Source organism: Agelaius phoeniceus, chromosome 2 (assembly GCF_051311805.1).
Source record: "Agelaius phoeniceus isolate bAgePho1 chromosome 2, bAgePho1.hap1, whole genome shotgun sequence".
NCBI lineage: Eukaryota > Metazoa > Chordata > Aves > Passeriformes > Icteridae > Agelaius > Agelaius phoeniceus.
The window spans coordinates 57,773,655-57,917,833 of record NC_135266.1 but is presented as its reverse complement, the minus strand read 5'-3'; the positions used below and the strand labels follow the sequence as shown (position 1 = coordinate 57,917,833).

The 144,179-nt window shown below is 36.7% G+C and overlaps 1 long non-coding RNA gene across 1 annotated transcript; it reads right to left on the bottom strand.

Annotated features, from left to right (window-relative positions):
* Positions 1-51,802: 51,802 nt before the first annotated feature.
* Positions 51,803-140,041, bottom strand: LOC143693347 (uncharacterized). Its single transcript, XR_013180904.1, has 7 exons — positions 139,800-140,041; positions 139,584-139,723; positions 137,613-137,694; positions 123,740-123,811; positions 113,398-113,501; positions 55,747-55,918; positions 51,803-51,892 (listed from the first exon to the last, which is right to left on the bottom strand). It is a non-coding gene; the product is annotated as an uncharacterized LOC143693347 (long non-coding RNA).
* Positions 140,042-144,179: the final 4,138 nt, after the last annotated feature.

The window sequence follows — 144,179 nt, the reverse complement described above, 5'->3', positions numbered from 1 at the left end:
ATTCCTGCCTATCCTGATCTCCTTCACTAGTAAGGAAAAAAAAATCCCATTGCTCTTCTTAGAATCTTCTGAAACTTCGCAATAGGTATAGATCTTCAGGAAAGCAAACCCTTTTGTAAAGTGATATAAATGATCAAATTGGTAGCCAAATTTATAAAAAAAATTAACAAAGATTTATTAGATCAATAACAAAAAAAATAGAATTTCGAAAGACCACTACAGCTAAGACAGCATCAGCCCCGGGTGCAGACACTGGGTGAACCGAGATCCGACTGACAAAGTGCCAGCGTTTCCCCAGTGGTTCACCCCGACGGCTTCAAGCAGCCAGCTTGTATACAGTTTATTCTGCCTGAGGCAGGGATGACTGAACGTTTCCTTGTGTCTCTTCACATGTAGAACTGGATCCATACATGTGCAGGAATAGACAAAGGTAGGTCTAGGGGTCCAGATGGATGTCTGAGCACCTTGGCAGAGTCTGTATTGTATGTAGCAGAGTGATGGCCCCGGTTCTTGAGTTTGGTAGATGTAATCTTCCCAGGTGCAGGTCCTGTGAGTGATTTAGATATTCTACAGAAACTATCAATCATGGCCCAGGAAGGTTTCTTTCATACGTTAACAGACTTGATATTATCTAAAAGTTGTCCTGGAATTAATTGAATAAAAATGAGACTCTGCTCCCAGCCGGGGTGATCACAGACATATCTTAGATTCTACAATATTTTATACACATATATAGCATGAATTATCTCTACCATATACTACATAAAGCATTACTACTCACAAATATTTTCTGTATCTTTAACACTGATGTGCAAAACTGCCCGGAGACAGGATCAATGATGGAGCCCTGGCTAATCTTCTGTGGTGGCTCTGGTTTCATGGCCAATTTGGAAAAGAGTAAATGACTTTCAAAATTTCAGTCAAAAATTGTGTTGGTATTTATCCCACTACCACAGGAGAAAAGAAGATAAAATTTGCCCACAATTCATTCCATAATAACTAATCTCTTGTCTATCCAGAGAATAAATTGGTAGCTGCAAAACCAGTGTACTAAAAAAATTGGTAATTTCTTTTAATAGTGTAATACAGGTTATTCTTAAAAAAGATGCATTGCCAAAGGTGCTAACCTCAAGTATCTTCCTAGCCTCAGAAAAGGGCAACTTTTGTGCCTCAGGCATTGGACCCAAACCAATTGATTGGTTTTGACCCTGGAAGAAAAAGTAAAGCCAGAAAGATTCCATTCATTCTAGAAAGGATCTCATTAAGTGGTACCAAAAAAAAAAAAAAGATTATTTAATGTGTCTCATACAGCTAAGCTTTTAGAGTTTCTCATGATGGCAAAGAACAATTGAGAAAATCCTTACATTATCTGGAGAAGTGGACAAAATGTCATGACAAATGTGTCACGGTAGCTTCTCACTGGTACAAGAATAAGCACATACTTAACAAAATTGAAACCATGAGATCTGTGACTTCTCCTAAGACTGTGCAAATCTTGATTTCATAAGTCAGTGCAAAATAATCGTTATATTTTCAGTCTTAGCAGCTCCTCTGGCTTGTTTTACAAAGGTTAATAATGCTTTCTACATGCCACTGGCTTCCCGATAGCACAGATTTAACACAAATTACTATCCAAGAAAAGAAGTTACTTTAGGACTTTACATAGAAGTAGAGTGTCTAAACCACTAAAGAATTCCAGTCTCCAAATACCCCTTTACATGTCTGATGGTAACCTACTTCCTTCACCTCCTGAGCCATCACTAGAAGAATGAGATTGAGTATATTGTCCTATGACATACTGCTTAGCTGCTGACAAGCAAAATGTAGACAATCTTTGAGTGTCAGGCCCAAGATGTTGCTGTCAGGTTGAGGCAGATGAAACTTGATGGTCTTCAAGGCCTCTTCCAACCCAAGCCATTTTATGATTCTATGAATGAAATAAGGAGTACACTTATTCATGGCAACTCATTGTAAGATTACTTCCACTTCACCTCTGTCCATTCTGTTCTCTCTTCCTGATTTTTTCTTCATATGTTCTTGCTTCATCTGCCAGAAAATTAGGTAGCTGTTTTCAGGGAAGGCGTGTAGAGCATTCAGTATTTCATACTTTTCTTTCATATTCAGGAAGTAAGAGAGTAGGAAAATGTTATGTGTATATATATCTTTATCCATCTCTATATATATTTATATCAATCATTTTATAATATTTATAATAATCACTTGTTGAAGAGATTGCTATACATTTATAATAAAACAGTGAGTGTTTGGCCACAATATGCTGTGCTGATTTCAAGGATATTCGAGTCACAGATCTAAGACACAGCAGACTGGGAAAAGCAGTCAGAAGTAAGAACTTCCTTTTTATAACCGAACTTCCATTCAGTAAAAATTGTTGAGATTCTGAGATAAAGTCACAGCAAAAATGAGGACAAAACATTGAGATATCTTGGGCGTTAGTGGGTCAAATATAATTATTTTTTAAAACTTTAATTTCAATTCTGTCCTTAATTCTCTTTAGGTAAAGTGAAGTCTCTGCATTATGAAAAAATATAAGCTGACATCATTCCTTGCCCAACAACTGACCTTCAAAGGGACTTCTTTTGTCCATGATCTCTGCTGGAATTTCAAGCAACATTGCACTGTTTTATTATTAGCCCATGGCTGCTCACTTTTTTGTTATTGTTCTCAGTTCTTCTGCTTCAGAAAATTCAATGCAAAACCACTCATTGGCACTAGAGGTTGCTAACTCAGAAGAAGTGGGGTTTTTTTGAGATCTTTTCCCCAGTCATAATTCATAGTGTTCTCAAGGTGGGATTCATTGACATATTACATATGCAGGAAAAAAATTAAATCAATATAAAGTCTGTTTTAGAAAAATAATTGTCTCTTTGAAATTCTTAATTTAATTGAAATGAAGCACTTTTACACCTTAATGAAATTCCTTCAAAAATCAAAATGTGTTTACATGAATTGTTGACTTTTTAACTTAAGTAATTCAAGAAATGCACACTGAATAAAGGCCTCTGTATTCTACCTTGGGCAAAGACATCTGCAGGTAATCATAGAATCATAGAACCGCTTGTTTTAGAAGGAATTTTAAAGATCATCTATTTCCAACAGCCAGGGACACCTTCTAGTAGACCAGATTACTCAAAGCCACATCCAACCTGGCCTTGAACGTAGGGATGGGACATCCACAATTTCTCTGGGCAACCTGTTCCAGTCCCTCATCACCCTCACAGTATTGTGAATTTCTTCCTAATTTCTAATCTAAACCTACCCTCTTTCAGTTTAAAGCCATTCCCCCTTGTTTTAGCACTGTGTTACTTTTTCAAAAGTCCTCTCTTGGAGCCTCTTTAGGTACTGGAATGTGCTGCAAAGTCTCTGAGAAGCCTTCTCCCCTTCAGGCTGAATAACCCCAATTCTCCCAGCCTGTCTTCACAGAAGAGATTCTCCTACCCTCTGATCATCATTAATAAAAATCCTAGACATTTTTGCTGCATGAAATTGAAAAATTGGGAAGAGGATTTCTTGATTTCAAAGGTTAATTACAAATGTCCTCATCTTGCACAGATAAAACACTATTAAACACAGGTAAATATAATAGGAAAATATAAGAAGGAAAAATATAATAGCTCTGTATAAAATTTTGGTTGTAAGGTGAAATAGTTATTCCATTTCTCTTATATAACAATAAAGCTCCTGAAGTCTGGAGGAAGGCCTCCTTATGCACCTAGGAGTCCATAAAAGTCAAGAAAAGTTCCCTATCAAAGGAGCTTGAAAATGAAAGCACAAAGAAATATGTCAAGCTGTAGGTCCCCAAATTCAGCAGCTTCTATGCTGTAGGGCACAATGCACAGCAACACTGGCCTGCAGCAAGGGATCATTCATGGCCTGAGGTCTCCAAAGAAGCCCTAAAGTTAAAGCTTCCAATGGAAATGCTCCTACTTTGGAGCTGAAAAGTAAAATATAAGAGTTTTAGCAAATATTCCAGATTTGGTGGAGAACCTTGTCCTAAAAAAAAAAATCCATATAAAGGAAAGACTGCTGGCTAGCTCACCAAACTCTGTCAATTAACCACTTGAAGGTGAGAATCAGTCATGACTTGGCTTACTTAGAGATAGATGGAAATGAGCAAGCAGCACAGCTGAAGGCTTTTGTTAGACCTAGTGTTCTAGTCACAGATTAATAATTAAATTTCCTTCTGGCTTTCTATCTCCAAGGAACTGATGAGCTTTGACACTACTCCTTTACCAGAATTGCAAAACTCTGAGCCCTAGGAGAAGTAAGAGTCAAGAGATCCTTAAGTTCTCACTCACTTGAACATTTTCTTACCCATAATGTATTTTTCAGCAGGAAGATATAACTTTACTGTCATCTAATGCTATTAAGTCATTTACACAATTAAAAAGCAATTATGAATGAGTATTGTTGGATTAGATGAAAATACCCTGTATCACTTGTCATGCATAATACAGCGTAGCCTTGTTACATACGGAGTTTTGAAAGGTGAAATAAAATGCAATCATTTATGTAATTAAATGTAGACAGGAACACAAAACCAGAGTGGAGTTGCCAATGGTTTGTGATAGTCAGTTTGTATGTCAGCAGACAGAGTGAATTTAAGTTGAGTTTAATTACCAATTTTTGTAAACTCTCAATTGCTTTTCATAGAAATTATTAGCACATCATATCCTACTAAATAGTATTTATTAATGTAATTTAAAAACCTACTGTATTAAATATAATTTAAGCATCCCTTGTAAAACTTGGCTGTTAACTGACTACACACAGGGAACTAGTGAAAAAAAAAAGAAAAAATAAAGGTTTTTACATTAATTGCAGGGCTTTGATTAAGAGTATTTAGAATTAAGGTAGTTGTTTTTCAGTCTCCGTGTACAGAACCCTTTGAATTTCAAAAATTCTGTAATGATTAGACTCCTTGCCTGATCTGAAAGAGCTAAAGAGATGAAATTGGCAGCTCAAGCTGGAGCTTCCAGAGGAAACATCTAGAGCTACAGAGTAGGAGTAAAGAAAAAAGTATTTGTAGCCATGCATCAAGCCAGTACGTTAGGGGAGTAGAACACAGAGGGACAATGGGGTAGAAAAGCAATTTGGAAAATCACCTACTTGGAAGTGGAAGTTGATGTATCAAAAGCTGCATGAAAGGGAATTTTTTAAAATGCAAGTAGTCAAAATTCTTCCTTGGAGTTCATGATGTATCACATTGCTCTTTTGGCTTGCAGAGCTTTCCAGGCTTGTATCAGGCAGCTCACACATTAAAGAGGCTGCTAATCTTAGAAGCATGTCCCTTTTCAGTTCTGGAATCTCACCTACGTCCTCCCAGGTTGGCCCAAGGTCAAGTTTCTGGGATCCAGCTGGGATGTGGATGGATTACAGGGACCTGTCAAACAGCATAATGGTTTCCTGATGTGATCTGCAAGTGTTTCTACACTGCAGTGTGACCACTGTTCTAACAGAACTCATTTTAAACAACATAGCTCAAAGAAAATTCTGCATGACGTGTCGCTCTGGCAAGGACAGTGCTGTGCCTAAAATTGGAAGTACAGTGAAGCAGAATGATGAGATCCATCAGTTCCATCAAATCTTCCTTCTTTACTAAGACCTACATGAATTAATGGTACCAGCCCCTGCTTTCTTGTCACCCAGACTACTTCAGGAAGCCAACAGATAAGGCTGGTTTCACCCTATACTCAATGTCTACTGCACAAGGAGCCACAGACTCTCAGGGTGAAAATGATCTCATTTTCAAAAGATCTAGCATTAACACTTAAATTAAATAATGACTTATTCATTTGTGTGAAATTTATTACATTGTATTTGATATAAGCACTAAATTTACTTAAGTAATGTTTTATTAATTTTAAAAAATTACTTGAAAGAGTAACAAATTCGACTTGCTACTTAAATAATTTAATTCCTTAGCTGAGTAATTGTTTTACTTTACATTTAAAAAGTATAAGAAACTCACTGTAGTTTCATGCTGTGAAATAGCTTTTAACTTTTTTTAAAAACCACCCTTGGTTCAGACATGTTTAAATGTTAAATCTTAAAGTCAGCTGTCATGAACCCCTCAAAGTAGAGAGTGATAACGTATATATAAAAATAAATATTGCTCTATAAACCTCAAATTTTAATCATTGTTCAAGTATCAAATATTATTTTGTATAGTATCCTAATATTTAAATTACAGTTTATTTTACTACAGATGGTAAAAACTAACATGGAGATGTCAAGTTAGCTTGGATAGATATCCTAACCCTGGAAAAACAGAGAGTAGAACTCTTTGTATTCAGCCCAACTCTTTATAAGTTGAACTCAATGATCTCAGAGGTCTTTTCCAAGCTAACTGATTCTGTGATTCCGTGAAGTGAGAATATGTGAGAGCATCAGCCCTAAGAACATCCAGGACTGAAGGCTGCCTACTGGCAAGAACAAAGCAAAAACCTAGAAACTTTATCTTCTTTCCATGGGAAAGTTTGGTGCCTTGAATGTCATTTGGAGAACACGGCAGCCCCATCCCGCATTCAGCCACCCCTTCCCATGCACACTGCTGAGCTCCCACTGCAGAGGCAGGGTCCTGGGAAACCTACAGTGAAAGGAAACAAGGATGATCAATGTCATCCTCTTTCTTCTTGGGACAAAATGAGGTAAATAGGTTTTTTCATCTTGGAAGATGGATTAATTAAGGGGGATATAAATGTTAATGAGATATACAATCATAGACGGCATGGAGGACATGAATACTGAAGGGGTGGGGAGAGCTGCAGGGACCCCTGTGAGAAGCACAGTTTAGGCTGTTCCATGCTGGGCACAGCTGGTTCCAGCTGTGTCCAGGTAGACCCCACATCAGGGTCCCACAGCCAAGGGCTGGAGCCTTGGGTTAAACATTAAACGGTGAAAACTGCTGCACAGTGAGAGAGAGAGAGAGAGAAGCTAGAGAGTAAGTCCTATGAGTAACAGCTGACAGAGCTGGGGCTGTTTACCCCAGAGAGAAGGAAGCTCAGGGACCTGAAAATAGGTGGTAGCACAGTGAGGGTTGGTCTCTTCTCCCAGGAACAAGTAACAAGACAAATAGACACAGTCTTAAGCTATGCCAAGGGAGGTTTAAGTTGGACATTAGGCAGATTTTTTTTACAGAAAGTATGATTAGACATTGGAATGGGCTAGTTGAGGAGGTGGTGGAGTTCTGGAGGTGTTTAAGAAAAGTTTAACATGGCAGATGGTGCCATGGTATAGTTGACAAGGTGGTGTTGGGTCATAGGTTGGACTTGGTGATGTCAGAGGTCTTTTCCAACCTAATTGATCCTGTGATTCTTGGAAGTGAGAATACGCGAGAGCTTCAGCCCTGCAGACACCCAGACTGTGAAAAGGTAGAAGTTGTTCCAGACACTCAAGCAGAGATTCCTCTGCAGCCTGTGGTGCAGACCTTGGTGAAGCAGATGTCCCTCTGCAGCCCATGGAGGTCCATGTGTAAGCAGAGATCCACTTGCAGCCCATGGAGGAGCCCACACCACACCTTTCATGAGCTCTTTCATCATTTGTTCTCCCCTGCCTTATTGAAGAAGAGGAGTGAGCAGGCAACTGGGCAGGTGTCTGGCTGCTGGCCAAGGTCAAGTCACCAAACATTCCCAAGTATTTTGACAAGTTCTGGCAGGTAGAACTCATTTTCTTAAGAAGTTGTGCACTGGTACAAGAAAAAAATATGGCACTGAAGAGCAGATTAAATGAAGCCAAATAATATAAATTCTTTTATATTATAGAAGAACTACCAAAACTTTTATATTTGGTAATTCAAGATGGTAATATCATGCATAGTTTCCAGTCTGTTCTTTGAACTTGCTGGTGCAGCTCTCCCTGAATGCAAGGAAGGACTTTAGTGAGGTCTAACATACCAAGAAAGTACACATCATCAAAGGAGCTATGCCATGAAAGAAATGGGTTATATAATTTCCAGGAAAAATAAATTAATCAAAATATTATATAATATTCTGGTGGATTCTGTCTTCCAGATGTTACAGCACCTGATCAGAAGAAAACCTTTTCATTCTGCAATATGATAGGAAGACAAAGAATTAATGCTAATACCATAACAACAGATATGCATGAAAAATGTTTGCATTATCACTCTGCCTATTCCTTTCAATAAGCTCCTAAAACTGCAGTCAGGAAAGCACCAGCTTGAAAAGAATGAATGTCATATATGCTGTGTTTCTGGCTGATAGCACAATGTTCAGGTAGTGAGACAATGACAAATTCCAGAACATGCTGCTGAGAATGAATTGTACATGTTGAAGCCAATTAGGCTAGAGTTCCAGCATTTTCTAGCAACCTTCAGATCTTGCATACAACAATTTTAATTGTGGATGACTTTTGCCAGGAGTTCAAAACCAAATCAATATGTGATATCACCTAACCCTCATTCCCTCAATAAATATGACTCATCATGATTCCAAAATCAAACAGCATGTTGAATTTTAAGTCAATTATATCCAACTAAGTTCCAATTGTCTTTCCTGTATACATTTCCTAGTTTAGTTTGGTGAAGTATACAAAATTTAAAGAGCTCTAGGAAAAAAAATCAAGGAGCACTGAAGGGAAGTGTGGTTTATGTTAAAGTCATTCCTATGAACACCTGTGAAACTGTTGAGTTTAATTGGGCTACATCTGCTCCTCATTTTGCAAGTTCTAACTGATTATCTATCCTCATATTGTATTGAGTTGTCTCTTCCTTTTCCTTTCTCAGTGTCTTTTGGGGTGCAGTTACCTAGGATGGTACACCTGAGAAATCAGAAATCTAAAAATCTGCAAGCTGTGTGGGATTTGGTACTTCTCAAAGACAAACATTTAAAAGGCAGACAGATTTACAGGCTTAGCTGGTATGGGTGCAAAAAGACTAACTCTGGCAATTATGTGGCTTATACTGACCTCACAGAGTCCACTAGATATAGAGAATCAGTAGAAATAGAAGGAAAAATTAGAGTTTCCAGGTGGAATGTTTCTTCCACATAAAGACTGTAGCTGCTTTCTTCAGAGGAATTCCATGCACCATCATAGGAGACAGTACAAGGCCATATCATGTCCTGAAGTGCACTTTATATCTGCTCATTTTATGCAACATGGGTTATACTGATTCATTGTGGCAAAAATCCTACTGACTTCCTGGATTAGACTCTTAGTGCATCTTTATGAGTCAGAGCAGCAGTAAATCACTGTTATCTCAATGGATTTAGAAGCAGAGAAAAAGAGGAGAGAGAATATCACAAGGTGGAACATAAGCAAGACTGTGGTAAGTATAAGACTTCAGTTCAACACCCCTATCCTGCTACTGAAGAATGTTAAATTAAAGGTAATTCAGTTTGAATGAAAAGCTATTTGAACTCATGGTTTTGCTTCTGCTCATCTCAGAACTGCCCCTTTCTGCCCTCCACTTCCATTACAAATGCTTCTTTCCTAATAGAGAGCAAACCCAATCTGTATTCCCATAATCACAAATATTTGGAGAAACAGCTTGTGAAAAGTTGCCAATTTTATTTAGAAAGATCAAGTTATAGCTACATTTTCTTTTATAGCCTAGTAGATGGAACACTGTAGTAGGTGGAAAATTCAGGTTCATCCTCCTGCTCAGCATTAGGCAATTCAAACTGGATGCAACCAGGATCTATACAAAGTGTCCTGATCAACAGGAGAAGAGCTATACCAGATGTTTTATTTTCCATTCTTCTTGAAACCATGTTAGAGACAGACACATCAAAATTATGTTATTTATTTAAACTCAAATTATTGATGGTCTTCCCAGAGCAAGAACAGAAGAATCTGTGGAACTCAGGAAAAGTTAAAAATTGCATAATAAAAAAATAAAAAGCATACGTTCATATTCGAAATGAAGTTTGTTAGAATATACATCCACTGAAACTGAGCAGAGTTTGATCACTGATATTTGATGGGGCACTGAATGTTTTAAAACATAATTTTAACTATAATATCTGTTTATTTGAGGAACAGTGATAGCAAGCTCTCAGGAAGATAGAAAAATGCAGACTTTATACAAAATTTTAAAGGCATGTAGGAAATAAATGACAAAAAGTATTTGTTTTTTTAAAATGACAGCAGACCTGCAGCCTGGAGAGAGTTCAGTTTTCTTCTGTCAGGAGTTTAAGTAAAAATTAGTGCTTAAATATAAAAATATTTTCCTCTCCATTTTTTGCAGTACAGGAATGGCTTAAGTTTATCTGCAACACAGAAAAGCAAAAGCAGTGCATTCTTTCTCTGGAAACATTAATGAAAATATTGCTGTCCTGCAATATGTTCAGAAGATTTCTGATCTGTCAACAAGAGCTATCCCTCTGCTTAAATAAACTCCATAGGTGCCTCTTTTTTATTTTTGGGAAAAATTTAATCTAAATTTGATCTTTAAAACTCTATGTGACTGTATGTAATCCATAGCTGTTAAGAGCAACAAAGTTTTGAGAACAAATTTCCAGAGCAGGCAGGATAGAGGTAGAAACCTGCAAAGAATCTGAGGGAGAAAAGGGATTCTTTCACTTCATAATAACCCTTTTTTTTAAATAATTTTAAAATACTATTAAGAGCATTCTTTAGTTTGTTAGTTCCCAGTTCATTGATATGATTAAAATCTGTGGGAAAAACCTTCATTTCATGGTCAAGAAGACAGTGGACTGAAATTATTTTTAAGAAATTCAAGCATGTAAAAATACCCATAGTGTAATGGGGATTTTTTTACTCTGGAAGTTATTCACCCAACTCTTGCAAAGAATTCAGATGGCTTCATTATATTCTCCAGACCCCTTCCTGCTTTTATATTTTCTTCACCAAATTGAATCAAACTTCTCTTTCAACTTTATCTTCTTGCTACAAACCTCAAAAGCTAGTCTGCTGGAGTTCAAAACAATCACTTGAAAAACTACATGTTTAAAACTGCATGGACCCCATAATGACTAGATATGGGTAATACAACATCTCCTGTTTCCATCTATAGACAAAGATATAAAAAATATTTATCCCTCTTTTCTTCATTGTATGCTTACATTAATATATTTGTCAGAACAACAGATTTTCCACAATACAGAGAAAAGAAATCACAACTTCCCATAGCCATAAATTCTTCAAGTTAAATGTGATATAGTGTCAAATTTTAAAATAAAATTTTACACTTTCCCATTAAGAATATAAAGATACTCAGTTTAAGAAAATATTCGTATTTAGGCAGGATAAATTTTTAAAAGTCAAGAAAATTACCTTTTTCTTGAGTCATGCACAGGGAAGATGCTGAAAACACTAATTAGTCATTAATGCAGCTCAATTTGCTGTTTTAATGCCTCAGAGACAAAAGGCTGTTAAATGTTGTTATTATTTGTGTAATAGTAGAGATAGATACAAGTTTCCACTTCAGGCTCCCCTTGCGCTAGAAATTGCAGGCTATATAATAATTTAAAAGAAAACACCCCAAATAATCTTTTATTATAAAATTAGATTTCAAAAATTACATAAATAAAGTAATGGAAGGGACAGTACTCAAAACAAAGCTGTGCTGTAGAGCATTTTGCCTGAAAACTGTAGTTCATGTAAACATTGAACCAACTAATATCTCCAGCCAGCCCAGTGGTTAGGTTAGTTAGTGAAAGGTCCTATGGCTTTCTTTTGTTCAAACATTTTCACTATTCCAGCAAGCAGAATCGGAAGGAAACATAAGCAGCATGCTGACTAATTGCAGCCTGTCATAATAAATGACTGGATCCACTCAAATTCAACAGCTCATATAAAGGAAGTACTCCCAGCTGAATTGTGCAGATGAAAGAAAAGTCAGTTTTATTTATTTAGTATTCTGTTATTCAATTGTGTCCCTTCTTGCAGCCTAGGTTATCATCATACAAGTCATACCTTCTGGGGATATATTTTTAGAGCTGCTAGTAAAAGAATAACCCTTCTGCTTGAAAAGTTTCCCACAAATAAGGAATCCTGACAAATTTGACAGTCTGCGGGAGACAAAGCTGTGTGGTGGAAAACAATACCAAACTGAAAGAAAAATAAAAATAGCAAATGTGAGAAAAAGATTGTACAATTTTCCTACAGCTCTACACAGTAAAGCTTTTGATGAAACAAGAATTTTATTATTTACAACAAAAATACTAATTCTATGGTATTATGAATCTAAACAAACGACATTTTACAGCAAATAGACTGTTAAATAAAAATAATTAAGAAAAGGAGTAGTATTTGAGATTGTAATGTGCCTTTGACTGATTCAGTATTATATATGCTACCTTCAAAAATTATTTTAGCTAAGTGAGAATGTACAATCTACTAGAACTGTTTGGAGGTTTTCTAAGTACAAAAAGGTGTAATGAAACATGCTGCCACCCTCCCAGTTAATAGGTCTTTCTTAAGTACACCTTTCCCTGACTAGCTTCTTCAAAATAAGCCTGAGCCACCTTCAAAGTGTCTGGAAACCAGATCATCTTGCTCACTCTCCCAAATTTGGACAATGACATACAAAATGTTAAGGAGAGTTAAACATTCTCTGGACAAGGGATGCTTCATTGCATTGTATTTTGAAGCATCAACCAAGCCATCAAAAGGAACCACAAGATTATATTCTGCCCAGCCTACCCATATAAATTATAATCCTGAAGAACCAATAACCATTCAAATCCTCAGCTCTACCCACCTGAGCAATTAAATATGTACATTCAATTTTTCCATTTTAATTTCTTTCTTTTTTAACTTTTCCTCTGGAAGTTATTCATCCATCTCTCCCAAAGAAGGATTTCAGAGAAAGAGGACAAAGAGACATTATCTCCATCAGGTTTTCTCAGTTCCTTTTTTTCCTTTTTGATGGAAAAGTAATTTATGTCTCCCTTCCATTTTCCAAAGTTACATCTCAAAAGCTAAGGAAGAAAGAAAATCTTGACTACCCTTCCCATCAAGTTGGGGAAGCAACCAAGAAGTACTGTACTTACCTGAAAATAGTGCTGTTTGCAGCCTTAGAATGACTTCTATATGGAGAGTTTCTTCTAGCAGTATAGTAAATGCCCTTGAAAATATCACCATAAAAACTTTCTGTCAAGTGAGCAATCAGATTTTAGAAGTCCCAGGTACAACGTTACACAGACAATATAGTTAATCTGTGATTAACCAAACTAACTTCCCAGGCCTTTCTCTGGAGATCTTTGAGCAAGACTTCCTCAGATGCTTTGCACAATTATCATCTCCTCCTTTCATCAGGCTTGCTAGCTGCCAGTACACCCTCACTTTCTTGTCATTTGAAAAACTTAGTGATATCTTTTGGGGTCTCCACCCTTGTCTCTCCAGCGCTGAGTAACCAGCACATAAAACTTTTGTCTTAGCTTTCACTCCTTTTCTTCTGATTAAACCCTGAAAGGTTTCTGCTGCTCTCCTAACCCCACCCCTTTACCTATTCCTCATCTCCTACCACATATCATGGGAAGTGTGCTGTTTGCCCAGCTATTACCATCTTTATCTCTGCTAGGTCTATAGGCAAGCATCTCTGCTCGTATTTTCAATTCTTCCCAGAAATCTTGCTGATTCTTGTATCTTAGCAGGGATTTCACTCCAGGCCTCACTGGACTCCTTGGGCAAACAGTTTACTCAGTGCAGTGAAGGTTTTTCACTACAGAAAGGGTAAATTAACAGAACTGGTGGTGAGAAAAGAAATTATAACCCCAGTAAAATGGCCTGGGTTTTAGTGTGGACCATTACTGGGCTTTAGAAAAGAAAGGAATTTGATTATCATATCTTAATAGAAAAGCCGATTAGTTAAATAATAAATAGTAGTTACAGCAAAGTATTCAGGTAAAAAGAAGAAATTAGTACAGAAGATAATGGTCATCATTAAAGGAAGCAGTTGAAGAGGAATTTTATTTTCAAGATGTAAAAAAAATGGTAAAACATATAATTTGCAGCTATTTAATTCTGTTTGGTAGCATTTTGTGCTAATAATAATAGGCAGAATAATAATTGGATTATTAATGAAAAAAACTTCAGTTTGACACAAAACATTAAAACATCCCTTCATGTCATCTATAAGATTATTCTTGCCTCCTTTTATGTACATAACCTATGACATTGTAGTATTTTACTATGTCACAATGTTGCCACAGTTATCCTCAGAAATTATTTTCTGAATACTGAATAGAGGCTCAATGATTCAATTAAGAGTGTAAATTGGCAACTCTTGTATGAGCCCATCAAGTGTGGAAATTAAGACAGGCAAAATTATTTGCAGTTTTACTCAAAATTTTCCAATAATTTACACAAATCATGACAAAAAGGTCTGATATATCTTACAAATACTTGTTATAATTCTACTTTTGTAGGGTTGTGTTAAATCACTTTGGTATAGAAGAGAGTTGAACCTGACAGCTCCTGTGTATTGGATAAGTCTCCTCTTTGCTGTGTTACCATAGAAAAAGTGCACTAGGTAGAGAAAAACCCAGGAATCCATACTGTTTTTTCTCCTTTCTGAATCTTGACCATTTTTGTCTTAGCTTCCACAAAAAAGGGAACAAAAATAAATCTATAAGTTCAGAAGGGACATTTTGCACAGTTTGAAATAATTTTCTGGAAATAAGCCCTGAAGTAGGTTCCCCTTGCTATGATACTTGAACGACAGGAAAATCCTCCTTCTTCAATTCTGCTGAAACATTTATCCTTCTTGTCTGCCCCATACACAATTTACTTTGCCCCTTTTGATTTTAAGATCCTCAGGATGGGAATTGTATCTTCTTGTACACTAAATCCATTGCACAACGGAGTCTAAATATTCATGGGGTTCCTGGGGAACTACTGTTCTAAAAACATTATAGCAGGAAAATTTCATCATATTTTTAGGACATGAAAGACTACATGAAAACCAGTTGTTTTTACTGCTCATGATTTTCAATGGGGCTAGATTAAGAGTCATCTTATATAAAATTAAAGAAAAATACTAATAGATACAATCAGCCAAATATCTCCACAACAGGTAAATATTATTAATAGTGCCAAATATTATTTATAGACACATTACTTTCATCTGATCTGGTACACTAGCTAATAGCAACTAAAAATAATTATAGGCTGAGATGTTTGCAGATAGACAGTGACCTCATTAATTGCTGTGATGGAGATGCTGGTAGCTCCCTGCAGTGAGTCATTATAGAAGTGCATCAAATAACAAACATTGACAGCTAGCTCATAGTGAGTGAAGTCTGACAGATGGTCAATAAATTCAAAACTGACGCACTTTTGTAACTAAAAGGTAGGTTTGAAGGCTTTTGGGGTTCTAACAGTGCTTCTCCTGAGCACCAAAGCTGGGTCATAAAAGTTAATATCCAGTTCAAGCCCTTCAAATATAAAGGAAAGACGAAAAACCCGAATCCTCCAGCGAGTAATCAAACTGCAGTAGGCTCAAGTTTCTAAATACTAGTGACTTCCTCATTCACTACTGCTAGGAATGCTGCATCATTTCTAGTCTGCCACTGCACCATGCTGTGCACCACCACAATGCATTTTATGCTAATGTGATGAGATGTCACGCAGTTTGATATGATGTGGAACAGCACAGTGGTGAAAACTTATGGACCAACATAATTACTTTCAGATAAGAATTATTAACTCAGCTGGCAGAACTCAGATCTAAATGTGCATGATCTAAGGATAAATAAATAGATTAGATAGATTTACTAAGAACAATTTGCAAGAATGGATATTCTGTTGTGTCTGACTCTGAAAACTGTTCTATTTAAAGTGCTTCTCCCTATGCAATAGTACACACATGTGTTCATCTCCCATTTGCCCTTTTCAAGACTGAAGTATTTTATTAATATTTACTTGTTTTCTGAGTTTTGCCCTTTATAATTAATTAAAACAAATATTATTGGGGGTGTTGGTTATTTTTTAAATAGCTGAATTGGCTAACACTGTTTTAATGAAATAACTGTCTCTCTGGTAGTAACATTATTGAAGGAGTAATCACAAAACTGGTAATTAAAAATACATGCCTAGATCCTCAGCAGGAATAAAGCACTTTTCAACTTTGGAGCAGAGCCAGTTTCCTTTTCTACTGCACTGTCCCTGGAGTCCTCATGACCTGTTTATTGAGGGAGTTACGCTGGACCGGGGACATACAGCAAAAGAAAACTTGCATGTTTACAAATAACAACACTTTGACAGTTGATTTTGCTTGTAGTTGCTGGGCTTGTTCTTGGAATAACTGAAGAGGGTTTGATTTTATTCAAAATTCAAAACCCAAAAGTGTAGACAAGAACTGGGCAGGCACAAATCTGCAAGTGAGTATATGAAAATAGGTACTGTGCTTTCAAAAACTGAGGAAAGGGAAAGGGAAAGGGAAAGGCCACTATCTAAGAAAAGGAGAACAAATGAAACAAGGAGCAGCAGTAGTAGAAGACACAAGTTGTGGATTGAAGTGATTCCACCACAAGATTTCAAGAGGGCCCATTATCCTAGGAGGCCCTAAGGACCGAGGATGCATCTGATAGTTCTGTCAACTGCCTGAACACAACTAAGCACGGGCAAAAACAGTGATGTTGTGGTTATATTTAACTTGGAATACTTCACAGTGCAGTGAGATGTTCTTTAGAAGCCTGAAGCAGAGACCTGGCACTACCACATTTGATAAGAGACAAAGGCCACTGTACACATTTATGCTGCTAAGAATAGAGAGTAACTGGTGACAGCATGGAACTAAGAGCAGAATATTCAATCCATCCCCTTCTTTGGCTGCTATTCAAAAGTCATTTACTGTTTATAATAGAGAGAAATGACACAGCAACTTCCTAAATAGCATGGTTTTTCAGTTCAGTTACAGAAAAAAGCAGGTGAAGAAAACACACATCTAGTTCAGCTTTTGTGTGAGAAATATTCTTGCTGAGTATTTGAATATGTCAAAGGAGAATGAATCATTATACAGCCACCGATAAATCTGTTTATGAATTTCATAATATATTTTCTAAATATGGGATCCATAAAAAAGGATGTTCTGTGTTGGGCTAAGAGAAGTCACCAAGATATTTCAAATATCCTAAAGTATCCTATGTCTTAATATTACCTTTTTCTGTTGTTCTGTATGCTTAAAGAACAATCTACTGTAACCAGCCTCAATAGCAAGAATCAAAACTGTGGGGTTCTGTTTTCAGGCACATTAGTTCAGAAAACTTGTTGAATTCCAACAAGGACCAAAAAAATTGTTATCTGACATAGATAGCCATCCATGCAACCGAGAGAGAAAATTACAAATAACTCGTAGTGAACTGTTTAGGAGCAGTTGAAAAGCAGAAATTTGTCCAAGATAATTATTCATTCACAAACATTAACTAATCAGTGAAAATCATGACTCAAACTAGGGTAATCCAAAATCAGATAAAAGAATAAATTCACTGAAATCATATTTGTAAGTAGTGAACCAAAGCCAGAACCAGGTGTCCTGACAACCACTTATCACCTATTGTCACTAGCCATTGCTGATGCTTGTAACTATTGCTACAAAAGAGAGGAACCTTTCAAATGTGTCTAATTTTGAAAACTGCGTCCTTCCTTTGCATTGTATATTTTTCTTTCTTTTTCCATTTTTGCATTTGTGAAAGGATTCAAGAACTATTTGATTTTAAAGGAAGCAACATTTCAAGGCTAGACTAGATCAATGAACAGGAAAAAAAATTATGTTGCTTATCTTTTTTTTGCTCATTAATGTTAGGCTTTTAGGCAGCTTCTTAAAAGAGTTATTAAAAAAACCACAGCAAAACTAATACAAAACTTGTCATTTCTCCCTTCTTATTGCCTGGTCTAAGCTCAGTAATACTTTTATAGGCTGTATTGCAAAACAACTATAGATGATAGAGTGCTTAAGGATTTCTTCAAGCAGATTGTTATGAAAATGAGTTGACCTCATCCCCTTTTGTCAATAAAATAGGATATTACCAAAAGGCAGCTTTTGCAATTACATGTGAATTGGTTTTCAAGCTTCACAGAAAGGTCGATTCAAACAGTGACAAACATCACCTTGGTAGGCACCACTGCCTACCTCCAATTTGGGAAAGCTTTTATTAGCTCACATTCATGCTGAGGGTCAGCTTTTCAGTGTTCTTTTCTGAGAGACTGAGACATGAAAGCTCTTGAAATCTCCATTTGCTTAATGAAAATAATATTACTGAATGAATGATAATCAAGTGATGTTTTCATTATGCCAAGTAATTTTCCTACAGTATTTCAATTCCCCTTAGCAACATGTATCTGTGAGGGCTGTAACCTACAGGCTCTTTACAGCAACCATCTCTCACTCCTGCAAAGGACATCTTGACCACAGGAGGGCTAACCATTTGAACAAACCAAAGTAGCTGTCTAGAGCTCTCTTTGCTGCTCCACTCCTAAACAGAAATTTCTTTGGCATTTTCCTTATTGCTATTTGTTTCTGCAAAGCGTATGTTTTTTGATACAGTCATGTTAATTGATAGATAGCAGCAATACAGAAGTAGGGTCTTGTAAAGTGAGCCCCACTGTCAGGGAGAGACAGGAGGGGGGCTGAGCTCTGCTGCGGATGGAGAGCTGGGAGCCAGGAGCTGCTTGCTGCAGGATGGCAGGGCAGGCGTCCAGCTGGCAAAGGACATGGACCCTGGATGAGGTGAGCAGGGCAAGCCTCATGACAGAAGCCAGTTCAGCCAGCATCTAGGAGCCAGCAAGTCCACAGTGATGAGATGATTACAGGATGAGGGCAGGAGTTAGTGATCAGGTCAGGGCTAGGATCAGTGATGTTCATGGCAGGTACAAAAAACTCTTGGAAAGACTGAGGTTTAGGACCCCTCCCAAGCAAAGGGAAGCCAGGACTCAGCTCTTTTCCCAATAGTCTGACCCAAGGTCAGATCTGCAGCATATCACGACTGGCTAGGAGCCTTCCTTTTAAACATCTTTTGGAAAAATACCCATTATCTCTAAGAGTTAAATGTAATGGGTTAGGACCAAATGAAGGTTATAAGGGCTTCTAAGGATGGAAGCAGGTGTTTGTCTCAGAATAAGTTTCAAGAGGATGCACAGAGCTAGAGAAAATAAAAGCAATGCAGAGGATTTGTAGAGTAATTTCTGTGAGAGCTCATTGTTGAAAAAAAAATCACTGCAGACAAACCAAGACATTTCATGTTTTTCATTGATTCTATTGAAAGGAGGTTGTGCATTTCATCTAGCAAAAACCTTCCTGAAGCTAAGGGCCTAATTTTATGAATAGGACTTAATAAACAAGCAGATTTGCTTGTAAACATATGTATTTTATAACAACATGTAATTGTGGAGATGTTTTGTGCGAACAGAGATGTATCCACAAAGAACTTAGAAATCTTTAATGAATTTACATTGTATTCGATTAATACTTTTAATCTTGAAAATGTAAGAACACCTTTTTGCAAAGAAAAATCATTAAATTTCATCACATATTTTCCAATTTTTTTCTTATAATTATTCATCTGGAAATGTTGCTTAGTATATTTTTTAAATAAAAAGACAATTCTAAGAAAAAATAAAATTTACTTAAGCCAACAGAAATCCCCTGTCAGAGAAACATCTTTTTTCAGATTTTAATGCTGCAAAGAACAGAAAGGATGATCATATGCTTTTGTCTGGACTTTTATGTTCAGCTAAAAATAGGTTATTCATAAAACTCTAGTTAAGACATAAAGATATTTCATGAATACTATTAAATAAATTTCAACACCTATAAAATCTTAGCATCTTTCTGTTTCACAAAATGATTTGCAGTTCTAGTCTTAAGAAACAAAAGCTTATGAAGTGCTAGGTATAATAGCAGACTAAGATTCCCTCATGAATTCAAGACCTAATACAAGCTTTCTGACTTTTCTATTACATTTCGGTTCTGGAAACACTTTGGGAATTATATTAGTGCTAATCCACTGTGGGATAACAGGATATAATAGAATACGAAGAGATGCAATTATGGTTTTCTGTGTACACTTCAATAATTGCAAAATGCAAATGATTCTTTTTGCAGACAGACATTCCTTACTCTCATAGATTAAGTGTTTATTGTAAGCTCACATATGGACCATAACAGAACTTATGTCACCATCACTGATTGCACTATACTTTAACTATCTACAAATCAAAGAATTAATGTAAATCCATCAATTTTCCAAGAAACCAGGTTAACCTATAAAGAAACTTTCCGCTATCTAGTATGTCATATAATTTATTAGAGCTAGGTCAGATACTCTTATGTAGCAGATACAGTATGAACATACTGACATATTGGGACTGTTTGGCTGGGCTTATAAAAATTGTTAGATCACCTCAGGATTGGGTTACACCAATTTAGATAAAGATACAGCAACTTATTTATGACAAAAAAAAAAAAGTAAAGTCTGTGGAATTGTCAGAAAAACTGTGGTGTGGCTCATTGTTTATTTTAGGTTAGGAGGTTAAGAATCATAACAAACACATACATCATTTGGGGTGCTGGTCCAAGCTTAGCAGGTTTTCCTGGTTCAGTCCACTCAATATTGTGAGACTCATGATCAAAAAATTAAATATGCTGCTTCTTCCAGAAATACTAGCAACAGGCCTTGGAGTCACGGGGTTAGAATAACTAATATGACTGACAGTCTTAATGGGACACCTCAAATGAACTTTTTCAAAGATTTGGAGTAATTAGTTAATGGATTAATTAGCTAATATTATACCCCAGGGAAGCATTATTAGTAGAAGCATGTGTGATGTGTTTTAGGGATATATAATACTGAATAATAAAGGCAAGCTAGAGAAGTCCTTCTGTAGCTGTAGAAAATAGTAGCTGTCAGGAAAGGTAACTCGATGAAAGTGCAGCATCACCAGCCATACTGCACCATGAGCTGCACCAGCCCTGTCAGCAAGTGCTGGATGCTGGGAGCCAGCCAGACCATTCTGGCCGATCCAACCACATGGGAGTGCAGTGTAATTTGGGAACCACCATATGGCAATAAACATGGCTACACAGATACAGGGCAGCCCCTTCATCACAATGTTATTAGGCACCAAGAACATTATGTGACTAAAAGAGAGCAGACTGTCTGGGGCTGCCTCGCTGCTGCCTACATATATTAAATATGTTGGCATAATGTTTTGTTTTGCAACCTCGGAGAGATAAGTATCCTGTCTGAAATATTTTTCAGACAAAATATTTCATTACTGTAGTCAATTTTAACACACAAATCCTTCCACTTGCATGATTAGAGAACTGATAGGAGTCTGAAGGATATTGCTGAAATGCTTACAGCCTGCACAAAAGCTCAGAGTTTCTTGTGTGTTAAATTGGTCACATTTCCTTCGAGAGAGGAAACTGCTTACACTGTTCTCACTTACAAATGTGTTTGGGAACACTGAAGAACTTAGGTTTACACATTTAAAACAGAGATATTTGAAGCTTGGTAGAATCTGATGCATGTGCTATTGTTTTTTCTTTTACCTCTTTTATTCTTCTTTCTTTTCTGCCATATACATCAGTCAGGACACTTCAGTGTGCACCAAATAACATAAACTAGCCTCTGCTTTCTCTTGTTTTTTAGTATTACGTCTAAAGTGTAGCTACCTGCTGAGACAATAAACATGACTTCCCATGACTTTTCAGTAAATGGAGCTCACTTCTGAGGCCCTGGGGCATATTCAATCTAAAATATAGATATGAGGGCTGGAATTAGAAATTTCATGATCAGCGAAGTGTACTTATAGCAGCTACATTTTGAAGGGGCATTCTTTCATCTATTAATTATATTCCACTTCCCACTCTCACCAATACTAGCGACTCATCATTTTACATATTTAATGGAACATGACTAAAAATACATCAGAAAATTATTCGGTATTCATACTGTACTGAAAAACTTTCAGACTTTCCGTTTATTTCTTTCAGGCAGGCTGCTAAGTCTTCGAAAATCTAGAAACAAAAGAAAAGGACTTACAAAAAAAATTATTATGACAATATAGCTGCAGGATATAACAGAAAATCAGTGTTCACTGCATAGCATAGTTCAATATAGAAAGTAATTTCCCAATCTTTTTCTCTATCTTCGGCTGCCTACTTCCTTGCATGTCATATATCACCATACAGATTTTGCAAAGTAGATAGCACAGTGACACTGCCAGCCTCCCTGGGCCTCATCTTTAAAGTTGAAAATGTATAGAAATAGAGATGGAGAAGTGTGCTGACTTCTTTTAACAATACTTTAATTTTGCTGATCCCTCAAAATATCGGATACAAAAAAGTATACCCCAGCAAAAGAGTATGCTATAAGAAAAACTTTATTTTACTACAGTTTTCATGCTGGGTATATCAAAACTTTAACATTTGTTTAAAAAGATATTTCCACCTCTTGTATCTGTGACAGGAAATTCTTTTAAATTATTAGATTTTTTAAATGTGAGTTTTAGTTAGCAGGACAAAACAAACAGATTTTTTTAAAAAAGGAAATTCTCTTATTTACCTGTAAAGAGTTTTCAGTCCTTAGAGCATCACTCATCTGCTGTAAGGAAATTAGGATTTACAACTGCCTGTACTGGAATTAAGACTGAGGGAAATGAGAGCGTGGGAATCAGCCCATAGTGGATTTTCTGGTTTAGACTATATCATTAAATGCCATAAAAAAGGGGGTATGTTCACCCTTCCTGAAAAGGCTCCGAGTATGCATACTTCCAAATTAGAGACTGTGGAAAACAGTAATTAGAAATCATGGAATATATCTTGAAAATTGACTAAAAGTGAAAGATGCTTTTGTGTTTCTCTGAAAAAAACCTTATGGGATAAGACAGGACAGGATGCCATGGGATAGGGATAGGGATGGGATAGGGAAAGAAGGAAGACAAGCTGCTTGAAAAGAACACAGAAGTCGACAGGTAGAAGGAAAGAGACCACGAGATTTTGTGTGCCCAGGTGTGAGGAAAGAGGTCATATCTGATTTCGTTTTAAAATCAATTTAAGTTAAAGAAAGTGTGCAGAGAATGAAGATTTCTCTGGGTTACTAAAAGTGCAGGATATTGAGATTTTCAGTCTAAACATTATGACCCCAATCCAACCAGCAGATGACTGGCAAGAAAAGTTACGCATTTAAATGCAGGCAATTTTTTTTTCCTGAAATCTATGTATTTTCTGAAATACAATAAAAAACATCTGTCAGAAGCCCTCTCAAACCAGTCATTTTTTATGTTGTACCTAATGTTCATAACTTAAATCCTGCCATTTCTGTTCTTTTAATCTAGAGCAACAAAGATTAAATCTTTTGGAAGCATGTAATTTATTATGGAACCTGAAGATCAAAAATGTCCAGAAGACCTAACCACATGGTGAACTATTATTTGGAGGAGAAACTAGAGTTTCACCTGCCTAAGCACACTAATTCTACCTGTAGTGCTATACAGTCACTCCCCCTTGCTTGCTCTAGCCCTGTGAATCCTTAATTACTCTATGCAAAGTGGAAAAACTTTAAAAGCCTGACATGAGAAAAATCATGCCAAAAAACACCCTCATGAACTGTGATAAAAGTAGGCAAAAGAGATATCCTCAGACTCTCTCCTAGCCAGGGAAGGGCCAGAACTTGATTCAGCTGCATTTAGAAGAGTGCCTTGGATACCTCTGGGGCTGTTGGATAAAAGAGAGAAGCAATCATTCTTTGTATAGCACTATTTAAAAAGAATTTCCAGGTGCATTCTTTCAGAACAAAGCCACCTTGGGTCAAAGTAAAAAAGTTGTGTGCACTAGAAATTTATGATTTTAGACACAGCCCTTTATAAAAAAAAAAAAAATTAGGAAGTAAGTCCTCAGAAATAATTTCAGTTTTAATGGATCCATTTACTAAAAGCATCTAAGAACTTCCACAAATTATGCTGCTTCTAGACTTCATCTTGCAGTGCTTTACCTATAAGAGAACACATGCAAAACCAAGTAAAATCCTGGACTGAGATGGTAAAATGAATGCAGGAGCTGACGAGTCTCTTGAAGTTTTTAAGGTGTTTGGAAAAGACCACTCTGACCATGATGCAAAACACAATCCATATTGGTAACCTTCAGATCAGATAGAAGCCCAATGGGATCCATAGACAAATGTAGAACAATCTGCTTCTGGAAGCTAGGAGTGGCTTAACTTGGAAAATGACAGAGCTTTAACCTTGTATTCTAAGTGCTGAGTGGAAACAAGTATGAAAATAACACATTAGGCTATGCTAATTAAGCTAAGGCTTGCTCATATCCTTTCCAGGTATGAGCAAGTAAAATTTTTTATACAATGATAATCATATAATTCATATTGCCATTATTGTTGTTATTATTATTATTAATACAGGCCCATATGACATAGTCATTTTATGTTTATGATATAAATTGTCACCCAAAAAGAAAGATTGTTCTTTGTAGGAACCCCAACACGTTTCATTTATTGCTAGAATTTACTACAATAATATGCCACAAGCTTGCATTTTAATAGGGATAATTAAACAAAATGTCAATCTAGTTACCTATTCCTAAATTGTTGGAGGATAATTGCTAGGAAAGTTCTATGTCTAAAGGAGGTTGCATTGGAGGGTTTTACATGCAAAACAAAGCAATATATTATGGAATATGATTTTCAGTTAGTCCCCTTAGCAAACAGAACAAACTCCACATTATCATCACAAAATTGTTGAATGCATAAAAGCAAGATTTCTGCCATAGAAGGTGCCATAATTCAATTTACTATCTTTTTCTCCATTTACATTTAGTGGTTTGGTTTGGTTTTTTTTTCTTTGCTTTTCAACACTCAACAGCAATATGCCTTCTCCATAATCTCTCATATGCATGCACCTGAAAACATACTGGAAACTAGAGACAAGAAAGCTGATGTAGTGTTTCCAACCTGACAAACATTTTCATTTTCATTAATTTTGTATTAGTGCATGAAATGAATTCACCAGTAAATTTTATTAGAACAGATGAAAATTTTGTGAAAATCACAGGGATTCATATTCACTGGATTTTTTAAAATTTCTTTTACTTTTGTACTTAAAATTTATGAGGATTTGTAGACAGATTTTTTTTAATTTTCCTAAAAAATTAATTCAAATTACTGACAAACCTCCTAAATTATAGGTGACTACAGTCAGCTCTTGACCCTAAAATATGAATTCATCTCTGGTTCCTTAGGCTGATAAACAGGGTGTAAGATTTTTCTAAAATTATTACTATTATTGTTGCTGTTGAAATTTTTTCATTGGGCTTGATTTCAAAGTCTGGCATGTTGCCTTCTATGTATATTAAGAGAAAGAGCAAAATAAATAACTGCTTGTCACTTTTGTATACTTTACAAACTCTCTCTAATGTTAAGCCCACATCACTAAGTAGATGGGACAGAGATTAAGATTAGAGTGTTTTAGTGCATTATTTGGGAGGTTTGCACAGTGTTAACACTTGGCACTAGCTGAGATTTAACTGTGGCTGCTTGTATAAGTAGTGGAATTTGCCAAACAATTTTACATGATTATATGTTAATATTGCAAACTGCTTGTGTGAAAATATATGATAAAAAAAAAGAGTGAAAAAGAAGAATCAGAAAAAAAGGTGATAAACACCAGTTGAATATCCAATTACAGGGCAAAGACAAGCAAGGCTCAATTAAAGCAGCAAATTCTAATTTCCTGAAATAAGAAGATCCAAACTGGAATTATGCAGAGCTGGAGAAGTGAGAATCCTGCTGGTCAAGGTAAGCCAGAATTTAAGATGTCTGAGTCTCAGCAGCTGTGAAACAAGAGGATAGGATTTAGGCTTTAAGCAAGAGTCGAAACAAATCTAACATGAAGTGACTATTTCCTGGGGAAATTTCAACCATTGGAGATATAAGTATAAATTATATAGATGAAACAAGAAGCAAAATAATATTTTTGGCACTTCTTCCTACAATGACAGGAAACAGAGAAGTTTGAATAGCAAGCTATGAAGTGCAATGTTGTTGTTTTAAGTAAACACAATGAAAATTAAGTCTCACAGCTTCATGCCCATTTTCATGGCACTGCCAGGAGTTGGCATTTGAAATGCTGCGTTTGAAATACTTTATTTGAAGTACCAAACAATTTTGTTGGTGCACTGACTTGATTAATTACTTTCAGTTATAATTTAGCACCAATAGTGTAAATAAAAAATAAGAATGCTATTATACACATAGTCTTTAGCTAACATTCCCAAGGTCTGTGCTATGACTGGAAGTCATGACCAGTGCCTGCTCTGCAGTTATGTGTGTATGAATCAGAGTCCCTTTTCACTTCACATATTGCCATCCAAATAAGGCACACTTCTTTGTGCAAAGGGAGATTTCATGACTAGAGTTTTATTATGGCTATTTCTGATAAAATTTCATATTGAAAATTGCTTTTAAAACCATTTAAGTACCCATTATCTCTCAGTGCAGTATATAAATTAGATAATTGCAGAAAACAGGCCAGTGAAGGGTTCTCTATGGTCTTGGAAAGTGTGTGTTTCTAGCTAATCATCCAATGATATTGCATTGCCTACTTTGTGTGGCAGGTGAAGAGAAAAAATAAAGCCATAAAGAGACCTCATAGACATATCCATGTTAATTACCCTCCCTTTTGAGAGTTTATTTGCATAGATACTTTGCAATTCTTCATAAGACTTGCCAGTATTACGTTACTATATTTGATCATGTCTTTGAAGCTTTTCATTGAAATTATCATTCTTAACCATTTTCCCAGTCTCACAACAGAAATTCCTTGCAACTTCACTTTGCTTATATTGAAAAAATATTTAAAACACATTTTTATATCCTCTATTGACAAAATTAATAATTTTTGCAAATAATCTTACAAGAAAATGAGTATCAAATTGGCTTTAGTTGTCAAGGTTGATCAAGATAATTTCTCTGAAGACTGATTGTATTCAAATAACTGGGAAAATGAGAGACGTTTCCATGAGGAAATGAAAAAGCACAACAAATAGCAGGTGTTGTCAGCAAAATGGCACAGATTTTGAAGACCGAGAAAAAGTGCCACATGTTTCATGGACAGTAAGGTGGGTTGCAATGCTGTGTCTGTGTCATCAGCAACTGGATATTTTCTACCTAATAATCTTCATTTTTTTGAATAAGTCTCTCTGGGTTTTCAGGCGTAAATCCTTTGGGAGCAAGAGATTGTAAATACTCCTCAGCCCCTAGAGAATAACTATTCTGTAAGGTATATATGCTTTGGTGTTCAGAAGGGAGCCCATAGCAATTTTCCATGCAGCCAACTTCAATATAACAAAAGAGAGTCACATTCACTGTTGTTATAGACAGTTGCAGAAAGTGCTCACATTTCCAGTTTCCAATGCCAAGCTACCACATCCTCAGGGATGCAGAATTTTGAGAAAATGAACATGTATTTCATGTCATCAGAAACAAAAGATGTTTCTCCAAGAGGAGATGAAATGTAAGATCTTGCCTTCCTGCAGCTATCACATTTTTGCCAAGATTATAGACAAAATTAATGGATAAAAGAAAACACACTATATAATCAAAGACATCCTCCCTACAGTTTTCTTATGCCTGGAGGATGAATTGCTCCAGTGGATGTCCTCCCTGCCTTTCATGATGAGGTCAAGAAACTTGCTGTCACTACCACTGTTGTGATTAATGATCTGACTGGCAGTGACAGTAATCAAGCCATGGACTCTGTACAGCTAGTTCGTGCTAGTCCCAGTGGCTTGAGTCACTGCACTGGCAGGGGATCTATCTGTTTCTCCTACAGACATCTCCTTGTGTCCTTCTTGAAGAAATCTTTCATGAATATATGGGTGAAACCAAAACAAATCATGACAAAAATTTAAAGCAATACATTATATTTTTGAAAATCAAGTGACAAAAACTTTGGAGCATTTGTAAAAAGAGTGCATAATGAATAATTAAACTACTAATAATATAATCCTCTTAAAAGCATAGAACCACTGCTTGAGAAGATTAGGTGTCTAACAGCTCTCAGTACAATGAAAGTGGTATAAGGGGAGAAGCTGAATTTCCTTCTCTCTTTATCAATTTTTTGTAACAGATTTTCAGTGCATTCAGTTTGATTATGTTTTAAGAAGCGTTCATTAGTTGAATATACAAAAATATCTGTATAAAATTATTAGTAGACAAAAGGATAGTATAAAAATATCACATTGGCTAAACAATGGTAAGAATTGAAGGGTTAAATTTTGAAACTGGTTTGATGGAAAAGTCCACTAAAAACCTGAAGGCAAAGACAGAACACAGGAAAGAAGATGACATCTGAAATGAAAGAGACTGATAAAAAGGTTATACAAAAATAACAATGGAAAAATCTATTAAACCTACTCTATTCTCAGAAATAAATTTCAACTTCCATCTGGTTAAATGCTATCTAAATTAATTCTTTGAATCACACAGGAGATAGAGTACTGGAAATAGAAAGTACTTATAATATTCTTGAACCTAGTTAACAAGTCAGCTCCTATTCAGTTTCTCACTATCTGAAGTTCTCTCTCCAGGCCTATCCCATAACAGGATATTTAGCACATCACGAGGGAAAAGATGAACATTGGCATTGGCAAGTCAAAAAGGAGCACGTGAAGAAAATGAGACTGTATTTGGGAAGAGAGCAAGTGAGAGATCCCTGGAGACATCCCAGTGGACTGTGGGCTTCCCAGCAGTAACTCACAGTTTTGTTTTGCATGGCAACTTTGCTGTTTAACACTCTGAGCAAGATAGAGATGCAAGCCCTAGCAGGTGAAGTTCTCAGCTGTATCAAGAGGAAGACTGGGTGGTTTGTAGTGAGGAGCTGAGAGAGCCAGACTGGGCAGGACAATGAGTCTTGGTTATGTGAAGACAGCTGCCTTGTCTTTTTCTAACATACTGGGCTTTAGGACAAATGCTGCTACTAATGTGTGGTTTCTGTCCTAAGGAGTGCTCTGCATGAAGAAATCCATAAGTTGTGTAACCCCTGCTTCAGAGAGCTGCTACCCTGATCCCTTTCCTTTACAGAACCAAATAGTTGCATATTATTGTATTTAGTATGCTTTATTTATGTATCTATTTATCTATTTATTATGAAAAATAAAACTAAAAAACACAAAACAAAACAAAACAAAACACACACACCATTCCGACCACATTTTGGGGAAAGTAGAAAAGGACCAAAAGGTATGATATCCATTGTCCTCTAATGGTAATCCAGGCCCAATAACCAGTCTAGGAAAAAAAATTACAAACCTACAAGCAACAAAGGCTTTGATAGCTTTTACAACCATGACAAAAAAAGCATGAGATAGATAGATTTCACTCTAATTTTCAGCTCTTTTATTGTTGTTCAGAAAATAATTTTCCTTCTCATGGATTTTTACTTGAGCGATCATCTACCGGATAGACATTGACTACCCTGTCACAGAATAGAATAATATATGTTTCACTTTAAATTAATCTTATTAATAAAACATTCATGGAAAAGAGCTGAAGTACATTTATTTGCTGCTAAACTCAGAGAGCTACATTTTAATCTCATTATAATATGACCTTCCAAAGTCTCTTCTGCTTAGTCCTTTTTGGGATGGAGGAGAGAATTGGTTGCTTTCTTTTGTTCTTAACTGTATTTAAAGCATGAAGTAGAAGACACGTGTTGTATTTAGTTTGCCTGGTTAAAATGGGTATGGGGATCAGGAGGGAAGGGATGGCAAGAGCAAGAATAAGCTTTAATAAGAATATGAAAATAGCCTTTATAAAACAAGGATAAGCAGCATTGCAATCTAATTTACCCCCACATAAAATGCAAAATAGAACACTGTGTGTAATAAAACATTAGTATCTTTATTGCCAGCTTAATCTTAACTAATCTTTTCTTACATTACTTCAATAGTTACAGTAATTCATCTGCATGAAATTTAAATGAATAAGGTTAGCCTTGCAGTTGAAACTATGCTGATTCTTACCCTTCTATTCACAAAATACTTCATTAGTATTTGCATAAGTTTCTAAGTCAGTTCCAGGCAGGATCAGCCACCTCGGAATGTCAGCAACCTAGAACAGTTTTCCTCTGAACATCCCCTTCCTTTGTAATACATAAATACAATCTTCTGGGGCTCTGTAATTATCCAAAGTGAGCATTAATGTTGCAAATTACTTCAGCACCCCTATGATTTATCTGTTGTAAACACACTTTATAATATTTATATTCCTATTAGAACCTCCACTAATAATGAGCTGACAGAACATAAATATTTACATGATAGTACATGGACAAATGCGTGATACCCTCTTATTAGTTACGTTTCTGGTTCTCTCTATCACACTTGGAAAAAAAATAAACCTTTGCAATTTTCTGTCTTCACAAAAATATCTTTGAAAATGGCTCAGAACATTAACAGAGCTTCACATTTGCCACACTTTTCTTTAAAAGAATGGCATTCCTTCATACTTATGCAGGCTGGGTTATTGCTTCTTCACATTATGCATCATTACTCTGAGTAGGTGTCTTATCAGCAGCTCCAGTTGTTGTGGAGATGATTGGAATTAAGCTCTGGAAGCTTTTTATTTATCTTACTTGCTTTATTCCTACAAGATTTTCAGCATATAAGCTTCTTTGTTCAGCTCAGAATTGGATACATTGCCAGGCATTGTAAAATTTACATCTTCCTTTTTTTGTATTTGTTCTTAAATTGGATTGAAAACAAAGTATGGCTTTAATTAAAGCTCTGCTTAACAATACACAATTTTTCCATACAGTGGAATTTCTGAGCAGTTGTGCGGATTTTGCAAAGGCCTAATAGGTGACATTCACCACTAAGCCCCAGGTAGAACTGCAATATACTTACCTGTGCTAAGTGTCTGCCTGACAACACTCACACAAAGAAGACTGTAATAATGCTGTTGAAACACTGACTTAGCCAACAAAACCCATGGAACTCAAAGTGAAGGTTACCTTAAACTAACTGGATACAATATATAATAACTTACAAGTTCAAAGGATAAATGTTGATGTTTAGAGGAGGAAAAGGAAAGAAAAGGAAGACAGGAGGGAAGAAAAGCAGGAAGGAAGGAGGGAAGGAGGGAAGGAGGGAAGGAGGGAAGGAAGGAAGGAAGGAAGGAAGGAAGGAAGGAAGGAAGGAAGGAAGGAAGGAAGGAAGGAAGGAAGGAAGGAAGGAAGGAAGGAAGGAAGGAAGGAAGGAAGGAAGGAAGGAAGGAAGGAAGGAAGGAAGGAAGGAAGGAAGGAAGGAAGGAAGGAAGGAAGGAAGGAAGGAAGGAAGGAAGGAAGGAAGGAAGGAAGGAAGGAAGGAAGGAAGGAAGGAGGGAAGGAAGGAGGGAAGGAAGGAGGGAAGGAAGGAGGGAAGGAAGGAGGGAAGGAAGGAGGGAAGGAAGGAGGGAAGGAAGGAGGGAAGGAAGGAGGGAAGGAAGGAGGGAAGGAAGGAGGGAAGGAAGGAAGGAAGGAAGGAAGGAAGGAAGGAAGGAAGGAAGGAAGGAAGGAAGGAAGGAAGGAAGGAAGGAAGGAAGGAAGGAAGGAAGGAAGGAAGGAAGGAAGGAAGGAAGGAAGGAAGGAAGGAAGGAAGGAAGGAAGGAAGGAAGGAAGGAAGGAAGGAAGGAAGGAAGGAAGGAAGGAAGGAAGGAAGGAAGGAAGGAAGGAAGGAAGGAAGGAAGGAAGGAAGGAAGGAAGGAAGGAAGGAAGGAAGGAAGGAAGGAAGGATATCTGACATCTATCATTCTTCACCAAGTCTAGTTTATGTAACATGGACATTCACAAAATTTAGGAATAGGGAATTAAAAATAAATTTCAGCCTTTCTATCAAGGCTTATTCTCCACTAGATATGGTGTAGATGACAGAAAGATGAAAAACAAAAACCCAACCAAACTTACTGGTCAGTCTGTTAAAATCTGTTCAATAAACATTCCCATTCCAAAGACTGCCTGAGGCTTTTTTCTCTCCTTTCTTCAATATTTCACAGAAGACATCTGCTGTTCAAACACAGATTTTCCATTGCCTGATTAAACTGAAGATAGTTGTTTTTTGAAATTCTTGACAAAAATGTTGTACTTATTCAGAGGTCATAATGTGTAAGTTATGCATAGACACTCCCCAGTCCACATTGAACAAAGGACCAATAATTACAACATTCTAGAGAGCTGTCAGAAGCATCTAGAGCACCTGTCCAGCACATTTCCCTTGTGACATGCCTACGTGTCAGTAGCCTGGTGGAGCTGAGAAGTATGCTCTCACTGTTTGGTAGGAGACTGAGAGGAGGAGAAGATCAGACAGGATTCCCTGCTTTGGAGAGGGTATAAGAAGTCACCCAAACAAGATGTATTACACATTGGTTAATTTCTAAGTACCCTGTAATGTAGTGCCATACCTGTCAAAAAAAAAAAAAAAGAAAAGTACCCTGAAGGTGACTCAGCTTCCTACAAAGGCTGTCCCTGTCATTCACATCTAAATGGAAAATAGGAAAAAAGGAGAAAGATGCTAATAAAATCTCCCACATAAGGGGGTGAGATGATAGAGAAACTTGTGATAACAAAGTGCATTCCATTGCATGAAAAAAAGTGCAAGGTAATTTTTAAAGAACCGAGTGCCTGATACTATGTTTTTTAGCTGAGTTATAACAAGAATTGGTGTAGCTGCTACAGTGAAAAGGCACATATTATCATGATGCTATGTCAATGAACAGACTGTTTAACAGAGTCATAGTCCCATTTCAGAGCAGGTCAGTGTCCAGAACACTGGGCTGCAGAGACATCCCTGAATATAAGAAAAGGATACCTTTTCTTTTTCACTATTTACACAGGAGTTTCATGTATTTCACTGCGTCATCTGTGCTTTAACAAAAAAAAAATTAAAGTATTTTAATTTTATGTAAGTAAAATTAACTGAGATGTGGGGAAAAGGGGGGCTTTGCTACAGCTTTTCAGTACATAAAAGTCCCAGAAGCATTATAAAACAAGGTAATATTATCTTGGGAAAATAATATTCACTTAGCCATAATACAAACAAAAATAAATGCACCTCCAAAAAGTAGAAAGAACTTCTAAACAAACACAAAATATCTAATGCTATTTGCAGTATTTTAGACCATGTGAGTATGCTACTCTTGAAACTACAGCTGCATCACTTCTGCAATAATCTCAATTTGTCTAAAAGTCTGAGTGTTTGCCTCCTCTCTAAAGCTCTCCTTTCATCCATCTATTCTGCTCTACTTAGCATAATTCCAAATACAGAAAAATAAATTTACAGGAGACTTACAGGCATTGTGCTGTAAGATTCACATTTTGTTCAGACAAATCACCTTGTCTTTCTAGCAAGTAGCTTCTCAGGTTGGTGTTGCTGAAGTGCCCAAGCAATCAACGTTTGTGAAACATATAAAAAATAAGAACTGCAGTATTAAATTAAACTCAGAGTTCAACTAGTCCTATATCTTTTCTCCTGACTTTCCCCAAAGCAAAAAAGTCACACAGAAGGCGAATGTCATATAACCTATTCCTTCTATATCTCCTTGAATTTCAAATAGCTACAGATTTTTTTAAAGTCTGAAAAGTGTGAATACAGTGGTCACCAGGCTCACATCAGTACACAAAAACAAGTAAAAAAACAACATCTTTTTTTTTTTTCTGATGAGGATTTTCATTGGTTTCTCATGCAGTGAGAAAATGTATCATATTACACTATAGATAAATCAGATGCCAAATGTAATTTCTGAAAAGGAGAATATTTTTAGATTTTATGACAGAAAAAAAAATATGGCTTTAAAATGGGTAATCTTCTATTTCACTAAATGTGCTGCCTGACTGAGACCTTGTACGCCAAGCTTCAGCCTGAAGCAAATTGTTATAGTCGAGCTATTAACGTCTAAAAATAGGGGGATGTGATGGAAACATTAAGAAACCCACTACTGGGCACAACCACCATCCAGGGGAGGATGAAACAACACTCCTTTATTTTTCCTTCTTTACCTCATCACATTAGTGCAGTTTGTGGCACTGAACAGTGTCTGTGCTAAATGCATTTTTTTAGCCACTTTCCTTCTCAACAGCAGCTTATGATGGTGATATTTAATCTGTCTCTCCCTCTCTCTTGTTTTTGAAAAAACTAAACAGCAGCTGAATATTTCAGGTCAGGCACTTGCCACTTGTGACTTAGTACTTAAAGAAGGTGCAGCTTCCTGTGGGAGAAAACAGACAGGCCGGAGGATTGCAAGAGTGATCTGAAATTAAAATGCTTTGCAACAGGAGGTTTTTGCATTTTCACTTGAAGCATTTTGAGCAACAGAACAGTAGAGTTATATTTTGTAACAAAATGTGCAGCAGTGATTTACTTTTCTGTCACGAACTGTGCCTTCTCTGTGTTTTATCGTAGTGTACAAAATTTCTCATCATCTACTATTTATTTTACATTCAGCGCTGTAAAACCAAAGAAGCACTGACTCATGAGTCAGCAGGTGGGTGCCCCTCTCCAGAGGCATTCCATGCTTTTTTGCCAAACCATTTAGCACATCTGCAGCCTTCACTAAATCATTTTTAAAAGTAATATCAGTAATAAGAGTCAGAGAGGCTTGAAAGGTATGTGTGGTATGTGTTCTGCAAACAGGCTCTCAACAAAAATCCCCAGAGCTAGGAACAACAGTAAAAATCATCTCAAAGGAGCAGTAGAGAGTGGAGAAAATGGATCTTGGTATAGAGGACATGCTATTTATGGAGGTCAATCTGCATCAGTGACATAACATTTCAGGGCTATTCAGCTATAAACACATTCTCATGAGTCGTGCAGGGTTTTAAGGAAGGCATCAAAAGATGAGCACACACAATGTGTGTGTGAGTGCTTCTCACTAACAGACTGCTTTTCTACTTTGACCACAGAGAGGTGTGTTGCAATCAAGGCAAAGACAAACTGGAAAACAGGCTTTAACACTTCAAAAGGAAAAACTAAATCAATACACTGGAGTCCTAGGAAATGCCTTGTTTTGCAGAAATTTTTAGAAGTGTCAAGAAATTTAGGAGCCTGCTAGTGCCTGTGCTCCTGAGTCACCTGGACAGCCTAAAAGTCACTCCCCATACACTTCTGGACCAGCTCAAATTCTGCAAATGTTTTACTGCATGTAGATACCAGTTTGGATATAGACAACCTGTTAAAATCAAGTTAAGGTCTCCTGGAGTGTGTATGGCACAAGAGGTCTGCCCTTGTGCACAAACCTGCTCTTCAGAAGTGCTTATATAAATAGGCAACTTGTTGGATTATTTTGCTTGCTTATGGGGACAAGATATTAGACTTCCAGAGATTAAAAGCCTAACTCTATTTGAATCCCATTTCTAAATCTATCTCAATCCCTTTGGTAACCCTTTGGTTATTTGACAAGCAGGGTGATAATTTGTCATGCCAGAGTCTTCTGTGTGTTTTTCAGAAATATTATTTACTTCTGAAATCACATTTACTGGATATTTTCTGGCTTCTATGTCTGCTTTCTAAAATTGCTACCATACCATGCTTCAAGTTATCTGGTCATCTCAGCAAAACTGCTTCATTCACTTGTCTAAAAGCATATAACATTGCAAATCACCTTCTCTGAATTTCTGCCAATATAGTTTAGACAACACAAAGAACAATTTTCCCACCAAAATTTTCCATTTATCTTCAATCTCAATAAGGTGAATGTCTATCTGTCTCCAAACCCTTTGTTGTTTTAGTCTGTGCTGGCACCTGGAAGCTCCAGAGAACCTGAAAAGAGAAAGCCACTTCTTGCATGTGACACAGATTTTGCAATGTTTGTCAAAATATTTATTACTTCTTATTTAAAGTAATACTGTCCAGGTCTTGAAATAATAAAACATTTGTTCTGAATACTGGATTTGAGTAAGTATGCAGTGCACCATGTTTCAAATATATTATACTCTCCAGATAGAGCCACCTGACTTAGTTTAGTTTCAAATGTTGAAATCACTTTGTTTTCTTTAGGATTTTAGGGGCATTTTGTGGATGCCCTGCCAATTCTGTGAGGTCCAAAAAACAAAGCAGAAGCAAGGAAGCAACTCCATTTTTTGGTGTGTTGAAATTGTACGTAGACCACAAAATAAAGCTTAAGGTAAAATGTTGCAAAAAAAAAAAAAAGGAGAGTAAACATGAGGGGGGAAAAAAAACAAAAACAAAAAAAAAAAAAAAACCAAAAAAAAAAACCAACAGGAATCCTGGAAGAACAGTAAAAAAGAATGAGTAAGGAAAATGGAGAAACTGAGAAAGGAAAATGGAGAAACCACAGAATCTAAGGAATTTTAATGTATAGGAAAGATTCAATTGGTTTTTTAATAGCTTTTAACTTGAAAAATTGCATGCAAATTAAGAAGCATGCCCCAGATTCACCAGTGACATAATTCCACAAGGACAGTTATAACAGATAGTAGTTGATAGGCATGTTCTTAAGGGTAGAAATGAAAAAAAGGGCAAGCAATAGACAACTTTGTAGATACACTTCCAGGCAGACCAGAACTGCCTGCTGTGCACACACAAGAGAGCGCTGCAGCTTTATGGGGGAGAGACATTCACCAAGATGTCATGCCAGCATACTGGTCCTGGTTAGTGCATACTGAATTCCTGTCATGTCCTGCTCCTCCTTGCCTTCACTCCTGCAGCAGTGGCCAAAAAGATACAGGAGAGTGCCAGTTATGGGTTGTTGCTGTTCATGATTGTGAAAATAAAAGAGTTCACTTCCTGGCAGCTGATTCTGCTCTGCAAGCACAACATAAAAATTTCTTAAAGGGAAGAAAGAAATGCTCTGAAGAGCATCCTGGAGCAATACAATAGTGAGATGAATAAAAGACCTTTGAGGCAAGAATTTTCATTCTATGGGTTTGAAGAGGAAGCAGTATTTTTATAAACATTTCTCTTGGAACAGGGAGAAGATGAGAAATGCAGAAAATTTCAGCCTTACCTGCAACTGAACAGCTGGTACTGACCGTGAATTTACTGTATAGGACTGTAATGAACTGTGTCAGACCTTATCAAAACTACTTCATTATTTCAGGTTCTCAGATTGTCCCTTAGAGCAGGAACCATTCCTTACTACAGCCTGCCACTTTCATATTTGCTTTGGTTTTTAGGCTCAGTCTATGCCTCTATAAAACCTTGCAACTTGTACTGTCATTTACATCTCTACAGAGGGCTACACATGCCAAAAAACCCCCAGATGATCCTGACAAGACATACTTTTTCCTTCACTGTTACTATATGGGAAAGATACCAGGCAAGTACAATCATCTCAGTGTCCCTGAGCATATCAGCTATATTCAGTGAATCCTGAAGGGATGTGCACCCCTTAAGTCTATTTGCAAACTGACCATGCTGCAAAGCAGTGGCCCAAGTATGAAATGAATATGCTTCCCATTTGTAAGGTACACAAGCACTTTAGGAGCAGCTGGGGCTACCTTTCCCTTTCCAGACAGTTGGCTGATTTGATCAAATGAAGTTTTCAAAAAGTGACTTCAGAGCAGAGTGGAATTGAATACCATTTAAACCTATATTTCTTTTCCACCTAGACATATTTGAAACTCCTGATCATACAGAAATTTGAGTGTCTAATTGTGATTCAATGTGTCTAATCAGAGTGCCTAGAGTTACTGAACTACAGATTCCACACTCAGATACTCTCCTCTGTTGGAAATGCCTCATATCTCTAGAGTACCAACATTTGTGATGCAGTCATGGGACACCTAAGTCAGCATCTATAAATTGTCATATGCATTTGACCAGACACAGATCTTGCTGAGTGCTTCAGAGCCCTTGGTGTCTCCTACACTTAGGAAGACTTCTCATCAATTCCCTGGGGGAATAATGCATTGAATCTAATGAATCATTTGGGGAGAAAAGAGAAAATGAAATGATTGATTTTTCACTTGGTGGGTCAAGCTCTCATATGGGATATGGAAAATCAGATTCTTTTATGGGAAATCAGCTTCTTTTGTGCATTGTGGTGTTTGGTGGTTTGGGATGGTATTTTTGTATATGCTTTTTTTTTTTTTTTTTTGGAGATAGACTAATAAAATTATTCATTCCCTCAGACTGTTGCTTTCTGGAATTTTGGATTTTAACCCAGGCTGTAGGAAACTTGGATTTATGTTTCTTTTCTTAGCTATGCCGCTGGGACTAGAAGATAAGGCACAGCCTTGTCCCAGTGACTACTGTATTGACTATCCATAGATGTCAGGGAAGTCTTTGCCTGCCTCCCAGGAGAGGAGCTGGCCATAAGTACTTAATTCTAGAAAGTTCATAGCTGACAATCTGCTATCAGAGGGATTTCCAGTGGGAAATCACTGCATCCCTGTGTTCTGGAATATGATGTCTGACCATGTTCAACTCTTGGGTGTTAAGGCGCCGTCTCTATTTTCAGATTCTCAAAGTAACTAGCCTGCTCAAGCAGCTGAATCCTGCTTAATTATTCTTTTTAAGATTATCTTTTGTCATTGTAGGCAGAAAATGCTTGGGGAGTTGCAGGAATGGGGAGGATGCAGCATATTTTTCAAAAGAACCTATTGAAATTGTGGACCTATTGTTCTGCACTTAACTATCATAAACAATTTATTTTCCAAAATAAGATAATATAAATAGCTCCCATTTTGTTCCTTCTGATTGAAAATCTTGCCCTCAAAGCACGAGGCCATATTTCAGTGGTATCAGTGAAATGTACTTTAATACTCAGCAGAAGTCAGCAACCCGTTTCAGAAGAGGGATTCACCTCTCCCAAGAGCACAGCAGGGAGGCCATGGCCAACTCCCTCACTACAAGTTTAAAGAACAAGCAGAACACTTCAGTCACGAGGATGAACTTAAAAGGATATCCAGTCAGGTGTACAGTGCAGGTGTTTTATTTCCATGTAACAGAGACCAAGACAGTGTCTCAAGAGTGACATCTCCTTGCCCAAGGGTGGGTTTCTCTGCACAGCAAACCCTTAACGCGTGTCCCTCTTGTCACCAGGCTCACCGGAGCTGCACTACAGCCAGCAAATCATTTCCTCATACATTCAGATTCATATTCAAATCCCAATCTTTTGTCTTTGATCAAAACAAAACAAACAAACAAAAGCTGCAAACAAACACACACAAACAAACAGAAACAATTGCTGCTATTATTTCTGTTAGGGTTAATAGTATTATCCAGTACCCTAACTTTCATAGTCTGAAGAAAAAAAAATTTCATCGTGCTAACCAGCATCCATTTCAGTACAGAATTTGTCTCATTAGAACTGCATTTAAAGGTTTAGTGAAGCTGTTAGTGATTATTTTTCTGGTGCCCATAAAAATATCTTTTTCTGTGAAAAAAAAACAACTAAAGTTGTGTAGTTTTAATTATCATCTCCTCTAGCATAAGAGCACCAAAGGAGGGAATTGTAACACTAAATGTAATGAAAAAGCAACAGTGTTTGGATAATATTGCAGAAGAAATTGAATAATGTGAAGCATGGAATTACACATCAGAAATCTCATATAAATTTAAATGAAAAGTTCTAATGGGAAGCCTTTTAATCTAATGAAAACATATGAATTTGCAAAGGACAATGTCTCTCATTTAAACTATCAAATTTGATAAAAAGATCCCAGAAAGGTTTAGGTCTAATTATATTTTCAAAAAATAACAGTTGACAGAGAAATGTAATAATCTTCTTGAAAAGAACTAACAGAAAAAATTAATTACACCAAAGTGCTACAGCAGGGAAAATGAGGCTGATATGTCTTGTTTACCAGTGTAGAAACACATTCAGCAAAGCAGTTATTGAAACATCAAACTTGTTTTATCAGTATTTTTTCATCAGTATATCAAATGTTCAAGTGACTGCTATTTGAAATATCCTTTCTTCAAGACACATTGAGTGTGACTACTTACAATGAATCCAACATATAACCATATAAACCAATGAACACTAAAGGACTTCCCTCAGATACACTCTTTCAGTGATAAATACTCATATTAGTTAATTAAATAATTAGACATTTTGTCAAGTGATCTGGCATTATATCTCCTGTTATTGGCAGAGATAAATGAAACAGTTTATGCTTGCATAGTTCTATATATTTAGATTCTAGGCTTTCTGGCAAGATGAAAAACCTGTTTCAAAATTGTTACTCTTTTTTTAGCCTTTCTTCTTAATAAAATGAACCCAATAGGTGATAATGCCTGATGATACTTAAATTTTTATTACTTTTGCTTTGTTTCTAATCAATAAAGACTGGGAAAGTGAAGAGTTCTGTATTCATATTGTACTGATTATGTGAATATCTCCCTTTCAAAAAATGTGAAATTATATTTTTCCTTGATAAAAGGAAAACAGCACTTCCTTTTAAAATTATCATGTACTCGTTGAGTTCAGATTTTAGCACATATTTTTTATGCTAACTACACTATTTCCTAATATGATCAAATATATGTTGTCTGGCCCCAGTCTGGTATTATTTTTAAATGTGAAGGGAATGTTTGGGTGTTAACCAAATTTGAAAAGCGCAGGCATTATCCTCTGCTGTTCTCTAAATCATCTTAGTGCTAATTTTGACTTCAAGCAGACTTATGATAAAAGTAACTATATAAGTTTTAAGTATCAAAGAATATTCTAGACTTATTCTGTTTGAATTATACCCCATGTCTTGAAGAAAGTTTTGAAGGGCTTATCTCATTGGAAGTCATTATGCTTTTCATGGGGAGTCAGAACAAATGTTATTAAAATGAATATCTCAGTAAGATTCAATTATTTATCACAGGTTTTGCTTATAATGATACCACTTTCCTTTTTTTAACATCCTGACAAAAAAATTGTATGAAATAATAGTTTTTCAGAAGCTAGTATTATTCAGCCTCAGCAAAGAAAAAGACTTTGCCTCACAGATTTTTTTCTGAGAGGGACACAGCGCCCTTTCACAGAGGAGTGGAGGGGCAGTGGAGATGTTGCAAGCCACCAGTAGGATTGTGGAATGTCCTGGGACAAACTTAGGGTGATAAAAACAAAATAATATTAGGAATTCTGTACACCCTGCTGTAAAGCAGAAACTGGATTAAAACGTAAACCTTAAGGAAAGAATCTACCCTGCAAGGAGGGTCAGGAAGGAGATTTTTTTGCAATTTATATTTTAATTTCTCATTTCTAACAGATCTGACTTTTGCTATTAGCTGCCTCATACCTGTCTGTTTGTGTCATAATAAAACCTAGCTTTACAAAATAAAGGTATAGTAGTTGCATGAATGTTGCAGGAGTAGGGATGAGGCCATGGTATGTCTGAGCTTCAGACAGCTTAAGTTCCTTATACCAGCCACAATGTCACCTGTCCTCTGTTATGCATACCTCCAGGTTTTTATAAATATTCTTCCATAATTTTTTCCCATGTACGTCTTGTCTCAACAAACTGACCAGTGGAGGGCACCCTAGAAACTTGGCAGGCCACATGTACCCTAAATACCATATTATTAAATAGTAATTGTAAAGGACAAACAAATACACAGAGAGGAGACTGACAGCCATGTAGGGTGGATGCTTCTACACACTAACAGAGTTACTCCTAATAGCATAGTTTTAATATATTCACATCGTGTCCCAGAGCTAAATTTAATTCCCTGGCAACCATGTATTTAGCAATGTAGAAATAATTATTAAATCTTAGAGATCCATCAGAGGTCTTTTGAAGAATTGGACAACTACAGCTAACCGGCATAAGCTTTTTTCTTATTAAAAGCCAAATGTGATTAGCTTGGTTTCCAGAGAGACTTCTGTTGCAAAATTTTTGGAAATCTGTTTTCAACATTTCATTCACAAAAATTGATAAAATATTTGGCATTTCTTATTAAATGATATAAATTAAGTTATATATGAATTTTGAACCTTTCATGTAGGGAAAAAAAATGTATTTTACTTCCTTTATTTTCTGTTCACTTACTTTTCATCTGAACATTATTCTGTTATAGGTCAAGAGGGGCAATGCAATAATGTCCATTACAGCATATTATTTCTTTAATATTCTGTTTTTCAGTTTTAAAATATTAGGACAATTTTTTTTCCTAGAAAAAATCAAAACATCCCAATTTCTAGATGAATGGTCTCTTTCCATGACAAGAAATAGATGTATCCAAAGTCCACAGAAATGGGCAGAAGTCTTGCAGTTCCTATTGGGATGACCTGAACCAATCATAGGAGAGCAGTGCTTCAAAAAATGAACTTTAGTACAGGAGAATTAATCTCCCAAGTCTATTTCTACAGCTAGTGGAGAGACAGAAGAATCTCTACAGGCAATTCAGAAGAGGATTCAATAATCCTCAGAAGAGGAATAATACTGAATCTAATTTTAGATTTTTCCTTGCCCTTCAGGGCAACCTATCTCTCCCTATTGAACACCTTGAACTTGGGAACATTAGCAACCCAGGACATATAGAGTCTTCACATTTACACCCCTAAGGCTGGACTGTTTCATCATAACACGGACACAAGCTGATCTAAAGCATATGCTCAAATAATGGTGTCTGTAGCAGTTGTGTTGACTTATTTCTACATATAAATTTTTATCATCTGAAACATCAAGTATTTCTATTTGTTTTGACCCCAGTCATCACTAAAAACAGTTAATAAAGTAGCATTAATATATCAAGATGCAGTTTTATAGTACTGTTCTATATCTACACATATGCAAACTTTGATTTTTGGGAGGAAGAAAACCTTTTTAAATGTTTTTAAAAAGGTTTTTAAGTAAGCTTATCACTTAAAAGTAACTTATACTTTTCCCTAATCAAAGAGATTTAAAGAGAAATTTTGGCTTCCCCAAGGCAGGATTTGGTGAGTAGGTTCAATAAAAGAAAAAATCCAAGTAATTCTGCTTTTACATGATTTCTCCTTTTGATTGTTTCATGCTCTACATGAGACTGTAGCAATTAATGAATATTGACAGCACTGTAACAGTAACAACCTCGCCTCGCAATCTCCATAAAGAGACCTTAGTGTTGGAAATACATTTCTTACAAGGTGAAAACTCCATTTTCTTTCCACTCCAGCAGATAAAAACTGAGTGTTTGATTTAGGCTGTGTGTAGCACATAGTACCATGAACATTGTGTCCCAATTGCATTCCTACTGTTCTCTGCCAATGATCAAGCAAAAGGCAGCCAACACAAACCGTTCTTATGAAACATCCTAGTTAGATGTGAAAAAAATCAAGAAATACTCCAACCACTATTTGTGTAAGTTGATCCAGCCTTGTTCCACAGCGTGCATTTTTGAGACTCCAGCCCTTTGGCTGGAGAGTCAGCCATGCCCTGTGGTGGGTCAGCTGGGGAGGTCTGGAACTGGCTGTGTCCAACACAGGGCAGCCCCAGACAGTACCCACAAAGGCCACCCGGCAGCCCCCACTTCCCCTGCCTGGGCACCTGCTCTGCATGCAACCACATGCCTTACAAACCTATAAAAAACAATTTCCTCTCCTTGGCATCATATCTTAATCCCACTAACACCCATGACAAAATATCAGTACTATTTTTATCAATTGCATATGTTTTTTCTTAGTCAAAACAATCTTGTTTAGTGATTTTGAAGTTCCCAAGTTCCCATACAAAGGGGGAGACTTAGAAACTTCCTTTCTTAGAAACTTCCTTTCTGTTTTACCAAAGCCCTCACTGTTTCTGCACTTATAACTGCGACTGAAAGAATAGAAATCCTTGAACTGTTCATCCTTACTATCTCTTGTTTATAATTCCTTTTTCCTCAGCTTATAAAAACTCATTTTTATCAATCTAAGCTTGTTAAGTAAGCTTCAATGACATTTAATTCGGATGCTTTGTTAAAATCCAATTTTACCACAGCTAAACTGTGCATCTTTTGAGCAATTCTATGCAAAATATTTTTTTTCTAGCTAAGTAAATCCTTTCTATTTCAAGGATGCCCATTGCGCTAGAATTTGGTTGGCTTTTTTGATTTTGACTTTTCACAGCTTTAGCAGAAGTTCAAACTAAGAAACAACGATTCCAGAGCAAGGGTGTCGTTTCATGGCAGTAGTACTGGATGCCTTGGAGACAAAACCAGCAACCCCTGAGGAAATGGCTGATGAGGACAAACAAGTGCAAAAGCATAGATGATAGAAATCATCAAGATCAAAAGGAAGAAGAAAAACATTATGAGCACTTCCTTGACCAAGTTAAATAGGCTATCAATGACTTCAGTCAACGGATGAAGGTAAAATGCATTTGGAAAAGACAAAGAAAAAAGTTGAAGGAGAAGGCTAGATTATTCATGTTCTGCACACAACTCATTTCCCATGATAATGCAATTCCATCTGTAGGCAGATAGACCAATGAAATAGGAAATAAAGAATATTCCTTTACATTATGAATATACCTAAGGCCTGTTAAAGCAAAGATGATGGCAGAAATCTGTGAGGCTGTATTGGATAATGTTTAATTACTTGTATCAGGACTGGTTGTTTTACTGTCTTTTGCTTGAATAACTCTACAATGAATATTTTTATGTGACTTAAAATAAATGAACAATGGTTACCATTGATAGAAAAATTGATTGAGAACAGAAAAACTTCTAGTCATTCTTTGGACTTACCAGGGGACCTAATCTGGTAAAATGTATCATAGGTTGTCAAGTAGGGATTTCAGAGACAGATTTGAGGACTATAACACACAGGAGGCACTTTACCTTTAATGAACACACACGGCATTAACAACCTGTGATGTAACAGATGTAGAGCACCCAACAAATACTTAGAGGCACTATGCCAAGGAGAACGAGTCACCATATTTTCTTGGCCTTTTGATATACAGCTGTGATTAGATAGGCTACATTCATTTTATGTCACAAAGGCTGCATTATGTTTGTATTTGTTCTGGAGCAGTGTTCAAACTTTTGTTGGTATCATTCTGTGCCTTATAGTGCTTTGAATGTAAAAAGCAGTTTATATTTTTACAAATGAAACAAAGATGTGAGTTAAAGGTAACATGCCGTTTATTTTAAGTAACTAAAATGCTTTTTATGCGCTGAATTTCCCAAACAATAAGGGTAACGGGAGCAATCCTCACTTAAATGATTTAATTACCTTTGTGTCTGTGCAGCACAGGTCACTTGGAAACCAGAATAATGTACTCATTTTGTGATGCACCAGCTTTCCTGTAATCTGTAGTCTGACATCACACCCAAGAAGGAGCCCCAGTTAGACACAATTTAAAAATTTGGGTAAATAAAGGAATTCTATACTGTCAAATTTGAGAGTCACATGAATGAATACTTGAGGATATAGAAGGCATGTTTTATTAAAAAGACTGTATGATTGAGATTTTATATATCTGTGCTAAATATAAAAATAATTTAGAATTAAACTTTGTTAGGTTTAAAAGGTTTTCTGCCTCCCACATATATTTAGGTACTGAGTCACATTTCTTTGTGTCTACAACTAGGTTATCAGATCAATCAGACAGAACCTTCATGCCTAGTTGCTAATTATTCTTTATTACATTTCATATTCTTTCTAATGTATATGAGCAGTTCTCAGGAGTTATAATCCCTTTTACTACACTACCATTATAATTTTATATACCCAGTAGCCTTTTATAATCACAGGAGAAGAAAAAAAATTTAAATAATGAGAAATATCTCAAGAGTTTTCTTTTTAAAGAAAAGACTGCAGAATTTTTTTTCCCAACCATAATATAACTTAAAAGAAATTTTTTTTTGTGTTAATAGATGTACAGCCCAGATGTGCTTACCTACCCTGAATTGAAGCTCTGGTGTTTAAATACTACAGCTTAAGGACACAATTTGTTTAAATTCATGAAAATCTTTGAGCAGTAATAGTTTACAGGCTCTTTACACAAGGTGCAGCAATTTGATTTTCAAACAGCTTGGCACTTTGTCTCATTACCCTTCTGTCACTCTAAAATTTACAGCAGGTGACAAAAAAATTGCCTCATATACAGAAAGTATGAATTCAGTATAACATATATAATGCTGATTAATAGAAATCGTAGCAAATTCAAGCAGTTGGATGAGGACTTTACTATCTTCCTTATCAAACTACATTCCACTCATTGCTTTCTACCCTAGTTAAAATTATCCAGAGATTATATTCATTATACAGCTAATACTCAATAGCATTTGGTGTGATTTGTTTTTCTAAGAGAAGCACTTCTGACAAAGACAGAAAAAATTTACAAATCAAAGAGAGCAATGGCCAGTGTTGTCATGGCACCGTGACAAAGTGCATGAAATGTAACACAGTAGCTTCCCAGCTGCTTTACTTCTGGGGTCACTGTCTTCCTTCCATTGACAAAAATCTAGATTCACAACTACGTAGCTGGTATAAGAGGGATCTGTGCTATGATCTTCCAGGAACTACTTACACACAGTGTAGATAAAACATATTTCACCCAAAACAAGCATTGAACACTGGAACATTAACTCTCCTTATGTGTTGATAAACTATCTTTTCATGTCTTATTTTAAATTTTTTTAATAAACCATTATACCGTCATTCTTAATCTTTGATTTGGTAAGATAAATAACCTTAATATCAGCGGGTTTTCACTTTGCAGTGGCCTTTAGCTGTGTTTACTCAGTCCAGTGACTTCCTTGACTTTTCACTTGTTTATTGTAGAGACTTTTTTGAGAGGACATTTGAGAATTGACTTACAAAATAACAAGAAATTGCAGAAGTATTTCAGCAATGGTAGTCCTGGTTTCTACTTTGTGCCATGAAGTATGAACTACCCTTGACTACAGAGAATCATTTCAGATTTTTAATTTTTCCTGAATTTTAGAAGTAGTTAAGGAACCAGCTATCCATTTTACAGTGTGATTTGACAATCTGGAGTTCGTAAATTTGTACTCTCTGCATAGCTGCCGAGGAGCGTGGATTTGTAGATGCTACTCTTTCCCAAGTTTATTAATATAAACACTGATTGCTATACTTCCCTTTTTTTTCCCCTCTCAAAGTTATTTCTAACTCAAGAAAAGATAGAACTGTCTTTTGGGGTTTTATAAGAAAAAGTGCTCCTCCCCTTACTATTTTGCCTAAATGATATTTCCTAAAAGATGCATAAATGGTGATTTTAAAATTCCAGTCATGTGAACCATCCCCTCAGGTTTCTGTCATACCAACGAGGTTGTGTTTATGCTCATAAATAAGCAATTCCAATTATGCTTGTTTATTACCCAAGCTCCTATCATTGGTGTATAGGCAATTAAAGATTAAAGAATTTCTTCGCTCATCGTCCTTTGGTGTCTTGATTAATTTTGTTCTCAGCATCACAATTCTGTACTGAAAGTTCATGTGTTTTCTCTTTTCACCCTTCTCTTTTATTTGATGCCATCCTAACCACTGCAGTATACTTCTTTGGTAGTTGCCTCAGTGATGTTTTCTAAGGAACTTTAAAAGGTTTTTAGGACTTCCTAATGCCTATGTTGAAATTAATTCTCAGAACTGATTGCCATTTTATTAGCAGAGTAATTCCTTAAAAGAAATCCACAGTTGATCAGCAGCCAGCAGTGCGACACCTCTTTGACTTTACCTTTTAGGGAAGCAAACAGTCTATTTCAGCATTGTTCATATTGTGCCACATTTGCCAGCTATTCCATCAGGATAAGTCCTAGTACTACAAAATACTTACTAGTATCAAGCAATCCACTTGAAATTGTCATATATATTAACTTTTAACTAGAGTGCTGCTGGACCATGCCAGGGTAGACTGAATCAAATGTCACTTCATATAAGGAAAATCATGCTCAAACTCCTATCACATCAAAGCAAAATAAATTGTGGTGCAATACTATGAATTCCTTTTGCCAAGCTGTCATGCAAAAGAAATGGAACAATTCACAAAAACAATTATGTTCATAGGCACTCATTCTTAAGTGTTCTATTTCTTAAGAAAGTTTTATGAATAATTCAAGTAGTGACTTTAATTAGTGTTTAAATGATCAAAAAGATAGTTCTGCTTAAATAATGATGTGATTTTACTAGCAATTGTTTTACCACCATGAAAATTATTGAAATAGAAAACTTCCTAAGACAACTAATCAAACTTGAAAAAATACAGATGCCACTGTATTTTTCTGCAGGTAAACTTGATTGCTTTTGTCATGCTAGCAGAGTTTACAGCACATCTTTTGTGAGTACGCAAGGTTCTTAATAAATCTCACTTATGTCTTTCACAGGTTACAGATATTCTTAAGGCTTACATCTATGCCCTTCTTCAACTTCCTTAAAAGTCAGCAAAATATCTTGCTAATTTTGGTGGAGGAATTTTGGTGTTGCTAATTTTGGTGGAGGAAAAGTTCCATACCAATGACATTCTTCGAGACCTCTGACAAGAGGTTGTGATTAATATTTTGCAGCTATCATAACCATGGGGTTATGATAAAAAAAATCCTGTCTCATGGAAATCAGTGAAAGTTTTTCTCTTGACTTCACACATTATCTCCATCCTAAAAAGGTGTGATTTAGTTGCCTAACTGGAGTTAAACAATATCACTTTTGGCATGCTTTCATAATGCACCAGGTCATCTGTCACTCCAGAAGAAAGGCACTGAACCCCACTGTGTCAGATCTGTCAGCCCCACATGAATGTATGAGATACAGAAAACTGAAACAGCACCACATGCATGTGTTAAGGCCACTGAGTTGTACCCAAAGCAATTCTTTTATTTGGAGTTACATATAAGCGATGGAAAAGATGAAAATCAATACAATTTTTATATACTTTTTTTTTTAACATGACTTAAGCATTCTAAGATTCTGTGAACTTGTCATTCAACCAGGCTTTCTTTTAAGTAGCAATGCCTCAGCTAAAGAAAACAGGAAATTGAAGATCTGAAGGAAGAGATACTAGCAGGTCACAATTTTAATTTTCATGGGATTTAATTTATAATATTTTTTCTAACTTTGTTACTTAAAAAAAATTAATTTGTTTCTACCTGCTTCTAAATCATCTTTCTCTATTTTCATGCTTTCTCAGACTTTACATGGTGAGTGGAATTGTAGGTGACGACTTTAGCATGAGATTATTTTTTTTCCCACTGACTGTACTGAACAATTTCCATAATGGGAGATGAACACCAAGCTACTAGGCAGACTGAGCAGTCTTAGACACAGCTTGGAACAGAATCCTTCTTTCAGCTGCTGACACACAGGTGTTTGGTTCCACTGGAACAACCAGAATATCTGAGAGCTCATACAAAGGCAGAAAACCCAATACTCAAAGCCTGTGCCTGCTGGAGGGCAGGCAAGGCACCATCAGGTGTCTCAGCTGGCCCTAGAGGCATTTGTTTAGGCAACTTGGGCCCATAGCACCTTTCCAAGAAGCTGGGAGTAAGAATGTTGCCAGGTCTCTCTAGGCAGACCAGAAAAAAAGCTGATCTAGATTTTTGTCCCATGATTATTATGGTTAATTCTAAAGAAAACTGTCTACCTTCATCAGTCCAGTTAGCTCTCAACATATTATAAAAGTATGCAGCTGACAAACAAGATGCACAGGTGTTTACACTGAAATTTTTATAACAGTGAAATTCTGAAAGCAGTGAAATGTTTTCTAATAGACTTACTCATATTTATATTTACAGGGAAGCAGGTTTCCAAAACACAGTAAAGCTTTTCATTTCAGTAAAAATATATTCTTGTGAAATGTAAAGATTCCTGCAAAGATTAATTTGGAGCAAGAAGTGATTATCAATAAGAGGATGGTAATCTCACTAAATGAGTGAACTCACAGGCATCTCAGAATTATATTATTCTCATGATGTACAAATGTTCAAAGCAAGAGCAGTTAGAAGGAAGCAGAGTTAGGAATTAAATAAGCACCAAATAAGCAACTGCTTATATTTCAGATACATCCAACTTTTTCATCACCATGTCTTCCAATATTGCAACAATGGGGGTGAGCTGAACATATGTACAGTACAGGGTTTTGAGGGACTAGTCTTGTTAGTCCAACCCATGCTGTCGGAAAACAGTTTTCTATATTACATCGAGAAGTAAGATTCATTCTTCACAGGGACCTTAAGCTTTTAGGAAAAAAAACTAATATTTTTCAAGGTTCTTTTAAAGGATAAAGGAAGAGATGTACATAAAATTTTTGAGTTACCAGTTCTTTGTCTCACATTGTTGTTTCATGAGAAAGTCTTACAGAGAAAGAAGAAAGTCACTTTGCAGTCCTCCTGGGATATAGAAATCATGTATGAATCCATAATGGCTTCTCATCCATGCATCACTGGGGAAGGAAAAACCAAAGGTTTCTCTTCCACCCCTACAGTGTGCCTGCTTTCTCTTTTTGTTGATTGCATGCTCTCTTTACTGTTGAAATAGTATTAAAAACACCTAATAAAAACTTTAACTATTTATTTTAAACTGAGTTGTTTGCTTTAAATGACATATACAGAAATGGTCATCTACCTCCCAAAAAAAACTGGCAAACAAACAAAAAATCAGCAACAGCTAGCATGAATTATAAGAGGGTTTTATATTTCCTTCAGCATAAAACAGGGAAAAATAAATCCCATCAGTAAGTAAATGAAGTGGATCTCAGCATAACCAATCTATGAGCTGAAAATTAGTTTAATTCCCATGGTAGGAAGTTTAAGAGATTCATAGATTAGAAGGCCAGAAGGGACTGTTGTGATCAAATTTATAAACTTATGCAGAGATTTTCAAAGGCACAGAAGACATTTGGGTATGTAATTCCCACTGACTTACAAAAGAAGTTGTATTTTAATTGTAACTTCATTACAGAGCTCCCATTTCAAAGAATCATAATTTGACCAATAACCTGAATCCTAATTCAGGATGTACAATAGTCAATGTCACCTATGATTCAATTACAAGTGTCTCAACATAGACAAAATGCAAACAAGTTATAGCACCCTCAGTGCCCAGTATTTTTCTTCTGACATTGCCTGCAGAGAAGCTAAAAGAAATTTGATTACTAGGCCTGTCCAAAACCTGTGCAGCCATGGTGGTGGTAAAAGTACCTTTAGACTGAAATAGAAAACACAGACTATCTGAAGCAAGCAGAAGTATAGGCATAAGCCTACACCTTGAGGGAAAACACATTTCTCATTTAATTTATTTGACAAAATTATTCCTTCTCTATGGAAAATATCCTGATGACATCAACAAATTATAATAAATACCAGTTTTTAAAGTTCACTAGAGCAGAGTCAAAATTCAACTTGGAAGGGATTAAATGCATTCTGGTCACCAAAAGGACTATCTTGAACAGGAAAAGACATATTCATCAAAAAAAAAAAAAAGAAATTTGTTAATCTCTTATAACAGGCTGTTTCTCCATAGTCTACTTCCTGTATTTAAATACAGTTTATCTTAGTTTTAAAAATAGCATTTAAAAAAGGAACAGAGGAAGTGTTACACTGGATGAGACAGTGATCCATCTATTCCTAGCATCCGGTCTCCAGGAGAGATTGTTAACACAAGTTGGTATTTTTTCAGATATATCTGGTGTCTTCTAATGACAGTTTTAATGCTCTGTTTATATTTCTCTTCTATTGAGGGCTTTTTTATTTTAATGTTTATTTACTTATTTATTTATTTCACTATTACTGGCTATGATATCTCAAGTGCTGCCACAAATACAACTGCAAACCTTTTTTATTCCAATTGTGCTGGCTCTGAAGTGCCAGCAGTTTATATCTTTCTCCAGCAGTCACATTTTGAAGATTGCTGTTGGTCTTGAGCATTCTCTCTAGTTTTAGAGACAGAAAGAAAATTTATGCCAGGGAATAGTAGTAGAACTAAAGTTTTCTTACCAGAAAAGAAGGGTCTTTTCAGTGTATCTGCTGCTGCTGCTTCCTTCCCAAGGTGGCTGACACGGAAGCTCTGACTGACAATATGCTGACCTAGGAAGAGCAAAAAAAAAGAAATCTCAGCAATGTGTTTGCCATCAAAACACCTGTGAATCAGTACAATCTCAAAGCTGAAGAGATCATGGAAAGTTTTTTATACATCAGTCAGTTCCATCTACAGTCTGGTTTCTTTACTTCTACATATGTTAATGGACTTATGCTCCAAAATTTTACTTTTGACTAATTTTGGCCAACAACTGCATTATGTACTAGATGGAAATAAAGAGAAATTGATCTGATTGATGGGGGTTTTTGTAGGGGAAAAAGTAGAGTCATCTTTTCAGTCAAGGTAAATCAATGGGAAAAAGTAGAATCATCGTTTCCAGTCAAGTAACCTATTGAGAAAAGTGCACATCACTGGTTTCAACAGATCATATTTATGCTTATTTTGGAAGTTCAGGCATATGCAAAATAACAGCTTTGAAATGGTAATTAAATTATTGGAAAGACATAGTGCACTTTTTTCTTTATCTGCTCCAAAACCCAGCACCAGCTTATTTTTCTCTACTACTTCTTTCTGCAACGAAGATTAACTAAGCATACTGAAAAGCTGAAAGAACCTCTTTTCACAGACTTAGTTCTATATTCTCTGTAAAATATAGAATCAATTCTGCCTAAAAGATAGATCAGTTTGCACTTTAGCTAGTATATGGAAGACAGAAGTCTAAAGAAAATTAAAAAACCTCTCCCTGATTCCATTTACTTATTGCTCTTCGTCCTTCAATGGTCCCGTTACTCAAAGTCCTCCAATTTACCTCTGTTGAATCAAATTCAGCTCTGTTCTCTCTCTCAGCTTCAAAATGTTTGCAAACACCATGGCTTTTCCAAGGAAGCTACAATATCAGCAAGTTTAGATTGAACATAGAAAGATTCAACCCTAAGAAGCCACTCATTTTACAGCAACAATAACATTTGCAGGTTTAAAGCAGCATGAAGCATCACACATCACATGGATGATCTGGAAGAAGTCAGTAACCTGCTAACAGCAGGGATCTCTCTCTCTTCCTCTGTCTCTTCTTTCCTCCCCCCCTCTTTCTCTGCTAATCAACTTTTTCTCTTCTATGAATCTGAAAACCATGATGGCTGTTGTTGGGCTGAAATACCTGCCTCCATGCACACCTTGATTAAAACACTACTGTGCTACCAGAATGTTGGTTTCATTACTTTATAGTGATGCTGAAACTTGACTTGTTAGGCTTTGTTTAAGCTCACCATGTAAGTAGTTTTCTTTTGATCGTCTCACTGGTTTTCTTGAGAATCTTATCTTTTCTTGCTTGCTTCCTGTGGTTGTAGAAGCTAATTTACCTCAAGGGTGACTGCTGTGCTTACTCAGCAAGATAGTATTGCCTTTGGAATTAATTTCTAGAAAAGCCAAGAAAAATCACAGAAACTACACATGTAAGATTCAGAGGCAAACCCCACTTTGTTTTTGTTTGGGTTTTTTGGGTTTTTTTTTTAACTTTGGTTTTAAGAACATAAATTTAGCATTTGTGGAAAACAGACACATAATAACTAGTATATAGCATATTCTTTCCTGGTACACTGGGAGAAGAATCTATACTGATAGCAAATGCTGTAGTAGATTTTTTTTTTTAAATCTTAAGTGCTAAAACACCACAGTAACAGCAATGAGCTAGAAAAATCTCTATAAAAGAAGAACAATGAGAGACATATGCATTAAAATACATTATGTTTCTCTTATTTTCATTTTACAGGAGTACAGAATACACAAGGTACAGTAGGAAAGCAGCTGCAGCTCATTACAAACATAAAACATCAGGAATACTATTCTTAACCTACATTCTTAAATACATTCTTAACTACATATTCTTAACCTTTTAGCAAGAACTTCATACATAATTAGTGTATCTGAAAAAAAATTCTTGAGATTAGTTCACCACAATGAAATGTTCTTCCATATACTTCCACTTTTCTTTTATCCACCCATAATCCTCCCTCTTGGTTTCAAAACAAGAAGAAGAGGAGCACCAAACCACAAATTAGACAGGTTTTGGGCTCTTCAGAAATATACTTCTTTTATAATGTAATTATATTATGATAAAAATTTGTCATTTGTAAAGTTTTAAGTGTTTAAGAAAGAAAAGGGGATTTTAGTTATTCAAGTTGAAATGATCTTGAAAAATATAATTTAGGAAAATATTAAGTTAATTTCTAAGATGTCTTTTGTATCTGTATGTTCCTTTATAAATAAATTTTTAAAAAAATAACCTAAATTTTTCATTTTATATCTTCTTATCAGAGAATAGAAAGAAAAAATATCAATTTCACATATCAATGAATGATATTTTTGTGTTTTGTATGCTTCAGCAAACTAGGAGTTTATCTGTTACCAGTCAGAAATTATGAAATCAGTAGCCTCAGTCTCCAATTTCACACATTTCTTTTATTACACAACAGGTCCCTTGAGAACTGAAATTCTGACCATTTTTTAATGCATTATCACATTGGTCACATCCCAGCTACTGTTTATTAGAGAACTGCATCCAGCAGGCAAAACCTGTAGAAAAGCCTTTTAACTTTCTAACAACATTAATGAAGCAGATTTTACATAGCAGGATTAGAGTTGTGATAAGGAGAATTAGCCTGTGATTTGAATTAGAGTCTCTGTTATTGTTTATTTACATGTAAGTAATGTTTATGGCCATTTTCAAATTCTATTATATAGTGTGTTCGTACAATACTTGCTGGTGGTATAAGGGAGAAAGATTAAAAAAGAAAATTCCTAAAAAGATAAAATCAGGGAAAGGAATATTATGCCTGATTGTGGAGATGCAGCAAAAAGCTGTAGTTTTCCCAATTAAGATCAAGTGGTTTGAATGATCTTTTTAACTTTGAGACATAGCAGTCTCAGTTTTATTTAGGATCTCCTAGGTAAGAAGACTGAGAACCGCCTCTCCCTTTTATGAAAGTATAAAGATCTTTTTTTCTTTCACACAGAAAGAGTTCTTTTTCCCTCCCAGATGATTTATTAGGAGTACAAAAATTTCAGTCTCCTGTGAAGTCTCCTAAATTGTTCATCTTTAAGCATACACAAGGATGTGATAACCTAATATTTTTAATGCAAAAATATGCAGAAAACGCACTTTAAAATACCACAGGGACTCTTAATACAGCAAAAAGAAATTGGAAAGGCACATCTGCATTTTGTTTTTCTCTTACTTAAGCCCTCCTTGGAAATGACGGGTTGGATATTACTCACATGATATTCTGAACATTTCATACCTTGTTAGTGAAACTTGCTCACACATTTTACTCTGCATCCAGCCTGACAGTACACAAGCCATCTTGAAAGAATCCCTTAAACAAATTTTTTTCCCTACAGTGCTCTATTTTTTCTATTATTAATGGCTTTCAGAGCATGGGTTGTGAACACAACTCTCACTACTTTTCTTGGACAGAACTACTACTCCTGGAGTTGTCAGCTCCAGCTGTGCCATGGAAGTCTAAAAATAAATGGATCTGCTGCAGCCTGGTGAGACTGTTAAACTCCTGTGGTGCTCATTCTTGCTCCTCAGTGAGCTGCACTAGTTCATCGGGTCTAGACCAAAGAAGATCCGCCCTGCTCCCATGTAGTTGCAGAGAAGGGTTTTGAAGTAGTAGCCTATTTCTTGGGAATGGGGAGGAAACTTGTCTGTTCTTGTTAACCACGCAATAAAAAGCACTGAAGGTCCTTTCAAGTCTGCAGTAGCTCTGTCATCGCATGGTGCCAGCACAGGATATTCCTGCAAAGACCTAGCTTGTGAAGGAATATGTAATCAATTCATCCCTACAAATCAGTGGAACAAAAATCATTCAGTGAAAAATACTGTTTTTCCCCCAAAGCATACCTCCTTTTTCCCCTTTGCACCCGTTGGTGTGCACCTTGTATGCATGAGGCATAGCCAGTCTCTGAGTACAGGTGCTGATGTGTCATTTACATAGCTCTCCTTCTTCTGAGCATCCTTCTGTAGGCATTTTCGCCGTTTTCTCCAAACAATGTGGCAGCAGTTTGGGTTTTCCCTATCAGAGGAAAGCAGCAACACCTTGAAATAAAATCAAAGCCACAGCCTTAGAATAAATAAACCTATTTTCAGAAACGTAGAGAGTCTATATTAGATGTGTTATCCCAGTAGTTTCAAAAATTAAACAGGGGAGAGAGTCTTAAATAATTTCAGCAAAAGCCAACACAGTTAAAAGTAAGCACTAACTCAAGTCTCTGGAAGAGAGAGACAGAGAAAGCAGATAGTACCAGTTGCCTTTATAAAAATAAATGTGTTAAGTCACTTGAAATAACCATCAGTAGCTACAGTTAAAAAAAAAAAAAAAGTTACAACAAAAACTAACATCAGTGCTAAAATTCAAAAAGTTGCTTCAGGCTTTTAAAATTTGGTAATAGAAGGTAATACATTTTATAAACTGTCAGCTCAGTGACTTGACTTCAGCTTTATCTACTGCAAAGCAAGAGGTCAGGGTTAAAGAACAGCCAGAAGCCTCCTGCCTTTGGGACCAGCAGAGATGAGAAGGATCTGTCCTTCTGGACTCAGGGGAGGGAGGAGGTGCAGCTCACTTCTCTCTGGAGCACTCCCCAAGTAGATGTCTAGCTCCAGCAATGACAATAGTAATTATAATCTCGAAGATGGCAGAAAAGCTGAAACAGCATGGGGCAGCATTAAAAAAAAGGAAGAATCCTCAGGAGCTATTGAATTCCCTTTGGAAGGCTAAGTGTGCTTGCTTTAGAAGTTTTCCTGAACAGTGAATAGAGGGATTTAAGACAGCAGGTATAAAAACACGCATTGTTGGAATTGAAGACAGTGGAAAGCAAAAACCATGAATCATCATTAGACATTATAAGGAAATAAAGCTATATGTTCTGAATTCAGATGAAGCCCTTGACAGAGGCAGTGACAGCTACTGAAAAGACAGCAGAGCTCTCAAGTCTTCCTTATAATGATGGCACTACAATTGGATTTTACATGAAGCATAGTCTGCTTGCTCCTTAGTTGTCATTTCTGAATCAGCTAGGGGCTGACACATTGCTGCTCCAACAAATAACTTATCATTGAGCTTACAAAAGGTTAAAGTTCTTTTTATTTACAGATCACAAACCAGAGAAGCAGTGAGAGGCAGTATTCACATTCATTTCTTGAAATTGTGCCCCTAAAAATTGAACTGTGAAACAGGCATTTAGCCAAGGATGTTGTTAGTATGCACCCATTGTGGCAACTCTGCAAAGGTGTGCTGAACCTGTTCTCAGATGCTCTGCTCCATGCAGAGCAGAGAGAGTACCATTCCCTCCAGCCCAGGAGCAATCCTGTATATCTACAAAAGCAGAAACAGACTTGCCTACAGGAGGCAGAAATGAAACAAAAAAAAACCACCACCAACAGAATAAAAACCAAACAAATAAAATGACAGCAAAGCAGTACACATAGACAAAAAAATCAAAAAAGAAACCAAAAACCAAATTCACCAAAAAGCCAAAAAAACCAACCGAACAAAAAAAAAAAAAAAAAAAAGAAAACCAACCCAGAAAACAAAAAAAACCCTCTTCAATACAAAAAAGATAACTATATAACAAATTTATTCTGAAGGTGCTCTTTATAGAGATCCGGTCCAGGTCATCAGAAAACATTTTTATATTGTTCCTTGCTAGACTAGGCACTGACCCTTACCTCAGATTTCTGCATGTAAATGAGGCTGAAGGAAATCAGCTCCAAAATTTCATCTCTTGCCTAGTGTAGCGATCACAAATCTTTTCAGGTTGGTATCACTGATTCCCACCCCCTTCCCATCTGTCATCTTTTCCCCTCACTAATTTCTTATCTTCCCCAACTTCTGTCTTCATAGAGGAAAGAACGAAGACTTCCTATCTTCCTTTGGAACCCAGCTAAGCTTCTGACCCTCTCAAGTCTCTCCAGGATTCGCAGCATCTTCTGTCTTTTTCCACAGGAAAATAAAAAAAGAACAAACATAATGAAGTTTTTAACTCTTGCAAGACAGTGACGGGAACTGACACCTCTTCTTAAGAGACTTCAATGTGGAGGATGAAAATTGTGTGGGTAATAATCACAGCATAAGACCAGAAGGAATCGTATTTTGTCTGACATCTCAAGTGCCATAAAACATAACTTAGACCACTACACCTTGTCCTGTTTATGCCTTTACAAAAGTCTGTAACTTGCATTTGATTAGAACAAATATTCTCAAAGAGTATCTGGAAAAAATATAGAAATGCAGAATTTCTCATTTCTTTTGGTAGTTTGTTCCACCAGTTAATCAGCCATTAAAATCACTACCAAACCCAAATGCTTATTTCTAGGGTTGTTTATTTTTTTTTTTTCTGTCCTTAGCTTCTTGCTATTGGTTCTTGTTAAAACTACAAGGAGTTTTTGGGGTTTTTTTGGGGTTTTTTAAAATGAAATTTAAAAGCCCTTAAGTATACAGGGTATTCTTACAAAACAATATTTAAACACTGTAATCAAGCTGCACGTAGATCTACCTTTTGACAGATAAAACTGTGAGAATATCCTAATGAAGTACACTTCTCTACACTCCTTAAATTTTTCCTATGGCTTCTTTTTGCTCCACTCTAATTTTTTAACATCTTCTTCAAAATACAATAAACTGAATCCTTCTGCAGTATCAGATGCCCTACTACAATATTGAGCATGAGTATAAAGCCTATAGGACATTGAGAAATCATAAATAATGACTTCAATAGTGTAAGAAAAGAGTCAATGTTATTTGGCTGTTAAAGTGCAATACATTAATTCAAATGTCTGGGGTTTAGTTTTCATCATATTGAAGACTGCTATGTAAATAACTATTTTCCAGATTTTCCAGATTTTCCAGATTTTCCAGATTTTCCAGATTTTTGTTAGACCAGATGCAGTAACTGCAAGTAGAACCTTCTGTCAGTTGTTGAAATATTTAGTTCTTTATTGGCTCTATGTTCTTTGGGATCCCCATCTGGAAATCATCATTACAAATAACTTTCACATACCTCACCACATAAATACAGATATTCTAGAAACAACTGCTAAAATCTCTATAAAATCCTATACTTCTTAGAGGCATGAAAAAATAATCAGTAAAGTTGAAGAGAGATAACAGTGGTTCTCTAATTGCATGCCTGAAACCTAAAGGTTTGAAAGTTACAAAATACTCTTAATAGGAGCTCCATCTTCCACTTTAAAAACAAAGTCCAATTTATTTATGCATCTCCACTCATTCAGTATAATTCTTCTAGGTACACAAACAGAAATACATATTTATGTGCAAATTTTAATTCCAAGGTTGGGAGGCATAATGGAGCCTAATTTTATTATACGAGATAATTTTCCTAGAGGTGCATATTGATTTCATACTGTCAAACAAACTGCAAAATACATTATAACAAAACAATTAAAACTGCTGATAATTATTACAATTAACTCGCTGCTTCATACTAATGGAATGTTCAAGCATCCGAGAATTCCTGATTATCAGAAACTAATGGATGTTCAGAAAAGGATGTCATTTTCTGTAGCAATTTGTTCTTGGCCAATTTAATGTTCCCTCAAAACAGTTTTCTGCTCCCAAATGTCTCATTTGTAGCTTTACAGAGGAAAGAATCATGACAGTATTGTTTCAGTGCTTATTTTGTCTTCAGAAGTCAGGTCTGTTCACTTTGCTGTTATGCCAGGAGCATATAATCCAAAATAAAAGAATCATAGAATCATTTTATACATTCATTTGTTAAACAGAGCTGGAGGATTCTAATTTGAAGCAGTGTTAAATGTGAACTAATTCTACTGAAGTGTGAGAGTTTTGGCTGAAAGAAGAAAACTGATCCACTTTATCTAGCTGTATTTCTCTGTCGTGTGTGCTACTTTGGCTGTGTGAAACCTCCTTATTATACAGCTCTTGATCCCCATTGTGCTGCTGTTACACTTGTGATGCTGTTCCAGTGCCTGAACATGATGCTTTTCTATCAAGCACCCAAGTGGAGTTTTGCTATTCAAATCTGACCAGTTCCTGCAGTAGTCCTTTGATAGAAAGAGCAAGCTGGGAACAGCAAAAGGACAATCCCTTAAAGCTTACTTCTGTCCACATGCATTTTTTGCATTTTGGCACTTACAGTGCCAGATGCACATCAATTGAATGTTGCCCTGAAGTGGAATATTTTCTGCAGGGACTCACACAGCTGGTTTGGCAACCACTTTTTGTGCCAATGTTAAAACTCATGATACAATAACTTGCTTTATGAAATACTTTTATGTGCTTTTCAAGAGGGAGCACTGTGATCAAGGGTGGCATCAATTCTATAGGACACCTCTTTTACAGAACAGAACTTTTCCAATTACGAATATTTTGGGAAAATACATATCTCAAAAGCTACAGTTTCTGACAAACCACGAGACCATCAGATTCTTTTCTGAGATTTGTATTTCCAGTATCTTCATTTTTTTTATTCAGAGAAATGAAGTAATTAACAGAGATAAGCAAGTATTATTAATCATTTCTTCAACATCATCCACATAGTTTTGTGTATTGAACTTACTGGAAAACATCTTGTGATGTAAAGGTCTTACTGTCTCATAGAAATAAGCAATACCATTAAAACAAATTAGCCATCACAGCCTTATGCCTTATGAACTTTCCCACAGAAAACAAAAAATGAGTGAGAAATGTTTTATATCCCTCCATCAGAAGTGTTTAAGATATGATACATTCTGAAGAATTACAGTCTCTCTTTGAATTTTTAAATAAAATTTCCAATAAACTGGGGCAGTATTTCCAAGGATTACTTTAAGACCTTTAATCTTTTTTTTTAAAGTAGGAAATATATTAGTGTTTTGCTGATTTTTAAAGCAGGAAATACCCTAGTGCTTTGCTGAATCAGGGCCTAAAAGAGCAATCCAGTCACACTTGGGGACAAAAATATCACAGTGTGTAAAATATCCATAATGTGATTAAGAAGAAAAAGGTCATTTTGAAGCTTAAAAATATTTAAGCATTGAAACTTTAAAATGTTTTCACACCCAGGGTAAGAAATATATACCTTGACTAATACAGTCACCTAGTAACACAGCTTAGCTAATTGCACAGCCTGAACAAACCCCTTTGTTTCACTGGGGAAAGAAGTAAGGAGCACCTAAGTTCATTCTGATTTTAATGGCTGAGTTACATTTCTTACAAAACACCACAACTAACAGAGACTAAAGGTATAGGTCCTCATTATGTCAAATTTCTTTTACACATAGCTGGTGAAGGAACCAAGTACCTCAGCAGTGGAGAGCATTGTTTGGTGAGACAGCACAGAGTAGGGAAAGATTTGCCAGGAACTGAGCAAAGAAATTGCCTGTTGTTGTACCTCATCAAAAAACAAACGATTTTGTGAATAATAAGGGTGGCAAAAAATAAATACCAGTCTGTCAGGAACTTCTCCTCCTAATGGGAAGACCATATTACCCTGAATATGGAAGTTTTTTAATATGTTGGAATCACATATTTGTGCCAAAAGGCATAAACTCCTAATTATTGTCCCTACCTCTGCTGTATTAGAGTTCAATGTGTCAAATGAAATTGCCACCTGGTTGCATATTTCCACTGAATTACCTAATAGAGATACAATTTTGATGACAGAGTTTAGGTGCTGTCACAGTAAAAAAAAAAATAAAAAATTTGTCCTCTTTCATCTTAATTTTAAAATGGAGAATTAAAAATCCAGTGAAAAATTAGAAAAGGTCATAACATTTTTAAGGAGTACTCTGGGCTAGGATACCAAAACCCTATTAGCTTCTTTGTCTCAGAACAAATGTGGGCTCACATCTTTAGCAAACATCTGAGAACAGCTGAATTGTACTACAATTTCTAGCAGTGTTCTTTTATGTTTTTTTTTACTATGGTGTCTTCCCACTCCACAGCCAGGGTGTCATAAAGAGTTCCTTAGAAGGATTCACATTTTAACAGTACCATGGATACGTAAAACATGAATTAGAGTTACTAAAAGAAATAGAATCAGAATGTAAAGCAGAGAAAATACTTTTTTAAGAAGCTATGAGGTTAACTGTCACCTCTGAACACAATTCAGCCCTTGGCTCACTACTTCACCGAAATTGCACCAGGCACCAGACAGGGCAAATAGATGTCACACTATGATCTTTGTCTGCTGCATTCAATTAAACATACCCTAGGTTCACAAGTTTGACTTGCTCAGACAACTTATTTGTGTTTGCAAAACATTAATTTTTTAATTTCTACTTTTCCCTAAGAGATTTTCCCATATATTCCCATGAATCAGATGGCAGATGTAAGGCATCACATCTTGGTTCTGACATTTCAGTACTCTTTTTAAACCTGAAGGCCCTTATCACATTCAAGGATCTGAAATGCACATAACACACATTTTAATTCTGGCTATATGACAGACCAAACTAGGAATGAAAAGATGAAGACATGTCATCACAGATCTCTGGAAGAACAGCAGGAGGCATTGAAGGTAAACACAGTAGCAACATGTCCCAGCCCAAGATTTCAGCTGGAAAATGAAAAAGTAGCACAAAGCTCAATTTAAGTCCCAGCTGAGCCATATGACACTATTAAGCACAGAGAAAACCTTGATTTCCTAATATCAAGACAGTCAAAATCAGCTTCAATAGATGAGTTTTTAATTTTTCATTGTTCACATAAGAATGTCCCTCCCTAAAAAAAACAATAAAAGCAAAATCAAATCAAAAATTCCTGAGACAGTTGGCAGGCTAAGCTAAAAAGATTGCTAACTGTTGGTAATTGGAAAAAAAACTCCTTTAATTTGGACATTTTATGAAGAACTCTTTTATTGGACCTTTTATGAATTAAGTGAAGTAAGATAGCTGAATGACTTTTTACCTCCTGTGGCGAATTTTAAACATCCAGAAACATAAAACTCTTGTCATCACCTCAAGCAGTTTGTGCTCAGCCTTGTAGATGGGCTGAAGCATGTGCCCTGAAAGTGCGGGAAAAAGACAAAGAGACTCAATTTTTTGGTTTTCCCATAGAACAGAGGCTCAGATAGGTCATGGAGGGAAATCAGACAGAGCTTTTGATAGAATATTTGAAGCCGAAGGGCATTTTCCATTGTTCATATCACTTCTGGAGTCACACAAAAAGATTATTTGTGTCTCCAGCAGGAAAAGACTTGCCTTGTACCACAGGAGTGTTCATCTGCCACTTTTTTTCATGGCCAAAATATTGATGACTCACTTCAGAAGGAATGTGATGGATACAAGAGTAATCAAGCAGTGAGGGAACCTCATGAGTGCATTTTACATCTGAGGCTTGTTTCCCTTTCCCTGTCCCAGGCTGGAGGAACTGTGAATTATTTTAATTAATCTGCCATAGAATGCCATAGCCTAAATGAGTTCAAAAGATTTCAATACAATCCATAGCACATCACAAATACTATCTTCTTCAACAGTCATTTCTGTAGTCTTAAATCTGAGACACATATAGATAAGATGACAGGTGTAGCATAAAAGAATAAAATATAGTAGAAATCAATTACAGTCAAGTAATTTTTCTTCCTTAAGCCAGATTTTTATAAAAGAGAAATTACTACAACAAAAGTGACTGTAATTTCCTTAATGACTGAAAGATCTACATATTTTCCCTAAAAACTAAATTTCATTCTTTCAGTGCAAATTAGAAATAAATTATCTAGCTTTCCATGATTGCTATAGTTCATCACATTGAAAACTGTGCCACCTGCACTGAGAGAGATGCATTCAGTAACTCATGTCCTAAACAATCTGATGTAATTAATATGATAGTCACAATTAATATGATGTTTTCATATCTAAGATGAAACAGGCAGATGGGGACAAGAGTCTCATATGCATCTGGTATAACATAATAGGAGCCTTGCAAAGATTGTTTTTCTAGATTTCCTATTTACATATTTGATTAAGTAAAATCATAGAATCATAGACATGTTTAGGTTGAAAAAGAATTCTAAGATCATCAAGTTGAACCATAAACCTAACACTGCCCAGTTCACCACTAAGCCATGTCCCTAAGTGTCACATCTAAACATCTTTTAAATATCTCCAAGGGTAATTACTCCATCTCTTCCCTGGGCAGCCTTCTCCACTGCTTAACCACCCTTTCACCCTTTTTCTATGTATCCAACCTAAACACCTCCTGGAGCAACTTGATGTCATTTCCTCTTGCCCTTGCTTGTTTTCTGAGAGGAGACTGACCCCCACTTTGCTACAACCTGCTTTCAGGTAGTTAGAGAGAGCAATGAAGTCTCCCCAGAGCCTGTTTTTCTCCAAGATAAACAACCCCAGCTCCCTCAGCCAGTCCTCATCAGACTTGTGATCCAGACCCTTCACTAGTTACGCTATCCTTCTCTGAATGTGCTCCAGCACCTCAATGTCTTTCTTGCAGTGAGGGGCCCAAAACTGCATACGGGACTTGAGGTGTGGCCTCACCAGTGTTGAGTACAGAGGGACAATCACTGCCTTGGTCCTGCTGGCCGCCCTATTGGTGATGGAGGCCAGGATTCCATTGGCCTTTTTGACCACCCGTGCACATTGTTTTGGGTTCAGCCAGCTGCTGACCAGCACCCCCAGGTCCTTTTCTGCTGGGCAGCTTTCCAGACACTCTTCCCCCAGCCTGTAACATTGCAGGGGATTGTTGCGACTTGGCCTTGTTGAACTTCATATTTCATGGCCTTGGTCCATTAATTCAGCCTGTCCAGATCCCTTTGCAGAGCCTTGCCACCCTCCAGCAGATCAGCAGTCCCACCCGACCTGGTGTTTTCTGCACACTGACTGAGGGTGCACTTGATCACCTTGTCCAGATCATTGATAAAGATATTAAACAGGACTGGCCCCAGCGCTGAGTCCTGGGGAGCCCCACTGTGACTGGCCATTACTAGATATAACTCCATTCACCACTACTGTCTGGGACTGGCCATCCTGCCAGCTGCCAGCAGAATGCTGTGGGATACAATGCTGAAGGCTTTACTACAGTCCAGATAGAAAACCACAGCCTTTCCCTCATTCACTAGGCAGATGACTCTGCCATCAGAGGACTTGGGGTTGCTCAAGCAGGATGTGCTTCTCATAAACCCACGCTGGCTGGGCAAAAATGTTCTGGTTGTCCTGTACATTGCATAATGACACTCGAGATGATCTGCTCCTTGACCTTTCCCAGCACCAAGGTCTGTCTGACAGCACTGTAGTTCCCTGGATCGTCCTTCTGATCCTTCTTGTAGATTTTCTAGCTTCCAGTCAACTGGAACCACTAGAATATCATTTCCCCCAGAAAAACTGTGGGACTTATATTTTCAAATTGAGAAACACTGCAAGAAATACATTAATTGCCTGTGTATCATTTATTAATTGAACTTCTATGAGGTATTCCTATTGATAATGATGTAGTTTATTGTATTGCTGAGAATGGTATTTTTACATGACTTGAAAAGGCTGATTGCCTTTTTAAGATGGAAAGATGGTGGGCTATATGATTTCTATTTTTTTATATTTGAAACAAGAAGGTTACCTCTAGACTCTTCCTCTCATTTCTATCTGAGGGAAGCATTCATAAACTCCTTCAGTAAAAATTGTACATCTAAATAAGGTATTCAGCAGCATGACTGTATCCTGCTGTTACATTTCCAAGTCCTTCTTACCTTGGAAAATTCAGCCAGTGGAGAAGGAAATATCTCTACACTTTTAATAACAGGTCAATTTTTTGAGCTTTCATTATGCATGAAAGTTACATCCTGTAAATCCATCTTCTGCATATATTTCATGTCTCTCTTTCATGTTGAAATTGTTCCACTTTTTTCTGGAATAATTATCACTCACTGGGTTATAGCAGCACCCAGAATGACCCTTCACTTCTGTCAGTTTTGAAACAGGATTCAAGATAAAATCTGATCCTAGACACTAAGTAATTCAGTCTCTTCTTTCATGTACATTTTCTTTGTTTTTATAATTGGGTTATTTTCTTCTAAATATTAAATTGGACCATAATAAAATACATGCTATTTTTTGTGCCAATCTGCCTGGACAATTGAGGTAATGTAGAAGTAGTAATCTATTCTCTTCACTACTACATGTCTGTTTTCCTTCAGTTACTGTATTCTCCCAAACTTATTTCCCATGGGGGTTCATTTGGGCTACATTTGGGGTTTTCTTGGTCTTTTCCTTGGTTGCTATTTGGTTTTTTTCCCCACGGTAATTTCTACAAACAGGAAATAGATCCGTTTTGCATTAAGGGTAGAAATGCATCCTAGTCAAAGTTATTGCTATATATAAAAGTACTGACTGACTATTTCAGATAAATTCACGTGGATGTGTAAGAATTTTATTTTCTAATAGGAGTTCTATGAGACTAGAGCCTCATATGAGGCACTAAAATTAAAAACTCTTTATCAAGTTGTTTTCAGTGGTGTTACTCTGGATCAAGTGGTTGTGAGTGACTCAGCTGAAATGAAGGGGAACCAAATAAAAGCAATTCCATAATGAAGGTTTTAAATTCAGAAGAGAAAACTTGTGGGAGTTGAATTGAATGTACCACAGATTTAGAATCTCCCTAAGCCATAAGCATTCCCATAAGCATGGGAATTGTCTTCTATTTTCAATACAAAGTAGAGGAAACTTGGAGAAAAGTCCCTCAAATCAAAATGGATGAAAATAGTGTCTTCAAAAGTGAGAAAAACAGAAGACCTGCAAGAAAGGAATAAAGGATTTAATCAGTAGTGAAAGTTATGTGTTACGGGTCAGTATGTTTAGAGAAGAAGTGAGAACTGCAAAAGTCAAGATAAATTAGATCTTGCAAAAGATATTAAACAAATAGAAAAAAGTTTCTTATCCACATAATTAAAAATAGATCAAGGAAAAAGATTAAATATAATCTAGATATGGCCCCAAAACTTGAATTAATATTTTGCATCAGTTTTAAGTAAAGTTGATGGCATTAAGCATATTAGAAGAGGCAAGCTGCCTTACAGAAATCAAGGTCTACAAATGTAAATTACTATAAGTAGGGCACAAAAAAATCTCGGTAGACATTCAATGTACTCAGGTCTGAAGACATTATAATCCTTATCAGAAAGATTATATTATCTCTTGGGCAATTCTTTCAGATGATCCTGGGTTTAGTCCATATAGTACCACTGCAGTTTTGAAAATAGAAGTATTGTTTGGGCAACTGTTGTTACCTAATGACTTAAAAGTAATTTGAAGGAAAGAATGATTTAAGACTTAAAAGTAAACAGAAAATAAGATTAAAAACCCTACAAGGCCATAAAAATTGTATTGGCCAGGATAATTGACTGCATAGATGTTCTTCACATAGGATTTTAAATTAATCACAGGTCAATTAAATGAGAGTGAAGTGACCAATGCAGACCTCAATGAAGAATTTGTTACCATAAATCATACCAAAAAAATTAAAATTATATAGCAGAAGGTCCTGCAATTTGAGAATAAAATTACTTTTAGTTATGAACTAGGATTCTATCATTTTGAAAGAACAAAATGGAAAGAACTTAATTGATTTGACAGCAGGATAACTATGGGCCATGGAATTGAAATGTTTGCAAGATGGGGATAAGGCAGTAAGGGGAGTAAGGGGAAGGCACCATTTTTTAACAGATTAATATGTGAAGTCTTTCACTGGGACAAAGCTGTCTCTGTCAGTTGAAAGGTTTACCTTTGGATTTTTAGGGCACATATTCCTAACATATATTAATTTAAAGTGACATTTAATAAAACGATGTATTTTTTTATCAAATGAAAAGTAGAATAATAAGTATACTTTGTTAAAAAGAAGAATAACAATACAGATTTTTCAAGTACATATTTACTGTTCCACAATTGTACTACAGATACCATAATAGTGACACACAAAAAGATAATATAATGACATAAATATATACACAGAAATCAAAATAATATTTTGGCAATGTTTGAATGTATATGTGTCTGGGATTGATGTCAGTTTTTCTTCTGAGTAGACTTGATTCACTATTTGCTACAAATTATTATTTCTATAGAATATGAAACATAGCAACACACTATGAATAATAATTTGATTACCCTCATCACTTCAGATTGGATTTCTGGAAAAAAAAAAACAGCCATGAAGACACAACCTCTGCAACAAAGTTTTCAAGTCAAAATTCAATTTAAAATTTGCAGAAGTGTGTTGTACAGAGAGATGGTGTCAAGACTGAACAGATAAAGAAAACATGTTGACTACTGTCACATCCGTTTGCCTTTTGTTTCTTTCCCAAGACAAAACATGCCATACATATTTTATGTACTTCTACTTTCACATTCCATGTCTGATTCCATATTTCAAAAAAAAAATAGGGAAGAAATTAATTTTTAGAGCTTACAGAATTCTAAACAGGGTTTAACAGCATTTGACTGACCAAAAGGGAGACACAGTCTACCAAAACCCAAATGAAATCATTTATCCAGGGGGAGTTCTAGTGTAACTATCTGCTGAGAAATAATTCACAAGTTAACATTTTTCACTGACTATTCCTCTCAGGTGCAACTCAATAAGGAGCATTCTGTTAAAACTTATACCCCAAAGCCTTTTCAATTTCTGAATACAAAGCTGAAAAAAAAATGCTAAAGCTTCCAAATTTTTTCATCTCTTAGGCTGTTGCCTGTAGTTTCTTGATGCCAGTGGCATACTTGAATATATCATTTTACTGGCTAGAAATAACTTACTTTGGTAAAACTTTTAAAAGGAAAGATTACTTGGTATTCTGAACAGATTATTACAAAACCTTAGAAGAACCAATTGAAAAAACACAGAAATATTGCATGAAGTTTCCTTTCAGGAAAATCAGGGCTACTTCCTGGAGTTTCACCACCATACCTTCCAATTCTTCCCTAAACACAACCTAGGATAGCTGCTTTGTCAGATGAACAGTTGTTTTCCAGCAACCAAGGCACACCTCCATATTCACAACAATCTAATTCAAAACCTTTACGGCCCCAAATATTTTAAGAACAGACGTGTTCTTAATAACAAATATCAGTCACAAATATCAGAAACAAATATCAGTCTTGCATAGAATTCTATAGTATTTCAATGAAAAATTAATGGTATGTTTTCTGCTGTTCTTCATGTTCCTGTATTCAAAATTATTTTTTAAGGAATCTGAATTAAAGTAATTTATACCTCTCAAAAAGAGTTCCTACACCTTTTATAGGCTTCCATGGATTAATCACATGGTAGCCCTTTTTTGTAGCAAGGTTTACTGAAAATTAAACTGATCTACAGAATCTCTCACAGCAGTAATCTGACAAACAAGGATATCAGCAGTACCTATAAAAATGAATATAAGCATAATATCAGCATTGTTTAGAGACAACATGCTATTTCTAACCCAAAATTGAACAATGATATTATATGCCCCAACGACATGATAAATGAAGTTCTTATACTAAAAATTATCTGAGTAAATTACATAATTCTCTTGTGTTATCTTCCCCTATGTCTTTTTTATGAACTTTGCTGTTAAATAGTTATTTTGGTGATTCAAATGAAATAAATTCCTGGAATAAAGCACTTTTCTGGCACGATTAACTATTCATTGTACCTTCATGCCTCCTTTTGCAAGCTCCAAAGTGGTACTTTGAGAATGGTACAGATTTTTCTTGTTTTATTTGGCAGAAGTGAACTCCTTAAGAATAGTAATTTTTCTGAGGGTATTTTCTCTGCAAGATCTCTGAGATTATTGACAGGACGCTCTAAAGTGAAGATCAATGTGAGTTGCAACAGTTTTGAAAGAAAGGCCAAAAATATCCTAAAAATTGCAAACCATGTTGCTTCATTCTTACCAAAACATTGTAACTGGTTATCTCTGTTTTTCCTGAACCTAAGACTGGGTGTGAGTCACTAAAACAACAGTTAATGCAAAAATAAGTGATGGACTGGCTCAGAAAGCACCCAGGCAGTCTTGACATCTCAAGTCCATGGGCCTTGATGGGATGCATCCATGAGTGCTGAGAGAGCTGGCATACACCATAGCTAGGCCACTCAGCACCATCTCTGAAAGGTCATGGTGATCAGTTCAGGGGCTTGAGGACTGGAAGAAGGCAAATATCATCCCAGTCTTTCTAAAAGTGCAAGAAGAAGGACCCAAGGAACTGCTAGCCAGTCAGCCTCACCTTGATCCCCAGAAAAGTGATGGTGCACCTCATTCTAGAGGTTATCTCTATTCTCATGGATAACAAGAAGGTGATCAGGAGCAGTCAGCATGAATTGACTAAAAGCAAATCATGCTTGAATAACCAAATAACTTTGTATGATGAAACTATCTGGATGGACGAGGGGAGAGAGAAGTGGATATTGTCTACCTCAACTTCAGCAGAGCTTATAACCCTGTCTCTCACAACACCCTTGTAGGCAAACTCAGGAAAGACAGTGAGTAGATTGAGAACTGGCTGAACAGCAGATCCCAGAGGGTTGTAATCAGTGGCACAGGGATGGATGTTGGATGACTGTCTCCAGTGGTATCCACAAAGGTCAATACTGGGCCCAGAATTGTTCAACTTATCCATCAATAACTTGGACGAAGAGGCAGATGCCTCCTCAGCAATTTTGCTGATGACACGAAGTTGGGAAGAGCAGCCAATATCCAAAGGGGCTGTACAGCCCTTCAGAATGATCTCAACAGGCTGGAGAGATGGGCAGAGAAGAACCATCCAAAATTCAACAGAGGCAAGTGGAGAGACCTCCCCCTTGGTAAGAATAACCCACCAGCACAGGATGACCTGCTGGAAAGCAGCTCTGTGGAGAAGGACCTGGGGGTCCTGGTGGACAACAAGCTGTCCATGAGCCAGCAGTGCCCCCTGGCCAAGAAGGCAAATGGCAGCCTGGGCTGCATTAGGAAGAGCATTGCCAGCAGGACGAGCGAGGTCATCCTGCCCCTCTACTCATCCCAATCTGAAAAGAGTCACATCAACTACTGCAAAACAAAAATTTTCTTTATAAAGTAACCTCCTCTAATCATGGTCCCAAGAGACTCACTGGGAATTTTATCTTTTTTTCAATAGTGTCAGGATCTCACACATAATAAATAGTGCTGGTAGGGGAGGTATAAGAAATTCTGCCAGGTGACTTAGTAGCACTTTGCTTCCTACCTGCTGTAAAGTATCCTCCTCCAGGCAAGAAAACTCTTATTTTATAAGGTAACATGAACACAGATTATAGACATTATGCATGGGGGGTTTTTTTCACAAATATAATACTTCTCACTTTTCCTTTACTGGAGTAAGGGTCTGATTATCCCCAGAGAAATCCCAATGCATTTCTTTAGACAAGACTTTAATCCCTCTGCTGATCCATCACTTCTTCAGTTGACAAAGCCTTGACCAAAGCCACACTCCAAAATTCTCTAATCAGGAGCTTGTAATTTATTGCTCACAAACAACTCTGAGACCTGTGCTCCCATCTATGAGCCATAGGTCATGAATCTTGGCATCATATTAGAGCTTGATTGCAGCCAAAAATTCTCAGATTACTTTTCAGATCAACACATAAGCAGACACACTACTTATACTGCATACACTTAGTTCATCTGTTAAATAAAATCCATCTGACCTTGATTGTGTGCTAGCTGAAGTATGAACATAGCAAAAACATGGAAACAATAAGCATAAACTCATTTATTGCCTTCAGGATAATAGATTTATTTCAATACTCTGGGTGGAATGTGTTAATCCAGAAAAGCAAAGGAGAAATCCCAAAAGGCAGCCTTTTCCCTACTCTGCAGAGCTGCATTCCAGGTCCTCTCCCACAGAGCACTTCTGGTGCTTGTTTGGTCAAGAATGTTATGAAATGCAGGAATAAATCTAAGAGCATAAGAATAAATTTTTAAAACAAGTGTAACCTTTAAGATCACATTCTGGCTCCATGCCAAAAATCTTCATTGTGGAGTTTAATTTTCATTTTGCACTTCCAGTTTTTCCCACTGTTCTATGGATCTTGCCAAACTTCCTCTTTTAAAGTCATCCATACCTACTGCAAAGTGGGTTTGAAAGACTCGATTACAGGAAGAAGAAAAATTATTTAAATATAAATTTATCTGGTTTTGAGATGTATATTGTATTTGAGGCTTTTTTTTAACTAGTAGTTGGTGTGATATTACAAAAGTGTATGCTATTTATTTACATATGGTCATACAAAAATATATATTTTCAAATGTGGAACTGAGCATTCACTGCATCATTAAGTATTTTCCTGTAGTAGCTACACTTTAACTTTCTTTCATCTTAATTTTTTTCCTTGGTAATATCTTTGTAAAATGACATGCTTGTCATTTAGTATGTAGTGCACCTTCAACATGTATTGCTTGATAAATACAGAATTAACTTATTTAAAAAACACATACAATGCATAACTCATTATTGGAAATCCAAACTGTGTTTATATTGCTTTTTGTCTTCTGATGGCTAATAGTCCCTGCAACCACAGTGCACACAATTTAGAGGTGGAACTAATTTTTATATTTAGGGTTTACTTTTCATTAAGTACTCCTTTAACAAGGTAAAACATTTACTTCAAGAATGCAAGATTTCTTTGTTCTACAGTTCTGTCACAATTCATTTCCCTGATATCAAGAATAAAAGAAGGTCACTTTAAAACAAAACTAACTAACTAAGCAAACAAAACAAAAAAAAAGAGACAACCAATGAAAAAAAGCAGGTTAAATGACAATAATCTGATGGCATTTTAACTGATTTTACATTTCTGCATGAATTAAGCTGCTTCGATTTTCTCTCTTCCTGTATCACAGTTGCCTTCCCTGTTTTAATCAGGGAAGGCAACTGTGATACAGGAAGAGAGAAATCACTGTATCACTGCTTATTTTTACATCTCCCTTCATTGTTTTCACTTGCTAATGTCAACTTCCTTCTTTTGTCAGGTTCTGAGGAAGACGCCAAATGGAAGCATCATTAGCACATACATAAGTCTTCAATGACTGAGTTCCCATCACTGGGAAAATCAAGGCACTGATATTTAAATACAAAATCCTTCATTTGACAAAGCCAATCTGGCAGTTCTTTACCTTCCAGGAAAACTGAACTCTCAGTCTAACACAAAAATGAGCCTTTTGGATTGCTGGGGGTTAAACCAAGCTGCTAGGAAAGCCAGAGAGAGGATCTGACTCCCAGTTGCCTCCGATAGAGAAATTAATCCTGGAATTTAGCATCTGGATCCTTCAACTGCCAAGCTTGCCCCAGTTGTGTGTTTCATCGCTGGGCTAGATTAAAAAAGAATGATGAGCAGGAGCAGGTTCTGCTCCATCGGTGACAAAATAAAAGGAGAAAAAATATCACAAAAACAAACCCCAAAAATCTAGGAACAAAAAATACTTAAATCAAGTGTGTCTTGCCATTGCATGTGTATGCTAATCCACATTGAAACAATGCCCTGCTTTAAAGCTACGTCAAGAAAAGTCAGCCGTGTCTGTCAGTTTGTTTTTGCAAACAATGTGAAAGTTAGAGGTGGAAAATTTGTGCAGGTTCAAACTCCTATTAGGGTGCCACCTGCCAAGTCTTTCTTTGAGCACACAGGTTTATAAAATGTATTTTGTTTCAGGGTGAGGACAACCCTCATCAAGCATTCTGCTCTCACACACACCCTGTACACTCATGGTAATATGATTTCAAAATGCAGATGTGCTCCACCTGCTAAACTAAAATCCAAATATGGGTGTAGTTCCCCTTACAAAGTTCGCACAAGATATTCTGAGGATTTGAGCTAGTCCCATCCTAGTTTGGAGTCCATCTGCAAAGCTGGAAGTGTATTCAGATTCAAAAATACCTACTTCTGAATTCATGTCAAGAGCCTCATATTTTTATTTGCATAAATGTAGGATGCTTAGAAGCACATTTTGACATCTTGCCTATCCATATGTTTTAACTGCAACATTTTGGATTCTAGCCTTATCCAAAACTCCATAAAATTGTCCTTTGCTTTTCCCTTCCTCAAAACAAACTTTGAGAGCCTCAATCATACCATTAGAAGTCAAAAAATCTAGACAAAACATCACTGATCCACCATATTTATGGCAGACATGGAGTGAATCAGCAAGGTGAGGTAATAAAACCTGCTTTTAGAGAAGTCTCTCAAAGATAATAACCTCCCTGGTGTGGTCTCTCTGATTTAGAGGTAGGAAAAATTAATCCAAGTGCTTAGTTTCTGTAAAGAGTTTCCAGCTGTAGTTTTATGCTGCAAGATTACTGTGTGTTTCTTTCATCTAAGGGAGATGCTGTCTTGATGGCAGAAATTGTATCTCCTTGAACAGCTACAATCTGCCATAGGTAATGATAATTTATTTATCTGCATTATAGAGAGGCTAGGACACATAGGAGTTGGTGATAAGAAATGAACACTGGGAGAAGTAACAGGATGAGAAGTCTATAAATGCTATTCAGCTCTTCTTGTTGATGCTGAAAGAGTCTGTAAATATATATAGATCAGAAACTGTGCTGCAATGCTCATATTAGCAGATACCCTGGTTTCCCTAGACAGATCACAGAGCAGAACACACTACTCAGTCATTTTCACTACAAATCCATAACGCAGCCATTTTTCTTCAATATAAGGTGATAATGCCTACTGGCTTAATATCAACATTGTGTCATGGTTGGGTGGCTAGACTATATCCAGAACATTCTCTTAGTGTTACGCTCAGGCTGGTATATTTGCAAATATAGGCACAGAGGGAAAAAAGCAGAAAATTGCTTCTGCAACTAGTACAGACAAAAAAAAAATTGATTTTTAAATTTGTCACTTACTCCATGGTTTGGTCAACGTGGCTAAGACTTTCAAAAGTTTTGATTTCTTCTAAGTGACATTGTCCCTTTAGATTATGCATTTTAAAGAAATACCATTTCTGAGAAGATTGGGGTGAAGCTGTTTTAAATATTCAGTTTTCATTTTCCTAAGTAGGAAAGAAGAAGATATCCAAATAGCTACTCATTTTGAAAATTCAAGTACCTGGAGACTAGGGGAGGAAGTTTTCCTTCATGCCTTGTAGTGCTGTAGATGAATCTCTGCTGTCCCATTGACCTCCATGAGCTCCAGGGGCACAACCTGACTAACCATGGTCTTCACCATGGCCTGCAGGTGAATCTCAGCTCCAACACATGGAGCACCTCCTCTACCTCCTCCTCCACTGACCTTGGTGTCTGCAGAGTTGTTCCTCTCACACGTTCTCATGCCACTCTTCTCTGGCCCAATTACAACTGCGCAATAACTTTGTTTCACTTCCTATATATGTTTTCACAGAGACATTACCATCACTCCTAATTGGTTTGAGTTTGATAGGTCCATCATAGACACAGTTGTCATTGGCTCTGCTAGACATGGGAGAAGCTTCTGGTAGCTTCTCACAGAGGACACACCCCTAGCTCCCTCCACAATCAAAACCTGGTCATGCAAGTCCAATACAACAGTGAAATAGACAGAGAAAAACAGAAAATTGGTGATTTTAAATATAAATAGATCCAAGAGACTTACAAGAAAAACAAGGAACAAACTTACAGAGACGGTAAATGAGTAGTATCCAGACTGTATGGAAACTGCTCAATTTAAATTTTGCTGTCTGAAAAGCAAGACCCTTTTATCTAGTGTGATTTCTTTTTGACGGTTTTAGTTTGTCTGTTTCTGACAAAACACAGCTTTTAAAATTGAAGGATATAAGGGTTAATTATGCTATGCTTTAGTATTCTCTAAAGAAAGAATGGACCAGTTGCACTCCATGGCCTTGGCTGCCTAGGGTAGCACTACCATTTTTGTAAGCTCTTTGTCCAGATACTTAAAGCAAGTACAAAAGAAACTTTGATATAATCTAGGCAATTTTATTGTAGTCTAAAAAAGAATAATAAAAAGTACAGAAATTATCCACCAAAGAAAGAAAATTTGTACTTTCTCACAAGGATGTAAAGAGTAAGTCAACAATATGGGACAACTCAAAGATACAAAGTAAATGGAACAAACTATAGCTGGTACTAATTCTAGAAATTTGATGGAGAGATCATAAATATGTATATGTCTTCTTGAATCATGCAATTTAATCAAGAAATGAAATTTATTAGCTGATGAGAAATGTTGAAGAGGTGGCAGAATATCTCTCAGAATAGAACCTGTGTCCTAATTAGATCAGAAACACATATTCCATCAAGGAGATGAGTCAAACTGCAGTTCAATAACTTCAAAAACACAAGCTAGATATTATGAATTGCCCTTGCAAAGCAGGAGGGCATTGTCCACCTCCACAAAACCTTGTGAGGACAATCTTTTCTTTACAGCTTCTTTGGTGTCATAAGCCATGTCATTGAGGACCAGATGCAATAATAGGGCCTAACTAACCTAGATACACTATAAAGGTAAATTTAGGCCTGGTTCCCAGAATGAAATTTTAATCTTAGAACTAGGTAAACACATATAACCTATATAGGAGGAATGAAGATCATCTCAGAAGGATAATGAAAATAAACTCATATGATGAATAAGAAGCCAAAAATAAGACCCAAGGAAGTGCTGATCACTAAACTTGCCTGGAGTTAAATGATGTGTCCAGACTTGAGACTCAAAAACCTAGGCACCCTTCTTCATTTTGGATTCACATCTGAATTCATTCCTGGATCCAGACTGCAATTATTGCTTTTTTTCAAATAATGATATATCTTGGATAGGGTTTAAGATATATTTACATTTTCAAAGAAGGAACAGTGCTTGTTGTGAAAAAAAAACAAAGGGTTAAACCCTTCTACCCTAAGGAATTATCTTCATTCATAGTTTTTTGTATGCTTTCCCAATGACTATTCCAGTGTGCAGCTTTTGACCAGGATAGAGTCGCTGAGCAGGGCTTACACAGAGCCAAGGCCTTTTCTACCACACTGGTGAGGAAGCTGGGGGTGCAAGGGAGGTTGGGAAGTAACAGCTGACTCCAGCTGACCAGAGGGATATTCCAGACCATATGACATCATGCTCAGTAGATAAAGCTGAGGGGGTTAAAAGGAGGAAATAGAGGACATTTGGAATGATGGTTTTTGTCTTCTCCAGTCACAATTATGTGTGCTGGGTCTCTGCTCTCCTGGAGATAGCTGAACATCTGCCTGCCCATGGGAAGAGGTGACTGATTTCCTTGTCTTTTTTGCTTGTGTGTGCTGCTCTTGCTTTCCCTATTAAACTGTCTTTATCTCAACCCACAAGTTTTCTACCTTTTATTCTTCCAATTCCCTCCCCCAACGCATTGGTGGGGCAGTGAACAAGGGCTGCGTGAGGCTTGGCTGCTGGCTGGGGTTATACCACCTCCACACATAAACAAAAACAGTCAGAAAAAATATTATGATCCCTGGAAGGGAAGACTTCAATAACTGTAGTATGGAGCTACTCTTCCTTGGAATGCTCTTCCTGATCCCGCCCATCACCTGCAGTACTGCAGTGCTACAGTGGTACAGTATCAACAGGAGCATGGATCTATGTCTGCATACAATTTCACCTGACTCACCCTTTGTTGCACACTCTATAAATTGAGGTTTTAAGTGGCCCTCCTGGCAAATGACAATACTAGGATTCATACCTTTTGGACTAAAAAAATCAGAAGGACTAAGATCTTCTGTTTCTGCAAGTGATTGCCCTTCCTACCGCAGGAGAGAAAAGTGAAGAGGGAAGGAAAAAAATATTCCAGTCAGATTTTTAAAATAAAGAAGATTCAGCAGCATTTTATTACATGCTTAATTCAACCTTGTTCAGTGCCTGTGTCATAGATCCCAAGAAGGTGTAGGTGGGTGATCTTAGCCTGAGCAGTTCTGAGTATGCACAAAAAGAAGAAACAATAACAATAAGGACTTTGAAGGCTGGACTTGAAGATTGAATTTTCAACATTTTTACCTATAGTGAACACTAAGCAACAATTTATTTACATAATAATACTGGCTGTAGTGTACATTTGCAGTGTTCAGCAGAGAGAGGGTTCCCAGGAAGGAGAATGCAGGTTCCTTGGCAAGCACTCCATAGATTTTAAATCCATTACACTCTATATGACTTAAAATGAGTCCTAAAATACCTATTGATCAGTTCTGTATGTATCAGAGCCACATTCAGCATCTGCTATCCAGCTCTACAAAATAGCCCAAATTATCTACTTCATACTCCATATGGCATCACCCCAAGGACCTTTTGGAATATATATATATATAAGACAGACTTGAAACTGACAAATTCAGGACCATGACATCACCTTCTGGTGCATTTCAAAATCACTCAAAAATGACCCCATGCCATTTGGAAAAGTGCCTGGACATAGGCTTAAACTATATACCTTTTTTTTTTTTTTTTACACTTCCTGAGTCTTTTTTCTGGTGACTAGTACCCCTTGAAACTAAATTTTGAGGACTAATTTTGAAAGGTTCTCACATGTAAAAAAATTCTGTAGCTAAACAACCATTTAGAATCTCCAACTACATATAAGTCATAATGGATTCTTAAGTTCATACACAAATGGCTTTGAAATGTTGCTTGAAAAAGCCAAATAAAATTATATTATTTTTCTTATATTTAGGTGAAATCAGCATAATTTATTTATTTGTAACTGGATAAGAAAGGCTAAATTATGAAAATATATACTCTTCAACATTTAGCGAATTTACACAGAGCAACAGAAAGGACTAAAAAGATTTAAATTAAACAAATGCAGCATAAGCAGGTCCACTTTCTGAATGGTAAGATGTATGTATCATTCAGAAAAATAAACATTATTGACCTTACTAAAACAGGCTAAAATAAATTATCCTGAAAAAGTAAAGGAGATATGGAGGCTGCTAAGTTACATTCTGGAATTCCTATTAGAAATAAAATGTATTTTAAAATACCATTACAAAATAATCAGAAACATAGTGAAAGTGCATTTAATGAAACATTGTTAATAGTCATCTAGAATCTGCCTGTGGACATGAAATCTATTAATACAGGGGACCTGTGTCTGCTGAATCTCATCCTTGGTGGTCAATTGTACTCCTCAGAAATAATCTGTCCTGATAGTAGTTTATCCCTTTTCTCTATGATTTTTATTTGACTGTCTTTTCCGTCAAACATAAGGAATTGGGTCTTGTACCCTCAGCTCCTGGTAAAAATCCTTTTTCATTCAAATGACTCTATTAGTTAGATTCAGGAACTGAATAATATAAAAATAAATCTTTTGACTACATCAGTACAATAACAAGATTTCGATGACAACTAAAGCCCTCTTTTGCATAAAAAGAAAATAATAGTTTTATAAGTTATAATGAGAAGCAAGAGGGATGATTCATTCTGGCATCCTTAGAAAGAAATGAAAAAAAATTATATCTCACCAGACAAGGGAATTGCCCACCTCCATGTAGTTACTAGATAAAAAAAGAGAAGAGTAGGAAAAAGTATTTTGGACAGAAAAATACCCATGCAAAGAAAAATGATAGACTGCTGAGTCTTATGGAACACTTCTGAAGAACCTGCCAAAGTATTATTTACAAAATAGAATCATAAATGGCATCATTGATAGAAATTAGGAAATAAACTTTAATTACATATATGTATTTCTTTATAAAGTCAGGATACATCAAAAAACATAGTTCTGACTAGCTTATCCCTCAGTCAATTGAAAAAAAATCAAAATAGGTGAGTAAGTCCAACTATGTTACATAAGCTATATCTATCTCATTTGTCAGGAGTTAAACAGAAATGGTCTTCTATAGCAGTAGCAGCAAGCCAGACTGTGTGTTTAATGTTGAAGCAATCAGATGAGCAACCCACTGAATGAGCCCTGGGAGTCTCAAAACTCACAAGCAATGTTCCAGTAGGATTCACGCAGTACTGCTTTATAAAACAAAAGAGGTAAATATGGAATAAAAGGGACTATTCCTACATGTATAGGGATCAACAATCATTTTAGAAACCATTTTGAACTGCACTGTTTAGTCTTGTCTGTCCTTTAAATTGGGGTAGATTTGTTAATTCAATTCACTTATTTCATCTGCATAGTGCAGGCATCAAAATGAAGAAAACTAGCAATGAGGCAGGCAACTATTTCTAGAACTCTTCAGGGATGTCACATATCTATTTACTCCTCTTCCTGTTCCTTCTATTAAACTCATGGAATGGTTTGATTTGGAGGGGACCTTAAAGATCGTCTTATTCCAAGTCCCCATTATGGACAGGCACACCTTCCTCTAGAGCAGGTTGTTCAGATGCTCATCCAGCCTGGCCTTGAAAAATTCCAGGGATGTGACATCTGCAAGAGTACCAGTGCCTCACCACCCTCACAGCAAAGATTTTTTTCCCAATACCTCATGTAAGCCTACCATCTGTCAGTTTAAAGCCATTATATGTCATCCTTTTTGCTACATATGTTTGTAGAAAGTCCCTATTTAGATTTCTTGCAGGATCCCTCTAGTTACCTGGGAGGCTGCTATAAGGTGTCCCTGAACCCCAACTCTTTGAACCTATCTACGCAGGAGAGGTGCTCCAGCTCTGTGATCAACTTAGTGGCTCTCCTCTGGACCTGCTCTAACAGGTTCATGTTCACTCATGCTGGCCTCCTGTTAGTTTTGCCCAACTTCCTTATTGTTGGGATGCATCTCTCATGAGCTTGGAGGAGGTGACCTGTCAATATTAACCAGCTTTCTTGGACTTCTCTTTCCTCTAGGGCTTTATCCCATGGTAGATCGAGCAGACCACTGAAGAGGCCAAAGCCTGCTCTCCTGAAGTCCAGGGAAGTGAGCTTGCTGCACAGCCTTTTCACTGCCCAAAGGATCTTAAACTCCACTATTTCGTGATCATTGCAGCCCAGGCTGCCATCAAGATTCATATTCCCTGCTAGCCCCTACTTTTTGGAAAGAACAAGGTCCAGCATAACACCTCTCCTCACTGGATTTTCTATCACTTGGAGAAGAAAGTTATCATCAATGCATTCCATTAACCCCATGGGTTTCTTACACCTGGATGTGGCATTCTTCAACAGATATCAGGTTGGCTGAAGCCTCCCATGAGGACTAGGAATTGTGAACGTGAGGCTGGTCCTATTTGTCCATTAAGAGTCTCATCTACTCAGTTTTCCCTATAGGCCAGCCTGTAGTAGATCCGCCCCATAATGTCACCCATTCCTGCCTTCCCTTTACTCCTGATCTCTCAGTCAGCTCCTCATCCATCCCCAGGTGGAGCTCCATCCACTCCAGCTGGTCACTGACACAGCAGACAGCACCCATTCCTTGTGCTCCTGCCTTCCTTTCTAAAGAGACTGTATCCTTACACTCCAGTCATAGGAGCCATGCCACTGTGCCCTGCAGGTGTGTGTGCATATTCTTCACTCCTTTTGCTTATTCCCCATGATCCATGTACATTTTTAGAGACTTTTAAATTGGATTCTGATGAAGATGATTCACTGGCTGGAGTGGCTGGAACTACTATTTGCTACTTTTCACATGCTCTCATGCTGACCTGTGATCCCTCTCCAGGATCTGGGCATCTTTTGCTGGCCCTGGCATCAAACTGATATGAGTGAGATAGATTGACATTCCCATCCCACAGCAATTGTAGTTTGAAGCTGTCTTCACCAGCTTGACAAATTTATGACCAAAGATGCTGTTTGCTGACAAATGGAAACCATCTGTCCCCCATACACCAGATTGCTGAAACTGAATCTCATGGTCATGTTTGTCTGAATTCTTCTCTTTTTCTAATTTTTTTTTCTTTTTTGCAATAGCTTCTTTTTTTCTATTTTTTTTTTTTACCTTTTGCAATAGCTTATAATTATGTTCTCTGCCTCCATTAGAAAATCTCTCTATTGCTGCTGCATTTCACTTACACTCCATAACATTTATATTATTTAATTATGTGAAGAGTTCTGGGAAATAGTATAATGAAAGGCATTATACAAAGCAAACGTACATTGTATTGTAATTTGGTTTGGTTACTTTAGTGTGTTTATATGCTTCAAGACTTTCTTCCCTAATAGTTAAATTCATTTATGTCACAGATGTTTGGTTATTGGTCTCCTGCCTCTTCTTAGAGGTACTGTAATTGAGCACCTGCGTGTGGGGACAGAGGGAATTGGGGGTTCTTGATTAATTTTCTCCAGCTATAAATTATTTATTGTCTTGTACCAATCTCTTGTCATCCTCTTTGGGACTCCTTTAAACTGTCAGAGATACCTATTTGCTTTTAATTGATTACTACTGTGCTCATTGAGCTTTCCTAGATGACAAACACAGAAGAAATATTAAAACTACCCATATCTAACTGCAATAGGAAGAGGTGGCACAGTACAAATTATTGCTAACAGTGGAGTCTAATCTTTTGAAGTACTGAATTGCAGATAGGAAGATCTAGTAGCCTCAAAGAGTAGCTAGTGAGTTTAAACTTCTTGGTCCAACTGCTGCAGCTGACCTATGACCAGTTCAGATGGTCCATGGGGATGGGCCATCTGAACTCCAGAGTTCCCTTCCCACCTCAGAAATTCTGTGACTGTATGACAGAGCTAGTTAAGCATCACGCCATCTTTTTCATGGGAAATTAGGAAAGTGAATTGGGCTCCTTAAAATATCATGCAAAAAATTGGGCAGTTCCACTACTTACCCAATCTGTTTCTCTGCACTGATTCTCTGAGCCTAACAGTACTTGCCTTTTTCAGTATAGCATTAGCATATATGTTTAAAAAAATTAAATTCTTAATACATTTTATATTATTCTCATATTATAACTGTCTCTGTTTTAACACATTCTGTCTTTGGAATCTGCCAAGCATTTATCCCACAAGATTAATGAGACATTGAAAAAAAGACCAGCCCTTCAAATGTTAATTTTGTCATTCTGGCTCAAAAAAAGCCCTTGAATAAGAGGAGAAAAAAATTATTTCACCACAGGAAAATACTGTTCACACAGTCATGTGGAAAAGCACTCTACCTGAAAATATCCAGAGAATAGCAGTAACTGTTGCCTCACAAGAGTAGAATCATTATAATTCACCAAATCAATAGGAGGTCAAAGGTGTGGCACCAGAAAGGTCAGGAAAATGATAACAGCATTTGGAGGAGCCAGTGGAACTGTTAGCAACATAACATCTGGCTGAAGGCTCGATGGACTTATAAATGGATTGCTGTGAGCCATCATTTGTGGAAAATATCAGGATACAGGCAGCTCATATTGTAACTGGCTACTTAAGTGACTAAAAAATATTGTAGGGATGCATGGCAGAATTTATAACAACCTACAGTAATATATCAGATGTATCAAGAGTGGAATTTTTTTAAACAATCAAATATAGCTAAAATTTACTATATTGAAATAGCAGAGGTAAGGAAAACATTCCAATTCAACATATAATCTCTATCAGAAACCCTGGACCTTACTGCTTGAAAAAATGTTCTGGTTGAAAAAAAGGAAACTTTTGAAATGAGGGCGCTCATATCTGCCTTCAAAATATTTATTTATATAGGCCAGAAGGACAACACACTCAATACACATTGTCATACAGGATGCGTACAAGGTCTTATCAGCAGAGATCACAAGCTATACCATCCCATTAGGTTTTAGTGGGGAAAAAAATGATGATACATAGCATATTGCTATATCTAAAGCTCTTGTCACGGTGCTGCTGGCATGTTGTTGCTCAGCTTTGATCAAATTACTTTACACCCATATTTTACACATGTGATGAGAGAGATCCACAAAAAGATAATTGAACTCCTCTGCCCTGGACAGTCAAATAAATCCTTGAACTCCCTTTCCAGTTACTACCTGAATACATTTCAAATGGTTTACTGCAGCCAAAAGCAGCCACTGGAAAGTAAACTGTGTAGTCCCTTCTTTATATTAGTGCCACATGCCATTAACACCCTTTTCTGAAACTGATGGCAAAGAACATGCAATGGAACACAAAATCTGCAACAAAAATCTTAGATTACTTATCCTGATTTTTTTTTTAAATAATCTATTCAGCTCTGGCCATTATTAGCTCCCTTTAAAAATAGTTAATATATTTAGTAGAACATACATTTACACGTTCTGTATCATGGGAATTCGTATTCACACTTAAATTTTCAAAAGATATCTGCAGTGGTATTTGTTCACCTCAAAGTATATTCACCCTCCTCTCATAAAAAACTCTTTCAGAGAGGGATGGCATTTAATCCATGCCATATTTCTGTATACAAACAGTTACACCAAAAAAACACCCCATCATAACAGAGTTCCCATGTATACATTGCAATCCTTTAAAGGAAGAAGTTTCACTCATTTAAATACAATGCATGAAGAACTGGGGTTTTCGTTTCCTAACCAAGTATATTGATAGTATTTTAAATAAGCCATTATCTTTATTGCACCTCTACAAAGACCCTATCATAAACCAGCAGTGCTTAAGGCATACTAAAAATAAGGATTTTCTTTCTCAAAGAATTAGCACAATGTCCCTCTGGCACTGTTTAGAAATTCTTCATTTGCTCCACAAACATTAAAAAACTGGAAGAGCATATGTGTAAGGAAGGAATACCAAATAAGCATTATTTAACTGCATTCAAGATCAGCCTAATTTTTTTAAATGATTTCTTGAAGATTATTGTCATGTAAGAAAACTAATAATACAAAGGACAGGAAGTTTTCAAAATTCAAACCTAAGTGGTAAAATTTGTAAACATTAGTGCTTCTGCACCATGGGATTACAGTTCATCAGCAATTAAATCAGCCTTTTAAAGCAATTACATTTTCTGTGGATCAGGCCTTTTTTCTCTCTTTCATTTCTCTATTAGTCTGTTGTAGGTAGACAACAAGTGGTCTTATGCCAAGATAAAGTGTTGGAGCCAATGATAAAATATGTTACTTCTTATTCAAGGCAGTTTTAGTAACTTCACACCCCTCCTTAGAAAGCAGATTTCAGCTTCTTCAGAAACTTGATCAAAGGGTGTTGAGCTCTTGCTCCAGCTGACTCCTGACGGGCAAAGGTCACACAACATTTCAACAGGGAGATGGAGATCCCAGTGTAAGTACTGGATCTACAGTAGATCCCAAAGGGGCAGCAGTTTGTATAGATGGGAACAAGAAAAATCCAGAAAATCTGGATCAGCTATTCCAGCTCAAAGGAGACCTCAACCTGGTTGGAAGTCCTTAGAATGGATGTCACTCCGCAGAACTGGGCCCATGCTTCTCATAAAAAAATTTCTCCCTTGTGTCCAATCTAAATCTAACCCTCTTCCCTCTGGACCCACTCTAAGAGATCCATGTCTTTCATCTTGTTAGGACTCCAGAGCTGAATGCAGCTCTCCAAGTGGAGTTTCACAAGAGCAGGAACAGTGGGGCAGAATCCCCTTCCTGGCCCTGACAGCCACACCACTTTTGATGCAGTCCAGGATAGGGCTGGTTCTCTGGGCTGGAAGTGTAGATTGCCAACTCATAACCAATTTCTCATCCACCAGTCCTCCTCAGGACTGCTCTCAATCCATTCATCCCCAGTTCATGCTGTAATGGGGATTACCCTGACCCAGATACAGGACCTTTCACATGGCCTTGTTGAGCTCCATGAGAATCACCTGGGCACAGTCCTCAGTATTGTCAAGGTTCCTCTGGATGGCATTCCTCATGTATCAACTGTACTACTCACTGTCATCTGTAAACTTGCTGAGGTTGCACTTGACTCCACTATATATGTCGTTGATGGGGATATTAAATGGCTTTTGTCCCAGTACAGAACTCTTGAGGGAGACCATTCATTTCTGGTTGTCATTTGGATTTTGAACCTGTGACTGCAACTCTGCATTGGACCATCCAGGCCAATTCCTTCTGCATATGACAGTTCCTCTATCAAACCTTTATCTTCAATTTAGTGGCAAGATTATTGTGGGAGACCATATCAAAGATCTTACAAATGTCCAGCTAGATAACATCAGCACAATTTGCCCATGATGAAGCCATACTGGCTGTTTCTAATCACTTCTTCGTCTTCCATACATTTTGACATAACTTCCAGGAGGTTCTGTTCCATTATCCTGCTACATACTGAGATGACACTGACAGGTCAGTAATTCCCAGCATCCTCCTTTTTAATCCTTTTTAAAAATGGGTGTGATATTTCCTTTTTTCCAGTCACTGAGGCTTTGCTTTTGTAGGATGCACCTACAAATTCTGAGGAAACTGATGTCAATCTCAATTACTTTTGAAGGGTCATGATGATCAGTGGAGGTTCCTTAGGGGATGGAAGAAAGCAAAGGTCACCCCTGCGTTCAAGAAAGGTAAGTAGGGTTCAGAGAACTACAATTCAGTCAGCTGCACCTAAGTCTTGGAGAATACAATGGAGAAAATAGCCCTGGAAACCATTTTTAAATGTGTTAAAGAAAAGTGATAGGATTGGTCAGCATGGATTTACAACAGGGAAGTCATGCCTGATCAACCTTGTAGCCTTCACAACAAAAGGACTAGCTCAACTCAGGGAGGCAAAGGGGGAGCAGGGAGCAGTGAGAGAAGTGCCTGTTGTTTATTCCAACTTCTGTAAGGTTTTCAAGACTGTCTGCCATATCACCGTCACAGACAAAATGAGGAAGTATGGAAAAGATAAGTGGAAAGTAGTGTGCACTGAAAACTGGTGGAACCACTAGTCTCTGAGGGCTGTGGTCAGTGCCATGAAGCCCAGCTGTAAATCATTCTGCAGTGTGTCCCTAGCTCAAGTAAATTTGTATGCATGAGAGTGGCACATTTATGATAAAATAATTTCTAATCATAAGTGTTTTAAACACAAGTGTCTCCAAGATTCCTTCAGAAAGAAAAGTACTAGTGTCAAGTAAACATTAATTCAAAACAATGTAGATCTTTATCTATAGTCTTTCTCAGACATTCCTTCAAGCCTTTTTTTTCCAGTTAGAAATATCTTTCAAATAGTATGTGAAAATGAAACTTATCCAGAGAGACAGACATCAGGTTCAGGCTTTAGATTTTCTGTAATTCAGTTTGAAAATAAATGTCATTAGAGAGTACGTGTACTTATCAGTGAGCTTTAATGTTATCTTTTTTTTGGTTTATCTCAAATTGCAGAATCCCAAAAGAAGTTTTATGAACATTATGTTACCCCCAACAGTGTAAATACATGGTTAGTTACACCTACACATGGCTTTCATACATCCTTAAGACCTTCAAAGTAAATAAGGTTTAATTTTGAAATATGGATGGTCAAAGATAGAGCTCTGAGTAACTTGGTCAGTTGAAAAATTGCCCTGTCCACAGCAGGGAGGTGGGAACTAGATGATCTTTAGGTGCCTTCCAATTCAGGCTATTCTATGAATATGATTCTATGAAATAAAACAAAAGCAACTATCTGGGCAACATACAAGAAAAACAGAGTTCATGCTGATGTAAAGCAACTGTAAAACATAGTTCATTTAAGCATTTTCTTTTTTAAGATACAATGAGTCCAAAAAAATACCCAAAGAGAAGGGTAAGGAACTGCAATGCAATGAACAAGAAGGGTAATACAGCTGAGAGGCTAAGTGGATCAAATCATAAAGACTAGTGGAAAGGAGGAAGAAAGACAGAAAAAGAAAAGGGAAAGATGATCTGCATAGGGATTCCATGAACCAATTGTGTAGAACAGCATATCTAGCAGCTCTGGGCCACCATCTCTGGGCTCAGCTCTGTCATTCTCCATTAATGGATTCTGAGATCCAAGTTTCTGCTGTAAGTAATTGCTATGTATTTCCAAAATTATAACAGCCAGTGCTAATTCTCTCTGTGTAAGGTAACTATTGCCCTTGAGTATAGAATGATCTAGGAAATGAGTTATCATTCAAATGCTCAGAAGAGGGGATATGATGCTAGTAGAGAAACAGACACTGGCACGTGCAGCAGTCATGGGTAATGCTTCATTTACTTCAATAGCTCTCTTTTTCCCTTCCTCTCCTTCCAAACTCCTTCCCAGTTACTGATTATTGCTGCACTGAGGTGAATTAGTGGTGCTTTAAAAAGAAGGGGAAAACAGCATAGTAAACCATCTAGAATGCAAAATATGAGAGAAATATACAGCATTGAAAAATAAAATCGCTAAATTAATAAATTAAAAGCATGAACCTATAATATTAACACTTACTCTTCTGCTACATATGTGACTTAACAGTACTAGCAGTACCTAGTACAGTCTTTCTTTCAAATGAAAAATTTAATTAATTACTGATTTTAAAAAGTGTGTGAAAACACTGTATGCATACATACAAAGAGATGAAGAGAGGGAAATTTAAAAAAAAATTGTTTAACATAACCCCAGTTAAAATTTACATTTATAAAATGCTTCTGTATCAGGGTGGCATCTCTGCCCTCAGCAGGGGATGGAAAATAAAACAATTTAAGGTCCCTTCCAGCCCATCATCCTATAAGTCTATGAATGTTTGCATCTATGTAATACCTATTACATACTGAATGTTTTATTTGGGGTAGAATAGACACATGGGGAAAAATCAAATATTGCATATAAATTCATTGAAGTTGGAGTTATAACTAGGTATACCTTGTGGTATATGAACAACAGATATATTTTTATTAATTTATTAAGCAATTATTTTATTGTCATTTGTTCTAGAGCAAAACATGCAATTTAGCTCAGAGTAGCTTCAGTCACTGCAAAGCTGATTTCTTTAACAGGAATCTAAATTAAAATGGTTGCCTGCTGTATGGATCAAATGTACCCTCATGTCACAACCAACAAAAGGATGTGACACAGTGATTGGTCCTTTTGACTGCTTTGAGCCATACACAGAGCTGATATGTTCAGTCAAGGAAATCATGTTAAATCCAGTGTAGAGCTAAAACTCCAGATTTCATGTATGGCAGACATAAATGCCAACGTGTCCTGCTTTGATGTGCTGATCCTTCCCTACTGGATTGAATTATTTACTAATGTAAATTTAGTCCATAATTCTGGTACTTTGCATTCAAATTCCTGTCATTGATGGATTTTTTGTAACAAGGACTGTTCCAACTAAAATTCTTACTATGCACAAATTACTCTTTTTTTTTTTGCCCCCCAAATCAACTGTTTAACATCTCAGATCCACTCTAGAATTTATCTCTGAAGAAACACACCTCTCGATCTTTTTGTGTCAGCAGGAGCTGAACTCCTTATGATCCTTTGAATGCTCCAATGTTCAACTCAATGTATCTTCATTGGTCCAAACTGGTTTTGACCAGTCTCATCTCTTAGTATATTCTAGAAGAAATATCCAATTTTCATACTAAATGAAAGTGAATTCATTCATTATTTTTGACACAACATCCTTGACAGCAGGCCCCCTCAGTGTGGGATGGAATCAGAGAACCTGTGCAGTAGGAGCCAGAACCCAGCAGAGGAATACTGCCCCCAGTTTAGACAGCTTTGTAAGACGAAACTTTGATTTCCTTGCTCTATTAAATCTCCTAGAACTATCAAGCTGGATTTGTTGTGTCTGTATACTTCTCCCTAATCTTCTTTGACACAATTTTCTTTCTCTTCATATCTATTCACTGTTATTCCCCATCCTCGCTCATATTGTCACCAACAGGTGGACAAATCAAGTAAACCTCGGAAACATGTTCACTGTAGCAGAAAACAAAAGCACCCACATCAAAAAAATAAAAGCAGAAAAGAAAAAAAATGTACATTGAATTGCAGTTTCATTAATGCACTCAGCCTTTAGCTGAGATTTCGTGAGGTAAATGGCCCAAATCAGGCTACAAAGTCATTTGAAAATGCATATATATCTTAAGGCTGTGTATGGTATTTGGCTTTAGAACAATTATTGGAGAATTCAATTAATTTTGCAGAGTACTTTATGCTGATCTGTACATGTCATAAAAGAGAACTTCAGGCAAAAATAATGCTGTCTTTTGGCATGAACATTGCAAAGCAAAGCAAAGTCTCCTGGGACAATCTCTACTGCTAGCATTTCCTGTAGCACCTTGGGGGATTGGAGGGGAGGCAAAGGTGGGAGGGATTGTGTTGTTAGCATGGAATACCTTTCAACTCTACAATTACGTTTGAGTAATGGCTCTTGAGTAGCCGTTTTGGGGTAGGATATTTTAGCATAAGGGCAGCTGGTATATGGTCAATTGAAAAAACAAAGAACTGTGTGGGTGCATTGACAAGTTAAAACCAATTATGTTGTCATCAACACTTTGTAATTCAATATTGTAATGTTCTGAATTAGACAAAGTAAAATACCTTTATATAAAATTCCTTCTTGCAGGATCTTAGGGAAAGTTCTGAATACAGTTCAATTCAAATAATCTGAAGAGCAAGATAACCTAAATGAACAAGAGTGGTATTCCTAAATTACTAGCTTGGTCTAGTGAATGTAGTGAAGGGGCAAGAGATGTGAGATCTTAGAAGAGAGATATTCTTAAACCTCACTTGTACCCACTGAGTAAAATATAGAGAAGTCCAAGTGCATCCATAAATCTCTCTTAACAAATCCATTCTGCAGCTGGATGAAGCCATGACATGGCAAACTACCAGAACCCAATAATGTCTCTCTCTAAATTAAATTAAGAACTCATTTTTCATTTAAAAAAACAAACCTACAAGGCGCTAATGAGCAGAAAGAAGCTTAGGGCTCAATGTTTTTGTCTCCTTCTATAAACCTTCTTCATTTCAGTGTGAGGACAAAGGAACATTTTGCTGCACAGTTATCAGCATCTCTAATATATGCCTTCATCCACTCAAAGAATCCATTTCAGATTTTGGGAAGGATTTAGTTGCCTAAACATTAGTGTCTAATGACTTTTGAGGCACTCCAAGGAAGTAAAGACATATCCATAAGGACAACAGTTCCCACACTGGACTTAAGAGGGAATTGTGTCTTTCAGTAACAGCAGCTGGGAGCCAGGCAGGACAGCCTACTGCCTCTCATGAGCAAAAGCTTACATACAGAATTCAAGTGCATAAAGCTATCAAGGTATTTATATCTAGCCTGACTCTGTCAGACACACAGAGCTTAATGACAGGTCTGATGAGGAGGTCTGAAGGACAGTAAGCATGAAATCATCTCAAAGAAGGAATTTCCTTCCCATCCTCCTTTCTCCTTCAGCAAAGGGCTGTTGGCACTGTTAAATTCTGTTGATATTTAATAAAAGCTAACATCTGTGCCTTGCTTGCCTGCAATTACAGAGCTTCATCCTAAGGCCACTTTGGAGCTTCTTACAAGCACTGATGCTTGAAGCACAGCTATAACAAAAGAATGGACTGACAGTGTTTTTCTGCCTCTAGCTACCTTCATTTGTTCTTTTTTATTTTTATCTGCCTCATATTTGCCTTATATTTTGGTTGGCCACCCTAAATGACCAGCCTGAAGCAATGGCACCCCTGCAGGAGACGATTTGATCGATCCTCTTTTTATGCAAGGCCTCCCAGGAGCAAAAAATATCAGTGAAGGATGCTTCCATGCCCCAATTACATGCAAAAACACATCACCACAGCTATAACACTGTCAAATCTGCTGAATTGGCTGGAGAGAATTATAGGGATGCTTTGTCTATAAGCCATGATAGATAATGTGAAAGTACAGCTTAGAATTGTTAACAATGAACTCATTATGAGAAGGTTATCTCACAATTTCTCTATAAAACTTCTTTAGGGTTAAAATTCACTTCAGATCATGTTCAACATCTGTCAGCAAGAGGCAGAAGCTGGAGAAAAAAACATCCAATTTTAGCCATTCTTACCTCTCTACAAGTATTGTGGAACTGCTAGATGACTAAGAATAACTGATTTAGAACCTCACATTTAGAAAGAAGACAATATGCAATAAGATAATAGAGAGAGGAAGAAAAAGTGCAAAAGGAAAATAAAACAGCTCAACTGACATCTGAGTTTTATTGAATGAGGCATGCTTTCACCATCTAGCAAGCATTTCCTACTCACTTAAATTCAAATGTTTCTTGATTTTCCAGCTCTAAATATTCCAGTTTATCTGCAGCTCAAATGTTGGCCTTTCCTGAATCATCATGGTTAGTGATGATTCTTTTTATAGATCTTTATTAAATTAGACTTCATGTAAACAAAATATTGAAGCCTATTTTGCTACATAATCAACTATAGATATAACATAGATTTTCTTAAAACTGCTGTACATTAAAGCAGTTGATATACGTCCCTTGTTCTATACCTTTTATGTGCAATTTTTTAACATGCCTATATATTCACATATACTATGCTTTTTTTTGCAGACTTTATGTAGGAAATAGTGAAGTTGGGTTAAATTTAAATGAACTTTGGTAGATAAGTTTCTGAAGTTATGTTGGACTGTGTTAATATAAAGTACTTGGTTTTCTCCATTTTGTCCGAGAGTCATCCATGACATGATGGTCATAATGCTGTGAAAATTAATATTTTCAAAACAAGGCCTTTCCAAAGTATTCAGGCAGAAAAATGGTACATTTGACAATTATGAAATTTTTGGTTTTGAATTCTATTCTATAAACTGGCCTGTACAATATCAAGAAACATTATTGATCCAGCTAAGAAATGTATATATAATTTTCTCTGCAAACATACAGATAACTGCTTTTTTTTCTGCTTTACTGCAAGATGTTACTCTGGGGAGATGTCTGATATTCCCATCACACTAGTCAAAGCCAGGCTTAATGCTAGTTATTGCAAGCAAGAGAAATAGGCTACTTGCATGCCAAGAATATAAGTTAGATCCAACACTCTCTGAAACACAGCAGATTTTTCCCCTTTTCCCCTAAGGACCTCCAGGTTATTCAGCAAATGGAGCTGAACCACTCTACCATTTTTCAGTCAGTGTGAAATAGGCCCTAAATGGAAAAGCAGTCAGGCTGTGACACACAACTTCAGACACTGATTTGTCATCCAGCTCAATGAAATGCTTTACTGAAGAGCACTGAGAAAGTAAATTTCTTTTTATATTCATATCTGCAATTAATTACAAATTCAGTCTCACCACCAAAAAACCCCAGAACAGACAATCACTACTGATGAGCACTGGGTCAAAGAAAAACTGAGCACATAATACATCTGAATTATTCTCTTTAATTGAACTTACTTCTTAACAGCAACAAATAAAATCTCCTTTCTCTGCTCATAAAAAGCATTTATGTCTGCATCTTCAAGCCCTAGTTTCACTCAGGACTCCATAAGTAGGTCCATTTTTTGTAAATTTGAATTTGATTATAATGTAATTTATATATTTTTTGAGTAACTATTATCATTTTTATGACCTAGACACCCTCTTATAAAAGTCAGAACTATAGAATACCTGTAAAGAACCAGTAGGGACTTTTCTTCTTATTATTTTTAATTAAATACAACACCAAGTCACTCATTCTAACCCTTCTGAAATCAGTAATTCTTCCTCAGAAAATATGGCTTCCTAATATACAGGATGAGCTGAACTCACAAAACCTTTTTTATATCTAAAATGTCAGAAGGTAGGTCCATTTCTTTGAATAGTAAGGCTGGAAACTAGAGCTCTATGCCACTGGAAAGGATCAGTTTCCCAGTTTCTAACTTTGGAGCATCCCAAGATACTGGATGTTAATGTCATGACATTTTAGATATAGAGAAACTTTTAAGCTATATTTAGAGATTTCAAAGGCTCTCTCTGTAACCTTCACACAAGTGGACCCCAGTAAACAGGGAATCTAACTTTACCTGAACAGTATGAGATAATCCATAAACATACTTTAATGCTTTGATATGTGCTTACAATAGTTCATTTCTAACATATGTGGCATGTACAGAAAATATGATTATACATGAAAGGTTTTACCACCATAAATGTAGGTCATCCAGAACAAATCAAACCGATAGCAAAACTTTTCAGAAAAGGTAGCCTAAAGTGAAAATTTTCAGTCCGGGCTTTGAGTACTCAAGAACAAGTCACCTTTTTTTACTTGTTTGGTTTTTGTTTACCACAGAGCTAATATTTCTCTTTACAGTTGCAAATTTTTCATTGCAGAGAAACTGTAGAGACTATAATATGGCATTTGTCCCCACCCTCCATGAAACTTTTGAGATCCTTACTTCAGAACAAGTGGTTCTACACAAAAAAAAAAACCACCAACCAAACAAAAACTACTGATGAAGAAATAAAGAAAAATAGGAGTTTGTATAACATTTTGTATTGTCTTCTGCTGTACAGCTGTGTATTTTTTCAATAGTATATCTTAAACTGAATTTAGAAATACACATGATTTTAGAAGGTGGAGAGACAGGACCCTTGGGCCATTTTGTTTACAATTTTATTTTAAAATAAATTTGTGGGCTTTTTAAAGCCCACCAGTGCTGGATTTTATTTGATAGATATTCTTCATCATCTTCACAGAACTTATATAGTACCTCTTACCTAATTATAAAATAGGTTCCATCCACGAAGAATGAAATTTTGCAAAATAAGAATAGCCTAATACTCATTTTGGTTACCAATATTTGTAAGGGGGTTACATTTAGGACAGATTTTCCTGTATTATTTTCCTTGTTCCTGGGAACAATCATTTATTAATTTTTCAGGCTAGAAAGAAAGAAATACTATGTTACATATTTCCCTTAGATTAATGTTATTTCTATGTGACAAATTCCCACCACAAATCCCTTAAGATTTGGTTCTTTATGAATTAAAGAATAAACCATGGTCAAATACCCTGCTACCTGATGAAATCATATGCAAAGCAGCAACGAATTTTCATTAGTTTGAAAGAACAAATCAAGCATGCTTTATTTCTTCCTTTTCCTCTACAAATATTATAGAGTCATCAATATGCAGGCCTATCATAAGATACATGTTACATTATAAATGCTATTACTCAGCAGAATGCTTAAAATTTAGGAAGCAGACCTCCCAGAAATTCAGCAGTTTAGAGATTGTCTTGAAAAGCACTGCAAAAGTAGATGTTCACGCACAACCAGTTTTCCCATAAATGAGGTTAATTTGTGTTAGCAAACTGTCAAAGAACCTGTCATATTCCATTGTCTTCCCAAGTATAAAAAAGTTAAAAATATTACAAGACTGAAATAATACCCCACAGGAATCCTGGGCAGCAAAGAAAATCAGCTGCTTTTTAGCTTCATAATTTTAAGTTACATTTACATCTGATTTTCAGGAGTAACTTTTTTCTTGATTATACATTTTGAAGAATCATGTTCTCTATTTTTATTTCCATAGCATTCTCTTTAAAATTGCTTTAATAATAACAATAGTTCTGTAGAACTATTTGACCCTGTACAAATGTAAGGTCAAATGTTTCACTCCAGTAAAAACTTGAACTAGTAATTTGATGCATTTTTTTCTGTACATTTTTAATGGGAAGAAAAAAAAAACCAGATAGAATTTCACACATTTGTGAAAATAAATACATCATGCAACCAGTAATAAGCGTTAGTTAAACTCAAATCTTTAGAAAACCAATATGTACTGGAGGTGTTCAGGAAAGAACGTGTATGTGTTGTAGGTACCACAGGGCTAATACAATTATTGATACTAGTTTTTTGATTTTAGAAGTTTAAAGTATAGACTTTATTTCTAACAAATTTTAGGAGAAGATGGTAATTGAAAGACATATTCTAGAGAAATAAGAATTAAAAGTAATCTGACACATTAACACAGGAGAGCAGTTAAAAAAGAGCTTAAAGCCCACACTCACAATTTACTAGGAAATGCCATACTTGGTGTGATAACATGGAATTCAATGTATCTTAATATGAGATAAATTGTGGCTTGACACTGCTTTCAACCTGGTTTTCAGAATAATTGCTTTGATTTCCTAGAACTTGAGTGAGCACAGAGACAGACAGCAAATATGAAATATGTACCTGTTCTCTCAAAGTTTAACAAAAATATTCAGCAAACAGGTTAAATTTTATAACCATGGTGCTTTATGGCAGATGTATTTACTATCCCAAGTATGAGAAATAGACAGGTTAGCCTATTTTTTCCTCCCTTTCTCACAAAAAAAAAGTGTTTAATTAAATGCTTGATGTTATTATAACATGCTGTGTAGTTATTTGCACACTTTTCCACTTAAACACTTCACAATTGCTTCTTTGTAAGTAAGCCCTGAACACAGCACACACGTGCTAAAATCATTTGTATTTGTTTTTGTATCACTGAAAGCAAAAAGATATCTTTACTGTGCAAAATTATTGAATCCAAGTAATGAGTCTCTAGTACATGGGAGGAGATATAGGGGAAAATAACACTGAATTCAGATTATACCACAGGGAATAAATTGTCTTATCATGCCTTTGGACTGCATTTTTCTCTGACAGGTACATTAACCAATAGTTTGGTTCCAGTTTTCCAAAGAGGCATTTGAAAAGCTTAATAAGTACAGTGTCCTTTCAAGACTGAGTCTTCTCATGCATCAAGCACCAGGAAAGTCTTCAAAAATCACTGTCTACTGGTTAGCATTCATTAGTGACATTTACAATTTCACATGCCCAGACCTAATTCTTATAATTTCCTACAAAGTTCAAATAACTTGAACTCTTATTGATTACAGACCATTCAGCATTTTTCAAGTCAGACAGGGACACGAACATGCAACCACATGAACCATTTATCTGGACAAAGAAATTGAACGAGTGCAAACTGTGAATTTAAAATATGGTAGCTGTGTCTGCATAACTCTTATATGTAGAACTGTTTTTCTGAATAAAATGTGTTTATATATGTTCATACCCACACACACAAAAAACAGCAATGTCTAGATAGTTTGGAATGGGATTAGGATCTGGAATAGGAGACTTCACACAAGTCTTTATATTGACCTGCTTCAGCTTACTCTGCCACCATTATTAGAGCAATATATCTAGAAATCCTTCAATGAAAACAGATCTTTATGATGAAGCAATATTTCTGGAATATTTCTAAATGGTGGAGATGCCACTCACATGAAAAAAAATGCAGTATATTCATTCTTTGGTGTAGTTTCTATTGAAAAATACAGCCTCTGAAATAAAGTTTTAAGACTCTGATTTAGAGATAAAAAAAATTAGTGGATGAACAAATTCAAATGTATCTTTTATTGAGCTTATATTGGGACATATCCTTTCCTTTTTCCAAAGTAATTTCATCTATTTACAAACAAAAAACTGAAAAAAGAGCATCCCTTTTTGTGTACATGAATGCACACTGTCCATAAACAATGCAGACTTATCCTCTAGAAAATATTTTCTCTATAGTATATTTGTTTCCATTTATTGCATTAAGAGTAAAAGCAAAAGTATTTAAATATCCATTTTTTGTTTTCCTTCATTAATGTTTCGCAAACTGCTAATTAGAAAAGATACTTCATACAAATTATTAGCTTTTATATCTGCTTTAACACTTGAAAGGTTACAGCAATAGGAAAAGGAAGAGCTTTAATTAAAGAATGAATTATTGAATACTCCATTTTAATTGATGTAGCCTTCTGCTATTATTTTGTGTGTTTATAGATATTTCATGTGATTCTGTAATCAAGATCACACACACAAAGAAGTCTTTAACTACTAAGGCTAAAGAATGAAGGGTGCTGATCACATTCAGCCATTTAAGTTCAAAAATCATGTGAAGTATGGTTTCCATGGCAACAACTCACTAATTGCTAGCAGAAAATAAAATAAAAATCAACCTTGACAGAATTTAGACGTGACATGGCAGGTGAAAAACCTTCCAAATAATTATATGACAATTTTCATGTATGATGAAGAAATACAAGCAACCCCACCTTCTGAGACATGGTGAAAACACTGAGTTCCAGGGTTATTTTGGATTTGGCAGAGCTGGCTGCACACAGTAGTCATTGTGCATTACACTTGGTAGTCAACACCTATCTTCAGTAACAGATAAGAAGAGATGTTTGTCATGAGGTGATGAAGGATTTTTACATCCTTGGGCTACATATCAACACAGGAAAATGCTGTGGAAAATGTATCAAATAAAGAAATGACACAAACAACAAAATTTTAGCATAAATTCACAGGGTAAGAAGAAAAACATTAAAGGAGAGCAGAGGGGGAAGAAAGGAGCTATAGTCATACATACCACCCATGCTAACTTATTAGTAAGTGTTTCAGACACCTCCAGCTTGCAGACAGAAAGAGTCTTTTGAGACTAGGGAAAACTACTTGGGAAGTACAATGATGCCATTCAAAATTTACTGACTTATGAACTGCTGCATATCATTTGTAAAAATTGCTTCAGCCTGAGCTACCTTTCACCAGCTCTGTAAGTCGACTCACTGGGTCACTAGGAGTGAACAAGAACATTTTGATAAATTCAGTTTCCATGACAATGAATTAGCCATGGAAAGGGGGAGGTGCTGAAAGATCTGTGTTCTGTAGAATACTCTTCAAATGTTTGCCTGTTTTCATTTTTAGCCATTTAGTTCTCATGGCTCTGTTCCAGGACTCTAATTCACCAGGAGCTGCTTTCCCTCCACAGATTAGAGGAGTAATTCATCAGTGAATGTTTCACTCAGTGGCCCCATCTAATGTAAGAGAATATATAAATGAATTTTTCCAATTATGTTTTTTGTTTGTTTTGAAAGAATGCAGCAGTCTCCTGCTGTTGTTCCACTCTAACCCAGCTACAGAATACTTAATCTTTTCTATTTATTGCCCACTACTGTACTCGGGACTGCAGCTGTAACTTGCAAGATGTTGCAAGTTTGTTCTAAATAGCCATGAGCTCCCAAAACAAAACAGTGTTTTGGAGTTTGCTTTAAAAGAAACAAGCCTATAAAAATATGTCATATTCCACAGCCTGCTATAGCCTACATCAATGGGAACCTCTGAGAATCAGACCTCCAAAAACAAATGGTATTTATTTTTGATAGAAGTGCTTAAAGTTATTTTTCATTTGTCTGCCTTTTGAAAGGCTAAACCAGTGGGACATTTGTTAGTGCCAGAACTAAAATCTACTCAAATTCGGGAATGCCATTCAGCTGTTTTCAGTGGGTGCTGCGTGAGAGCCTTACACTAATGAGATTAAGAATGAGGTTGTTTAACCATTCATGAAACAGAGGAATATTTCAGAACACAAAGTAGCAGGGGATCAGAAGAGCTGTTTCCATGGCTATTGGGATAGATGGGTTTCCATCCAGAGACAATTGAGACAAATTTGACTCTTTCAGAAAGTAAATCTCTTCTTAGTACCTCCAGCAATACGCTCCCCATTGCCATAAATAAAAACTGAAAGGACTACACACCTTGTTTCCACTGTCTCTGCTGAACAGCATCGTTTCATGTGCTCCACAAGAAATGGAAGGGTTTTTCAACAAGCTGTTAGAGTCTGTGACAGCCCAGCATGGGCTAAAATGTCTGAATGATTTTCAAAAGAAAGAAAATGTTACTAGAAGAAAAAAAAGTAAAGAAAAATCAACAACCAAAAAAACCCAAACCAAACAAACAAACAAAAAAAGAAGGCAAAATAAAAACAGAGCAAAGGAAGCCACTACACTGAAAATATTAAAATAAGGGAAGAAGAAGGGGAAAAAGAGAAGAAGAGAAGGGGAGCAGACAGGTTCACGGAAAGGGAGAGGAGTTTTGAGTGGCATGTCTGCCTATGGCAGCAGATTTGGGACTAGATCTTTAAGGTTCCTTTCAACAAAAAATCTGATTCTGTGATTTAAAACTGCTTTACAGAAGAGTCATCTATTCCATCCTAAAAAACTTCTAATTGAAATGGTATGACCATTTTCCAAAATGCAAATGCCATTAATACTAGAGTATAATGAATATCTTGCAGCCTGGAAATCAAAATAAATTATTTACTCAATGAGACCTAGTTGTTCTGAAGCAGAAAAATAAGAGCAAGAGAAGATTATTCCGTGTTGATTGATACTCAGGAGCCTTGAGTCTCAGTCTTGATTTAAAACGGTGAGGGGCAGTAGCCATCAGGCACTAGAGCGCATGTGGACAAGAGTAAGCCTAATGACTTCTTTGGTTTATCTGTCATGTGGAACTGTTTCAACATTCTTAATTCAGATGTGAATGAGGTGTGTTAATAGCTGCACACTTCCACTCCTGGAGCTGAGGAGCGCGTGCCGATAGCAGGCGTTCAGGACCCATTGATATTAATGGTGAGAAATGGCTCAGCCTGCTGTTCTCAGTGAAGCACAGTGCAAAGCCCACTGCGAGAGACAGATGTCAGGGGCTTCTTCACTCCATCCATGACCTTCAGCTGGCACCAGACACTGTGGCACGTCTCTTCTTGTTAACATTTTAACAGGTGAGAGATGGATAAACAACAGTTCTCTCAGACCTGTAGATTGCTAATAAGTGTCACAAAATACACACTAGAGCTCAGGTGCAGATCATTAAAAAGGAAGCAAGAATGTGAGGAATAATGACACGTCAATCTACCTCAAATCAAGTTTGACACCCCCGTGATACTAGTTAGCACCATGCTCAGGGAGTTTTGCCTTCTGTTCTTTCAAACTTGAACCAGGAGCACAGCACTGGAACTTATTTCCAGATGCTTTTGGTTAAACTTTGAGCCCCTGCTCAAATTAAGGAAGAAAAGAGGAACATTCAAAATTTCATTTTTTTTCCTAATAAAGGTTTAAGTGATCTAGTCAAGCACTGTGAACTTTAACTCATAGTTTCATGCTACAGTAATGGCACCTATTATTTGAATTCATTTCCCATACTGACAGCACAACTCAGGCATACTCCAGACTATGACATTTTAAGTGACTGGTGATTTTCAGCTGTGCTTTTTACAGTACACTTGTATGAACTGCAGACTGGAACACATACACATCTCTGTGTAGAATGCAGTTCATGCTACTTTTTCTTTTGCTGCTATATAGAAAAATACCTATTTTTAAAAGTGAAGTATGCTCAGGATATGTGTGTTTTCCCATGCTAAATTGAATCAAAAGGAGAAAATACTTGAGATAGAAGACAAACCTTTAAAAGTTTTTATTTCCTCAATCAAGCCCACGCTGTTCTAGTTTTTATCAGTATCACTGAATTTTCTACTCTAACAATATAAAACACAGAAAATAGGAAAAGTAAACCCAGTACAGAGCAGAAAATTAGTCAAACATATGTTTTTCAAGGATCATCCATGTCTCATAGCTAATGCATGCTTAGTCACTCAATTTGTATGTTTATATTTTACACATAAAAAACATGTCACCAACATTCCCCTCCAATGCACTACAAGCAGACATATAACCACAATTTGGAAAGCTGTACCTATGAATGCAAAGAGATTTATTCTTTGTCACTACTTATTCAGTGCAACTTGGGGTGCATAAAATCACAAGCTGATCATAGACAAGAAACAGAAAAATGTGGCAGGAAATAATGCATGCCTCTTCACTTGTTTCAACTCACAAATCCTTAGTTGGAAACTTCATTTCAAACTAGGTTAGGAAAAGAAGTCCAAAATTTTTTTGGGTTCCCCCCATGGCTTAAGAATCCAGTACTGCAGAAGGCAAAACTTGGCTCCAGTATGTTATTCTGATGCTTCATTATGCCTTGGCAAGACCATTTCACCATGATGCATTCACTTTTAGTTAATTTCACTTAAGAGATGAAACCAGCAAATGAAAAGTTGACAGCTTGTTTCTCCTGAAGCTAAGATACGGAATCATGTTAATACTCAAGTGTTACCACTGACTTGAATCTGACCTAGAAACCAAACCATAGACATAATTTATCATCACAGAACAGAGACCAAAGTATCTCTTTGGAATGACCAATCTATGTATTCCGCAATCTGTCTCTTTTCTTTTTAATGAGTTTTGGGAAAAATAAAATCCATACATTTTTAAAGCAGAATGCTTTCTTTCAAAATCCACATTTGCAGACAGTAAAATATTAGTAACATCTCCTTGTATCAGACAGTGAATTACTATTATTCATCTGTGCTATTTCCAGTCACGTTATGGAAATAAATTAGAAAATGGGAATAAATTTTCCCCTTTTCAGTCATATTTATTACAAACTCCTCGTCAACATTTGTGGGTGAGATTTTTATATACTCGTCAACATTTGTGGGTGAGATTTTTATTTTGTGTGGTAAATTGGTGTGTTGATTGGTGTTGTTGTTTTGAAAACTAGAGGAATTTCCTGAGAAATACAAATGAAACCTTTACTAGATCTATCTTTACAGAAATCTTGTCAGTGTTCAAAATCAGTAAAAGCTAAATCCAATCAATGGTATTAGGTTCACAATAGTGCTAAGGTCAATTGCTGCTCTTGTGCTATAGTTTAAGCACTGCTGCAGGCTTATACTAGTCTTGAACATGGGATCAAAGAGATAAAAGTGGAGTGACAGCATCTCTTTCACTTTATATTTCACCACTCTAAGGATGTTTACACGAGTTCGATTCTCAGTGACATTTTGTCATTGATTTTTTAACATATCTTTTGCATCAATGTTTTTCCAGGAACCTCCTCCAAAGAAGATGACATCAGAACGAGTTAAGAGCATGTATGTCTACTGCATGAAAGACTGTGGGGCATTTACCCACCAGCTCTACTAAAGATTTCTAATTGGTGTGCTGGAAGGAAAATCTCAATATCCCACTGACTGAATATTTCCTCATCATCAATTATTAAACAAGAATTTTTTCTTAATTCAAATATAGTAAAACAGTACAGATCAAGGTACAATCCTCAACCAGGTGAATTCAGTGGCAAAACTAATACATTTCAACAGACTTTGATTTAACCAAACTGATTAAATGTCTACCACAACATATTACAAGCCACATTTTGAAGTGTGTGGGTGACTCTCATCATAACTTTTTGTCCAGACCTGCAAGATGTACTTTTTTTTTCCCCAAAGCTCAGCATATTCACTGCTGAACTCTTCAGAAATCTGGCTATTTTTTTGGTGAGATAAATAAAAGATGAGTTCGCTTTAAAAAGCACTTCTTACATACCATAATAAAAAAAAGTATCAGAACGTGTGCTTTTCGTTGCTTCCAATCTTATGTAGAAGGCTAGGAAACTAAATAACAGTACAGAACTCAATATAAACTGTTGACAAGCCTAAAAATAAGTTTTTAAGAAAAATGCTGATGTTCAACTACTTACTTCTTGCTGTACTTTAGAGAGGAACTGGAACTTAAAAAAAAAACAAAAAAACAAAGTCACAAAATATACAGAAAAGTGGCTGGAATGCAGCCCAGCAGAAAAGGACCTGGGGGTGCTGGCTAACACTCAGTTGGACATGAGCCAGCAGTGTGCCCAGGTGGCCAAGAAGGCCAGTGGCATACTGGCTTGTGTCAACAATAGTGTGGCCAGCAGGGACAGGGCAGTGATTGTCCCCCTATTCTCAACACTGATGATGCCACCACTCAAGTCCTGTGCTCAGTTCCAGACCCTCAGTTCAGGAATTGGGATGCTGGAGCAAGTCCAGAGAAGGGACATGAAGCTGGTAAAGGGTCTAGAGAGGGAGTCCTGTGAGGAGCAACTGAGGGAGCTGGAGTTGTTTAGCCTAGAGAAAATGAGGCTCAGGGGAGACCTTATCACGCTCTCTACAACTGCCTGAAAGGAGATGGTGGCCACATAGGGGTCAGTCTCTTCTCACAGGCAAGTAGTGACAGGCAGAGAGGACATAGCCTCAAGCTACACCAGGGTGGTCTAGGCTGGGCACTAGGAAGAATTTCTTCACAGAAAGAGTGATTAGAAATTAGAACGGGCTGCCCTCAGAGATGGTAGAGTCACAGTCTCTGGAGGTGTTTAAGGAAAGACTGCATGTGGCACTTAGCGCCATGGTCTAGTTGACAAGTTGCTATTAGGTCATAGGTTGGGTTTGATGACCTCAAAGTTCTTTCCAACCTGATTCATTCTGTGATTCTGCACTATGAAATTTTCTGCTGCCAGGTTGTACATTCCTAAATACATTCAGCTTATTTTTATGTAAGCACAAATCCATCCTACCTATCTAGCTATTCAATAATGAGCAGATGATTTCCAGAAAGAAATTTGAACTTTTAGAGAACTCAACATTCTGTAGTGGATATTTACATCAAAATAAAAAAAATTATGAAAATAAAGGACCACTAAATAACCACTAAATAAGAAATTGGTGGTGTAGACATTTTAGTCAAGCACCTAAAATCAAGAACAAATGAAATCTGGAGCAGACTGGTTCCCTGAACACTTCCTTATTCACACAAACAATATTTGCAGGAGAAGCCAAGTCTGGCAACAGACTTAGTCTGCAGCTGACTCTTCCATAGTTCAAGTGAAATTCACAGGCACTGAACTGCAGATGATTCAGGAAGTTCTCTCCCATGACATAAATTTCCCCCCAGTCCTCTAAATTTTAAAAGTAAAATAATTTAAAACTACATACTTTCACACAAGCTTTTATTTACAGCTAAATGAGATTCTGAAATCACTTCAGATTGAAGACATGTTGTTAAAAAAATCCTGACACTTCTTCATTAGATATACAGCAAATCTAGATTATCAGACCTTGCTATAAAGCTGTAGCCAGCAACCCCATGACTGAAAAAAGGGGATAAAGCTGACACTCTCTAGAAGGAGTAAAGTCAGTTAAATGTCAGAACTGGGTCCCTAAATTGCTGTGCATACTGTGTATTTCTATTGCAAGTTTGTCTGCACACAGTTCTCATTTCAGCTCTGAAAATGTAGAAAAAATGTATTTGTTGTAATCAATTCCAGGAAAGTCCTATTTCTTATGGAGAGAATATACCAACACGTCTCTACAGAAAAATACAAAACTTCTTTACCTCACAAGCCCTTTTTTATTTATTAATTTGAGTTTGCCCTGTACTACTATTTGTATGGCGGTGATATCTCACAATTTTCTGCATCAGTAGAAGGTTCCTTTGGCACCACAATCCACCATTTTCTTTCAGAAGACAAGCAGAAATATGAAGCAATATAATCATATAATTTTTTTTTCAATAAACAAAACATTGGCAATATAACCACACTGCTCCATATGCAAGCTGCTGCGTAAGTGGACAGCAGAAGTGGCTTCTGTAGATCCCACAAAATCTTTTTATATGCCTTAATTGCAATAAAATTATAAGCAACAGTATTTCAGCTGTGATGGTTTCAGCACGTAAGAGACATGAGAGTTGGGATTCATGCATTTTAACATACAGAATGTAAACATTTAAGTCTTCAGCCAGGTTTCTTCCCAGTTAAAGGTAAAAAAGGCCTCCAGAAGTAACTCCTCTGACCTACCCTAAAAGTCTCCAAATTCCCCTCTGCAGCTGTTTACTTTTTAAACGCAATTAAAGAGGCTTATGCAGATATGGTAATCTAACCATAAAATCCTTATCAGAAAAGAAAGAATTCTTTAAAAACGCTAATTGGAAGAAGCCATATATCTCATATCTTCCAATGAGGCTGGAAATGCATATCTTACCCAGTAAGTGGACTTTGTGCCCTGAAGTCCATCTATGCTGTTTTTCACCTCCAGACTAAGAAGAGGTCTCCCTTTTTGTATGTTGTGCCTTTACAGACCTTGATGCTATCTGACAGGATTTCAGTTTCAGAATGCTTTCAGTTCACCAGCTTCCTGGGCTCTTCATTGTGTTGGCCAGGTGACAGGGTTATGGATTTGCAGATATGCAGATTATGGTTAGTGTCAGAGTTTTCCTATTAAGCTTAAAGCCTACTTACTTTGCAGAAATTTGCTTCCCTTCAGATATATTGTTTTGCAATGAATAGAATTTTACAATTTTATTTCTTATATTCGCACGTCTTTCCTACCCAAGGAGATAATTGCAGCACAGTTTAGGCATATTTTACTGAAGGATCCAAAACCATTTATATGGAATCAGTTCAGATTTAATATTCAATAATTTTTCTTTTTCTGACTCAACAGAACCAACAGCTTCATTTTATGGTCATGCTAAATGCAAAGGGGGGGATGGGAGGAGGGAACTGAAAATCATTTTCTAGTCCCTTGGATATGTGCGGTTATTACTGCCCTGTGGCAGCTCCTGACAGAAAAGGACACGTGTCAAACCACACTCTGCCTGCCAAACCTAATGCCTCCTCTCTATCTTGTTGTGTTCCAGCACAGCCATCAGTGACATCCAGGTACACAAAAACCTGGAACCAGTTTTCTTGCCATCTGCAGAGTGGCAACTGCTCACTCTTATCACAATGAGCTCCGCATGCCAGAAGAATAAATAACATTTATGATCCTTTTCTGACATATTTGTAGCCCCAAACAACATGGAAAACAAAAAATATTAGCGCAAGAGGAGCAAAGCCATACAAGATAAAGCACTCGGAAAAAGTTTTACTTAAAGTATGTGTCCTAACATAGTGTCCAAGGAACATTTTTCACCAAGTGAAAGCATGCTAAATTATTCTAGTACTGTCTTCTCTTCCTTGTGGTTGCTGACAGATGTTTGGAAAAGAAAATCTTCCTTTCTGCTTGACCTTAAAAGCTGTTTATGGTATATTTATAATGTGAAACAATAAAACAGTACAACAAAAAACAGAGTTCTTCAGTGATAGAAACAAGACACTTTTGCTTTGTTACTTAAATTACACAGAAAAATATTAAAACTGTTTTTCCTATTATTAATATCAATAACAGCAACAAAAATAATAATACCTATCACTTGCAATTAATAACTAGACTGAAAAAATCCAGTGATCGCAATGTGGTTTGCCATACATCTGCAATAGAAAGTGAATTCTGCAGGCAGGTTGTGGTAAAAACATGTCTATTTTCTTCTATTTATTACTTTCTTCCCAAATAGCTCTGTAAAATGCATACATTTCTAATAGGTGTAATATTCTCTCAGGGTTAGGCTGAGTGACAAACAGCAGTGATAATTTACATGGAAGTGATTCATGTAATGGGGAAAGCTGGAGGAGGTGGGGGGGAAGAGAAGGCATGGAACCATGAAACACAGTGCAGGAAACAAACTGCTTTTTTAAAGACTTGGAATGACTGTTTATTTTTGCACTAGGGTAACTGTCTTAAAAGGGAAGAGTGATTAAGTTTTAAACAGTGACTGACAAAAAAATACAAGCAGCCTCAACAGGAAGAAGAGCACCCTGCAATGAAAGACAAGTTCCTCTGGGTTAAGGCCATGGAGAGTTTCATGTCTTGGAGTTGCTGGAGAAGCAAACAGTATTTTTCTGTAGTTTGTCAAATTCAAGTGGAAAACTGGACTTTTCTACATTTTTGGAGAAAATCAGAGATTTGAAATTTTTTCACATTTCTCTAATACATGTTACACAGGCAACACAAGCTTGGATGACAACTACACGGAGTAAGACAAACAACCAGTACTGAGCCCTGGAAAAGTAGGACTACAGGGTCTCTGGAGTTCTTCAAAACACAAATAATTTCCCCTGAAAAATATTTTATTTTTTAATCTAAATTTCAAGGAAAATTAGCTTCATTATTTTGCCAATATTCACACCTTTATTAGGAGGGAATAATTTCTTGGATTTAAGCAGGCTGAAAAGTAATTTCCTCTGAAGGATCCTTAAATAATCTAATTGTATTACAACCAAACAGGGTAGAATAATTGCATCAAAGTATTTTTACTCCACTGGTTTTGTAGCAAATATTTTATATGGAGGTCAGTAAGTATTACACTGAGAAGTTATGTATACCAAGGAGCGCACTCCTGATGTAAGCACTGACTAGTAAACTCTGGGAAAATTTGCCGTAGATATTAAGCAAGAAATGAGAGGAAGAAACATCAGTGGAGGAGGAATGAGAGAGCAGAAATCTCTGAAGTTGGACACAGAGTCTTTAAACATGACAGGTTTCATTATATTTAATGAAATTTTATGGCACAAAATGCTGCAGTTACTTAAGAATTTTCTTATCTTTCCAAAGTCCAAATTTCAATAGGAAATTAAAATTTCTATTTTTTTCTTTCCTCCTAACAGCAATTTTCAAAGACTAGAATGGTTAACTAGCCTACATAAACAAAAGCTGTCATCTTTAAAAATTACCTTGGGTGTTTGATGTATATCTGTCTTTTTAATTAAAGAACTTGGAATTTGTTCTGATACTTTGAATAGAAACCAAAATACTAGGATAAAAATATAACTTGCTTAAAAATATAATGGGAACTTAGCACTGAAAATTATCATCTGGGTGAAACAGGGAAGTTTGCTCCATGCAACCCTCATTTAAAAAAAAAAAAAGTAGGCTACAAATGAGACAGTGTAAGTCCTCCCTCCCTGTTCCTGCTCTCCAGCTGCCAGCAGCTTACCACACTGCTACCCAAGAAATATCACTGCCACAGAGCAGTGCTGGAAAAGTCACTAATGGATTACCATGGCCAGCCAGAGCAGCTCTCTAGAATTTTCACTGTTAATGAATTAGCAACACTTTGGAAGGTTTATAAGTCTTTAAAAAAAAGTTTTGGCAATTTCATCTTTGCCAACATTCTTGGCAACCATTATAAAAGCTATTTCTTTGAAAAAAACATTTAAAAACATTTTAAATTTTGTAAGTCATAAGGCCTGCCTGCAAATGCAGCACTGCAGCTGATTTAGCTGTTGGCCTAGAAACTGTGATGTAAGGAGAGTTAAAAAGGTCCATAGCTTCAGTTCCCCAGTAAACTATGCACTGAAGAAACAGACACAGCCTCTCACATGGAGTTTTCTCCCATTAAATCCTGGACTTTGTTGCGGCATTGAGAGACTCCAACACCGTACACTGTTGTTAGGCTAGACTGCATGCAGTGATATACTACTTTCCATAGCCTTGGTCAGTCCAGGCAGCTAAAGGTTACTGTCTTTTCTACTGAATCCAGTGATAAGGACAAAAAGGAATAAACTGGACTAGAAGCAAAGCTGCTGCAATGCCAATGAAGGGGGCCCAAGCCAACATCCTGTTATGGGCTTTCTTTTCTTACATCATAAACTACTCAAAATGCTATCTAAATCAGATTTGTGTGGTCTTTATCACCTAGATCTCTGAAAATGCTCTAGCTGCTCTTCCTTAGCACTGGATCCAGCTCTACAAATACACCACACTGTCTGCTGAGTTTCCAAAATACTAAAACACAAGGTAATTACTGGAGACATTGAGACGGCAAAGCAAACTTTAAGTGAAGACAAAGGAAACATTACTTCTCTGTTTTTCCCACAATGTTAAAGGTCAGTAGGCAATAACCAGAATATAATTAACACAGTTACACATTCTCTTTTCATGAGTGCCCAGCTAGATACGTGTCAGGCAGCAGCCTCGAACAAAAGAACGCTAAATCAACTGCAGTGTGATACAGAGTGTTTTGATTTATAGTTCTTAACAAACTGCTTTCTCCCTCTACTCTGAGTTACAGTGCCTTGTGTTGAAGTACAGTGTGATTAGAAACTGGCTGAGGCTGTGGCCTTTTGTGAACAATGGAGGCAAATATGTCAGTCAAGATGTTTGGTTTACATCGGCTCAGCAGCTCTCTTGGAGCTTCATTTTCTAATATCTAACTAGGATTTTTTTCCATAATAGCTCATACAGGACTCAAGATATTTACATTCGGCATTGTGCAGGCTGTCCTTTCATATTTAGGTTAATAACTGAAATATTAATCTACAATATTTTGAATAAATAAATTAAAATCCGGCTACATGCTGACAAATGTAAATCTCTGTATACCAGCTGTCACCAGGGGGAACTATTAATTCATGCATCAACTTTGAAGGCTGAACTATTATGGACTGGCACACCATAGAAATACACAAATGTTTAGAAGACAGAGAACTGGCAGCTGTGTAATGACTAACCACAGGTTAAAAGACAGAATTTGTGTTATATAACACAAATTCAGCTACCATAGTAATTAAAACTGGGCAAATATTTTATAGACATTATATATGTACAAAATAGATATGGAATGGCATATTTACCATATGCAACTCTGATGTATTTAAGATGCTACCTTTGTTAAAAAGAAATGAAATGAGATTCAATAAAGACACATTCACTGTAGGATGGTATCAGTGACCCTTAAGAGATTTGCACCAAAAATCCCCAGTCTAAAACATTGTTTTGACATTTCTTCCTTATTCCTACATTTCTTGGCAGAAAGAATGCTACTGGTCAAGAAGGAAAAAAAAAGGCAAAGATATTTTTGTCAAAGCTTCTTACAGTCATGGGGCTTGTTAAGAAAAATCAAGGAATTGTTAGCTCTTTAGCAGGGACATTCAAAAGACAAACACGATAATGAATTTAAAAGCAGACCAAAACTCAGTAATATGCTAGTATAACAATAGTAATTCAACAAATTCCACCAAACTTCTCTTTTCCATCTGCTCTCAGGTGCCTTGTAGCCCACTCAAATCTGAATGGACCCTACCCATCTTAATTTATAAGGCTTACTCTGATTCAGGTTAGTCAGCAGTAACAAGCAGTAACAGTAATAAGGGTAAGTGAAGTATATTTATCAAGTCAGTGGGTATGGAAACTAATAGCATGTTAGCAAGAATAATGCTACATGAAAAGTATTGGCATTGTTTTAAATTAAAGACTAAATACAATCACAATAGCACACTTTAACAATGACAACTTTTATATTGAATTGCAATAATAGACACGTCACATGTAAAACAAGCAAGGTAATTATTTTGTTTTTTATATAGGTATGGAAAGATAGAATGGCTTTGGTTGTAAGGAACCTCAAAGATCATCTAGTTTCAATCCTCTCTACCATGGGCAGGGATACTTTTCACTAGACCAGGTTGCTCATTGCACCATCCAGCCTGGCCTTGGACTCTGCCAGGCATGGTGCACCCACAGCTTCTCTGGGCAACCTGTTCTAGTACCTCACCACCCTCACAATAAAGCCTTTCTTCCTAATATCTAATCAAAACTACTTTCTTTCTCAGGTAAAACTTTTCCCCCTTGTGTTGTCACCTTATTGCAGGGGTTCCATACTGTTGTCTCCGTATTGCAAAAGTTTCATACCTTCTTAGTGTTCCTTGTGGACAGCTCCTCAGAGAACTGACACTTTCTTCTTCACAGAGTAGCCAACTGACACTAGGTCCCTTCTCAACCAACCAACCCACTCTTTTATAACTCTTCTTCTCATTGGTTACAGCTGTGGCCTGTTAAAGTCAGGTCTGTTCCTAATCTTTGATAATTGGCCCAGCTGCAATTCCTTAGGGGTGAGATTACTTTCTACACTATCTTTATTTTCTTGTATTCTATCCCCCTACACCTTTTCCTGTCACTACATGCTCTTGTAAATATTCTCTCTCCATCTTTCTTGTAGGCTCCCTTCAGGTGCTGGAAGGCCACAAACAGATCATACAGAAGTCTTCTCTTTTCCAGGCTGAGCAAACAAAATTCTCCCAGCCTTTCATCATAGGAGAGGTGCTCCAGCCTTCAAATCAACTTGGTGTCCCTCCTCTGGACTTGCTCCCACAGGTCCATGTCCTTCCCACATTGGGAGGTCCAGAGCTTGGTGCAGCACTGCAGGTGGGGTGTCACCAGAGGGGAGCAGGGGAGCAGAATCTCTCTGCTGCCCACACTGCTTTGGATGCAACGCAGGACACATTTGGCTTTCTCTTCTGGGCAGTGAGTGCACATGGCTGGGTCATGTCCAGCCTCTCATCCAGCAGCACCCCCAAGTCCTTCTCAGCAGGGCTGCTCTCCATCTCTGCATCCCCCAGCCTGTGTTGACACTGGAGGTTAAACCTCATGAGATTCCTTTTGGCACTGTTCTTGAGCTTGTCCAGGTCCCTCTGGATGGAATCCTGTCCTTCAGATGTGTCAACTTCACCGCTCAGCTTGGTGTCATCTGCAAATTTGCTGAGGGTGTACTTGGTCCCTTCATCTATGTCATTACTGAAGTTATTAAATAACACTGGTCCCTGAGAGACACCACTCATCACTGATGTCATTGGGACTCTGAGTTGTTGACTGCTAACCCCTGGATGTAACCATAGTAGATGATGTAGCTCTGGTTAACCACTCTGGATAACAACCTTCCATCTAACAGTCCACCCATCAAATCAATCTCTCTCCAATTTAGAGAGAAGGATATTCTCAGGGACTGTCAAAGGCTTTACAGAAAACCAGATAGATGACATCTGTAGCCCCCTTCTTTTGACCACTGATGGAGTCACCCCATCACAGAAGGTCACTGAGTTGGTCAGGCAGGACTTGACCTGCTGGCTGGCTGTCCTGAATCACCTTCCTGTCTTCCATGTGCCTCAGGAAAGCTTCTAGGAGTATCTGTCCCATGCCCTTCCCAGGGACAGCTGGGAAGCTCATAGGTCACTAGTTCCTAGAGTCCTCATTTCCATCCTTTTTAAAGATAGGTACAATGTTTCCCTTTTTACAGTCATCTGGGACTTCCCCTGACTACCATGACTTTTTAAATATCACAGGACGCAGGTTGGCCACTACATCAGCCAATTCCCTCAGAACCATGGAATGCATTTCATTGGGTTCCATAAACTTATTCAGGTTCTCCAGGTGGCCATGATCATGATCTTTACTTACAGTGGGAGGGCCTTTGCTCCCCCAGTTGAGTTCCTCAGCCTTCTTCCCATCTGTTATTTCCTGTTCACCCCCACTGTTCATCAGGGGCAGTACACCTTCTTTGACCTTCCATTTTGGGCTCACATACTGTTGGAAGCCCTTCTAGTTTTCCTTTGTTCCCTTGCTGGGTTCAGTTCCAGCTTCACCATGGCCTTCCTAACCCCATCCCTACCCAACCAAATTTCCTCTTCCTTCTTTCCAGGTTACCTGTCCTTGTTTCCACTGCCTGTGCATGTTCTTTTCCTTTAGTTTGACCTGTAGTTCCCTACCCAGGCATGCCAGTCTCTTGCCTTCCTTACCTGATTTATTGTTCCTGGGGATTGCTGGGGATTGCAGTTTTCTTGACACTGATTAGGCCTCTGTTGGGTTACTGTGTTTAGTTTTGGGCACAACATTTTCAAAAAGGCAGACAAATTGGAAAGACTTCAGAGGAGAGCAACAAAAAAGATAAGATCTGTGGGAAAAGGTTAAGTGAACTGGGCATGTTTAGACTAAACAAAAGAACACAGAAGGGAGGCATGACATATCTACAAATACACTGAGTTACTATAAAGAGGATAGGGACAAATTATTCTCCTTAGTCAATGAGGACAGAACTAATGGGCTTATGCTGCAGCAGAGAACATCTAGGTTAAGTGTAAAGGAAAAACCAACTAATAGAAATAGTTAGAAACACAACATGCTGCCAAAGCAGCCTGAAAAACTCCCTCTGAGGCATAGGTTTTAGTTTGTTCTTGCTTTTTATCTGGTAGAGGGAGGATCACACTGGTAGAGGTTAGGGCTTTAGCCAGCTTCCTTCTGCACTGCAGATTTCTGATGTGACCTTGGGAAAGCTGGTTAGCAGCACATTTCAGCTCTCTAGCTGTAAAACAGTGAGAAAAGCAATTCCCTAGCTCTCAGAGATGCTGTAAGGATAAATAGTTAAGAATTCTCAGACTCACTATGAGCCAACTAAGCAACTATACAAATTAAACATTGAAACCTTCCACAGTGAAAAGGCACCAATCCCTGATATACCTGTAAGTGCCTTCCCATCCAGAGGGCCTCTGTGAGTGCTGCAATGGGCTTTAGCCAACACATCCAGTCTAGGATTCATTTGGATGATCCAACCTAAGCTGCATCTGAGGAAAGAAAAAGTACAGAGTAACAATAAATCAGTGGCTGATATGACAGGCCACCAGCAGCTCAGCCTAACTAAGCTGAGCTGGTCAATGGACTCTACTGTCTTAGTAGAAGATGCATCAGGAATCAGTACTAGTCATCAAGTATGAAAAGAGACCAGTTATCAGGGTTCTGTCACAGCTGTTTGCACAAGTTCTAACAGTGATGTTACTGAGAGCAACCCTGAAAAGCAGATTAAAATCAAGTTAGAAAGGCAGACAATATTAAAAGTAAAAATATAAGATGTGAATGTAAGAGTAACAGACTTTTTTGTTATATGCTTAGTCAAAAGTTTATTCTTATTTGTTGCTTAATTTCATAAGGGTAGTTTTGATGTCTAGAAAGGAGCTGCAATTCCTATCTAAAATTAATTATCAATAATAAATCCTTTGAAAACCTCAAAATAAAGCAGCAGTAGCAACATCCCACTAAAAGAATTGAGGTCTTATGATATTTAAAGTAGAGGAGAATGTGAAAGAAAATATTGTAAATAAATGTAGTCAGTTTAAGTCTGTGATTTTTTTACCCAGCAAAGGCTTTGCAAAAATTTAATTACATCCTTTATTAATATTACTATTATTGCTGCTGTTGTTGCTCTTGCTGTGGATGCTATTGTAATTATAATATTCCTGTATAAAACTAATGCCTTTTCATTTTACTTGATTAGCTTTACAGATGGACAGAACACACACTTCCTTGGCTCTCAGTACAGTCAGACTCAAAAAACAAAATGCTCCATTTTCTAATATATTTGTCCCACACCTTCTTCAGCCTATTTTACATTCCCCAGCCTGCTTCCCATCAGCTCAGCTGATACATCAGACTGGGGTTATCTCTAGCAAATGCAGGTGCAAGAATTACTTTTCCAAACACTGCTCACTGTCCAGGCTTTACTACTGTAGCAGAAACATTCACTTTGAAGAACTTGTACTTAAACTACACAGTGTAAAAAAAATTAAGCATCCTCTAACTCTTCCATTGCAATAGACATAAATAGAATAAACATCTGAATAAAAGAAAGCTGTGAGAAAGAACTGATTTGCTATTAGCACGTAGAGCTCAAGAGGCAACAAAATAAATAATAAAACATTTGCACCTAAAGCATTTACATAAAAATAAGCAGAAACCATGTCATATTTCTACTGCTGAAACATAAAATGGGACACATTTCAATAAAAGAATAAATGTGTCTCCTCATGGGCACAAGTGGTTTCACTTACTTACAGCTATGCAGGAAATAAAAAAAAAAGAAGAGTGATGCAAATGACAGAATAACTGGAAGGTAAGTCATGAGCCCAGGTGGAGCAAATGAAAAGCATGACACAAGATCTCAGAAGACCTTGACAGCACACAGGCACAACGAGCTACATTAACCCAAATGCTATTGGCATTTCATCTGGGAAGTTAAATGTTTACTGCATGAGTTATGTGCTATATGCTTATTCATATGCATCTCTACAATCACTACAAAAGCCTTTCAAGTAGAATTGTGTGAGCTGTGGAGGTTTTTTTGGGTTTTTTTTTAATTCAGTTGAGAAACCAACAACAAAAATTCAGCTTAATATTTGGCTTTATTTTCAAGTTATTTCAGCCATCTTCTAATCCTCTGGGGGGAAAATGAACAGCAAAACGTGAAATGAAAAAGTTTGTTTGAAATAAAGAGCTATAACGTTTCATTTCAGAAAATAAAAAGTAGGAACAAGAAAAGGACTGGTAAGGAAGAAAAAAATCTCCAAAGGGAAAATAGAGATGCAATACTAACTTCAAACTTAGACACTTCCCACATTGTAATCAAGTGACTTGCCAGCCAACCACACGTGTACACCAGAGAAACAAGTGAGAATGAGACTGTGGGGAGTGTGGTAGCAGCTCTGCACTCACAGTACTTTATTTCATCTCATACTACATATATCTGTGCAGTTGATACATTTACTAGTTGTATTTTTTACATGTTGCAGCAGCAGTTTGCCCAATAGCTTGTTCATAGTGCTTTGCTGGGGACAAAAAAAAAACCACCAAAATAAAAACACAACCACAGTAATTAAAGGTTTTAATAATGTAGAAGCAGTTTTTGTACATGCACTACACAGAAGATGATCTGTGAGGATTTTGTATGTGTACTCCTCAGTGATTCAGTTTTATACAAATTATTTTCTGGTTTTAGATCAAAAAGGAAGTAATTAAATCCTTTCTTCTCCTTTTGAAATGCTCTTGAAAGGTTATTTATCTTAGCTCCTATGGAAATAATACAGATATTCTGCTTCAGATTGAAAAAAAAAAAATAGGATGTTGCCAAGTATTTCCTGGCATTACTTAGTACTAAATTATATTGCAGTACATAGAATCACAGAATCATAGAAATTTTTGGGTTGGAAAAGACCTTTAAAATCTTCAGTTTCAACCATAAACCTAATACTGCCAAGTCCACCACTAAATCATGTCCCTAAGTGACACATCTACATATCTTTTAAATATCTTCAGGGAATCTTGATGTAACCAGCTTCCTGGGAAGTCTGTTCCAGCGCTTGACATCCCTTTCAGTGAAGAAATGTTTTTCTTAATATCCAGTCTAAACCTCCTCTGGAGCACTTTGAGGCCATTTCCTCTTGTCCTCTCACTTTTTACCTGGGAGAAGAGACCTACTCCCACCTTGCTACAACCTCTTTTCAGATATTTGTAGAGAGCAAGAGGGCCTCCCCTTTTCTTCAGGCTAAACACCCTGAGCTCCCTCAGCTGCTCCTTATAGGAACTGTGTTCCAGACCCTTCCCCAGCTGCACTGACCTTCTCTGGACTCACTCCAGCTCCTGGATGCCTTTTTTGTAGTGAGGAGCCAAAAACAGAACATGGGATTCAAGGTGTGGACTCGCCCCTGCCAAGTACAGGGGGACAATCACTGCCCTGGTCCTGCTGGCCACACTATTTCTGATACAATCTAGAATGCCACTGGAATTCTTGGCCTCCAGGGCATGCTGCTGGCTCAAATTCAGCTGGCTAAAGCCACAATTAAATATTTCAGTAAGTTTCATGTATTTATTTGCATTTGTTTTCCTTCAAGCTTTATGATTTGAATGATGCCAGTAATAGAGGGGAAACATGTTTGTCTTTCTGAACTGTCACTGATGACACAGATAAGTAAAACGGATGTAGGTGTTTCTGTTTTGTTTCTTACTAATGAGGCTTTTCAAGTGTTTCAATAATGAAGACTTTGACATTCAAAATCTTTGCATCTATTGCCCTCATCAGGGTACACCATGAGGAAGGATGCCCAAGTTTTGTGCTGATAAGAAGCACAGGGATAATCTAAGACAGACAACAGCAGCTAGGAAAAAAAAAAAGAACAAATGTAATCTCTCAGGTTTAGTGCAGTAAAACACATGTGGAGGATCACTTTGACCTACAAAAATATATTGCCATCAGTGCAACTAGTGAGTGGCTAGACAGTGGAATGACAATAGACACCACAGGCCTCTCAAGTGCAAAAATGACAGAAAAAATAGGCAAAAAATCAGTATTTGCTGGAAACTACTGTTTTCATCTGTGCATTTAGGCCAACACCAACTATTCTACTCCCCCATGTACCATTAGATTATTTGACTTGATCAATTAATCTAATTTTACTCTGCTTTGAGGAAGAGAAAATCAACTAGGCAAACATATTGATGTTTCAGATATATTTGATTCAACCTTCTCTATCAACAACAAATTGCACATACTGGTTTTCTTGAGCTCAACTGGAATCAGACAAGGCATATCCCTTGCTAAGTGCCTCCAGCTCTTGGTAGGTGTGTGAATCAACAAACACAGGTAACCAAAGGCAACCATCAAACCCCAGCTGAAACACAAAGAGCAGATTTATTTCATTACCTCTCTGACAACTCCAGGCAGCAGAGACACACAGGGACACACAGGCCTGCTTAGGCTCAGCTCATCCTGGAGGGCAGCAGAGGTGGATGAGGGGCACTCTGCACCTCACAGTAAGAAAAGCTTTAGTTATGGCTTCACACTCATGTCTGTGAGAGTGTGTTCTCTCTCTGCAGGAATTCTACTTCTCAAAACAGGCAGAGGTTGGAACACATTAGGCATAAAAAATAGGGTTTTCCCTCGGTGACATTTTTAGCATCTGCAGCTGCAAAGTCACTTTGAGTAAAACTATTCCCTCCTCTTTGACAAATTTTTCAGTTTTAACCCTCTCCTCCCAACACTAGGTAGCATTCAGCTTCAAAAATAACCCATTCAGATTTTACTCTAGTTTGTTATCCAGCTACTGAAAACATGTCCTTTTCCTTCTTGCTAGCCTGTTTTTCCCTCCTTTCTCTGAACTTTTGCTTCTCTGTCACAAAGTCTCATTCCCTTAAAAACACAAAACCTGAGAAAATACCTCCATACTGGTACGAATTTCAAATGTCCTACAGGTGACTGCTATAGTTTCAGTTGTCTGGTTCCACTGGGGTATTTTCACAGATATCCTCACCTTTATCCCAAGTAATACAATGCTGTTTGCATTCCCCAATGAAAACAGATTCATAACCAACTTTGAACATTTCATGAACAAGTGCTGTATACTGGGAATCCTGATCGAAAAAAGCACAGCCATAAGCTAAGCTACAAGAAGAGGGCTGGTTAGAAATAGAGTCTTAAATAATAAATCAGAGGATCACTTTTGCTAGGAATGGAAAAGAAATCTGGCATATGAAGACATGGAAAGGTACTGTCAGGAATAACATCGCTTAGACCTTCAACCTAACCATAGCATTGTCTTAAAAAGTTAAGAAAAAATTTTTAAGTGTTGGCTTGTAACACTTGTGATAAGAAAAATATAGAATTAGTGCATAGAGAACTGACTTAAAAAATAAAAGAAATCCTAGCTCAGCTTTACTCTCCCTTATTGCTCCAAACTTACTTGAATTTTAGTATAAAAGTGGTTAGAATGTAAAAATTATTTCTTTCTAAGTGCAGAGTGAAAGCCAAAAATGAAACAATTCTCATCAAAATTTGTTTAGTTGAAATGCATTTGCTCTATCAGAAACTGGATGAAAAACACGTAATGAGATGTATTTGCTGTCTTCTTCATCACTGGCAATACTGATATTCGTTCCAGCACCCCAATAAAAAGGAGATGCAGCAGCTCCTCTAAAACTTCAACCACTGGAAAGCAGAGTGAGACACAAGAAGCAGCCTTCCCTGTGGCAGAGATTGATCTTGCATCATGGAAATTGCTACTATATAAGAGAGTAGATAACAAAATGTTATCACTTTCTTTTAGATGCCTACATTACTTTTAGACTCCTGCTATTACACACATCCCTTTCTGCTGTTCCCCCTTGTCACCTTTTGCAGTCAGTAGGGAGGAACAGGCATTTTTAAGGTGTTTCTTCTGACCCATTTAAAATATTTGCATTAGGATGAGATAAGCTGTACTTCAGTACTGTCTTTCTTTAGGGTGAGCCACAGGAGTTCAGACACGGACATCTACATTGCACACCCTCACTGCAGACATCTGTAATTTGTCATATAAATCCCAGACAAAAAAGAAAACAAGTCCAAGAGAGAAAAAGAGGGAAAAGGACTAAGAGAACAAATAATGCCAGAGTTCCTGGTATGTGATGTAATCTAAAATTCAAAAGCTAAGTAACAAATTTAAAGTTTAAAAAAAAAGATAAAAAAGATAAAATGTCAAACAGCATCTCAAAAAGAACTCAAATACCTCAATTCATCTGCGCAAAGTGGGTCAGAAGAAGTAAATTATCTTTTTCCCTTAATTTAGACTGAAAGGTCAGCTAACTCACCACCACTGCAAATTTGTTCTGTGTGGTACATCTGTTAGTGTCCTCATAAAAAATAAATTTCAAAATATATGAGCTTGAGGAACGTTGATTTACCCTAAAGGAAAAACTGAAACAATTTTTAAACGCATTTTCAGAGGTTTCTTTATTTTTGCAATTACTCTGTGCATTCTTTTTCCTAGTTTGGCCCCATTTCCTTCTGACTCATTCTAAACAATTCTAAACAATTCTATTTGTTTTCATGCATGTTAAGACACAAGTACTAATTCTGGACAAAAAAAAAGGATTAAAATTTTATGCACTACTGATATAGCTGGACCCAAAGCCATCAACTCAGCAAGGGTTAAAGTGCAATTAACAGATTTATAGATGAATCGCAATTACTGCAATTAACAGATTTATAGATAAATTACAATTACTTCAGGGGTTTTTTTTAATTTTCAAATTACCATGTCATACAAACACAACAATTTAAAAAAATTATTTTTCTATTTTTTTTTCAGAATAGGAGGGAATTCAAACAACAGAGAGTAGAAAAGAATATTAAGAAAATAAACAATGCAGAAATCTTTCACTCTTAGTGAAAGAGACTACTTTTTTCCCTTGCAGTCTTTTGTATCTCTTAGACTTGATATGTTTCAGTACTTCAGCTGTTGGCAAATACCTCCTTTCTCTAAGAGTTTTAGTATTCAGTTATGCAGTACTGCACTTCAGGTAATCTTATTTGTAAATGAATCTGTAGGATTGATGTTAATATGTAGTTTAATTTGTTAGGCACAATCTTGAAAAGTCATAAACTCACTTTGCATCCTTACATACTCATATATTGAAGAGTTATAATTTATAATAAACATCTGCTTTATAATACTGATGTGACAGAAGGCATTAGACAAGGAAAAAGGGTTTTCGGTGTGATACACCAAGCACAAATATGCACATGTATAAGCAAACTTTCAAATTATAGCTGAGTGATTTTCTTATGCCAGTCCAAGGATTATTAATACACATGTCAATGTCAAATTTAATAAAGCTGTTGCATTAATTGTAACTATAGTGTCTTGTACTAACACCTGTCAAGGTGTTTCTGGTGCAGAAAATCTTTGTCATGAATGAGCTAGACAACATAAATTATAAGTGAACTAGCCTTTTACCTCAGGAGATCCAAATTCAAAAACTGCTTTTAGTCTCAAATGAGTTGTTTATCACACCCTACTGAACCTCCAAATGTGGCACAGTTCTGCATGGGTGGAAATCTGGACTCAGGAGATGTGAAGGATTGGAATATTAGACTGTATCACTAATCAAGATTGTGGTGTATTGGCAGAGACAAGTAGGGAAGTGTATACGTGTGTACAGCAAAATCCAGCTCCTTCCCTCACAAGCCAGCACTATTCATATCTTAAATTCCATAAGCAGGATGTTTGTTAGCAAATTTTGGACAGAAAAAGAAGATGCTGTTACTAATGACAGCTTTTGTAAATCAACCACATACAACTGTCGATGATATTCTCCCATCAGAAGCAATGGTATCCATGTGAACAACAGTCAGTGCTACTTATCTCTGAAAATGCTGAATATCATTGTTGAAGCCTGAATGCAAAGATCTATGAAGACTGCAAGCCTATAAATTTCAGTTGTCTACAAAACTGCTCTCATGCAAAATAAAATTATAGAGAAGCATCTCATTCATAAAAAAAAAGAAAAAATTCCCAGTGGAAAGTCAATAAAAAGTATTTTTATGCCAACAATATCATATATTAATATCTCTTTGCAGGAATTGCATCCATTTAAATTTAATTCATCCAATTTTCACTGGAGGAAAGACACCACAGTGCTAGGTCTGTGCAGAATCACGACTCACATTCATTTTTACAAACATGCAAAGCCAGCTAAAGGAAGCCCCTGCCATGTTCTTGCATACCACATGCCGAACCCCTGGGATGGTGGCACTATCTTTCATCAGTGAGTGGAAGAGTGAAGAGAAGGATGCTGGCAGCATCCACACAAACTTTAGTGACTGTGCTGAAGCCACGTTCCAACTTGAAGGTCTCATCATTGCACGTTCTTCTTTTATACACTGGGCTTCACTTTTCTGACTGGGCTTCAGCAATACATCTTTAAGAAACTCTGAGCTGAAAGTGGAGGTGCAAACCTTCAACTTAAGAGTAAAATGTTTATATTTTTAGAGCAAAGCAAGGGAAACCCTTATTTGCACAGGGCCAAGTTGTCACTTTTCAAAGCCCCAGGTTAACTTTAAGCATCCAAAACAAAGATCTGCAAAGAAAGCAAGAAGGAAACAACACACCCTCAACATACAAAAGGCAAGATGTGGAGGGTGGATACAAGTCAGAGAGTGACTGTTTAAACATACCACAATAAATCTCAAGTCCTCTATCAGCAAACATTAAATATATATCTCTGCAACTTTACTAGAACTGTCTGCTGGAAGATAACAAACAAGAGGGGAGAACCATTTTGCTGTTCCTGTCTTCCTAAGGGAAACATCCCAGCTGAACAGACTGAGATCTCCAGAACTAAGAAAGATGAAAGAACCTACTCAGCATGTGGGTTTTTACTATGAGGTTTTAATGCAGTAAAGCAACCCCATGGGAAAAGCAGGAAAGGTATAAATTTGAGTTTTGCAGTATCCAGATACCAACAGAGAAACCTAGATGGCAAATTTTTGTCTTTCTTCATCAATAAAAAAACTGCCTCATTTTGCTATTAAGTAGGTATTTCATTATATTAATGTATGCTGGACTTTGTTTAGTACAGAAATTTCCAAATAGCAGTGTTAAATGAAAAAGACTACTGATATTACAAAAACTTTTTAGAATTGCAGAATTGCATGTTATTCAAGAGCTATGTTATGAACCAGAAGTCCAGTAAGTGATATATATTTCATAAAAGGCCTAATACATATTTAAACAAATAATTAATGCTTTAGAAGGTAAATGTATATTTTGCTATTTATTGAAACAGCAATCCAATTTCAATCTCCTTTAAAAAAATAAAAACAATATCTTCACAGACTTATACAGAAATGAATATGAAAACCAATTCAAAGGCCACAACTCCTTAGTAATAAGCAATAAATAAAATTCCAAATGAAGACCAAGTGCTGTGCTTACTCGTGTTTATTATGGAAAAAGACTGTATAAGAAAAATAAGTTGTAATTCACATGCTCCTGTCTGTGTTTTGTAGCTGGCATATTCTTCTGCAACAGCACAGACCAATAACCAGTGTTTTGACACACTGATTTTGTAATCGAGTAAGAAACAGAGAGTGAATAAGTAATGTGTAATTGGTAAATAAAAAGCACAGAGACCTAGGGAATACAGATCACTCCATTCAGACTGTTTTTTGATGTTTATTTATTTTATGTTTATATTTACATTTTAAAAGTCAGCATTAGAAGGCTAGAGATACGCACATATCTACACATGCATTTGTGTCTGCCTTCTACCTAAACAAGAAGATGTAACTATGATTTCTATCTCAAAGAGAAACTGGTTATAGAGTCAGATTTTTCTTTGATAATCTTGGATTTTTTGAAAATGTTCAGAATCCTGCTTTTCATAACAAAGTAGGAAATTAGCAAGAAATAAAGAAATTTAAAATGTATTAAACATTGCTTTTGGACACAGTTGTTAGTGCTACTTTCAAGCAGACTTTTTCTCAAAAGCTATTAATCTTACCCTTTCTTCACTCTGCACTCTCAGGATTTGTTTGAAATACATCTGATCCTTGCTTACAGCCTTGCCTATCTGCTTCTCTGGAGTTGCATCTCCCTCACAGAGATTCACATCTTTAAAAACAGTAGCTAGCAAAGCTCCTTCATCCATATGGGCACATCCATGTGTTCTCAGGGCTTTGGATAGTGACAGGTGGCTGAATTTGGGGGGAAGATACTGTTTCAACTAGCTGGTTCCATAAAGGGTCATAGCTATCAATTACAATTATCTTAAATTAACTGAAAGTGGATTTTGGCTAATGAAGAGAAGATGCAGATGTAAAAGTATACTTTAAAACGATTCATGCAGAACTCTAACATTATGGCAATACTGCATTTATTAGAGGTGGGAGAGACCAAAACGATTCCAGAAGTTTGACATTCTCTTTCAAGTAAGAAAAAAAAGCTCAAATTTAATAAAGGTCAATCAAGAATAAATCTAACTCATTGTTCTAAGATCATACAGTCACTGGAATGGCCACTAAGTGAATACAGTCAGTGGTCATTAAAGAGAAAAAGAGGTCAAGAGTTTTTACTGAAATATAGCTAAAAAGAACTATGTGAGTGTTTTAGAAAAGTAAAAAGAAAACAATACTGAAGTATTTAGACAATTCAATAATTATTTTTTATTATATATATCAAAAATATTTCTGGCAGATATTTTTAAGGGAAAAGCCTACCTTAGTTCATTTACCGTCTTTTGATTCTAATGTCACAGAATGTTCTAAGAGTCAGAAAGCTCATGTTTTGATCTAGGGAAAAAAAAAAAAAGCAGAAGATTATCACCTATATCTCTGGAAAGCTTTGGAGAAAAACAGAGCAACAGATTTCAAATTAAACAATCAAGCATGCAGATTCCTGGGACTAATGAACGTGGAAAACATTGCAAGTGATAAAAGGTTATGAGTTTGTTTTTGACGTGATTAAGTCTGTGATCATCATGCCAGCCCAAAATGGCAGGGAAGAAATACAAGGAGTCCTTGAAATGGTAAAGTATGAAAGAATATTTGTAATGAGAACAGGAGTGCTTCTGTGGAAAGAAAGTAAAAGACAGATATTTTCAAACCTTTGTAAACACTTTCAAAGATCTTAAGAAAAGAGTCCTTAGTCCAAAGGTGCTTTGGCAGTGAAAAGGAAATTAAGTTGTCTCCAGATTCACATCCAGTCTGATAAGAGCAGTCTAGCCCCAATCGCCCAGTGAGCCGTGATCCTGAATGAACCCTGTGTGTCACTACGGTCAGGCACAGGAGGGGACCCGTGCAGCCTTAGACACAGGATATGGCATGACTCGCCTCTTTAACTGCAACACACCAACCACATTTGAAAACAAATTGTTTGTTTTGACATGTATTGTTAAAACTTAGGCATGTGAAACTCCAGCAGACAGGATCTCCCCCTGGAGGTGTTCACAAACAGCTACTGCCTTTTAGTCACTTTGGGGAAGTGAAGCATGCATTTTTAGAAAACTTGTTCACTAGCTGATAAAATGCAGTTGCCAGTAATGTCACTAAGCTGTAACAAGTGGATCCCATTCCCTAAAAATAAACTTTTTTTTTATTATTACGGCAATCAGATCTGCAAATCAAACACAGGTCTAAGAAAGATTTGAGGGTTGTGTACTCTCTCTCCAGAACAGTTGACAGCAGTGAGGTAGTACTGATTAAAGTGTAGTGGTACATCAAACTGAATTTATAGCAAGTACCCTAGAAAGTATGGAGATTGTGATCCTCAGAATAATTTCTCAGAAGGGGGGAATTGCAGAAAGTGGTCCTAACTCTTAAGATTGGAATGGTTATCACCTGTCACTAGTCTTATCTCAAACCAGAGCTCTCAGTTTCATGTGAAGCTCTTTAAAGATACCACACATGGTGAACTCCAGGGTAACGTAAGAAAAAATGTTGAAAAAGATATGGTAAGACCATTTAGGCCTACCAAAACAAAAGACAATGTTTGGAAACAATACCTGTAAGGTAAATATTAGTGTTTACCTCATGCAACAAGAACAAAAGCCCTGCTAGAAAAATAACTCATATTTGTGACAGGAGGAACAGCACATGGAACAATCAGGCACAGATTTATTTATGTTAACTGAAGAAATTCGTTGCTCCTACACTTATAGTCTCATTTTCCTGAGCCAGATTTGCCAATGGATATTACAGCTGACTCCATGGTTATGTGTACCCACTCCTGCCAAATATACTATGCTTAACACAGTCACATCTAAATATGGACATGAGGATTTTGGTCACAGACAACAAAAATCCTTGCAGAGGAGTTAAATGCACCCATACACATGAGGGTAAGCAATTTGCAGAGTCTAGATCTAAAGGTGTTACTTCCTGGTTTTTTTGACTGTCTTTATTTTTAAAAGGTTAGACAAGAGTTTTTTCAGTGGTAGCTGGAAAATATCTGAAAATATAGCTCAAATTCAAAAAGCTTGTGAAATCAGCCTCTGATCATCTTATAATTAAGTTGAAGGATAACATCAGTGAAGCATTACAACTTGACAATTTATTTTTTATGAGAATTAATTATAAAAAAATGAAAACAAAACTGTCTTTCATGTAAGAAACTTATAGTAAAAAAAATTGCATAAGGATGCAAGGGCAAATTCAAATAAAGAAGTTATAAGAATGGCAAGCTGCCAACAATTAATGTAAAAGTTAAATGAATCTTGCACATAACATCTCTTACACGTAAATAGTTTTCCAATTACTTGTTGTTCATCAGACAGGATGATAGAATGGGTGAAACTTTCTCAATTTTCCCAAGAAGGAAATAAGGAATGCTGTCTGCCATCTTGTCTTAGATGCTTTCAGCAAGGGAACAATTTAATCAGAATAAGTCAAATAAGAAATCATGCTATCTATATGAACAGGATAACTGGGTTTTGCCAATAGCACTTTCATATCTCCAGAGAAACTTGCAAGTACAAATTATGACTGAGCAAACCCTGTAAGGCAAAAAAATTAAGATGAAAAATGAAGTTATAAGCAAATTTAAACTGCACAAGTATTGCTCAAGTGAATATGTTGAATTTAGAAAAACTAAGATACTTGAGTGTATTTTTCCATTTTGAAATTAAAATTGCAATGAAAAATGTTAAGTTAAACTTGTAAAACATAGATATCTGGAAAAGGGAAATACCTTCATTTTCAGCACATAAATATTTTTTTTTTTTTCTGAAAAGAAATTTTCAGAACCTTTCATTTTACTCAGACCAAAACTAAAACATTCTACTTAAAATGCTGGTTTTTTGCAATTTTTGCAATGCTGTGATTTAGCGGCAAAACTAAAAGAAAAAAAGCAGTGTGAAGTTTTCATACTCACCCTTTTTTTATTTAAGTGTGAAATGCTTTGGTAGGCACTACACTTTTCAGGTGTTCACACAACAACACATAATGAAAGTTATATTACTCAAGATGAAGCAATACAGACTTAACTTTTACTATGACATGAGTGAAGAAGCTCTCTGCTGACCATCCTGTTTTTAGACAAGTATGTACTTGATGAACGTCCCAGCACTAACACTCAGCAGATAATGTTTCCAGGTATTCCAGTATTTCACCAAAAAAATATTAGCAGAATCTTAGCTGTTTCATCATGGAAGGAAAATTTAGAAGCCATTGGTCAACAGCATGAGTGGGCTAACGAATACTTTCTAAGTCACCCCCAGTACTAGAATAAGGAGGCTGCTTTTTTGTGGAACCTTTCACCCTCAATTTCAGAGCTTTAAAAGCAAAGAGGAGAGACTGGAACAGTGTTGGACTGTGTGGACAGTAACGTGCATTGGATAACTGCAGGATCATTGGTGGGACTATATGTGGCACAAAAGTCATGTCTCACCTACATGCTAAGATTTCACAATTATTATCACTGAAGTTCCTTTAATAATATGTATCCTTCTTCACAGAATTCATCAACACATGGGAATACAATAGCATTTTTTAATACAGCCTACAGGATGTAGGATGACTTGTCCTCGGGAGCTGAGCCTAAGGTATAAATCAATAGATTGCCTGCTAGTGTGATCAAGAGCCTATCTTTCAAAAATACTGGGAAAGAAAAGACCCCCATAAACAGAAAGAGTATTTGCAGCTCTCCATCAGTGTTGCAGACACTGCTCCCCAAGGCTTCGTCAGGTTTTAAACAAAAAGAAAGGCGGATCAATAACACAATGTTCAAAAAAAATTGAAAGGGTTCCTCTCTATAAAAATAAACCCCAACATATTATTGCTATTGTTGCTGTTATTTCAGCTATTATTAAAGATTGTGGATAATGCTTTTATAATGGATTCTGAAGGGTTAACACAGAAAGACCTTACCTATTCTATCACCAAACAATGGGTACAATTGAAGACTTAATGAAAGCCCGTTTTCATTTACCAAATAAAGTTTAATTTCCAGTTGTGTCAAACCTTAAACTATGTATTAATGGACTGGGGGGAGGGTAACATTACTGTAATGAGAATTTGGTCTGTGTACTTTCCTGCCTGCAAGCCTGTAACTCACACAGGTTACACATGTCATCACATATTTAGGACAGAAGTGCATATATCTGTTTAAATAGAAACAATCTTTACCTATGTTTGTGACACTCTCAAGGTACCAGTTATCCCAACAAATAGCAAAAAGAAAAAAAAAAATCCAGGTGGTATTTTACCCTGAAGCAGTGAACAATTTACTCCAGACAGTATGAAAATACAGACCAGTCTAATGAAGCAGTCAACAGCAAATCAGGACATTTCAGGCATGTCTCCAACAAGCAATGGAGTGTGGTATGAAAACACTGCAATAGCCTCATCACTGAGGCTATCTCCTAGCAAGGAGTACAGAACTATCAACAGAGCACATTTTAAACCTATCTAGCTCTGCTGAGAGGCTGGGATTGCTGGCTCAGTCACAGCTGTCACTTGCAGCGCTGCTTTGGGTATCTGAACTCATTCCTTGGCACAACTCTGCTCTGCAGGATGACACACCAGCTACATGAGCTCCATTCAGGGGGTACCTCCAAAGCCAGCATGTGGAAACGTTTCCTGCTTTCATAATTGACCCTAGAGAATCTTGAGTGTGCTCTCCCAGTCACTATCATGTGCCACACCATACAATAGTTCCCTTGTGCTTTTTCCTTGAGTCAACTACGCACATTACCCCAAACCACATTTCTTGCAGTGTACAGCTCTTGGCAGACTATATCTTTAAATGGTAGCCTTTCCACACAAAATAAAATTGCTGATTTCTCTGAAAGGTATCATGCATATAGAACAAAGATAAAAATACATGCTTAGATTTTTTTTATTGCTTCCTTTATAAATTTAGCTGTGAAAAAACACAATATCTACATGCCTGGACTTTAGAAAGAGGAAGGCATCCAGAAACATCACTTTTTTCCATGTTTCTTTATGGATTGCCTCTAGACAGCACCTGTACACTATGCTGTTTACTGTGAATGCATTCTGCAGGTGTTTGTCTCTTCCTGTACTTTGCAGAGTGTGGATGCCTTAGAGAATCCTGGACTGAAATCCAGGGTCTGAGGCATAAAAGTTAGTCATTGTAAAGCTCGACATTATGTCTTTTTTTTTTTTGTTTTGGATTGAGCTTTCTAGCCCCAGGCATGTTCTGTCTGCATCGACACCTAACATTTAAGCCATTGCAGCATCTCGCACAAGACCCTTAGAGCATTTCCCCTCCACAATTTTTATTTCTTGCCCACAGAATTTGTATTCTGTAACCACAGCACATAACCCTACGCAGGGCATTGTCTGACCTCAACCACCAAGAATTCAATAGAACATTTGCACTCCACTCTGCAACACCCTCTTGACTTATTTCCTATGCTTTTGAAAGATACAAGGTAGCAGATGATTAGGAGTAAAGCAGAAAAAAATAAAATCTGGGAGGCATTTTTTTCATCCATCTAAGATTTCATCAGGAATGGGACAAAATTTTACCTTGTGCTTCTGAAGTTGCTGTTGCTTGCATTAAAAGAATTATGTGTGGGTATGTCATTACCAAAGCTCTGCCTTGCAGTTGTTTCCCAGGACTGTGAAATCAATACATACTTTCTGAAGCAATAGTTTTGAAACTTAAAATGTGAAATTCTTAGTTTATATTTTTCCCAGGTTTCAGATATTCTTTTGACTGTGCTTCCCCATTCTCTATTTTGTTAAACAGAAAAAAAGGAATCTTCAGATTGTTGAGAACAATGGATCATAGTAATTCTAATCTGCTGTTATTGAGGAGAAACTATGGGAATTTTAATCTACAGTGTATCAATATTATACATCAAAGTACCTCCTTCAAAGCAGCTGCATTCTATCATCACAAAAAAAATCTATAAGCACTATCACACACCATGCACAGGTAAGAAATTTGAATATTAAAGCTTTTATAATGTAGTCACATTGTATGCAAAACAGCTGCTTGATAGATCTCAGTATCCAACGCATTTACTTTTCCAATAAAAATATTCATACATTCATCATATGGTCTAGTACAGAGAATACTTTGTCTTAATACAAAAGTCTGAGGTGTAAAAACTACATTAAAAGAAACAGTTTATTTCATTACAGCTTCTGTACACATTTCAGATAAGCATATTAACCCTATTTACAAACAATAATGAAAAGTTTCAGCACTTCTGTAAGACAGTAAGATAAATTACTACTAATACATAGACAGGGACTGTGAACTGCAAGACCAGAAACCAAAAGTAGATCTTAAATTATTATTATTATTATTATTATTGTTGTTGTTGTTGTTGTTGTTGTTGTTGTTGTTGTTGTTGTTGTTGTTGTCATCATCATCACCACCATCATCACTAAATACAGATCCCAGTTGATCCAGATATTTGTATTATTGCTAAATTCAGATCCTGGATTCATATTTCTTTTTAGCAAGATAAATAGTGTTCTCACAGGGTGGCCCTATACTGTGATCAGTAGGATCTTGGAGCATTCTTGCTCCAGGAGGTCATTGGTAGTAAACAACAGCTGGAATAAAGGAAGAAATAAGATCTGGACCACTGCTGGTTTTCTGCTCTGCTCCTCTCCTCTCTTCGCTCCCACCCTCCTGTTTGTCTCTCTCTCTCCACTCTTTGACCACTTTGTATAAGAAATGTATTCCAACAGAAATGTACAATCAGAAACAAAAAGAAGCAGGAAAAAAGGAACTAAGAAAAGAAAATGTCACAATTCTGGCCCATAAGGAGATAAGCATGAGAACATTCCTTAAGTAAATAAATGATCTTTAGCCCATTCAGGAAAAACTGGAAAGTAATCCATTTTAAAAAGATGCAAACTAAAACTCTTTCAATATTGGAGGCCAAGATTGTCCCTCCTTTGTCCTTTCCCTTGACTGATCAAGCTGGAAGACAAAACTGAAGCATACCGTGATCCTCCTTCAAATTCAGATTTCTTTCATACAAGAACAAGGGCATGAAGAAGAGGCAGAGAAAATGTTATTTCAAAGTTGGAATGACAGTGCAGAAGACAGATTTATCAGGGTGAGAAGCATTATTATACTCCTCAGTGTAGAAAAGCACAAAATGATGTTTTGTAAGTTGCAATGCATGGTCCTAGCTTTATTGGAATTTATGCATCCCAGAGAAAAATCCTAAATTATAAAACAAATCCTCTGAAAAGGTTTATGTATACAGAAAAATGCTGCATGAGTTTTCTCAATAATTTAAATTCAAGACCGATAAAATAAAAAATATATCATTAAATTTCACCGGATGGCAGGTGAGCGATTCAGAAATTTTAGGAATGCCCTGGGTCTGGTTGGAATGCAGTTAATTTTCTTCACAGCAGCCCATACAGTTCTATGGTTTTTATTTGTGACAAAAACAGTGTTGACAGAAAAGCAATGTTTCACCTGTTGCTGAAAAGTGCTTGCACAATGTCAAGATCTTTACTGCTTCTCACTCTGACCTACGCAGCCAGTGAGCTGAGGTGTGGGCAAGAAGCTGGAAGGGCACAGAGCTGACCCAAACTGACCAAGAATATATCACAAACCATACAAAGTCATGTTCAGCAGTAAAACTGTGGGAGGGCGTTCTTCCAGTGCAGCCATTGCTGAGACACTAACTGGGCATCAAATTCCTGATGGGAGGCCGTGAGTGATTGCCTTTGCATCACCTCATGTTTCCCTTGGTGTTTTTCCCTTCACCTATTAAACTGTCTTTACCTTGACCCACAAGTTTTTCTCACATTTACCCTCTGTCTCTTGCCCCCATTCCACTAAGGCTGGGGGTGAGTGAACAACTGGGTGGATGCCAGCTGAGATCAGTTCAACACAAGAAGATAACCTGTGAAAAACCAGCAATAGAGATGAAAGATAGAGCAGCTGAAATGTAAATGCTCAGGCATCCCAAAGAAGCTCTACAGAAAACAACAGGCACATGTCATCCAAAAGGCTAAGCACAACAAAGGGCAGAGCGAAGGCTGCAAGGAACACTTGAGAGCTCAGTGGTGGAAAAACTTTTAGAAATCAGTCTGCTAAGTCAAAAAAAGTAAGTATTGATACAAAGGGATTTTGGGTTTTTTTGCATATATACCAGAGCAATGCAGTGGAAATTAGCAAAAATAAATTTTTTACATAGTGTGGACTATCACCAACTGCAAAGATAAGATAATAGAAAATGTAGGCAATTTAAGGGCAGATAGCAAGTTCACTCAGTGACGATTTCCGATTTCCTTAGCATTACATGAGCAACAGAGATTGTAGTCAGGCTAACCTTTTAAATCATATGATACTTTCAATAAAAAGTGCAAGCACAAAATCAAAGAAATTGGTTGGAATTTCAAGTGTCTTATTTATCACAGGAATAACATTTTCAGATAAAAGGAGTTAATTTAAAAATTTAGTAGAGTCAGGCTGAGAGCAGTGATTCAGTGTAATCAAAATTTTAAAACATAGAAACCCTAAATACACAGAGCAGGCAAACTCACAGTGATACTTGTTTGTGAAAGGTTAGCATGTTTTAGAATACCCGACATGGTTTCTTCTACATTACACATGAAGGTAGCTGAAGCAATGTTGCTAGAACAGCACCTTTGTTTCAAGATATCAAGTGGATTAGAAGAAAGAGTATCCCAAGAGGAAGGACCAATAAGGATGAGATAGATAAAGACATCTTTTTACAAAGTCAGAGAATACATGTTGGCCATGTAGTGTGGTAGATACTGAAATGTCAGGCAAAAACCACATTTTAATGGACTCGAGCTATTTGAATAAAACACAAAATGTGCTCACTGCCAAATGTCTAGAGTCATGAAATATTGCCTAGGCAAAATCAAAAATTAAAAATTACAGGGAAAAGACCTGATGCCAAATTCCAAGATTCAAAAGATATATTGGCAAGTATTCCTGAGTAGCAAAAGTGTTGACCTCACCACATTCTGCTGATGTTCCCTGGAATGAAAATTAATCCAACTACACCATAGCTGACATTGGAAAGGCACAGTATTGTAGAGGGTATAGCAGACCCCAATTTTAAGTTCTTTTGCATGTTACAAGAGTCAGGGAAATCAGTCAAAACTGCATAAGTACAAGATGACTTCATGGTGAGCCATACTCACTGCAACATAGGTCACATAGAACAGTCTTTTTTCCCCAACACCTCAAATCTAAAAAAGTAGATACAAAGTGAGTAATGTCTATACCTGAGATACTAATTAGTCAAAGACTACTAGTAATTAAGAAATGTATTTATAGGGAGAGGGAAACAACCTGTGTGTGAAAATCTTTGATTCCACTGTTGAAAGAAGAGGTCATATCACAAATAGTTCAATAAAACAGACCAATTAAACATATCAAGACACAGATATGTGCAAGAAACTGTTGTTCCTGTGATGCTAGTGAGATGGGACACAGGGCAATACTCATACAGATTATTAGCATCACCCAGATCCAAAAAAGTCAAAATAAAAAAAAAAATTCTTGGAGCAGTGTTTGCATGCAAAAATTTAAACAATATAGTGAAAGATAGATAAAATATTCCAGTAGGGAAGTGCCCATAAATCACTTGGGAGTGCTTTTTAAAAAACACTGTCAGTCACAGAAAGCCTTTAGACTATGCTACTGAAACTGCAAAGTGTTAGCATGAAAGAGACTGACAAATACATTGCTGATTTCTTATCCAGAGCAGCCTTGCAGTGCACAACTACAGTAACTTAACAAGAATGTGAAATCTCTAGCCTGATATTAATGCAGAAAATGCAGAGACACAGAAGCATCAGCTAAGTCTGCAATGTGCAGTTTCAAGGTAGGGGCTACAACACATCTAAGAACAAATGATACAAGACATAGATTTACAAGTGCTTACATTTATCATTCTGTCACACTCTGTCAGGACAGCCAGACGCTGTGGGAGAAGCCTTGTCTGCTTCTCAAGAATACTGGAACTGCCCAAATCAGCTGAGAAACACAGCATCATATATAAAATCAACTAAATCATAACCCCAAGGTCAGTAAAAATAAATTCCCTCAAGTACACACTGAAGTCCTACAGGAACAGCATCCTGCTCCTCCATAATGCAGTGACACTGCATGGTCTGCAACAGTGCTGCACTAAACCAAGACATCTGAGATGTCAGAAATATCTTTGTCATGCTTATGATGAAACAGAAGCTAGCCTACAGGACACTATGCTTGCTAAAGGTTTTTAGGGTGGTATTGGGCAAAAGACAATGAAGTCACACCGCGTCTCAGCAGGCTTTGGAAAAAAACACAGCCATAACTATAACTTGGCATTTTGTTTGCAAGTCAACATAGATTATTTCTTCATTGTAGAAGGCTATTTGGACATGAGTGACAAATTTCAGATCCTTTCAGTTAATGTTTCGTGTTTGAAAATGCACGTATCGTAGAAGCACAAAATCCTATTACAATCACTGGAAATATAGCCAACTCAGCCAAGGAAATCCCAAGACTGTTCATCTGGAGGAATAGATCTGCCTGTTTTACAGAGGATAGCTATTCTTCAGTCTCCAGACTGGTGTGTTGACAGGCCACTATCAACTCCAATGGAAGTTTTGATACCTGGTGCACATATAGGTGCATAGATACTTTACACATAATTTAGGATTTTTAACCTATAGCTGAAGCACACACAAGTGGCATATTCACATCACTTAATTTCAATTATCTAGAATTTGGTATGCAGCCAAAGCATGTTGCCAACTTCTTTCCATAGTCAGCAGAAGCTTGAGAACTAAACCATTCCAGAGGCTGATTCAGCAAATCTACTATGACACCTCTCCCAAGATCTCATGTGCCTATTCAGAGATGCTTATTTCTCCCCACTGACTTCAGAGGCCATTTACTGAAAGAGACTAGGAAGGACTAATGTGAAGTGAGACAAATCCCTCCACAAAACAATACTGTAGTCACTCTCAATGCTGTAGTGATGCATTTTAGGCATTGTATCTTGTAGAATATATAAATACATCAGAGAAGGAGCAAAACAATTTTGGTTCCCTACCCTCCTCTGTGCCCAAATGCTCTCAGGTGGGATGTGAGGGCTTTTGCCCATGAATTGCACCTTTCTAAGCAGGAGAAAGAAGAGCACTGTTAAAAAGATCCTAGGAAAGAAAAATTAAAGCACAAAACACTGTTAAGAGGATCCTAGGAGAGAAAAATTAAAGCACAAGGAGAGGAGAGTGTGTTATTGAGCCTTGATGGCATGAATTGTCAAATTCACTAGGGAGACAGGTGCAGAGAAAAATGTTCAGGGAAACCACATCAAAGAGAATCTAACATTCCATGCTGGGAATCAGACACTTAGAATTTACTAATTGAAACATTCTTTCATTCATTAGAAATGGATAAATGGTTTGCAAAGGTTTATTAACTAAAATGGTTTGTCATTTTTTTAAAGATTCGAACAGAATAGTAGGGAGCTTGTATCTATCAATAGTAACTTCTAATGAGCAGATTATTGCCATCTATACAGTATTTATTAATAGTTTACCAGTATATTATGGACATTAGAACCATCTGCTGCAGATAATTATAACCATGTTGATAGGTGTTTGAACTGATTATAAGACACATACGAATCAGTTAGACTTCATTATAAATTATTAACCAATTTAAAGAATCATTTTGTAAACTCAGTAGAAACTATTCATAAATGTATCTTTATTTAAAGGATCACAAGCTTCAATTGTTTTTCAGGATCAGATGATATACATTTAAAGGTATGTTTTGCAGTTAAGAAATGCTACCAGCCTAAGTGATTAGCATTTAAAAAACATGTTAGGGTGACACAATTAATAAAAATGGCCACAAATGCGAATAAAAAGACTGAATTATGGAATAGCTTTTCATGATATGTACAATCTGGTATGCTGATCATTTAAGTGATTGCCATGACTAATTTATGATCACATTTAGCTTTTGCTGGCATTCAGAAAAATATGCCATCAAAATTATACAAATTAAGTGCATAAAAAAAAGTGTCCAGGGTGAGACTATTTATGTCAATCTTAGTTCAGAACTGAAAAAAAATAGAATCTTTAGATAAATTGCATCATGAGATCAGTAATAAAATTAGGGTTTTTGATAAAAACACTGACAACAATGGCAGCATAAATGAGCAGCACTGGAATATCCACATCTTTGGAAGGAGACGTTTGTGTACAGCACATGCTGGTACTACAGACGGGCACAGCTTAGCTGAGACATTCTCGGTGCTTTAGCTGTTTACTTAGGCAGCAACAGAGTTCTAAGAAATAGTTGCTATGCCAACCCATCATAGGACTATATATATATATGTGCACATTCATGACCAGGGCTTATTTTGAGAGCTCTGTTACCCTTTCTTCCAAAAGTTTAAATATAATACTGCTGTATAGCTTCCATTAAGGCAAAACTCTGTTGTCTGTGTACCACAATGCACAGCCCTGATTTTTTCAAAGATAGGGCGTGGAGTATCTAGAGTAACATGAAGACATTTCAAATAAGAAGCAGGCCTTTGACGTCACATTTCTACAATCACTGAACAGGCTGTTCTATTTGCAAGCCTCTAAAGATTTGGTGTTCAGATGATAAAGGGCACTGCTTTTTATAATCTATTATTAACTGTCATGTGTGTATTACTGCAGTTTGGTGGTATGATGATGAAGTGCTTTTTTGTACTATTTACTAGAACAATTTTCCAAATTAACTCCATCCAGCCAGTCTTCTTTTAGAAATACAGAAACAAGGCATAGTAACTTACCTCTGGAGCTTAGAAGTGATGTCTTCAGGTAAATATGCATTTTAAAAGAATTAAAAATCATAGAGGGAGCTCTTTAATTACCTGATTCTGTTTATGTCACTTTAGGGTTTTTTTTTTTAAATGCATTTGAAAGTTCAGTCTATTTATTTTGTAATTATTGGATGACTACATGCAGCACTGCCATTTCAATTAGATTTTGATGGCTGATAAAACCATTGTTGACAGCAAGTACACAAACGAATGAAGGGAAACCAGATTAGCAATGTTTGTGTCATTGCATTTAAATAAAACTAAATGTTCTGGCAGAAATATGATCAAATCCAAAGAGAAAAGAAAAACAGTAAATGGCATGGTAGGGATGGGATCATGTCAGAGATAATAATCTTTCTTTAGACATCTGGATTTTCTAAAGGAGAATTATTTCCTTTGGAGACTTAATTTTAATTCCCGGAGAGTGTGGCCATTTCTTTTTCAGATTAGAAACCCAAAAACATTTATATTTGTCTTCTAACAAGAGTTTTGCAACAAGACAGGCTTCTTGAAATGTGAGAAAAGCAAGAAGACAGGAAAGATCTCCATGCAGATACAGAGAGTTCAGCCCACTAGAATTGATAAGGCAAGAACAGCCATTGTGATAAATTCCAAAGGTTAAAACATTCTGTCTATTCTAAAGATCCATATAAAGGGGAAAGGAGAGGATGAGTGTGATAACACCATTTAAGAATGATGATATGCTTGCCAGACGAGAATCTGCATCAGAGTTGTTCTTTTTAAAAGAGAGGAGCATTGAAGCAGCTGTCTCTTGTGTCTCTCCGATTGAAATGAATGACATATTTTGTATTCATTCAAATGTCTATAGAGAAAATACCTGAAACTAGTGGACAAGAAAGAAAATTATACATTAAATTCTCTGAATTAAATGTGATACAGCATTTCTTGTTCAAGAAATCTTACATTTCTTGGTGAAAATCTATTTCAAAATCTGACAATTCTTAAAATGCATTTCCTTTGTTTATGTCTCTCACAATTTCATTAACTCCTTGCCTTTTAGACTTTTTTTCTTCACACAATTTCTGCACATGATTATCCTTTTTCTTGCTCTCCTTCCATGAGACAACATAGGCTTTACAATTCACATCCAGAAGGGATCTTACTCTTTGTCTTATCTGGGTCCATACTGTATTTCACAGATCAAGCCAAAACCAGTTCACAATTACAATATACAGATGTGCCTCCTCACCTAGAAACCACTGTAACACAACTTTGGGGAGCATTAAATAGAAAATATACTGACTTATGTCTCTCACTAGCACAAAGTGTGAGCTTACTTGCATGATAAAAGGTCCAAGACTATTGAAATTTCTCCACCCCAAAATTCAGTCTTCATTTGAGAACCCTGGATGCAGTCTGCTAAAATGCAAGTAGAAAGGACCATTGAAGCCTTCCAGTTCAAAATCAACACCCAAGGTCTATTGCAGCTGTAGATGTTCCAACAGTAGCAATACAGAGACAGAAGAGCTAACTCACAGAACACATCACGTCTCTCATCTGGCCTGCTAGAGCAGGTTCAGACTGTGCCATTATAATCAGACATCCTCTAAACATGCTAAAAACCTGTACCTTTGGTTGTCAACAACATCATGGTGCTACAGTTCAGAGCAGAACAGGCAGTGATAATTTCTATTGCAGAAGTATTACATGTCTTTGAGGTAAGGAACAGACAGTGCAGACACTGAATTAGTGGAGAGGGATAAGGTGGTTTTGATCAGCTTTGATTTTGAGAATCTTAAAGTCTGGATGGCTCCGAGGGTAACTGCAGAGCAAGAGTAGAAGAGAGGGGGCAGTTTGAAGGACATCTCAATCCACTTTAGAAGATTACAGTTGAATAGGTATTCACAATTTAGCCAATATCATCAGAGTGTCTATATCCACCCTTAGTTTCTCCTTGACCTTTGAAACTACAATTAAAGGCAAAATTCTAAAACAGTGTAGAAATTTCAAATGTGATCTTAAAGGAATTGCAACTTTTACCACTACTAATCTAATATTTATTAGATTAAAAAATAATGAAAAATTTTGTAATTTTTTGCATTGTTTTTCTAAACACAAAGGAAAATCATCCCTATGGTACATTCCATCAAATGGTCAAATTCCAAACAGCATGCAGGACTCATCCTAAAGGAAGAATACAGTAAATCAACAATGGAGGAGAATTACTGCAACAGAGGGACTGGGGTTTTTTTTCCTCCTTTTTAAATTTAATACAACAGACTTTCCTAAATGATTTATGGGTCTGGGAGTCCTGCCTCTCTTATCCTTTCAAGAACAATCACAGTAGGCTGGAATGGTTTGAAAAGCTGAGCTGAGGGAGAATCTGCATCCTTATCCCTATAACACTCTGGTGCTCACTGAACTGTTTCCTCAGACTTCTATTTGCAACAAAACTGCTGATCTCAAAACAGCTGCATTATTTCTGTTTTAGTGCTCAATCTGTAAAGAGAGAAAAACATGAGAGATTAATGAGATCTTTTTCATCTCATGTTACTCCGTTTATCTCATAAAATCTATTTTTCAAGGCTTTCTTTCCAGATCTGGCTGATATCACTTTGTATCCTCCAGCAGCCCTCTTCAATTTCTCATTTTCTTTTCCAGTGCTTCATCACTAGCTTCTCAAATTACCATGTTAGGGGAGAAAAGGTAATAATTAGTTTCACTTTTCTTGATAGATTCCTCACAGTCACATACATCCAATGACAAACTAAAGATAAAGTAAAAAATAAAATATTCTCTTGGCAATGAGGAAATTCTTACAATTAACCATTCTATGCCAGTAAATTGGGAGTTTTTAGTTACTAATGAAAATGGTGTAAGGCAATATAGTTAAATATGAAAGTCTCTTCAAAAACTCTTAGATCTATAAAGGACGTCGTAACATGAACCTAAAAGTAAAATAAAAATAGCAATATACAGTCATTCTATTCTCTTATTATTATTCTGTTATACTGACAATTGATAGCATTGCTGAATTCTGCTAGCCTCTGTGATTATCCATAGTTCATATATTCCTCTGAGGTAAACACCAATGAATCTTACTGCATTATTGCACAGTGACAATCCTATGCTACTGTAAATAAGGAAACAGTGCTTGAAAACAAGACAAACACACAAAACAAGCACAGAGCCAAACCAACCAGGAAGCAAAACAGCAGCTCTAGTCTGGAACACAATATGTTTGTATAAAGCTGTCTGTGATCCCCTCTCAAAGCACAGAAAAAATTCCCAGATTCTGTGATCATTACCTGAATTCAGCGGCTGCCATTTCAAATCCTGGAAGAGTTCACTTGATCTTATTTTCAATCACAAATATCCATGGCTTCTCAGGCATAAATTATAAAGTATATGCATCTTCCTAGGTCAAAAAACTTCAGATAATTTTCCACTTGAAAGAAAGGAGTGAGAAAAAGATGTGACAAATGCTAATTACATCAATTAATGATCTTCTGGAATATACTCACATATTGCCTGGATGAGGGCTGCATCAGAACCGGGGTAGAACTGAGAAAAATTTCAGTGTGAGTAATTAAACACAAACCAGATTTCCCTGCTGCAGTTTTTCAATTAGATACAATATTCTTCTCTACTCTCCATTATGCATTTTTTGTAGCGGTGGTCAGTGTTTAGCACTTACTGAATTTATAATAGAGATGTGACTATGGGCCTGCCCTTTTTTAAGCTATTTTATATGTTCATTTTATGACATATATTTTTAATCTTTCTGTATGAAAACTGTGATGATACATGTAAGTCATTATCATTCCATCTATCTTTAGAATGCCTAAAAGTAAAAACAGTTTGAGATATGTGTCTGTGTAGATTTTCTTGAAAAGCTGAGAAATTGTGTAAGTTATTTAGCTGTCACAAATTGCATCCTATCTTCCAGCTCCTTAGAGTTCAGAGGCCATTTTGGTAAATTAAAACTGGCTTACAATGACGTAAGAGGTTAAATCCATAAAATCCAAGAAAGACTTTGATTTTAAGTACAGTGCAGCAAATCAAAAATTTTTCTTTGCTTGTTTGTTGGCAGAGGAATTCTATATTTTAAGTGAGATAGCCTCAGTATGGTTACAATCTCCCTCTATGCTTTTCCACCCAAGTATGTGTCAGTGCTGTTTTATTTCAACAGTCAAATGAAATTACCCTTGTGCTTCAGCTGCACATCTAAAATTGCTGCTGTGAAGTCTTCCCTCAAAAGAAAATTAAGGAGGGTGTGAGGTGTGAGGAAACCTCAGCTGCCACTATTTGAGTTTCATACAATTAGTGTATTTCATTTATTTCATTCACTGAAACAAAATGGTTTTGTTTTCTTTGGTGTCACTCAGAAGCCTGGAACTCAATTCTAAAGAAGCACTGAGATAGAAACTGTATTAGCCTGCTCTAAAATATTTACTGAAGACACTTCTTTGGTAAGCTATGTTTATGTCAACAGAAAAAATGATGCACTAGAGATCACACACACAGCAACAGCGACAGAAGAAGGATGGAAACCTGTGGTTCAGCTGTCCCCCTAGGTGAGTAAAATTTTATTACAGATATCTCACACAGCAACTGTACAGCTTGCCCCAGTTGGCACCAGCAAAATCTTGGCTTGTAAGGCATATAATTCCTATCTTCTACAGAAGTATGTGCAGCTTCAGCAGCCCATGAAGCCTTTGAATTTCAACACAAAAGCTTCTGGGAGTTTCTTCTGATGGCTGATTAGGAGACAAGTAAAATGAAAATCTTTATTTTATTACTAAGTGTGATGCTTAAAAATATATGAACTCAGGGGAGGTATTTTTTAGGTATATATATTTTCTTTTTTTTTTCCCTGCTTCTTTCTTCTCTATTCGAGCATGCTAACTTAATTGTTATATGTTTTCTTCTGCATGACAAATATTATATAGGAGCAAATTAAACTTGGTTTCCATGCCAAAAAGCAGAAACAATAGTCTTTTATTTTTACCTATCTTAGCCTGTGGTAGCAGGACTGGCCATCTTGGTGAGGTTGGCTTTAAACAGACCCCAGGGAGGGGTCCAAATTGGCAACCCATTGCAAGCAACTGGGGAATAAAACAAAACAGTAAGAAACATTCCTTAGCTGTGTCTCAAGATGAGAAGAAGCAAAAAAACATCTTCAAATGGTGAGTCTCTTTTTACAAGGAGTCATAGGGAAAAGGTGAGGTGTAATGGGTACAAGTTCCTCCTGGAGAGATTCCAATTTAAAACAAAAGGAAAATTTTTCTCAATTAGAACAATCAGCTATTGGAATTGACTGTCGATGGAAGTGGTGGATTCCCCAACACCCAACACTTTTAAGATTCAGCTGGACAGGGTCCTGGGTCATCTTGTTTGGATCACACTTTTGCCAAGAAGACTTGGACCAGATGATCCTTGGTGTGACTTTTAATCTGGTATTCTGTGGTTCTCTGAGGATCCTACAGAAATAAACACCAGTCAGAATTGTTAGATGTATGGAATGTCCCTTCTTTGCCCTCCCAGGACCCCCAGTGCCCCTAAAGGAAGATATATGAAAAAGACTGGGATACATCTAACTCCCCCACAAAATTTTATCCTATCTCAGTGAAGGCAACAGTCACTTTCGAAGATGTTGCAATTCTGACCATATATATTCTATACATACACTAAAAATTTTGAAGAGTTTTGCAGAAAAACTTCAATAATTTCTCCTGAGGTAGTGTTGGTCAGGGTTTTTTTCATATTCTGTTGAAACAGAATCACAGTCACATTAGCAGAAGCTATGCAGAGGTAAAAGTAAATTAATGGGAATGTGGGAGGATAGAATTTCATCATGCTTTTGACGAGAATGCCTTTGGCACTGCACAATAATTAGTCCAAATTTGCTACATTGCCAAAAAATGTCCTGACTCAAATTTTGAAGCTTTGGCATATTTTGCTTGTGTCTTCATTTTCATGCCATTTCCTTGATAACAGGCAAATGTAAGTAAGATTATAAAGATAAATTTAAATAATATAGAATATGTACTGTGGCCCTTGTTTTTCCTGCTCAGACAGGATGTTTATTAAAGGAATGAATGAGTGACCCCCCTAGTATTAGCACAGCAGCAGTACTAGATGAGCAGAAGGTGGTCATAGTAAAGGCAGAAGCTTTGCTAGCAGCACTCAATCTTACCCAGTGTGAAATAAGATTACCGAAAGAAAAATACAGCTTACTGTCTTGTTCCAATATTTTTTGTTCTAATATTTTTTGTACTTCCAATGGTACCCTATAATCTCTTAAAGGTAATTTATAAAAATATTTGAAAGAGACTGAAACTTGTGCTTTCCATGGACAAGAAATAGGACTCTAAGGTGCTGCAAGGTGCTCCTTAGCTTCTGCCTCTGGCTGATAATTCTCAGGAATTTTTTTCCTGTGGCAATTACAACACTGAGGGAAAATCTCCTGACTGGGAAATTATGAGGAATCTTATTCAAAGCAATATTGATGCTTTATGGTAGATACATGCTCCCTCAAATCCTTCCTGAGCAATGGGATTTCTCACTTAGATGTAGCTACCTAAGAAACATGCATCTAACTGAAGCTTGATTTCAGAGCTAAAGAAGAAAAATAATCCTTCTTAAAGAGAATAAACTCTCTATTAAAAATTACATTCAGAACAACAGGCCTAAACGTTTTGGAATGAGAGAAGACACTTTGGAGACCAAGTGTGTTGGCTCAATAGTGTAGCATCTAGCTCAGACCAAATATTTAACTTTTCCTTATCTGAAGTATGTGACATGAGTAACAGCTGCTTGCAACCCTTTTTGATCTTTGTATTTGAAGAACAGTGAGTTAGAAGTCCTAAGCAGGTTGAAGTGAACTGTAGCTAGGCTGAAGATCACAGAAAGATTTGAAAATATAATAATTTTCAATTTCTGAGTATATGAAGATTGGGGCTAACTTTACTTTCATGGGAGCCAATTAAAGCACTTTTGCTTTAAAAAAAAAAAAGAAATCACAATTGTGATAATAAATTCCATTTTAGAAAATTACATGACAGGAGTAAAACTGTTATTGAAAGAAAACCCAAAAAATTGGATGAAACAAATAAAAAGGGAGGTTATTGAATTAGGACTGTTAACTACATGGACACATGTCCAGGCACAGTTACAGGACTGCTGGAGCACCAAGACCACAGGGCTGTTACAGTGGGATGGGTGCATGCATTCACACAACTCTTACACTATTGCATTCTTGATCTGATGGATAGTTCTGAGAGAAAAATTGTGTGTCTATTTTAAAAAAGCATTTATTAATTCTTTTGGCATCTTATTTCTCATTCTTACATTTTAGGGAATTTCAGTCCTTGTTAGTACCCCAAGATAACAATGCTGTTTTCTGCTTTTTGGTTTTTGCTCCTTTCTCGGTAACTAAACAACAGTTATAGAATAAACTAAGAGGGAAAACCAAATAACATAATTTCTTTCAGTATGTTCCCTAAAAACAAATGGAAACAGCCTTCTTTCTAGCACTCCCTATCTTTTTTTCTATTGTTCTATCAATCTTCTGTGTTCCAGTTTTGCCATTTACTCTTCTACCTTCTCAACATTTTAATTTCACGTTAAAATCAATGCTAAACCAACAGAAAAACATTTGACTGTACCACATTGGAAAAAATAAAAACAAACAAACAAAAACAAAATATTTTTAAAATCCTTGAAACCCTGTGACAGTAGCAGTGATCTTGTCACACATGCTTGCAATCTTTTAGCAAATTAATTGACATCCATCTTCATAATCCACTTCTTATTAACTTCTATTTTTTCTTTCTCCATCCATGTATATATCATGTTTTCTCCTAAGAGGAAATGTCAGATTTTAAAATAGGAACAGCCAA